This window comes from Sciurus carolinensis, chromosome 11 (assembly GCF_902686445.1).
Source record: "Sciurus carolinensis chromosome 11, mSciCar1.2, whole genome shotgun sequence".
NCBI classification, from domain to species: domain Eukaryota; kingdom Metazoa; phylum Chordata; class Mammalia; order Rodentia; family Sciuridae; genus Sciurus; species Sciurus carolinensis.
In genome coordinates this window covers 133,758,298-133,902,476 of record NC_062223.1, presented here as the reverse complement: position 1 = coordinate 133,902,476, position 144,179 = coordinate 133,758,298, and the positions used below count along the sequence as shown (strand labels likewise).

At 38.0% G+C, this 144,179-nt stretch overlaps 2 protein-coding genes across 20 annotated transcripts; both read right to left on the bottom strand.

Annotated features, from left to right (window-relative positions):
* Positions 1 to 9,546: 9,546 nt before the first annotated feature.
* On the bottom strand, positions 9,547 to 39,626 carry LOC124960711 (beta-galactosidase-1-like protein 3). Of its 7 annotated transcripts, none has more exons than XM_047519612.1 (20): positions 39,359 to 39,626; positions 38,561 to 38,674; positions 38,165 to 38,362; positions 33,025 to 33,093; positions 32,298 to 32,393; positions 28,469 to 28,577; positions 24,820 to 24,912; positions 23,103 to 23,184; positions 22,126 to 22,190; positions 21,312 to 21,396; positions 18,565 to 18,702; positions 17,897 to 17,977; positions 17,198 to 17,304; positions 16,228 to 16,368; positions 15,823 to 15,894; positions 15,246 to 15,324; positions 14,714 to 14,801; positions 13,921 to 14,032; positions 10,046 to 10,162; positions 9,547 to 9,929 (listed from the first exon to the last, which is right to left on the bottom strand). In XM_047519612.1, exons 1-20 carry the CDS (start codon positions 39,379 to 39,381, stop codon positions 9,864 to 9,866), a joined length of 1,935 nt encoding a protein of 644 aa, XP_047375568.1. In that variant the 5' UTR covers positions 39,382 to 39,626; the 3' UTR covers positions 9,547 to 9,863. The 7 variants fall into 7 exon arrangements, with proteins under 7 accessions (XP_047375568.1, XP_047375569.1, XP_047375570.1 ...); XM_047519613.1 differs by having other exon boundaries at positions 21,312 to 21,393; XM_047519614.1 differs by lacking the exon at positions 15,823 to 15,894.
* A 37,132-nt stretch (positions 39,627 to 76,758) lies between these two features.
* Positions 76,759 to 139,768, bottom strand: LOC124960464 (beta-galactosidase-1-like protein 2). 13 transcript variants are annotated; one of them, XM_047519234.1, is made up of 22 exons: positions 139,323 to 139,475; positions 138,956 to 139,006; positions 137,610 to 137,702; positions 137,262 to 137,459; positions 127,577 to 127,645; positions 124,255 to 124,350; positions 122,191 to 122,299; positions 118,629 to 118,721; positions 106,782 to 106,863; positions 105,224 to 105,288; positions 101,437 to 101,521; positions 100,501 to 100,638; positions 99,722 to 99,802; positions 98,272 to 98,378; positions 94,373 to 94,519; positions 80,757 to 80,825; positions 80,171 to 80,258; positions 79,345 to 79,432; positions 78,915 to 79,026; positions 78,194 to 78,310; positions 78,017 to 78,080; positions 76,759 to 77,151 (listed from the first exon to the last, which is right to left on the bottom strand). In XM_047519234.1, the coding sequence occupies exons 3-22, from the start codon at positions 137,699 to 137,701 to the stop codon at positions 77,144 to 77,146; spliced, it is 1,908 nt and encodes a 635-aa protein (XP_047375190.1). In that variant the 5' UTR covers position 137,702; positions 138,956 to 139,006; positions 139,323 to 139,475; the 3' UTR covers positions 76,759 to 77,143. The 13 variants fall into 13 exon arrangements, 11 of the variants coding, with proteins under 11 accessions (XP_047375190.1, XP_047375187.1, XP_047375191.1 ...); XM_047519231.1 differs by lacking the exon at positions 139,323 to 139,475 and adding an exon at positions 139,200 to 139,283 and having other exon boundaries at positions 138,951 to 139,006; XM_047519235.1 differs by lacking the exon at positions 139,323 to 139,475 and adding an exon at positions 139,200 to 139,236.
* Between the last annotated feature and the right edge of the window lie 4,411 nt (positions 139,769 to 144,179).

Genomic DNA, 144,179 nt, shown 5'->3' with positions numbered 1-144,179 from the left:
GCTTTAAGTATATGGAGGCTAAATAAAATGCTTCTCAAAATAATTGCTGTATGATGCTATTTTTAGTAGTTTTTTTGTTTTTTGTTTTTTGTTTTGGTTGATGAATAACTTTTTTTAAATTGCCCAAGTTAATCCCAGGTACAAAAGTTCCTTCTACAAAACATGCTACTGAAATGGTTTCTCAACTGGATTTTGTTGTACACTTAGTGATATTATTCAGTAACCATGTATTGAATATCAGATATGCACATGCAGAAAAAGTAGTTTTCTTAAAGTCAGACTGTATGGTAGATTAATGAAAGATTTAGTTATATTTCTTCTTTATTTTGTTGCCATTATTTCTGAGGCTAGCATAACAAACTAAGAAATATTTATAAAAGGAAAACTAAGGAACCAAAAATGCTAGGCAATTGTCATTGACAAACAAAGAAATTGCTAAATTCATCAAAAAATGAATCAGGAAATAAAAATGCAGGCTTCATTAAGAACCTTCAGAAACTCTGCATTTTTAAAATACTTTTAGTGCTGTCAAAATAAAAACAAAGTCTAGAGGGAAGGAAGATGGCGGACTAGAGGGCGGCTGCATTTCACGTTGCTCCAGGACACAAGATTCAAAAGAGGAGATAGTGAGAGACTTGGGACCAACTCAAAGCCGCCGGGTGAGTCTCTCCCATTGGGGAGGCGTCCCGGATGGGGCGGTAGCCCCGGAACACAGGGAACTTTGTGAAGTAGAGTGGTTCCGCGAGACGCCCCTCCCCCTGCTGGAGTGGTAAACACAGACAACTGGGATCATCATAGAGGAGGCAGCTCAGCACAGCACTTGGACTCAGAGCAACCACTGGGGCTCCAGGCGGCTGCCTGAGGAGGAGCTGCGTGGCGAGCTGTTTAGACTCAGAGTGATCGCTTCTGAACACCAGGGGGTTGCCCAAAGGAAGAGGAGGAGCGCAGCGGGTCGCTTGGTCTAGGAGTGACTGCATCAGAGCCACAGGCGGTTGCCAGAGGAGGAGCTGCGTGGCGAGCTGTTTGAACTCAGAACGACTGCTCCAGAACACTGGTGGCCTGCCTGGAGGAGGAGAGCGGTGGGACGCTTGGTCTAGGAGTGACTGCATCAGAGCCACAGGTGGTTGCCAGAGGAGGAGGCGAGTGGTGAGTTGATTGCACTCAAAGTGACCGCTCCTGAACAACGGTGGCCTGCCTGGAGGAGGAGCGCGGTGGGTCACTTGGTCTCAGAGCCACCGCTCCTGAACACCTGGGGGGCTACCCCAAGGAGGAGGAGGAGGAACAGGGTGGGTCACTTGGACTTCGAGTGACTGCCTAGGGCTATGGGTGGTTGGTGGGAGGAGGAGACCCGAAGTGAGTTGCTTGGACTCCTAGTGATTGCGTCAGAAATCGGGTGGCTGTCCAGAGGAGGAGGTGTGTGGCGGGTCTCTGGGTCTCAGAGCTATTGTACGGGGCTCCAGGTGGTGGCTCAGAGGAGGGGCTGCATAGCCAGGCGATTGGTGCAGAGCAGGGTCCCAGGAGTTAGGTGGCTTCTTGCTGGAAGAGCACAGAGACACGCCTAGGGGCGGAGTGAAGTTTCCAGGGCTGCAGGCAGATTCTCTGGGAGAGGCAGCCTAAGGAGACTCACCTGCGAAGGGTGAGGCTCCCAGGCCCAGGACGTAGGTCCGGGCCCCTGGGAACGTTGCAGAGGAAGACAGCCCAGCCCAGGTGGTAGTTGTAGATTGAGGGGAACCTCTAGGAGGGCAACTGACCAGGGAGACGTCCCCACCGAGTGAGTCTTCCCTGCCGGGGGAGGTTTTCCCACAGGGACGGTAAAACCAGAGACACAGGCACAAACAGGCCTTGCCTCAACCCACAGTCTAGTTCCCCATTGGATGACCATTGGTCAACAAGTGGAGGCACCTCTGCCCACTATCAGGGAATATACCCCACCTGAGGGTCACCACCCCTAGAGAGGCAGCTTCTTTGTGGAGATCCGCATTATCAACTTCCTCCAAGACTTCAGGCTACTGAAGGATAAGAGGGGATATGCCAGCAATCTTCAGGTATATTATAAGTCAATAGAGGAAACCTGCAATATCTTAATGACCCACTAATTCCTGAACAATATGAGAAAACAAGGGAAGAAAATGCCCCAAACAAATCTAGATGTTACATCAATAAAATCCAATGACAGCATGGCAGAAGAAATGACAGAAAGGGAGTTCAGAATGTACATAATTAAAATGATTAGGGAAGCAAATGATGAGATGAAAGAGCAAATGCAGGCATTGAATGATCACACCAATCGACAGTTAACAGAGCAAATACAGGAAGCAAAAGATCATTTCAATAAAGAGTTAGAGATATTGAAAAAAAAACAAACAGAAATCCTTGAAATGAAGGAAACAATAAACCAAATTAAGAACTCCATAGAAAGCATAACCAATAGGATAGAACACCTGGAAGACAGAACTTCAGATATTGAAGACAAAATATTTAACCTTGAAAACAAAGTTGAACAAACAGAGAAGATGGTAAGAAATCATGAACAGAATCTCCAAGGACTATGGGATATCATGAAAAGGCCAAATTTAAGAATTATTGGGATTGAGGAAGCCTTAGAGAAACAAACCACAGGAATGAACAATCTATTCAATGAAATAATATCAGACAATTTCCCAAATCTGAAGAATGAAATGGAAAATCAAGTTCAAGAGGCTTATAGGACTCCAAATACACAAAATTACAACAGACCCACACCAAGGCACATTATAATGAAAATACCTAACATACAAAATAAAGACAGAATTTTAAAGGCTGTGAGAGAAAAGAACCAAATTACATTCGGGGGAAGCCAATACGGATATCAGCAGATTTTTCAATCCAGACCCTAAAAGCTAGAAGGGCCTGGAACAACATTTTCAAGCTCTGAAAGAACATGGATGCCAACCAAGAATCTTATACCCAGCAAAACTTACCTTCAAATTTGATGATGAAATAAAATCATTCCATGATAAACAAAAGCTAAAAGAATTTACAAAAAGAATGCCAGCATTACAGAACATTCTCAGGAAAATATTTCATGAGGAAGAAATAAAAAACAAAGAAGCAAATCAGCAAAGGGAGGAATTATCCTAAAGGAACTGTCAAATAAAGGAGGAACCAAGATGTATCAAAAATTTTAAATATGAACCAAATGACCGGGAATACAAATCATATCTCAATAATAACCCTGAATGTTAATGGCCTGAATTCATCAATCAAAAGACATAGACTGGCAGATTGGATTAAAAAGAAAGATCCAACAATATGTTGCCTGCAAGAGACTCACCTCATAGAAAGAGATACCCATAGACTAAAGGTGAAAGGATGGGGAAAAACATACCATGCACATGGACTCAGCAAAAAAGCTGGAGTATCCATCCTCATTTCAGATAATGTGGACTTCAAGCCAATGTTAGTCAGAAGGGATAAAGAAGGACATTTCATTCTGCTTAAGGGAAGCATAAATCAGCAAGATATAACAATCATAAACATCTATGCCCCAAACAGTGGCTCATCCATGTATGTTAAACAAATCCTTCTCAATTTTAGAAACCAAATAGACCACAACGCAATAATACTAGGTGATTTTAACACGCCTCTCTCACCACTGGACAGATCTTCCAAACCAAAATTGAACAAAGAAACCATAGATCTCAATAACACAATCAATAATTTAGACTTAACAGACATTTATAGAATATACCATCCAACCAAGAGCGAATACACTTTCTTCTCAGCAGCACATGGATCCTTCTCTAAAATAGACCATATATTATGCCACAAAGCTAATGTCAGCAAATACAAGAAGATAGAGACACTACCTTGTATTCTATCAGATCATAATGGATTGAAGTTAGAAATAAATGAAAGAGTAAAAAACAGAAACTACTCCAACACCTGGAGATTAAACAATATGCTACTATATGATGAATGGATAGCAGAAGATATTAGGAAGGAAATTAAAAAATTCTTAGAGGTAAACGAGAACAAAGAAACATCATATCAAAATCTCTGGGACACGATGAAAGCGGTACTTAGAGGAAGATTTATTTCATGGAGCGCATTTAATAAAAGAAGTAAAACTCAAAAAATAAATGACCTAACACTACAGCTCAAAGCCCTAGAAAAAGAAGAACAGATCAACACCAAAAGTAGTAGAAGACAGGAAATAGTTAAACTGAGAGCTGAAATCAATGAAATTGAAACGAAAGAAACAATACAAAAAATTGACAAAATAAATAGTTGGTTCTTCGAAAAAATAAACAAAATTGGTAAACCTTTAGTCACACTAACAAAGAGAAGACAAGAGAAAACCCAAATCACTAAAATTCGGAATGAACAAGGAAATATCACAACAGACATGAGTGAAATACAAAACATAATTAGAAGCTATTTTGAAAACCTATACTCCAACAAAATAGAAAATTTTGAAGACATCAACAGGTTTCTAGAGACATATGAATTGCCTAAACTGAACGAGGAGGACATATACAATTTAAATAGACCAATTTCAAGTAATGAAATAGAAGAAGTCATCAAAAGCCTACCAACAAAGAAAAGTCCAGGACCAGATGGGTTCTCAGCCGAGTTCTACAACACGTTTAAAGAAGAGCTCATTCCAATACTTCTCAAAGTATTCCATGAAATAGAAGAGGAGGGAACTCTCCCAAATTCATTCTATGAAGCCAATATTACCGTGATTCCTAAACCAGAGAGAGACACATCAAGGAAAAAAAATTTCAGACCAATATTCTTAATGAACATTGACGCAAAAATTCTAAACAAAATTTTAGCAAATCACATACAAAAACATATTAAAAAGATAGTGCACCATGATCAAGTGGGTTTCATCCCAGGGATGCAAGGTTGGTTCAACATCAGGAAATCAATAAATGTAATTCACCATATCAATAGACTTAAAGTCAAGAATCACATGATTATTTCAATAGATGCAGAAAAAGCATTTGATAAAATACAGCACCCCTTCATACTCAAAACACTAGAAAAAATAGGGATAGTGGGAACATTCCTTAACATTGTAAAGGCCATCTACGCTAACCCCATGGCTAATATTATTCTAAATGGTGAAAAACTGAAAGCATTCCCTCTAAAAACTGGAACAAGGCAGGGATGCCCTCTTTCACCACTTCTATTCAATATCGTCCTTGAAACTCTAGCCAGAGCAATTAGACAAACCAAAGAAATTAAAGGGATACGAATAGGTAAAGAAGAACTCAAACTATCCCTATTTGCTAATGATATGATTGTATACTTAGAGGAACCAGGAAATTCCACCAGAAAACTTTTAGATCTCATAAGTGAATTCAGTAAAGTAGCGGGATATAAGATCAATGCACATAAATCTAAGGCATTTTTATACATAAGCGATGAATCTTCAGAAAGAGAAATTAGGAAAACTACCCCATTCACAATAGCTTCGAAAAAAATAAAATACTTGGGAATCAATCTCACAAAAGAGCTGAAAGACCTCTACAATGAGAACTACAGAACACTAAAGAAAAAAATCAAAGAAAACCGCAGAAGATGGAAAGATCTCCCATGTTCTTGGATAGGAAGAATTAATATTGTCAAAATGGCCATACTACCAAAAGTGCTATACAGATTCAATGCAATTCCAATTAAAATCCCAATGATGTACCTTACAGAAATAGAGCAAGAAATTATGAAATTCATCTGGAAGAATAAAAAACCCAGAATAGCTAAAGCAATCCTTGGCAGAAAGAGTGAAGCAGGGGGTATCGCAATACCAGATCTTCAACTCTACTACAAAGCAATAGTAACAAAAATGGCATGGTATTGGTACCAAAATAGAAAGGTGGATCAATGGTACAGAATAGAGGACACGGACACAAACCCAAATAAATACAATTTTCTCATACTAGACAAAGGTGCCAAAAATATGCAATGGAGAAAAGACAGCCTCTTCAACAAATGGTGCTGGGAGAATTGGAAATCCATATGCAACAGAATGAAATTAAACCCCTATCTCTCACCATGCATGATACTAAACTCAAAATGGATTAAGGATCTTGGAATCAGACCAGAGACCTTGCATCTTATAGAAGAAAAGTAGGTCCAGAGCTTCAACGTGTCAGCTTAGGACCAGACTTCCTCAACAGGACTCCTATAGCATAAGAAATAAAAGCAAGAATCAATAACTGGGATAGATTCAAACTAAAAAGTTTTCTCTCAGCAAAGGAAACTATCAGCAATGCGAAGAAAGAGCCTACAGAGTGGCAGAAAATCTTTGCCAATCCTACTTCAGATAGAGCACTAGTCTCCAGAATCTATAAAGATCTCAAAAAACTCTGCACCAAGAATGCAAATAATCCAATCGACAAATGGGCTAAGGAAATGAATAGACACTTCACAGAAGAAGATCTACAAGCAATCAACAAACATATGGAAAAATGTTCAACATCTCTAGTAATAAGAGAAATGCAAATCAAAACCACCCTAAGATTCCATCTCACCCCAATTAGAATGACGATTATCAAGAATACAAGCAACAACAGGTGTTGGCGAGGATATGGGGAGAAAGGTACACTCATACATTGCTGGTGGGGCTGCAAATTAGTGCAGCCACTCTGGAAAGCAGTATGAAGACTCCTTAGAAAACTTGGAATGGAACCACTATTTGACCCGCTATCCCACTCCTTGGCCTATACCCAAAGGACTTAAAATCAGCATATTACAGAGATACAGCCACATCAGTGTTCATAGCTGCTCAGTTCACAATAGCCAGATTGTGGAACCAACCTAGATGTCCTTCAATTGATGAATGGATAAAGAAAATGTGGTATATATACAGAATGGAATATTACTCAGCCACAAAGAATGATAAAATTATGGCATTTGCAGGCAAATGGATGAAACTGGAGAACATCGTGCTAAGTGAGATAAGCCAAAATCAAAAAACCAAAGGAAGAATGATATCGCTAATAAGTGGATGATGACACATAATGGGGGGTGGGAGGGGTTAGTGTTGGGGTTGGAGTTGGGTTTAGGGAGGGGGGCAGGAATGGAGGAAGGAAGGACTGTATAGAGGGAGGGGAGGGGTGGGAGGGGTGGGAGGGGTGGGGGGGAAGGGAAAAAATGGCAGAATGAATCAAACAACATTACCCTATTTATGATTACACAAATGGTATGCCTTTACGCCATGTACAGGCAGAGAAACAACATGTATCCCATTTGTTTACAATAAAAAAAAAAACAAAGTCTATGACTTATATTTTGAAAAGTTCTTGTACCTTTTCTTAATGAAATGTTGCAGAAAACTGGAATATAAATTAATACTTTTGTTTCAATAAGCAGCAAATGAAATAATATACTTTGCAGACAATAATTGCAACCTGGAGTCCTAACAAGCAACTAATGGTTTATTTGCTGAAACTGATAAAGAAATAAACACACTGAAATACCTTGAGAGGAAAAGTTACCCTTCCCTGACTCTTGAAAGATAAAACCATTCTTCTTTGGGAAAAAAAAAAAATGCTGAGATGCACATGAAATTTCAGAGATGACTTTTGTTACCTTTAGTTTTAAAGCATTACTTTATTGCTACACTTTTAGATTCTATGTCTAAGAGAACACATTTTTAAGGAAAGGTCATTTGAAACAACACAGAAATACCATTTCATACCCACTGTGAAGGCTATGTTATGGGCCAGGCTATATGGGAAATAACCAAATAGACTCCATTTAACCCTGAGGCTCCATGTCATGTAAGAAATGCTTCTCCCATGGGAAAACACTCCTCTGTACCCACAACAGTTGCTTAGCATAACATATTTGGCAACACAAAATGGCAATTCTTATACACTGTACTTGTGCAATATACCCTAACCACATAGAATGTCAGAGAATGTTTATCCAGACATTAGTAAGCATTCTTTAAATTGTACTCAACTAGGGTCTTTTGACCCACTTCCCATTCTGCTCATGATTTTAGATCTCATGATTTTTGTGTGTGTGTGTGGTTTTAAATCATAGCAATAGCCACTTATGATTAATGTACTAACATGCTCTATTTGTGGTTTTGAACTATAAAAGGTGTGCTCTAACTCCTGGAGGTTGAGGAATACAGGTTTGCCATTGAATAAATGATTCCATCTCCTGTACTGAGACTCAGTAATTTATTGTAATCTCACCAAAAGAGCTATAATCAAAAAGAGGTTCAAAACAAGTGCTTTGGTTTGGATGTGAGCTATTCCCCAAAAGAGGCAATGCAAGAAGGTTCAGAGGAGAAACAATTGGATTGTAAGAGTCTTAACCCAATCAGTGAATTGATCCCTGATGGGATTAATTGAAGTGGGAGGGTGTGGCTGGAGGAGATGGGAATTGGGGTGTAGCTATGGAGTAAATATTTTGTATCTGGAGAATGGATTCTCTCTCTCTTTCTCTCTCTTTCTCTCCTTCTGTCTACTTCCTGAACTCCATGTGAATTGTTTCTCTCTGCCACACTCTTCTGCCATAATGTTCTGCCTCACCTCGAACCTCAAGGAATGGAGCCAGCCTTCTATGGACTAAGACCTCTGAAACCGTGAGCCCTCAGATAAATTTTTCCTACTTTATGATTTTTCTGGTCAGATCTTTTAGTTATATGGAGAAACTGGAAACTTCACACCTTGTTGATAGGAATGGAATGTGATAATAGTTGCTGTTGTGTACAGATGTTATAGAAGTTGTATGTGAACCATAACATAATGTGCAAATGGTCATCAGGATTGTTACTTCTGCTTTCCTCCCTTACTCTACAGTTTCCATAGAGTTCCTAGAATTGAACCTTGACCCTCAAGGAATAAAAATTTATGCAGGAATTATGTAGATATATGATGGAATTCCCTTTCAGTAGGACTCAAATTAGTGGATGAGATGATAATCTGACTCCTTTCTCTTCATTTCAAGCAGGGAGGCTCCTTCCTCCCTTGGAACACAAGGAAGGAAGCTTATCTCCTGTATTACTTGAAGTCCCTAGGCACTATAATGAATAAAGTGAGAATATTTTGTTATAGTGCAATGATTGATTTAGGTCAGGTGCTGTTTTGTTTGTTTTGTTTGGAAGAATGTGGTTGATTTCCACTTGAGAATAGTTGCATTATTAATGTCTGTGTGTTAATTTCACAAATACCTGTCTACTATCAATAAGAGCCTCAGCCAAGGAGGAATAAAACACAAAAGACTCTGCTGACCTTTGCTGTGACATGTGTCTGAACCAAAGCAACAAAACTGCTATCCCATCTCTGGATGTGACATATCAGGTCACCTTGGAGACACATAGCTTCATGGAAATGACTAGACATTATTCAGTACTCTCTGCTGCCCCATCTTTCTACACACACACACACACACACACACAAAAAAAAAAAAAAAAAAAAAAAAAACCATGGATTTGCCTGTCATAAACTCAATATTCCCTCTGTATGGGATGCACAGTATCTTTATTCTCTCCTAGGTTAAAGACCCTTCCCCTCCCAATTGAGTTAAGGGAAGAAAAGCACAAATTGTTTTTATTTTATTCATATCTGCCTATGGGCACAGGCACATTTGATTAGAGAATAAGAACCTGCTAAGCATTAAGCATTTATCTAGATAAATGAGACATTGAAAATTTTGAATATTCATTTAAACTTAAAAGTAAGTCCCATATAGTTATACTCTAAAACATGTAACAAAGCCCTGTTGATTGTATAGGTTATCTTCATATTTTTGCTATTGGAGGCAACACTGGGTGGCATCTTCTTAACATCAATCTTCTTCCCGAGAAAAAACTTAGAATCAAACTCCAACAATCCAAGAAATGGGTAAACACAGTGTCACAGCTTGGGAAAGTCTGTAGAATAGATGTGTGAGCCACTTGTTATCTTCTCAAACAGGATGATCTAGGAAGAAAGGAAAATTCATAATAAAAAAGATAAAGATTGTTAATTTCTTTTCTGAGGATGAATGACAGTCTGAACATTTATCAGACATCAAGGAAGGATTTGGGCTGACTTACCTCATTGTTCCCTGGATGAAGCCAGACTCCAGGAAGGTAAAGTGTTTCCTGAGGCCCAATGTTCCAGTATCGCCCAAGGTTACGTCCATTGATGAACACAAATCCAGAAACCCATCCCTGGAAAGGATGGGGTATGAGATAAAGAAGAGATTCATACTGAAAAGTGAAACCTAAGGCGCTTGAAGAGTGAGAGCAAGAATAAGAAACCTATAGCACTAAAGGTGGGAGTATGGTTTAGAAAGGAATATAGCTAAGAACTTCAAACCTGATGTCTAGGAATAAAGAGGAAAACAGGACTGGAACCAGCCATTTACTGTGATATTTCTGCTCCTCCTTCCCTATGATGCATAAATGATATATATCTTTTACCTTTTTGGGGGGGGGATATCAGGGATTGAACCCAAGGGTGCTTAACCACTGAGGTTAAAGGAGCCTTTTGTTTATTAAAAATTAAAAGAAAACACTACTGGTGGCAACAGCTGTAAAAGCTACATAATCTTTTTTAATTTACTTAGGATACAATGAAAAATTATAGGACCAAGATCTAAAATAAGATTATGAAGAGAAAAGGAGCAAATTCAGGCAGTTTTTACAATAGAGACATTTGCTTCTTCAAAGAGTATTTCTAAGGAGCTGAATGGAAACTTTCATACCTTTGCTTTCATACATTTGCTGGTTAATGGATGGAGTTAGAGAATATCATGCTAAGTGAAATAAGCCAAACCCAAAAAACCAAAGGCCAAATGTTTTCTCTGATATGTGGAAGCTAATTCACAATAAGGCAGGTGGGAAATAGGGAAGAATAGAGTTACTTTATATTAGGTAGAGGGAATTGAAGGGAGGGGAATGGGTATGGGGATAGGAATGATAGTGGAGTGAAATAGACACAATGTATGACTGCATGGCCAATGTCCTACAATAGGTATAATCAGAAAAATGAGAGATTACACTCTACGTATGACCTATCAAAATGTATAAATGCATTCTACTGTCATGTACAACAAAATGGAACAAATAAAAATAAAAAATTTTAAAAAGACCAAAAGAAAGTAAAAAAAAAAAAAAAAGAAAAAATAATACAAGTGATCAATGGAATCAAGACTGTTTTTTTAATATACATAAAATTTTATTTCATAGTATATGTAACATTCTGGGTATAAATGGTAATGAGCAACCATTAATAAAATTCAACAAAAACACATACAGAATTATGTCTGCAAAATTAAATTAATATAACCTAATAAATGAAGGTAAAATTATATAGGATAGACAGAGGCAGGCTGTTACGGTATTACATCCCCTAAAAAGGGCTTCTCTAAATTTTCCAGGTTATGCACAAAATTTACCTCTAGAAACATTCCAAACATTCCAATCAACTCTTTTTTTCACAGAGAAGTGGGAAAGGGAAGGCAAGATGAACCTGAGTAGAGGCTATAGAAAATTTCAAAGGGCTAAGAGGTTACAACCAATGAGAATGTTGCAGACCTAAACCAAGAGCCAAGGCATATTTCCAATAACTGATTAGGACCCCACTGTCATCACAAGTTCTGCTTCTCTTCTTCTCAAAATCCTACTCTTTCACACTTGCTCTCTGTTGTCCATGGACTTCACTCTTTGAATTCATGAGATAAGAACCCACAAAGAAGATGCCAGAGAACGGTTGAGGTTTGATACAATACTAGAAGTCATAGCCTGCTATGAAGTGCTGCAACGCAGTTAGATCCTGCACACTGCTGCTAAAGAATCTGGTCCTGCCTACTGAAATCAGCAGCTAACACTAGAGAACATCTTCTGCTTCAGAGAGTTGTAATCTCACCGGTGACGACAGCAGCAGACGCAGGGAATCTGGTATAATGTATAAAGCTGCTCCCCCGCCCATCAGGTACAGCCATTTTGCCTGCCTCCCAACCACTTGTCAACCTGTGAACATCCTAGCTAGCTATTGGTTCATTAGTCAGCTTGCAAATATCCTTCTCCGATATTGGTCCCCTGTGAGCCCGGCAGAATTCAACTGTTTTACTGTAGCTTCCCCGCCATCTTTTTTCCATTCTTGTCCTACTCACTTTTCTCTATCCTCCTGGCTTTCCACTTTCTCTAGTGTGCGCCCTTTCTTTTCCTTTCTATTTTCCTCTCATTTTCTCTCTTACCCTGCAGGGAGACACTCTGATTGCTTAATAAATTTCCTTATGTGATTTCCCATGTCCGGCGTGGTTTTCGTGGGATTCCTTACATCTGGTTTCTATATTCCATGAATTTTAAGAAAAAAAAAGGGAAAGAGAAATAAAAGTGTGATGGAAAAACAAGGTTCTATGAAAATTTTCTAGACAGACTTGTAAAAGAACCAAATATAAATTTTAGAAGAGATACAAAGGCAGACAAAAGAGAATAGGGAAGAGAACATATTTAAAGATAATTTTTCAGAATTAATGGAAAACAGACATATCATAGTTAGAAAATGTGATGAACCCCAGGAAAGATAAGTAAAAATAATATTCTATGTAGCTCCATTAGAACAAAACAGAAGTCATCAAAGAAAATAACAAAAGTGTTCTTATAAAGTAATGGCATTTAAACAGAGTTCACTTCTCAATAGCAATGATGGAAACAAAAATGTGTTGTCACGTTTTCCTCAAGTGCTTAAAGAAAAGGTTGTCAACCTAAGTTTTTTGAAAAGATAATAAAATTGACAAACTTAACTAAACATAAAGAAAGACAGAAGATCCAAAAAAATAAAATCAGCTAAAAAGGAAACATTATAACTTCTATCACAGAAATATATTAGATCATTAGGGACTATTGTGAACAACTACATACTAACATTGGAAAATCTAAAAGAAAGAAATCAATTTCTGGACACATATAACCTACTATATAAAACCTGAACATACAAGATTAATTCAAATAAAAAGTTCCCTGGCAAAGAAAAGTACAGGGCATGATGACTTCGCTGCTGAATTTTACTAAATTTTTATAGAAACATATCAAGTCTTATCAAATTATTCTGAAAATTGAAAAAGGGACACTTTCAAACATGTCCACCAATAGGAGAATGGTCATAGTGTCATATATTTGCTAAAGGAATCCTAAATGGCAGTGAAAATGAACAAATCAATGCAACATCAATGAATAACTGAGTGTCACATCAGTGACTAGTTGAGTGGTGAAGCACCTGCAAGAGGTTGGAATTCACTCCCTAATCCCACACCAAAAAGTAAAAGGAATGCATGTCATATAATTCAATTTACATGAATTCATTATAAGAAATACTAAATTAGAGTGTTAGAATTTAATATAGTAGCTACCTTTAAGGAGAAACCATCAGTAACTGTTGCATTGTGCTAACAAATTACTTCTTCATCAAAATAATAATTAAAAGGTGCTTGTTTTGTAATAATTTGTTGATCTATATATTCATATTTTGTGCACTCACAACATATATTGAGGCCAGGTTTTAGGCCTCCCTCAAGTAAAATCAAGTTGCACAATATAATTTATGATATGATCCCATTAGTGTAAAAAAGTAATTGTGAGTGTTGTGTGTGTGTGTATGTGTATGTATGTTATTTTGGCAAAGTTAAATATAAAAAAAAACTTTTGGCAGTGCCAAGCTTTTAAATGCACAAATGAATTGGAATAGCAATGGGATTTAAGAACTCCTACAATTCGTTTTCTTATAATCATTTGAATTTTTCAATTGTGTTTTTATACATTTTCTAACCAGTGATAAATTAGGGCACTTGAGAAATAGAATGCTTGGCTGAAGTGAGGAAGAGGGGGAAGGGCAAGTGTTCCTCTTAGGAATATTCTGGGTTTGCTCAGGTTCTATTTTTTAAAATAGGTATTTGGAAGAAAAGAGTAGAGGGAGGCTCACTTACCGGTAGTCTCAGGAAGGTGTCCCTGGGAGAAGAGTCAGCCTTCAAGGTCCCCTGGTAGAAGGCAGGGCCCAAATATCTCACTGTCACAGGCCTCCAGTTGGCAAAACGGAGCCTAAAAAAGGATTAAACCATGAGGAAGAGCTCTCATTCCAATATTGACCCTAAGTTTCCCTCACAGGATTCTGTTTCAGTGAGATATATGAGAATGCATGTATTAAAAATAGAATCAGGAGACTTGCTCCAGGACTGATTCAAAGGACATGATAATCCAGAGCAAATCCCTATAGTTCTCTGAATATTGAACTGTTACATGCAAAGTGAGGAGTTTGAAATCTCAACGTCCCCTGGTGCTATGGTTTGGATGTAGTTTGAGTTTGTCCCTTAGGGTATCACATCTTGGAAGCTTGGTCCTCAGAGTGGTGGTATTGAGATGGTGAAATCTTTAAGAGGTGGGAGACCCAGGAGATGACTAGATCACAGGGTCACCACTTTCAGAAGGTATGAATGCTGGTTTCACAAGTGGATTAGTACTTATGAGAATGGCTTAATATAATGAGGCCACCCCACATGCTTGACCCTCCTGCATACATTCCTATCATGGAAAGCCACCCACCACAAGTCCATAACAGAGCAGACCAGGAGCCAGCACTATGCCCTCAGAATGATAGAACCATGAAGTAAATAAACAGTTTTTGTTCTCAAAATTCCCAGACTTAGATTTTTTTTTAGCAACAGAAAAAGAACCAAGACACCTGATCACTCAATGTGTCTTTAGAGGTAGGGAGGAGCATACCTCTGAAAGAAGCTCGTCTTCATCTCCAGAGAATAGATGGTAAAACCCTCCAGGGAAATGTTATTGATTCTAACAGGGCCAATTAATCCTGCAGAGGGGAGGCAGGAAATAGAATAGAAGCAAGGACTAGATATTCTCCAGGGTCTTGGACAAAGACGCACAAAGACACATGTATGCCTTGTGATAAGGGCACAGGCAGGAGAGCATTTATCTGACCTGCTGTGAATGAGGCTTCTTACAATACCAAGAAAGTTCCCCACTTAGTATTAGAACATTTCTTAAAATTCACAAAAGGAGATTGAACCCCACTCTTGGACAAGCCAGCACCCAAAATAACTGTTCTATTTTCCTGCCTTGGAGAAGCAGAAAAGGCAGGATAAGGGAGAAGGAAAGAGTTGTCGTCTTTGGTCCTAGGGTCTCTGTATCATGCTGAGGGGTACACTGTTGTCCTCCCAATTTCAACACAGCCCCAACTATATATTCTAAGTAACTAAAGTGAAACCACTGTCTGCTTCCCAGGCGCTGATATCACCTTTCCTCTCATCTTGAATTTTCCATGAAAAATTGACTCGTCCTTGATTTTCCACCAGGATCCTGAGAAGTTGACATTTCTGTTTGGGGCAGAATGGTTAATGGAGACTATATAGCCAGTTAGGACTCTATTCTAGGACACATTATTTCTTCCAAGTCCCAGAAGGAAACAAAAGCAAATGGAATAAAGGATGCTCCTTAGCTTAGCGGTGCTTCCTCTCCAGTAAACACATGGGTGTGTTTCTATTACATATTACATCTGCCCTTTTCCTCTGCTGATCTTATAAGGAAAGGCAGAGACTCACTTTTACCTTTGATTGGAGACCCAAACAGGGGCTGGGAATGACTCATGCCTAAAGGAGAAAGTCCACTCTCACTAGAGAATCTGTGCTGTATGTCCTAAGGCACCAAGCCTTGGGATATGCCTTATGATTCATACCCTTGCACAATCCCAGCAGGTATGTGAAAAGATACACCAAAGCATGGTAGAAGAGGAGGAGAGGTCTATCTCAGGACCAGGACATATTTGCTTGTCAGCAGTAGTTCAAGGGCATCACCTGGACTCTAGAACTACATACCGTGAACTCAGGAATGTACAGTTCCTTAACATTCTCATTCAGAACTCCTAAAACTGTGTCATTCAAAAACACCTATGGGGGGGAAAAAAAACCAGCATAAGACTGGACCTCCTGAAGTAAAGGAGAGGAGAGGCTGAGGTTGAGGCAGAAGGAGGTCAATATGAAGGCAGTGACTAGTCTTGGTAATAAGGGATGTTTAGAAACTGACTGGGAATTCCCAAAATAATTTGTGTTAGAGTAAAATGGAAGTCTATTTTATTTGACTTTATAATCTCAATACCTACCCTATAGTAGGTGCATTAAACACTATCATATAGTAAAGCAGATCAGCAACTAACTTATTTCTTCAATCACAGGGTTAAGTAAACACTAGGCTCACCACTTGGGATACCTATTGATAGCTACCTGTCCAAAATCATGAACTCGAGCTTGCAGATGGCCTCCAGAGCAGATAGAAGTCTCATAAAGGACAAATCCAAAGGACTGACCACTGCCATTGTTTATTGGAAGATTCTCCATGTTGACTGGAATATGTGACTTCACTGGCTATAAGGAAGACAGGACAGGAGCAGAAGTCAAAGTGATGAGAAATCAAGATCCTGTCTGAGAACCTTATCACTATTGGACCACTCATTGGTCCTCAAGAGTTCACTGAATGGAGCATCACAGAAAGAGACACTATGTATCAATGCTTTTGTGAGTTATATCTCCATTGACTAGGAAATTCAGGTGCTATGTGAAGAGGGCATAATTACTATAATCATAAAAATTGCTCAACTGAGTAAACAAATTATATTCTAAATAACTGAAGTCAAGAGACAATGTGTACGCTAAGCAACATTTAATTAGCATGTGTTTGTCAATACTTTTTATCTAAAATAGTGAAATCAGAGGTAAAAATAGGAATTCAAGAATTAGTTTTTGAAAACTTTTCAACTTTTCTTCAAAATAGGATACAATCTCTAATTGCAAAGCAGGAACAGAGATCCATACTAGTTCAGCGACCAGACTAGTTGATGATGAATCAAGACAGAAGTTCATTTACATGGGTTCCTAGCTCAGAAATATTCCTTTGTGGATGCTGTCTGTATCATGCAATTCCACACAGTATTCACCAGTCCAACACAATATCCTCTATAATCCTGATATTCACCTCCAACAACATTTATTCTTTAAGTTCAACCCTCTTCACAGTTCTCCTGAAAGGAGTGGGTGGGTCTTATCCCATGTTTCTATATTTACACATAATGCCAAGGATTAATTTTCATACTTAACAATACACAGTTCCTTGAAGGAATCTCCACACCATGGTCTCAGTCCTTTTCCCCCATCTCTGTAATGGCCACCCCTATGCAGGGGCCCAAGCAGGACTCACCTCATTTAAGTACCGCAGGACCTCCCATAGTGGTAAGAAGAATGATGGTCTCACAGAAGGATACACGGTCTTCGAGGTATGTTGAGGTAAAAGGGGCAAGGGCTTTGCTACAGTGAAAATGAGTCACAAGGCCTTCTCTTAGCTCCCCACTCCTATTTATGACTCCTTGCATCCCACAGCAAACAAGAGAAATGAGACCTAACCTAGGATATGCATGTGCTTCTCTGAGAGTGAAGCTAGACAAGACCTAAGTTAGAGTCATTTTGCAGCCACACATAGCTGGTGGACACAGAACCATAGAGAGAGAGAACTCCTAGCAGATAGGAAATCTGTCTTACACCTTCTACAATGCTAGACCTAGTTTCTAGTCCTTAGTAGATGACTAACTGACTTTATTTATGGGGTTCCTAAGTCATACACAGTACTAAGAATTTTACAAATAGGAACTTAATCTTCACCATCATCATAGGAAACCTTTATCATTATCTTCATATTTCAGTGAAAAAGCTAAAAGGCTTAGAAATGCTTACACAAAGCCACTGAGCTTTTAAGTAGGAAAGCCAGGATTTGAACCTAAGGTTGGCTTTACTCTTGGGAACTTCATAAAACTGATGCTTATAGAAGAGACTGTTCCCTGTCCTCACTCTTGCACAGATTCTCATGGGGAGGTCATCCCTCCACCAAATGGGTGCTGAGTACCTGAAAGAGATGCAAAGAGTTTGCGAAGCTTGAAGTATTTTTCTGTGTAATCTCCAGCCTCTGTCAGCACAGCATCATAGTCTGCAAGATACCCAGGGCAATGTCATGGGCTGTGCAGCCCTCCACAACAGGCCCCATTTCAACACTAGATCATAGGATGGGCCAGGGCCTCTGAGAGTGAGAGAGAAGAAAAATACATGACCTGCCTCTAGAATGTTCCATCATAGACGGGAACATGTACATGTAATATCAACATAAAAACACTCCTCACACCCTTCCTGGGGACTTGTAGCTCCCACAACTCTGGGTCCACCCTGCCATTTCACTTTCTGATGGAGACTCTGTTCACTCCTCAGTCTGGATTTTCCAGCTGTGCCAAGCTGTGCCAGACAGCAATCACAGTTTGTGCCCTGACTCTCCTAGAGGTTCTGGTCACAGAGTCAATGGACAACACAAATGAGGCAGAGCTCTAAGTACCAGGAAGCCCTGTCTACTGAAATGACAGCCTGCTAGAGAATTTAAAAATATTGCAGAAGAAAAGAAAACAGATAAGAAAAATCAATGCTCAGCAGAGATTATAGGTCAAAACCCCATGATTCCAGAGTCCCCTCCCTAAAGCTCCAGCAATACCCTAACTGGGGAGGGCAATCACACCCGCCAACACCTGCCATAGCTAGTCACAACGCCTATGTGCTTCCCAAAATACACAGCTCCATTAATGAAACCAAAGTTGGTTCCACCATGGAACATGTATATGTTGAAGGAGATCTCATGGTTGATAAGTTCAGACACAGTTTGTTCAACCTCTGTAAAGGGGGAAGTTGAGAACATACAGAAAATTAGTAATTAAGGGGAAAAAGAAGTCTTGGGTAAAAACTTTTTATTTCCAACCCAACCACAATCGATTAATTATTTTATCATCTAACAGCCACTAAAATTCCAATCAGGAAAAAATAGAATCAGTCAGAACTCTTTTAAGAAACTAAATCCTGCCAGGACCAAGACCGGTTTTGAAAATTTTCACTCCACAGTACTGAAATAATTTGACTCTGATTTACATGTATCAAATAATAGCCTGAAAACCCTTAGGGCACATAAATATCTACTTTTATTCCCAACTTCTAGGATAATGTCTCTGGAGGCACTGTATAGAAACACAATAACAGTGCACAAGTAGCTGTTCTCAATCTCTAGCCACAGAAACTTTTATTTGGCTACCACATTTTAACAGATTCAATCATCTTTCCACTGTTCACAATGAGAAGCAAGAAGGTCAAAGTTAACTTGATGTGGGATTCAATCCTGACTGTGCTTTTTGCTATTCATAAGAACTTGGTAACATACTTTCTCTCTCAAAGTCTATACTCCTTATCTTTTAAATAAAGGTATGAAATCCTACTGTATTATGGAATTAATGAGAAAGGAATTAATGAGTTAACATATGTGAGAACACATAATGTCCCACATACATGTAATCAAAAAATGTTGTCTGTTGGTATTGATTTCTCCCCCGCCCCCTTTTTAGCACAAAGCTTGCTTTTCTTAGTGACTAAGTATTTTTGGTTGTTTTCATTATTTCAGCAAAATAAGTTGTTTTCATAATAGTTATAGTAAAATACCTTAGAAACAGCATAATAGTTATAGTAAAATACCTTAGAAACAGCATACTTTTATTAGGTAAATAGCAATTGCCCGGCAATTTCTGGAAGGTAAGTTCCTAATAATCCTCATCTTACTATGAGCACAAAGAGATTTAGAAATGAATGAAACCTGCCCCAGGACATAGGCCTCTAGCTGCACAGCTGTGATCAAGTCCTGATCTCTGGATCCAGGATCCAGTTCTCAACCATCACAACATTGGGTTATGTAGATAATTACTACATTTCACAGACAATACCATTGAAAGGGCCTGTGCATTTTTCAGAGATGATAAAGACTTTTTAAAAATGCTCTACCTTCTTCAGTGATTATGACCTCTCAGAGAACCTTCTGTGACCGCCTTTTCTTGTCTGAGCAGGTCTGAATCCTATCTTAGTTTTATCACCCCAACTATTTGTTTGCTTCAGCATACCTGCTGAATGTGGACCTATATATTGATTGTTTTACTTTCTAATGATATACTGACTCCACTAAATCATAAGCTTATTGCAAGGTGGGAATCATGCAACTTTTATTCACCCTTGCATCTTCAGAGGCTGGATAAGTGCTTATACATGGCAGAAGTCCAATGATTGTATGTGACTAAATTAAGAAGATAACCCATTAAGTTCCTTCTTCCCAGATGTGGGACACATATAGAAACTTAAATTGTGCAACAAATATAACATACATGGTAGCTTCTGAAGTAAATATTGTGTTTTTATAGCTTTATTCTTTACATAAAAGTAGTAGGTGAATGATTACATCACTTATAAATATATTTTCATATATATTTCTTCATAACTTTCACATGGAAATAAATATATAGGATATATAAACTCAAATAGGTAGCCTATAGACATGATCAGTAGAAACATGAAGTTAAGGGGATAATTCTACAGACTGGGTCTACATGATGACGCAAAGACTTTCTTTCAAAAAGCAATTTACCCAAAGTGTAATTACCTAAGGCCATTCTGCTTCTACTCTGGCTTAAGTCAATAGGATGTTAAATCCCTGTTTTCCTTAGGGTTATTCTCTGGACTAAGGAATTTAAGATATTCCCTACTAATAAGAATACAAATTACTGTGGAGGGGGTACTTTTATGACCTTTATACAGACCAAAGATTCCAAGACCCAGAAAAACAGCATAATTAAAAAAAAAAGCCCACTGATCATAAAATCTATAAGAACAAGTTCCAGTTAGAACTGGTCAGTATGGGCCAAGGAAACCAAAAGTTGCCTTTAGATCTTTAGCAGGTCATTAGAATAGTAAATTTTCCCCCTTGTGGTTTTTGCTTAGGTACCTATGGGTAACTTAAAAATCTGATACAATTTTACTGTCAGTCAAAAATTGAGAGGTGCCTGGGTGGGACACTTGAGAAACTTTCTTAAGACTCTTAATAAAACTGGGGGAAAAAGTCAGCACATCTCTCTCTCCTCTTACAGACAACCGACTCTCTCTTCCTCCCTCTAGAGAATGCTTTCTTTCCTAAAAAACTTTGCTATACTTTTATTACATTTTATGTGTTGCCTGAAATTTTCTCCTGTAAGAACACAAGAGCCAAGAAACACAATGTAACCTCCAGAATCCCAACACCACCTCTGGTAACAGTTCTAGATTATGATTTCCAATCTATTTTAATGCACCCTTGTCAACTCTATTGAAATATTCCCCAAAGTTGAAAACTTGGGACTTAATAGGTTAATTAGCAGAGAATGATATGATGACTCAGGGCTATCTCATCTTGGAGTCAAAAACTGCAAAATACTTACCATTCACAGTTTTAAAATGATGTTTCTTTCCCCAACTGTCAAACCAGCCAATCCAGTATTCCATAATCAGAATGGGCTTATTCTTCTAGAAACAAACCAAGGTAAATACTAAGTCTGATAAAAAACAAAACAAGAAAAATCAGAAAACCTGCATACAACACATGAGAACTTGAGTATCTTGTGTTTTACACTTTTTCCCCAAGTCAGAGCTCCCTTTTTGATCAATTCATTACCCCCAACACATTACACCTTTAACCTCCACAACTTTGGATTCTCCACTCTTCCTAAGTGCCCAGGGTCTCCTGACTTCCTCTAACTTCATGTGCCTACCTTCCCTGGGAGGAAAGGAGTTGCTTATTCTGATTTTGTGTTTATTAAATATTTTCATAAAACACTCACTCTGTTCGATAATTTGACTGGTTGACTGAAAAAACCTGAACCCACTAGTCACGTGTTCTTCACTAGAAAAACACACAGCCATTTTCATAATCCTTCCTCATATAGGAAAGAGAATATCAGCTCCCATCGATCTTTATGTAGGTCTTACCTGACATAAGCCCCTCATCCTTCCCAGAGTCATCTCCATGAACAGGATCCATGAACAGAATTGATACAAGCAGGGTTTCCTCCTCATTCCCTACCCCAGAAGACAAGCATGCTCCCAACATGACTTGGAATACTACCAATGCCCAGAGTGAAGACAGGCAGTCTTCTTATCAAACCTCCCTGATCACCTGTTTACTGATTGCCAGTTGCAAAGGTTAGAGAGGTTATGACAGGAGAAAGGGTGAAATTCATCTATAGGTTGTCTTACCTGCATTTGTCGAAACGAAATAAAGAAACTCTCCTTAAATGAATTCATATTGACAGTGGTCAGAGCTGTAGAGAAGAGATAAGGCCACTAAGGCATTGTGACAAGATCCCTGAGGGAAGGAATGGAGGTCCACCTTGCACATGGCAAGTCACACTGAGTAGTAAGGATAATGAGACACTGCTGTAGTTCACTTTGCAAATCACAAAGGGCTATCATGGCCATTTGCAAGGATAACCATTGTTACAGAGAAGAACAGTTCAACTTAGTTACATTTTGTGTAAAGACGTGGACCAAGATTAAAAACTTGATCTATAAATTGAATGCAGCTTATCTGGTCCCAGGCTCAACATACTTTCCAGGGCACCATAATATTATGGGAAGAGTCACTAAAAAGAAGACAGCTATTCACAGCAGCTGCAAGTCTGCTCTAAAGATCACCTGACAGATGTTCCCTGGACCCATCTACCTGCTCATAAATTGGCCATTCCCCTCACTATTGTAACCTTGTGATTATGCTTTGAATTGTCCTGCTAGTTCATTCTCTGGAATCTGCTAAGTTTGTACACTGAACCTGAGGCTATCAGATCTCAGAACTGGAACTTTGTCTATGCCAGGTTCCTTACACACCCACCCTCTGGTTCCCCACCAATTTTGCATCTTGATGGGGATGGCCCAGATTATGAGCCATGCCCAACACCAACCCAGGTTCCTAGTCACAGAAGTCATGAAAAATGTGAAGGTGCCATTAGCTCCATTATTGCTATTTAAGGAAGACCACAGCAGGAAAAAAGCAATAAAAAGGGTGTTTGATCTCTGAACTTGAGCCTCATCTTTTGTAATCAAATCTTTGGGATCAGTCTCAATGGATATGGGAAAAGAGAGGCATCAAAGATATGTTTGGTTGTTTCTGAAGTTTGTTCACAATTTACATTGGCTTCTAAGAGTCTCTCTGTCTTGAAATAACTCTAAATGTGTACCTCCTTTGACGGAACCTTTCTGAATTTCCTTCTCATTATCAGAGGTCAAGAGCAGCTCAACAATCCCTCTTTTCATCAGGGCCTGTTGAGAAAAAATGAAAAAAATAAACCCACTTCCCTCAGTCCCATGGTAAGGAGATAAAAGGAAATTAGGAAATAAGTTATACTCAGATGGGAAGGGTGTAACTTACAAAAAAAGTGCTATCCTTTGCATCTGGAGTGTCCCCCAAAGGGCTATGTGTAAAGTCTTGGTCCACAGCAATAATCCATTGAAAGATGGTGAGAAATTTAAGAGGTAGGATTTAATGAGAGATCTTACATCACTGGGGGTGCAGTCCCTAAAGGAATTGTGAAATACCAATTCCTTTCTTTCCTTTTTTTTTTTTTTTTTTTTTTTTACCCAGTCATGCTCTACCATATACTCCACTGTGATGTGCTGCCTGAAAACAGGCCCAGTAACAATGGGGTCAAAAAATCATGAACTAAAACCTCGAAAACCATGAGCCCAAATAAACCTTTTTTGCTTGTAACAGAAAGCTGGTAAATTCAAGTGTTTTGATTTCAGAAGAATTGTATGCTTTCTCTCATATGTGGAAGTTAGAGAGGAAAAGGAAAAGAAAGAAGGGGGCAGATTCCATGAAAATCAAAGAGAGATAAGTAGAAAAAAGGGACCAACGGGTCAAGGTGGGGAAGGAGAGGGAAAGTACCGAGGAGTGATAGTAGCCAAATTTCATTATTATATTGGATATTGTGTGCATGTAAAAATATGTAAAAACAGATTCCATTTTTATTGGAGTATTAGATTTGTACACCAATAAAAATGTGGGAAAAAAGTGTTTGACTTCAGAGTCTAACTATCTGCAACTTAAGAAATGGAATCATTCACAGACCCTATTTTTGTCAGCTTTTTTATTGCTGTGGCCAAAAAACCTGACAAGAACACTTTGGAAGATAAAAGTTTATTTTGGCTTATAGTTTCAGAGGTTCAGTCCATGGTCAGCCAACTCCATAGCTCTGGACCTAAGATAAGGCAGAAGTTCTGCCCTCCTCTCCTCCCCTTCCCAGGCTGGCAACCCCTCCCCATCATCTCCACGCCATTTACACAATGTCTCTGTGTTGACACAGATACTTAGGAAGAACAAGTCTGGATGACTCAGCTTATATCATGGGGCACTGCATCCTGTTTGGCACCCTGAGGACAGGGTCCAGATTAGAGTGACCTTCATCAGCTTCTTGAATATAGGAAGCCAGGGCCAGGAGAGGCCAGAGGCAACAGAAAAGACACTATGCAGGACTTCAGTTCATCCCTGCTCTAGATATCCACCCATGGAGTAGCAAAAAGAACAGAAGAAGGGATATTAATATCACAGGCCAGAAAGCTGCAAGCCGATAGCCATTATCAACAAGTTCCTGAAATTTGATTTACTGTGGATGTAAGTTTACCAGCCTCCAACTCTCAAGTAGGTCATAGAGATTATAAACAGAAAGGAATTACCTTCAAACATGGTATTTGGTTTCATCACAAAGTTATTTAAGTTCAACTTGATTGCCCTAAGAATGCTGAATATTCACAGAGAATTTGAACCGAAACTTAACACATGCTCATAATATACAGAGCCTAGCAGTGACCCATGCAGCAGGGAATCAGAAAAGCATGCTAGAGAAGAGACAGATTGAGCAAGGAGACAAGTAATATTTAGGTAATCAAGTGTCTTACCTCCTTTACATAAGACATGTACTTCGCATCCTTATCAAATGAACCATATTCATTCTCCACTTGCACTGCAATGACAGGGCCTCCATGGTGGTACTAAGAGACAAGCACATGGTGGTTGAAGAGTAAGGTTACTGGAGCAAAAGCCCAGAGTCTCTGGTTTGCTGCTGCTGACCACTTAGCTGGAACAGCATGTTGGATGTGGCTCTCTCCTTCCCAGAGCTTAAATTGGTATATTTCAGGAGTCCTACCTTCCCCAGTGCTTTGCAAATGAGCATGCCGTGTTTACCCTGTATTTCCCATATTAATTTGCTACTTGAATATGAACAGTCACATCTACAAGCTCACCTACTTCTACATATACCACATCTATTTTCCTATCTGACATGAGAGAGGCATCCCTCCTTCGTCCTGTCCTAACATGATGTTACCCCTCATGTGTACATCCCATTGTTGTCCCACCACATGCTTTGAAATGTTGCTTATGGCACAACTCCCTCTCCCTTGTGACCTCCCACTTTTATTTACAAACTGACTGACTGCTGTCATCACAGAAACCTATTTTAGAACCCCCACATTAGATAGATAGATATAGGAATTGTCCCCTCCAGCCAGTTCTCTTATTGTCTGCTCTTTAAGAGCCACACATCCTAAAAGGGTCCCCAGATGTCAACACTCACTTTCTCTGCTTCTCAATTTTAGCTCAGTCCTCAAACCACCTTGATAAAGCTTTTAGCCCATTATGTCACCTAAATTATCAATACTAGTTATCAATTATCAATCTAGTCACGCTACATCGAAGCACTTTCCATGGTTTTACTAGAGTCTTTCCACACTCGGGTGCATTTTTTTTTTTTCTTTTTGATTCTGCCCACACTGAAAACAGAGTGAGCTCTGGAGAGAAAACATCTGATGTCTTCATTTCCAGTGAAAAGCAGCCCCATAGTCCCTGTTGCCCACACAGGAAATGTTAGATGTAGAGTCAGTGCTCCTTTTTGGACATGGGGACACTGTCCCCAGTGGGCACAAGGGAGAATGAGTATGCTTGGTAGTTCCTTTATGGACTGTCTTGGCCTTGTTCCCTCCTCACACTGCCCCACTTATAGTTCTTCATATTCCTCATTCTATTCCTGCCATCTGTATCCTGGCCTGGCTGATGGTTTCCATTCTGTAAGTCACCATTCAAATGTAAATGGTTCAGAAAAACATGCCCTGAACTTCCCTTTCTCAGGAAGACCTTGTTAGGACACCCTGCCTGTTAGGTGGTTCCTGTGCCTCCTTCATATAGCCACTATAATCCTTATTTTGTTGCCTGTTTGTCTTGATGTAGGATTGTAATCTCCAAAGGTCAGGGACAATATCTTCCCACTCAGGACTGGAACTATAGTTCTAGCTCAGGACCCAGTACCCTCCCAAATAACCACAGAGTGCCTTGTGGTCAGTACTGAGCAGGCATAAATACTCTGAACTAAGAAATACAGAGCAATTTTTCTCAATATGGAATAATACCTTCATCCCAGATGAAACAATGAGATTTCTAAAAATTCCATTGTAGGAGAATCCACCATAACCTCATAAAAATTTTTTTTAAAAATGCTTTAAAAATAGGTCACCAGTAAACCAGTAAATGCACTCAAAAAGCTATTGATATAATAATGAAACCAATCAATTAAACACAATGACTTTAAAATACTAATAATTCAGTACTATAGAGTCTTATGCATTTCATTTCAGAAGTTATTTAAGAATTCCTTGCTTCCCATCAATTTCCTAATAGGATTTCCTACTCTCATAATTTCAATGGGACATTCATCCCAAATTTGCTCTGCTTGCTGAATACATATAAACAAAAGTACTTTTACTCCCATCCAAATATTCAAAGTCTTTCTAGTTTTAAGACTCAAAGATGGTTACTGCTGTTACTGATCTTCCCTAAACTGCAGGAATGAAGGCTTCAGAAACTTGTGACTTCAGGCTTTCTTACAAAAGGAGATCCCTCCTACTAGACTCAGTGGTCACCCCTAAAGATAGGGGTTCCTTCCCCTAAGAATTGCTTCTCCTGAAGCTTTATTGCAGAAACCTCATTCCCAATATACCTGTCCTATTCCTTTCCTTTTAAAACTTTAGATTCTTCTCTCTATAAATACCTTATTAAGAATAACTCACATTTCATGATTCAGAATTAATTATATAGGACTGGATCTATAGCCCTGTCTTGCTTCTCCCAGCCAAAGAGTTTAATATAATTCAGTCTACTACCTAGGAATCCTGATGGTTATACTATTTGGGTTACATCAAAAGATGTTCTCTTAAACTAAGATTTATAATTATTCACCCATTCCAAAAATGCAGATATATTTTACTTATTGAACCAGGAAACATTTGAAATACATAATGAATATGTTTTACATAATAAAAAGATTAAAAGATTAAAGATTTTTTAAAACTCAAACAATTGTTGTACTGCACAATGCATAGTGTACAGCACTTTATTGTTATGGACTAGTCTGTGAGTTACAGGTTAACATTCTGAAAATGAATGTTTCTTCCTGGTGCGTCAAGACAAGTTACCGCATATTAAAGGAAAATGTCTGTGTTTTTCCCACTTTTGTGATCAAATCAAACTGGAATGTAGGCAATAGCAACTGCATTCACACAAATACAAAACAATATCTGAACCAAGTTATTTATTATCATATAAAGCTGAAAAAATCCTGATATCCATGAATAGGGCTCTAATTAAGTGAATTGTGGCATATTCTGCTATGGAACACTATACAGCTATTTAAAATAAGGACAGTGGACTTGGGTTGAACCCTTATCTAGTACATATGAGGTCCTGGGTTCAATTCCCAACACTACAAAAGATAAAAAACAAGAAAATGACAGATTTCATTTTTTTAGCCAAGCAAGATGATGCAGGCTTGTAATTCCAACTGCTCAGGAGGCTGAGGCAACAAAAATCACAAATTGAGGATAGTCTGTGTAACTTAGCAAGACCCTCTCTCAAAATAAAATGAAAAGACTAGGGATGCAATTCAGTAGTAGAGGATTTGCCTTGATTATAGTTTGATCCTCCATATGGGGAAAAAATTTTAACTGATAAAAGAAAACTATCCACTGAAAACTATTGTTATGTAAAGAAAAGGATATACATAGACACGCCTACATATGTGTACAATTCGTTTCCATATATATTGAAAATCTCTGGGAAGATATACAACGTGGTAAAATTAGTTGTCTCCTAAGAAGACAACTAAATGGCTTTTGAACAGGGTGGAGGGAGAGAATTTTATTTATCATAATATTATTTTGTACCTTTTGTGGGTTTTTTACCAACTGCTGTACTGACAATTTAAAACAAAAGAGATAATTAAGAGTAGAAACAGGTAGTGCAGAGCTCACAGACACAAACATGACCACCCTTTGTGTGGTTGCTGTCTTCTGTCATGGAGATTTTTATGGAAGCCCTGGACAAAGCCACAAGGACAAATCAAAACTTCTGTGCTTGACATGAGGGTCCAAAAGTTAAAGTTATAAGAAAGTAGCCTGTATTTCTCATAGAGGATGGACATGACCTATTTGGTTGATAACTGAGCCAGAACACTCTTTCTCCAAAGTGAATGTTGGAAGGAAAGGTCAGGTACTTTACCTGGAGAGGAATCATTCTGGGAATCAGGTGATCAAAATACTTATCAACTGCTTCAACAAAGCCTTTGTCTGTTGTTCTCAGTTTCAGCTTGGGGTCTTGCAGAAGCCAGCTGGGGGCAAGAAGATACAGGTCAGTATGCGACAGGAAGGTGAGAGGAAACTGAACTTTTCACACCATGCTCCAGATTTATAAGAATGAGAATGAAACACACCACATACTTCTCAAGGCACTCTGGACCTTTGTGTTCTATTTCAACAGACTAAGGAACTGAGCCTACCTAGACTTCTACACCCACATCTTTTGAGTTTGTTTGTTTTTAAGAATTCCTTGAATACCCTCCTCCATTCTATTTCAGTACAATGAGAACATTGTCTAAGTAGAGCATCTGCTCTTCAGGCATAAGGTCACAGTTCCTCTGAGACCTGATACTTCAAAAGCACCATAGGGACTGTGAAACCAGTAACACCCCATCGCAGGTTACAGAAGACAGGGCCAAGCACCTAGCTGATCAGGGAATAATTTCTTCCCTGAAATTCCTACTTATTTTAATGATTTTTATGTGTCAAACTATCCTTGCAAAAATCACATAATCATCTCAATAGATGCAGAAAAAGTCTTCCACAAAACTTAGCACTCATTCATGATAAAAACACTGAAGAAACTAGGGATAGAATGAATTTACCTCAATACCATAAAAGTTATATATGGCAAAGCCAACATCATAATGAATAGGGAAAAACTGAAAGCATTATCCCTAAAATCAGGCATAAATCCAAGAAAGTCCACTCTCCCCACTCCTATTTCAATGTAGTACATGAAACTTTAGCCAGAGGAATTAAGCAAGAGAAGGAAAAAAGAGAAATAAGAATAGGGAAGGAAGAAATCAAATTTTCACTGTTTACTCATGATACTATCCTATATTTATAAGGTCCAAAACCTCCATGTTATGGTTTAGATATAAGGTGTCCCCAAAAGCTCATGTGGGAGACAAGTACAAGAATATTCACAAGTGAAATGGCAAAATTCACAGGACAAGAAAAAAAAAGTCTTAAAATTCATATAGAAGAATAAAAGACCCAGAATAGCAAAATAAATCTAAGTAAAATAAAAGAACAATATTGAAGTCATCATACCTGATCTTAAATTACTCTACAGAGATATACTAACAAAAGTGGTATAATATTGGCCAAAAAAACAGACACGTGTAACCAATGGAATAGAATAGAAAACCTACAGACAAACCCACGCAGATCTAATCATCTGATAAGAGACAAAGGTGCCCAAAATATATGTTGAAGAAAAGACTTTTTAACAAAGGGTGCAGGAAAAACTGGATATCCACATGTAGGAGAATGAAATTAGATTCCAATCTTTCACCATACACAAAAGTCAAATCAAAATGTATTGAAGGAATTAGGAACTATACTAGAAATTCTGCAACTGCTGGAAGAAAACATAGGGTCAACACTCCATCATATAGGGGCAGGCACCTGCTTCCTCAACAAGACCCCTAAAGTTCAAGAAATAAAACCAAGAATCAATAAGTGGAATGCCATCAAATTAAAAAGTTTCTGTACAGCAAAGAAAATTATTAAGAGTATGAAGTAAGCCTCCAAAAAGGGGAAAAAAATCTTTTGAGATATTCCTCAGATAGGGGATTAATATTCAGAACATGTAAAGAACTCAGAAAGACTCAATGCCAAAAGACATATAACCCAATCAATAAATAGGCAGAAAAAGTAAACAGACATTTCTCAGAAGAAGAGAAATTAAACATATTTTTCATATATTTGTTGACTGATTATATATATTCTTCTGTGAAGTGTCTGCTCAGTTCCTTAGCCCCTTTGTTGGTTGGGTTATTTATATTTTTGGTGTTAAGTTTTTAAGTTCTTATAAATTCTGAAGATTAGTGCTCTATCTGAAGTAAAGATTTTCTCCCACTCTGTAGGTTCTCTCTTCACATTACTGATTTTTTTCTTTTGCTGAGAAAAAGCTTTTCAGTTTAAATCCATCCCATTTATTGATTCTTGTTTTTATTTCTTGCCTTCGGGACTCCAATTAGAATGGCTATTATCAAGAATACTACCAACACTAGGTATTGGCGAGGATGTGGGGGAAAAGGTACGTTCATACATTGCTGGTGGAATTGCAATATATGCAGCCACTCTGGAAAGCAGTATGAGGATTCCTCAGAAAACTCGGAATGGAAACACCATTTGACCCAGCTTTCCCACTCCTCGGTTTATACTCAAGGACTTTAAATCAGTATAATACATTGATGCAGTCACATCAATGTTTATAGCTGCTTAATTCACAATACTAGATTGTGGAACTAACCTAGATGTCCTTCAATAGATGAATGGATAAAGAAACTGTGGTATATATACACAATGGACTATTAGTCATAAAGAATAAAATTATGGCATTTGCAAGTAAATGGATGGAGTTGGAGAATATCATGCTAAGTGAAATAAGCCAATCCCCAAAAAACAAAAGTCAACATTTTCTTTGATAAGTGGATGCTGATACACAATGGGGTCAGTGGCGGGGGGGAGGTTAAGGGAAGAATGGAGAAACATTGGATTGTGTAGAGGGGAAAGGAGGGGTGCGGAAGGAAAGATGGTAGAATGAGACAAACATCATTACCCTATGTACATGTATGATTTCATGATTGTTGTGACTCTACATCATGTACAACCAGAAAAATGATAAGTTGTACTCCATTTGTGCACAATGAATCAAAATGTGTTCTGCTGTCATGTATAGCTAAATAGAACAAACAATAAAAAAATAAAAAAAGAAGAAACACAAATGGCCAACAATATATGAAAAAATGTTCAGCATCTTTAGCAATTGGGCAAATACACATCAAAATTACACTGAGATTTCATCTTACTCCAGTTAGAATGGCAGTCATCAAGATTACAAACAATCATATATGCTGGCAAGGATGTGTGGAGAAAGGAATACCTATACACTTATATTTATGTGGGGAATCTCATGAAAATAGAAGTGAGACCAGTTGAGTAGAAAAAGAGACTAGGGAAGGAAGGAGGAGAAGGCAAAGGGGGGGTACTAAAGAATTAAACTGATCTAATGATGTTATGTGCACGTATGGATATGTAACAATGAATCCCACTGTTGTGTATAATTATAATACACCCAGAAAAAAAAAAACGTTGCTTCTTCTTCTGCATTGAATGAAAGGAGTTCACCTGGGATAAGACAAAGCCTTCCTCTGACCTGGGGAATAACTGATTCACTAAAGACAGAGCCCGGATGGAACAGGGACCTGTCAGCTAAGAGGGATTACAGAGGAAGTTCCTGGATTCTCACCCTGAGGCTGAGTGACCTGGGCAGAGGACCAATTTCACAGCGAGCAAAAGGTAAGAAAAGAGAAAAGGCTGGTAGAGAGACTGAGTTCTTGATGGGTGAAGGCGACCTGACTTCAACAAAACAGAGAAAGATCTGAGTTTGCCAGAAGCAGCCCAGCAGTTGTCAGAACTTTCTCTGTTCTAAAACTTCTGGTCTCTTCCTTCCCATCCATAAAAAGAACAGAGGTGGCCACAGCTCCTCCTCTATGGAATTAGAATCCTGTGAACCTATTACTACTGTTCCATCTTGTTGTCCATTACCAGGACTCACTTATGAAACAGGATGACAGCAGTACCCACAACTTCCCACACCACCGCAGGCTTCACAGTGAAAAACAGCACTTGCTCAATTCATGAAGGTGAAAATCATTATCATCTGACTGAAATGTTGTTTTTTTATGAAGTAAAACACATTACTAAATTATAGCTCTTGGACTCAGGGCCCTGCTCACCTGGGTAAGCCCCCAAGGTCAACCTCTGCACAGATGTAGGGTCCTGGACGCAGAATCACCCACAGCCCAACCTCTGCAGCCATCAGGACAAAGGCCCTAGGGAGATAAACAAAATCAGCCCCTCTCATGGCAGTTCAGAGAGAAACCTGCCTGGGTAGAAGCCCATATGTATGACAAGGTGTCAGAGATGCCTACTCTTCCCCTTGCTCTCAACTAGGGACATTGGAGTGAGGAAGAGTTAGCCCAGTCCAGTCCAGCGAGCTGGGAATTAGTCTACCAGGTAGGAGGTCAGAGGCCCTGGGAGCTGGGTTTGCATTAGCAAAACATCTACCCAGCCCACAGGACCTAAGAAAAAAGGGCATTATGTAGGGTACAGAAGGTCTATCCCCAATAATAGCCATGATAATAGAAAAGATAGTCAGTTCCCAACCACAGCTAAGACCCATTACAGAGTTGGGCAGTTCCAGGGGTCTTGGGCCCTCTGGGCTGCAGTGGGAAGGTGGGGTCAGATCCCATATAGCCACAAGTCCCTGGGTCATTCCTGGGGAGTAACTGGGCCCTGGATGCTGAGCCTCTCACAGCATCTTGAGACCAGGGACCCAGACCTCGGGACCTCTCTGGTTCTCAAAGCAAAGAGAAGATACCCCTAGAGTTCCTAATCAGTTCAAGTAGCGACCTCTCTGCTTCCTGCCCCAAGCCAGGTCACAGAAACAGCAGTAGCACATACTCCATGTTCAGGTTTCCAGAGAAGTAGAATTGGCCTCTTTCTGGCTCATGGAGGTTCCATGGGATGTAGCTGTAAAAGGAATAGAAAAGTTCAATAAGCCTCTTATTTATTTCTTCCAATTGTTACATCAGCCCCAAACCAAGTCAAACCCTGGAGTAGTTCTATGTTTCAGTGACTTAAAGTTTACAATGGAAAACAACTTCTATCACAAGAACTATGATTATCTTCAACATTTCCTTTCTCTATTGCCAAATTGTGGTCCAAGATGTCAATTATCCTTGGATTCTAGATTTCTTAGATTATATATAATTTCTCACTCACCACCCTATTCTTTATAATACCCATTAAAAATATAAAGAAAAAGAAAAAACACAACAAAAAAAATGAACATCTGCCTGATAATTCTTGCTAAGAGTTAACCAAAGTAACAAGAGATGAGGAGTTTCTATGAGGAAAAGGGAGATGCAATTCAGGAGGATCCAGTCTTTAGGTATCAGTAAAATGGGCCCCTGCCAAGGTCTTTCCTCAGAGGGCTGAGTTTGCAGAGTCAAAGGATATGTGTTAAAATTTGTATTGTTGATACAGCCACATCAATGTTCATTGTTGCTCAATTCACCATAGCCAGATTGTGGAACCAACCTAGATGCCCTTCAGTTGATGAATGGATAAAGAAACTGTGGCATATATATACAATGGAATATTACTCCACCATGAAGAATGATAAAATTATGGCATTTGCAGGCAAATGGATGAAAATGGAGAATATCACGCTAAGTGAGATAAGCCAATTTCAAAAAACTAAAGGACTAATGATCTCGCTGATAAGCGGATGAGGACATATAATGGGGGGTGGGAGGGGTTAGCGTTAGGGTTAGTTTTAGGGTTAGGGTTAAGGAGGGTGGTAAGAATGGAGGAAGGAAGAACTGTATAGAGGGAAAAGAGGGGTGGGAAGGGTGGGGGGAAGGGAAAAAAATAATAGAATGAATCAAACAACATTGCCCTATGTAAATTTATGATTACACAAATGGTATGCCTTGACTCCATGTACAAATAGAGAAACAACATGTATCCCATTTGTTTACAATAATAAAAAAAATTGTATTGTTTTTATATGCATATAGCTGTACATTGTGAGAACAGAATAAATTTTTTTTGTCAAAAGCTACTTACAAGTGACTTTAAGGAAAATTGCTGAAAACAGAAAAATGAAGAAAGAGATGCATAAGGCAAAATTACACTAGTAAAACTGATAGTTTGCAAATGGTTTTAAGGTAATACTGACAAATAGATAAGGTGAGTGGCCTTATTAAATAAAAATAATTCCACAACTGGTGGGTAGACATCACATATAACCAGAAGAAGGAGAAATTATACTCTATTATATATGATGTGCATTCTACTGTCATGTATAACTAATTAAAACAAATTTTTAAAATTTAAAACATAATTCCATCCACAAAATGTAGTATACAACCTTCTATAAAGGAGAAGCTGACTGAATTAGAAAGGAAGTGGATAAATTGATTTCACAGTCATAGTGAAAGGTTTAGTTACCTCTCTAAGAAACAAAGCTAATATGCAGAAAAAAATTATAAGAATATTGATTTTAACAACATGATTAAAATGCAAGATCTGTAAGTATATTTTATAAACCCAATAGGCAACAAATGGAGCATTCATATATTTTTTCAAATGCTTGGAACAGTTGTAGTCACTGAATAAATTCCAAATTCCAGAAGTGCATATCACATAGTTTATGATCTCAAGACAAAGGTAACTAAATTAGAAAAAAATGACAGTTACTTTAATAATAAAATGACAGTTATTTTAATAATAAAAAGTAAAACAAACAAATAAAACAGAAAACACATTTCCAAATTGCTAATGGGTCAAGGAAGGAAATACAACAAAACTTATGAAGTATTTTAACTAAATGACTTTGAAAGCACAGTATAACAAGACTTGTAGGATATATAACTAAAGCAATACTTAGAAAAAACATTCATATCTTTGAATGGATACCTTATAAAACAGGAAGTCCTAGAAGGAAAATGAACTAAATATTCAAGTCAGAAAAGAAGAGGAAGAAAAGGAAAGAGGGGAGGTGAAGAGGGACGCAAGTAACAGAGAAGGAGATCCAGGGAGAGGATGACAACAAGGAGAAAGAACCAAATCAAATAAGGTAGGAGAGAGGAAATTACACAGAACTCAGAAATTGTGAAATAGAAAACCAAAGAGACACAGAGATGATTAACAAAGCTACAAGCTGGTTGTTTGAAAAGAATTTAAAAATTAGGATTAAGAAAGAAAAATAGCCCAAGTACACAATACAGTGAGTACAGGGAAGAAAAGAAGATTTTTCAGAGTCCTAGTCAAAACCAAAAAAAAAAAAAGGAAACACTTACTAGGAAAAATAGGATATACTCTCAGAAGAAATAGAAAAAATGACTTAATAAACATCCAAGATCCTAGAAATCTCACCTTCACAACCACAAGATAGTGATTGCATGTGAATTTTAAGAAACAGCAAAGATAATTCTTTTGAAAATATTATCAGTGAAAAAGACTTACTCATTTTATGAGCTTACTTATAAGACTGATATCAAAACTGAACACAAACACTAACTGAAATAAAACTTCAAATCGATTTCTCTTACAATCATAAAGAATCATGAGTACATAGAATTCACCCCAGGGCTGTAAATTTCATTGAATTTCAGAAAAATTGTCAATGTCACTGCTTAAAAAGATGAGTATAGAAAAACTAAATTGATAGATGCAGTAGTAGTTCTCAGTAAAGCTCAATAATTATTTCTCATGATGTTCCTTGCACAGTAGATGTGCCTCTTATCAATTTGCAGCCTATCAATTTCAAATTCTCCCTCCATTACCAACTCTGGTTGATCAATGGCATAGACATGTGAAGACAATTTGGCACTTTATCTTTTAAAAAGTCATTATATAGTGAGTATAACCCATAGCAGTCAATGCAGAATTAACCCAGGAAAGCAATCTAGAGTTACATATTTTGGTATTCACATAATTAATTACTGCTATAAACATGACTTTATATGCCCCACAGCATTTTGTTAATGCATTTCTGTTTTTTCTCTTTCAATTATTAAGTGTGAGATTCTCAGGACTACTTTGGCCTGAGGGTAGAGTGCTTATCTAACATGTACAAGGTCCTGAGTTAATCCGAGCACCTAAAAAAACAAAAATTAAATCAAAACCAAAAAAAAACTGCCTTTATGTTTTTCCTAATATTAACTAATAGGTCCATGGCATAACCATGAAAACAACAGCTCTTTTCCATTGATGATGACAAAAATGTGATCAATAAACAGAAAAACGTATTGTGCATCACAAAACGCCCTTCAAAGAACACTTGTATTTTACAACATGACCTTACAATAAACGTTACACAGTGTAATATTCAATCCCTAAAAGTCTATGGCCATGAGAAGCAGCCAAATGGTGTAACCACTGTCCCTGCAGTTTGAGTGAGGTAAAGCATAGCTCTGCTATGACTACCTATGCCTCAGTCACTGTGCGACTTTGGGAAAGAGACTCAATCTCTCTTGGTTAGATTTTTCTCATCTATAAACGATAAAAAATAATGCCACTCACCATAGATGACTGCTATGGGGCAGAGCGAATTAATGTTGTCCAGGGTTTAGAGTATGTCTGGCTGTGTGGAAGTACTACATAAGTATTTATCAAATAAATAAATTGGTCATCCTATTTGATAGTATCAGCTATATTGAATTAGCAGTTCTGTTTTCTGGAAATGGAAGAATCATGATCCTAATAGTGGTCTTCCCTGCCTTCCCTCTGAGCTTCAGGAGCTAGGTTTCCTTGAAGTGACTAACATATACCCTCTTAGATGCGAACTGAACAATGTCGTCTTCTGCAGAAGTTTCTCTTTGGGACACTCTTCACCCACCATGATTGACTCCTGACCTTTTGAGTTTCGAGATTAGGCAGAAATAGGTCTGTTAATTCCATGTGAATCTTGTTTGGGTGTGTTTTTCATTTGACTGATTATGCACAAGCAGAACTCCAGGGTGTATACATACGCCAGAGCTACATAGGCACACCCACAGGCCATGCTGGGAAGGGCCCTATCCATAGTATGGAAAGTGGACTCCACCATCCCTGCCTGCACTTCACATTCCACAGCAGCCTGAGTGAGCTAATTAGTTCCAATGTGGTCAGTCTGTTCCCCTGCACAGTGGGAGTTGTACTATCCATTTCACAGGACAGTCCTGAAGATCAAGTGATTATGAGCATGATAGAAAGTGCCTGGTAATCAGCACACACCAAATGCTGGCTGCCTTTTGTCACTAAATGTTTAATCATGGTGAATTCATGCTCATTTATATTTCAATTCTTCTAAATGACTAAACTGGGTTTGCATTTCTTTTTACCACCCCTGATGAAGACACATGCATGGTAGGCATTGTGATAGATTTTTTCCTTATACATAAGATAAAGGTTTTATCTCCTTTAATCATCAACACAATCTTATGAGACAATCTTATTATTCTACCTATTTATAATGGAAGGTGCTGGGCCTGACATGGGAGGGTCAGTAGGAGGCAGAACTGTGCTGATGGCCATGTGTATGTGATAAAATCCCTACATCTCAGTCATAACCCTGCAATGTTTGTTCCCTTAAAGCCATTAAACTTCACTTAGTGATGCTGGTATTTCCTTACTTGTTCATTTTGTGATACTGGTGCTATTCCTCTACATGTTCTTACCCACATACATAAATGGAAGGTGTTTTAAAGTCTGTATGCCTGTGTGTATTTATCTGTAAGTATGTATCAAGCATGTCATTAAACTGAGTACTCCTAAGGGATCAAATGAATCCCCAATTAGATGAATTCCTGATAAATCATCTGCTCCCTTATATTTGCCCTATTAATTTCCTATCCAAAGCTTTGATCACTGAAGAAAGTATGGTAGCTGACACCTTGACATTTAGGCATAAAAGGAATGTACTCTAAATGACTATTCTGGAGATAGCTCCTGACACTGCACTCCAAAACAAGAGGCTCTCTCTGAGCTGGGATACATATTCCAGGAGCCCCATAGGGTATACTGGTGATGGAAGCTAAGGGGCAGCTCTCACGTGGTAACAGTGTTGAAGCCACAGGCCTTCAGTTTCAGCAAGCGGTCCCTCCAGTACTCCATGGGCACCCGGAAATAGTGGATGGAGCCCCCAAAGATGAGGAACTTCTGACCCTCCAGGGTGAAGTGTTCATTCTTTCCAACTAGTCCCTGAGATCGTTTCTTCAGCGTGAGAGGGCTCAGATGAGACCAGTTAGACCTGCATGGAGAGAGGAAGGAAGACAGAAGGGAGATAGAAAGGAGAGCCTGTTGCAAGCTTCAAGAAAATGAAGTTCCTGTTTGCAGAACCTGCCCTGAGCATAGTAATGGTGAACAAAGTAATGGTGAACACATTACTTTCTCCAGTAAGAGAGAAAAGCTCCCCTGTTACCCACTCAGGTTCCCCACTCAGGCAAACCTGCACGAAGACGGATTCACTTTTCCATCTTTACGTTTAGGGCAAGAAGCAAAACCTGATAAGATAACTGGCAGAAAAAAGATGCCCATGATTCTTTTCCAAGATAGGCAGCAACTGCAGAGAGAAAGATAAAAACAATAACAATGTGAAGGTGTTGTCCTCCTCAAGTCGTAAGGATCAGAAAATTACTCTAGAACTCTCTACAGGAAGCCCATCACAGGCAGGGCTTCTCTTAGGGAAGCCTGAGGTATGGAGAGCTGCAGCCCCACTTTTCTCCACCCAGGTTCTCCCATCACCAGGGCTGTCCCAGGCCTCCTCAGTCAGAACCTGAAGCTGGGGCAGACAGAAACAGGATAAGGCTAGGCACTGGGAGTCAGGGAAAGTTAGGAAAGAAAGTCACTCCACACAGAGAGTCCAAGAAGGAAACAAGGTGCAGTGCTGGAGTACTTAGTCTACAGCCTCAACCTTGGATGTCTTTGTACTAGAGTCGATGTACAGACCCCTAGCAGCACAGGGCATAAGAAAGAGCTGAGGGAGGAAGCTTGAAAGGTGACTTAATGAGGAGAGTCTCTTGCATGTTTGAGGACCAGAAGGGTGTCTCAGTTCACATAATGCTTCCAGGGCCTAGGGCCAGGAATACCCATGCATAACTGACAGAACGGATATGGGGAAAAGTCTAGGAGGCTCTCTACTGGGTGATGGGGAAGTGGCAGTGGGCGTGAGGAAAGACCCAAGCTCCTGGAAGGGTGGGCTGGGCCACGGACTCAGGCAGTCCCATAGGCAGCTGGGATGAATTACCTGATGTAGCACGTGGAGCCCATCTCCGCCAGGCAGGTGATCCAAGATCCCCCACTGATCCCTCCCCTCTCTGTAGCCTCATATGCAGAGTTCTGGGCAGAACAGGGGCAGATGTCAAGTCTGAGTTCTGAGCCAGGAGCCTGGAGTGAGATTCGTCTGGAGGTGTTGGTACAGGAATCCCTGGACCTGACAGCACAGGAAGTCTGCAAAACAATGCTCAGGGAAGTCTATCAGGCTCTGCACCAAAGCACAGAAGAAGCCAGGGTGTGCAGACCTCCTGTCCTTGACACAGATGCCTCTCAGCCTGAGAAATAAAACAGGAGGAAACTTGTATTATCACTGGACCTTGGCTTTCTGAAACTATGCATCAACAGCCAGCTGGCACAGAACACAAAGACTGGTGGGAGGAAAGAACTTAGCCGCCTTGTACCTAAGAGCCTTGATTCTACTGTCTCAGCAATTTTCTTCAATGACCATTAACTCAGTTTCAGATTCAGAATTTCAGACTAAAATGAAGGAGTTCTAAACACTATTAGTTAATTTTTGTAGGACGGGTAAATGCTTAAAGACTACACAGTGTGTGATGGAAGACCAGGAGAGGTGATTCTATTTTTAATTTTTTGAGAAAGCTACATACTGTTTTCCATAATGGCTGTACAAATTTACATCCCCACCTCTTCCTTTTCTCCACATCTTCACTATTCTCGTCTGTCTTTCTGATAATAGGCACTCTAGCTAGAGTGAGGTGTACCTCATTGCAGTTTTGATTTGCATTTCCCTGATGGTTAGAGTATTTTTTCATATACTTGTTGGCCATATGTTTAAGAAATATCTGTTTAGATCTATTACCCATTTTTAATTATATTATTTTTATTGAGTTTTGAGTTCCTTATGTATTCTGGATATTAACCCTTATCAGATGAATACTTTGCAAATATTTTCTCTTGTTCTTTACTTTATCTCTTCACTCCCTTGGTGTTCACTCCTCTGCAGATACTTTTAATTTGATATAATCCCATTTGTTTATTTTTGCTTTCTGTTTCCTGTGTACTTAGGATAAATAGCAATTTTCATTTCAGTTATTTTCTTTCAGAACTTGAAAAATATTGTGCCTCCTCCTCTGGCCTCTGTTGAATGGGGTTGTATTCCATTGGATTCAACTCAATAATTTTTCATCCATTATTTTTTAAACTGAACTATAACACAAATTTATAAAAAAAATTCTATTATAAAAATTTTCTACATGCACCTCAGATAGAGCACTTATCTCCAAAATTTATAAAGAACTTACAAAATTTTACAACAAAAATTCAAAGAACCCAATCAATAAATGGGCCAAGGAACTGGACAGACACTTTACAGAAGAAGACATACAGGCAATTAATAAATATATTAAAAAGTGTTCAACATCTCTAGTAATTAGAGAAATGCAAATTAAAACAACTCTAAGATTTTATCTTACTACAATTAGAATGGTTATTATCAAGAACACAAACAATAATAGATGTTGGCATGGATGTGGGGAAAAAGGCACACTTTTACATTGCTGGTGGAGTTGCAAATTGGTGCAGCCACTCTGGAAAGCAGTGTGAAAAATCCTCAAAAAACTTGGAATGGACCCACGTTTTGACTCAGTTATCCCACTCCTTGGCCTATACCCAAAGGACTTAAAATCAGCAAACTATAGTAACACAGCCACATCAATGTTTATAGCAGCTCAGTTCACAATAGCTAGATTGTGGAACCAACCTAGATGCCCTTCAACAGATGAATGGATAAAGAAATTGTGGTATATACACACGATGGAATATTATTCAGCCATAAAGAATAATAATATTATGGCATTTACAAATAAATGGATAGAATTGGAGAATATCATGCTAAGTGAAATAAGCCAATCCCAAAAAACCAAAGGCTGAATATTTTCCCTGATAAGTGGAGAATGATATATAATGGGGGTGGGGAGTGGGGAGGAAGAGAAGTATGGGGAAACTTTAGATTATGCAGAAGGAAATGAGAGGGAGGGGGGTATAAAAATGGTGGAATGAGACAGACATAATTAACCTATGTACATGTATGACTACATGAATGGTATGAATCTACATTGTGTACAACCAGAGAAACAAAATGATGTACCCCATTTGTGTACAATGAATCAAAATGCAGTCTGTAAAAAATTAAAAGATAAATAAAAAAATAAATAAATAAAATAAATAAATAAAATAAAGATATTGTGTCCACCTACAAATAAAAAAACTTTTAATTAAAAATAAGATGTTTAATTTAGTAATCTGAGGTATATTTGTGAGGTTGTACAACTATCATCATTAAGTCCAGGAAATTTAAATCACCCTAAAAAGAAAAACATCCCACACCTATTAGTCATCACTCCCCATTTTTCCCTTTCTTCAGCACCCATAACCATGAATCTACTTTTTTGGTTCTATGGATATGCTTCTTAGGATATTTATTAAAATGACATCATATGACACTGCTATTGTACCTGGCTTCTTTCACCAAGCATAATAGTTTCAAGATTAATTCATACTGTAGAATATATCAGTGTAATCCTTTTTATGACCAAATAATATATGATTATATGAATATACCACATTTTCTTTATCCATTCCTCAGTTAATGGACATTTGTATTGCTTCCACTTTTTGCTTATTATGACAAATGCTGCTATGAACATTTGACTATAAGTTCTGGTGTTCGTGCATTTACTCCATCCTCTCAAGTGGACATCTGTTTTTTTATCAAATACTCTTTCTGCCCACTTTCATTCTTCTCTCCTCTATCACTATAATAGTATGAGCATAGATCTTTTTAATTTTTCCAACAAACACCTGCATTTCTGAATTTGTTTGTCTATTCTCCCTGTGCTTTCAGATTCTGCTAATTCTATTATTCTTTCCTCTGTCCTCTCCAGACTGGATGCTGTGTATTACAGAATGCCCAGCAAAAATAGCATAAGATTAATAGTAGAGTGAAGCAGACATTATTATCTCATGTACATATATGACTACATGACTGATAAGATCCTACAATATGTTTAATCAGAAAAATGAGAGATTATACTCCATTTATGTATGATCTATCAAAATGGATAATTGCATTCTACTGTCATATACAACAAATTAGAACAATTTTTTTAAAAAATAGCATAAGATTCACCATGTCTAGCATCCAATCAAAACTAACCAGCAACTCAAGAAGTAGGAAAGTGTGATGCACAACCCGGAGAAAAGTCTAGAGACTCTCTATGTGCATGCTAGCCATTCTGGCCTTTGTTCACTACAAACTACCCATTTAATTTACTGTCAAAGCCTTTGCAAATGTAAAACAGTGAAAGAATGATGGGTTCCTTTGAGTGGCACCCCTTTTCATTGACATTTCATGTCAATTCCTCACAGTGCCCTTCTCTGGGCATGCTAAGTCTAAATAGATACCTGACTCTTTCATGCTGATTCCTTGTGTATTTTCCTTATATCACTTATCAGATGTTTATTTGATTTATCTACCTATCTATTCATATCTTATTTTGTTATTTTAATCTATTCCTACCATAAGAGTTAGATAAACAAGCTCCTCATTGCATTTAGGAATTAACTTCTTGGATTGAGAGTATAGCTCAGTGGTAGAGCACATGCTTAGCAAGCAAGAGGCTCAGGGTTTTATATCCTTTCAAAAACCAATTTTATTTCTACAATTCAATTGCAAAGCACTGTTTATTAAATAATTTACAGGTAATTTGACTTTGACCGATCTTAATGAGTTCATTCAAATTGCACATCTTAATTTCAGTTTTACCAACTCATGCTTGCCTGCCTTTCTTGATTCAGAAACAACCTTGAAACTGAAGTTACTCTTTCATAATGGAAAGCACATCTTTATGCCTTCCTTCTAATTTTTCTTGCCAAAACACATCTTTTTTCTTTTCCTTATTAACTCTAGTTTCAATAATCATTAATTAGAGAATTTTAACTTTTAATAACCTTAATTTCTGGTGAAAACCTAAAGCACAATTTTGAACCATTTTGTATCAGCACTTTTCTTATTTAGAAACATGCTTTTTTCATAACATAATTTTGTATTAACACACCCAAAAATATTTACCTTTTCTATATTGTATAAAAGAGATCAAAGCATGTTTCTATTCTTTAGCATATGTTACTGAACCAGTCTCATCTTCACCTGTCACACACTATGCCCAACTCTGAGACAATGAGTTTTGCAAAATGATTTAATTCACAAAGCAGCCAAGCATGAAGAGGGGTAATACTTGGACTCAAATCTGCCTGCCCTCAAGGATGTGAGGAAAAAGGTACACTCATATATTTGCTGGTGGGGTTGCAAATTAGTGCAACCACTCTGGAAAGCAGTGTGGAGATTCCTTTAAAAACTTGGAATATAACCTACCACTCCTTGGCCTATACCCAAAGGACTTAAAATCAGCATACTACAGTGATACAGCCACATCAATATTCATACCTGCTGAATGCACAATAGCTAGATTGTGGAACCAACCTAGATGCCCTTCAATTGATGAATGGATAAAGAATCTGTGGTATATATACACAATGGAACATTACTCAGCTATAAAGAATAATAAAATTATGGCATTTGCAGGTAAATGGAGGCCGTCGGAAAATATCATGCTAAGTAGTTAAGCCAATCCCAAAAACCAAAGGCCCAATGATCTCTCTGATAAGCGGATGATGATACATAACAAGGGGTAGGAGGGAGGCAAGAATGGAGGAAGGATGGATTGTATAGAGGAAAAAGAGGGATGGGAGGGGGTGGGGGAAGGAAAAATAACAGAATGAGACAAATGTCATTACCCTATTTACATGGATGATTACACAAATGGTGCGACTATACTTCGTGTACAACCAGTTGTACTCCATTATTTGTGTACAATAAATCAAAATTAGCAAGTAAAAAAATCTGTCTGCCTGAGGATAGCATTTAGAAGTATTTATGAAATGAAAAAAGGGGGTGGGGTCTGAGGTGTGGGGAAAGGTGATTGTGTCACTGGACCAGGTCCATGGAGATTCCCCAGAAGGGAAAAGGAGACCTCAACCCAGGCAGATTCTTGATTTACATCACAAAAAGGAAGTTCAGGACACATAAAAAAAGGCATAAGCAGAGATTTATTCAGGAAGGCAGGCAACAGAGCTGGATATACGCTCAAATGAGAGGGAGTGCAAGCGGTGAAAAGTGAGACGTGCTTCTGGGGTCTCAAGCTTCTTCTTTTAAAGTAAACTTTAGCTGGACTTGGTGGTGCATGCCTGTAATCCCATCTACTCGAGAGACTAAGGCAAGAGGATTGCAAGTTCAAGGCTAACCTGGGAAATTTAATGAAACCCTGTCTTAAAAAATAATAAAGTACTCAGGGTATAGCTCTATAGGAGAGAACCCCTGGGTTCAATCCCCAGTACCATAAATTAATTAATTACAGTCACCTTTGTAAATGGTGAGCATGAGAGGTATGTGGAGTGGCATAAGTTTAATAAACTGGATTATTTTGATTGTGGAGCACAGAGAAAATCATGGTGGTCTGGTTCTTTCCAGAATCTTTAGTTAGACATTACCTATTTAATATGTTCATATGGTCTATACTCCTACCATGAGTCTCTGAAAATATCTCTTTCTAGGCTTCTTTTAATTAGTCTAAAAATACCTTTTATAAATTAGCAAGGTATGTAGGTAATAATTAAGTGGATTTACAATACTCTAAGATTTATTAGACTTTTTAAGAATTTAGGCCTGGAGAAAAAACAGGCTTGGGGAATATAGAAGAAGTTGTTCATGGAGTTTTTAGATTTAAAACTACAGCCCTCTTTCCTACCCTGTTTGTCTTATATTTATCCTTATTTCTTCTATCTTAATTGAAAATAAGAAAATAAAAAGTAATAGATAATCTGCACAGGCATATACAAACTTCAAGTCTCTTCATAAGATATGTGTTAAGAAAATGGCAGCCTAGTGGAGATTTTGGTCCTCTTGAGACAGTCAGACACTCCCCTGACCAAGAAAAAGGTCAAATGCACTACTGGGACTTAACTCATAGCCTGTCAGCCAAGAAATGTATGCCATGAGCTGGGTCTGGTGGTGCATGCCTATAACCCCAGCCACTTGGGAGACCAGGGTAGGAGGATCACAAGTTTGAGGCCAGCCTCAGCAATTTAGCAAGACCCTAAGCAATTTGGCAAGACCCTGTCTCAAAATAAAAATTAAAAAGGGCTGAGAATATAATTTGGTATTTAAGCACCCCTGGGTTCAATCTCCAGTACACCCCCTCTCAAAAAAGTATGCTGTTTTTTTTTCTGCTCTCCGACCCTTGACTCAGCCTGTTACCCAACAAGAAGTATGATATGTGTTCTTCCTTACCTCCTCCCTCTCTCAAACAAGTTGAGTTGCCGCAACTCAAACATGCTTTTCCACATAGCAGCCTTTAAAACCAAAGATACCTCTTCCAAGTTACTCTCAGAATCAATTTTAGTAGACTCCTTAGGAAGTTAATGATGGTATCTATGAATTAAATCATTTCTTTACATCATGCCCTCTAGTTCCAATAGTTTATTATTTTTGTCCTTCCTATGTAGATGTTCAGAGACGGGTTTGCTGCGGGTGATGACGAACGATGCCTACCCTTCTTAGCCTTACCCAGCGCGCTTACCCAGGCATCGGAGATCGAGCCCTGAAGGCACGGATCTAATTTTACTTAGGGTTGCACAGGACATATATAGACACATTATCCAATCAGGTTAACATGCTTGTTAAAGTATAACAGAGTCAGCTGATAGGTGAACTATACGTCGAGGGTCCAGGTAGTGTAAACAAACCAAGCGTGCCTAAGCAATTCTGCCCAGCAACAGGTCTGAGACAAAGGACTGGGGGAATGGCAAGCTCCTGCACACAGCATGAGGCAAGACAGCGTGGGCGAGCTCACATCACAGCTTTCTGGGATGCATGTCAGAATGAGGTCTCCCCTCAGTTCAAACTCAGCCTCAACAGCTACAAAGACCTTCATTCCATGGCGAGTCTTTATCATTACCTCAGTTTCTCTGTCCAGACTGTTTGGCTTACTTAGACCATGGTGTCAGTGACTGCTGTCAGATAAGCTTGAGAAATATTCCCTACATTCCTGTACGCTCTTTGTATCCACAACTCTCAAAGATACTTTTAGCTGTCCCTGCATTTTTCCTTGGGTGAGGTGGAACAGCTTCAAGACTGGTGGCCAAAGCTCACAGTGGCTGAAACCTGAGTTTGGTCTAGCCTCAAGGATAAGACCCAGCACTCTTAATTTCATTCTAGCTAATATAGATAACAATAACTAAGGGATTGTATATTTTGGCTTTTGATTAGTTTGCATTTCTTTTTGTACCCAGTGAACCAACTCCCCAGGAGTTGGATACATTTCTAAACTCCATTAGTAACTTTTATCTTCAGTAACTCAGTATAGCTGTGGCTCCATATCATGGGTGATCACAGGGCCATCGGGGAATTGAAAGTTCTTCATCCTCTGTCTTTTTATCCTTCTCAAACCATGCTTCTGTGAGCCAATGTAAAAGACTTTTTATCTTTTTCTTTCTAACAGACGCTCCTCTAACAGGGACTTAAGCTGCATTTGCTAAAAGTAGTGACCCTTAGGCCTGCAGATGCCCAAAAGGTAACTGAAAGTAGGCTAAAGTTTGGCCTTTCTGACTTGATTTGAATCTCCCTCCTTTATTGCCTTCAACTTAGGGTCAGGTCCCTGCTCAGTTCCGCACACGAGCATCTTAACTATTTAAAGACTGTTCATCTAAAAACTGGTAATACAAGGTTTATTAGACCTAAGTTACCTAATCTGTTTCCTGCCCCTTCAACATCAGATCTCTAGAGTAGCGCCTAGCATTACGTTATAGCAACGGACCCCTGGAGTAGTGCCTAGAAGTGCAGTCCTCACCCACTTCCAAGATCACAGGTCTGATAGATAAATGCCCTAAAGCACCAAGTGGAAATTGCCCCCTTAAGAGATCAACACTTCTAAGAAGCAGCCTCAAAGAAGCAGAACTGAGAAAATGATCAACCAGACCACGGTCTGACCAAAACTGCTTAATATGCACACCTATGTTAGAAAAACTGGAGTGTCACAGGAATCAGACATGTACTCAGAAATAGCTCAGCAAGACAAAATTTACTTCTGCAGAAAATGTACTACTGAACAAAAGTTGGCAAGCAAGCACACTGGGGTGGGCAGTCTGCCTGGTGTCATCCCTAACGCAACACTGCCCTTACTCTGCTAGCAGGAGCTCAGGATTACAAGCTATATGATTGACTATTTTAAAATTGGGGTAGGCAAAGGGAAGGGCTATAGTTAAATTGACTACAACTGGATACAGGTTGGGGAAGCTCAGAATGGCTATGATTGGATACATTCAGGCTATCCCTAGAGACTGGATCCAGGACTTTAGATAGGCAACAGGTTGCCTTTCTTACATCCCAATTTTAAATACTATATTCTAAAAATGTATCACCCAACTTTCTATTTCTCACATCTTTCTCCTCTTGCCCAGATTCTTCTATTTAAATGCAAAGTTCCTGTCAGTGCCCCAAAGCCAGGGCTGAGATGCTAGATCTCACTTTGCCTCCCCACTATGTCCATATAAAGTTCTTTTCCTGTTTTCACCATGATTTCTTGTGTTTCATTTTTGGAGTGAGTGACCAGACCTGGCTTGTTGGGACTCTTGGAGTCAGGCCTCTGGCCTAGGGCTCTAGTAACATGCACAGAATAAAATCTTATCCAAATTAAAACTTCCCTAGAGCCAGATGCAGTGACATGTGCCTATAGTCCTAGCTACTTGAGAGTCAGAAGCCCTAGGAGGCTCACATGAGCCCAGGAGTTAGAGGTCAGCCTGGGCCAGCCCAATAAGAATGAATTTCTTTAAAAATATTTAAAGGACAGGGGTGTGGAGGTTCAGTGTCAGGGTGCCTGAGGGTTCAGCTGCACCTGGGGTCTTCCTCCTGAGAGTGCTGGTTGCTGCCATCTAGTAACTGTTTCTCAGGATTGCTCATCCCTGGTGGTCTCTCTCCAAATTCCAATGGCATTGAGATCTTGGGATTGCAAAGTGGTCAAACCTAGGACATCTGAAGCCCAAATTGGTGGATAGTAACTGGGTCTGCCAGGGCTGGTCTGGGATAGGTAGTCTTGTGGGAAGTCAAAGACAGGGCTGAGAAGCTTTCGGACACCAACAGAGACAGTTGTTCAATTTACCATGAGATTTATTTTGTTTTTATTTTTTTTCTTCTCTAACAACACTCTCCACCATATTTGGAGCAAAGTATTTTTCATGCATCAGTTTGCTGAGCATGGCAATATATACATGATGTTTTGCACTTCTGCTGTATATTCTTATATTTTTAAAAATTTTTTAAATTTTATTTGTTCTAATTAGATGTACATGGGAGTAGAATGCATTTACACATTTTAATAGATCATACATAGATGGAGTAATCTCTTATTTTTCTGATTATACATATAGCAGGATCACATCAGTCATGCAGTCATACATGTACATGAGGTAATAAGGTCTACTATCTTTCCTTTCCCTATACTGCTTACACACCCTTCACTCCCCTGTACCTAATATAAAAAAACTATTCTTCCCTATTCTCACCCCCTTATTGTGAATTAACTTCCACATATCAGAGAAAACATTCAGCCTTTGGTTTTTGGGGTTTGTCTTATTTCACTTAGCATAATATTCTCCATTTACCTGCAAATGCCATAATTTCATTCTTCTCTGAGGCTGAGTAATATTCCATTTTATATATATACATATATATAATATATATATATATTATATATATCACATTTTCTTTATCCATTTGTCTATTGAAGGGCACCAAGGTAGGTTCCTTAGTTTAGCAATTGTGAATTGAGCTGCTATAAACATTGATGTGGCTGTGTCATTGTAGTATGCTGATTTTAAGTCCTTTGGGAATAAACTGAGGAGTGAGATAACTGGGTCAAATGGTGGTTCCATTCCAAGTTTTCTGAGGAATCTCCATACTGTTTTCCATAATGGTTACACCATTTTGGAAATGTATGAGTGTACCTTTTCCCCACATCCTCGTCAACATTTAGTGTTGCTTGTATTCTTGATAATTGCCATTCTGATTGGAGTGAGATGAAATCATAGAGTAGTGTTTTTTTTTTGTTTTTTTTTTTTTTGTTTGTTTTGTTTTTGTGGTGCTGGGTATTTGAACCCAGGGCCTTGTGCTTGTGAGGCAAGCACTTTACCAACTGAGCTATATCCCCAGCCCAATAGAGTAGTTTTGATTTGCATTTCTCTAATTGCTAGAGATGTTGAACGTTTTTTTCATATATTTGTTGTTGATCGATTATATATCTTCTTCTGTGAATTGTCTTTTCAGTTCCTTAGCCCATTTATTGATTGGGTAATTATTATTATTATTATTTTCAGTGTTAAGTTTTTTGAATTCTTTGTATATCCTGGAGGTTAATGCTTTATCTGAGGTGCATGTGGTAAAGATTTCCTCCAAATCTGTAGACTCTCTTCACATTATTGTTTCTTTTGTTGAGAAAAGCTTTTTAGTTTGATTCCATCCCATTTATTGATTCTTGATTTTACTTCTTGCACTTTAGGGATCTTGTTAAGGAAGTCAACTCCAAGTTGACCTGGTGAAGATTTGGGACTATTTTTCCTTCTAGCAGTTGCAGGGTCTCTGTTTCAGTACCTACGTCTTTGATCTGCTTCGGGTTGAGTTTCATGCAGGGTGAGAGATAAAGGTTTAATTTAATTTTATTTTGTTACATGTGGCTTTCCATTTTTCCCAGCATCATTTGTTGAAGAGGCTATCTTTTCTCTAGTGAATGTTTTTGACACCTTTGACTAGAATGAGATAACTGTATTTATTCTATTCTGTATCATTGGTCTATTGTCTATTTTAGTTCCAATACCATGTTGTTTTTATTACTATAGCTCTGTAGTATAGTTTGAGGTCTGATATTATTGTGATGCTTCCTGCTTTACTTTTCTTGCTAAGGATTGGTTTGGCTATTCTGGACTCTCATTTTTCCAAATGAATTTCATGATTGCTTTTCTAACTCGACAAAGGATGTCATTGGGACTTTAATAGGAATTGCATTAAATTTGTATAGTGTTTTTGGTAGTATGGCCATTTTGACAATATTAATTCTGCCTATCCAGGAGTATGGGAGTTCTTTCCATCTTTTAAGGTCTTCTTAAACTTCTTTCTTTACTATTCTGTAGTTTCCATTGTAGAGGTCTTTCACCTCTTTTGTTAGATTGATTCCCAGGTATTTTATTTTTGAGGCTACTGTGAATGGGGTAGTGTTTTTTATTTATTTTTCAGTGCATTCATTACTGATGTATAGGATTGTGTTTGATTTATGGGTATTCATTTTATATCCTGCTACTTTGCTAAATTCATTTATTAGTTCTAGAAAATTATTTGTGGAACTTTTTGAATCTTCCAAATATAGAATCATATCGTCAGCAAATACTGATAGTTTGAGTTCTTTACCTATCTGTATACCTTTAATTTCTTTCTTCTTTCTAAATTGCTCTGGCTAGAGTGTCAAGGACAATGTTGAATAAAAGTGGTGAAAGAGGGCATCCTTGTCATGAAAAGAGAAGATAATTAGAAACTATTTTGAAAATTTATACTCCAATGAAATAGAAAATATTGAAGACATTGACAAATTTCTGGACACATATGACCTATCTAAACTGAAACAGGAGGTCATACATGATTTAAATAGAACAATTTCAAGTAATAAAATAGAAAACACAATCAAAAGCCTACCAATTAAGAAAATCCCAGGACCAGATGAATTCTCATCCAAGTTCTACTAGACCTTCAAAGAAGAATTGACACCAATACTCCTCAAAGTATTCTATGAAATAGAAAAGGAGGTTGGGACCTTCCAAATTCTTTCTACTAGGCTAATATCATCCCCATAACAAAACCAAACAAAGACACATCAAGGAAAGAATACTTCAGACCAATATCCCTGCTACCATCTGTGTATTTCTTTCTTCAGACCCATAAGGTAGGAGTCAGGAACCCAGAAAGAAATCAGTGAGTCCTGCGGCCCAAATGGACCGCGCACCCCCCCCAACAGAAGAAGCAGCCAAAGGAGTGCCATTCTCAAACTGGTTTTGTCCCCATGTGCAAAAAGGAGCTAGAAGGCAGGGCAGTGGCCAGGTTCTCTTTGCCCATTTCTCTACAGCCCAGACAGCTTTCCTGGAATTTTTTTTCCCTTGACCCAGGACTGACTGATATCTCTGACCCACAGCAGGACAATTTACAGATGCCTGGGGCAAGCTAAGAAGCAATGCTGAGACTGCCAGCACTGGATTGAAAGAATTAAAAATTTTTTAACCCTTTCGTCCAGGGTCCTGCTATGCTTACACATTGAGGTCATGCCTTTTTGCACCTTCAACTTAGTATTTGACTGTTCAGACTCATTATTATGCAGTTGCATAAACAACCTGTGCATACAGAATTTCTTTCACTTATTTCATTTCTGACAGACCAACTCCAACTGCAAGATTATACAATAATTCAGAAAATCATTCAAAGGCCAAATTATTACAGTAAAAAAAATCATCTTTTCATTAGGTTTATACTTATAGGTTGTCCATTCAGTCAAGTTATTTCTTCCCAAGAGACTACCTACAGGATCAATGCAGTATTTTCCATGTCATAAAAGGGCCAGTCACAGAAACAAAAGCACAGAGACAGACAACAAGAAAGGATTCCCCAAACTATGGCCAAAAGAACAGACCAGACCTATGTTCCCAACTTCCACTTAACCATAACTTCTACACCAATGGCACCAAAGATGTCCCACACAAAGAGGGACCAGATGTTCCTACAAAGGGGAACAAGATGTGTAGAATCAAGGGTCACTGTGTGCACACTGTGGGAGTTACAAAATGGCTAAGGTGCTGTGACTTTACTGAGTTCAGTTTCCTTTAGACCAAGATGGAGCAATCCATATTGCTCAGTGTTAGGGAGGTCTGAGCAGTTGTATGTGGGTGGGGCATCAGGCAGCCCCCAAGTGCCAAAGAACAACAAATCAGACACTGGCAGATAAACCCTAGTGGCGTCTTGCAACCACCCGTCAATCAACAGAGTTCCCAACTAACCCCAGGGGGACACTAAACCCTCAAGACCCTGGAAGACTGATGAATCTTGCCCGAGGGTCAAACTCCAATAAAACCTTGCTCACCCACTTTTGGCCTAACTCCTTTCTGGTCACTCACATCTGACCTTTCCAATCAGGGAAAGAAGTCAGGAGTTTCCTAAAGTAAAGGGGGTGTCAGAAGTTGCTGGGATGGTCCCTCAGTCCCTCCTGTTACTAATAGCAATAGCTTCTCTGGTTCCATCCAAAGCACACTCACCAGTCTCCTCACTCTCCAGTAGTTGGCTCTCAATAAGTTTGCCGGTCACCATGAATCTTCAGCAGGGAAGTGATATTGCTTGAAGTGCCAGACCTGCCCCAAAAAGTCAGAGCTGGGGCTGCTCTTGAATCCCATCTGGTTTGCCATTTTGTTACTGAAAACTCAGTCCTTGTCCCCAATGCCAATTCAATAATGAGAACAGTTTTAGGAAAAGGGGAAAAGAAGTTTTATTACTTTGCTAGCAAAGGAAAAAGCACAGGGAACTCCTGTCCCAGAGGCTGTGATTCTACCCATCAGGGAGAACAGAGGGTTGTTAAAGAAGCTATCCAAAGGCTACATTCCAGGTGAGTTCCTTGTAGAGGGATTGTGATTCCCTTGTTAATTTGTAAGAGAGAAAAGAGGGAAAAACAGGTTAATCTTAAGATATGCCTTAGTGGTAGTGAAACCAAAAATATAGGTTATCTGGTCCAATGGAGGAATGCGGCTATCTGAGTCTGGGAAGTTGGAGACTGCCCCTGGGAGATTGGAATATCAGTGTCTCCAGAGCCCAGGTAACCTGCCTATACTACCCCTCCCAAAAAGCTGCAGGCAGGAAATTGCTAATTAATGTGCCCTGGGCTCCAATATCCATTTGGCCCTTCCCCCCTGTCCATCTGCTTCTCACCTTTTTGCCATCTCACTGAATCTCCTGGGCCTAGTCACATAGGCAGGAAGAAGAGAGATAAGGAGGGAAAGAACAGGAGAACAAAGGAGACCCTAATGATACCGCCGTTTACTGGTGATGAGTTCTGCTCCTTCTAATGTTGAAGATTGAACACTAGAGAAGCACGCCAAGGCAAGCATTATTAAGCAGGCTTTATTAAAAGGTAATAATACAGACTTCTCCCAGCAGGAAGAAGGAGGCCATGGCTGATGTTCTAAAGTCCCAAGAAGTGAGTGCACCCTACATCTTTTATAGATTAAAGTCCCTTTTGTTCTCCAGTTCTCTCCCCCCTTATCTCTCCTTCCTGCCTACAACTAGGCCTGGTTTTGCATTAACTGAGAAACCATGGGCAGGGGGAGGGCCAGGGTGATGCAGGCAGATAAGGGCCCAGGGGGCATTAATTAGCAGCTCCTTGCTTGCAGTCCTTGATAAAGGCAGGTAAATTTGGTAATCAATGGGCTCCGGGAGATCTTTGACATTCCATTCTTCCAGGGGCAGTCCCCAACTTCCAGAGGCAGATGGCTTCATGGCTTCATTTCCTCGAATTGACCCAATTCCCTATTTCTACACTAACTACCTGTCCTTAATTCTGGCTTCATTAATCTGTAAAAGATGCAGGGTGCCCTCACTTCTTGAGATTCTAGAACATCAGCCATACCCACTTCTTCCTCCCAGGAGAAGTTTATGTTACTACCTTTAAATAAAACCTGCTTAATATGCTTGCCTTGGTGTGCTTCTCTGCTGTTATACTCCAACTTCTGAGGAAGCAGAACTCGTCACCAGTAAACGGCAGTATCAGTAGAGCAGTAAGGGCTATATTTAAAGCATGAAGTGGACCACTGTTACACTCTGAGTGGTATGTCTGAAATCCTTCTGACTTGCTTGCAAGAAGCAGGGTTTAAAGGGGCCTTCACACTGCCTCAGTTTTCCAGAAAGCCCTTGTCCTATAACACCAGTGTTACGATCTAGGGTAGTGTGACCCCCATTTTCAAAGGTCTCCATTTCTATCTGCCTATCAGTCTCCTGCATCAGTAATACCTTTGCTCATCACAAATGGACTTGTGTGGGAGGTGTGCTAATTACTGCTAGAACCCATGCAGCCAACAGCTCTGAGTGAAGCCTGGGGCAAGAGAAGGCTATCAGACAAATGAAGGACAACTGGCATGTTAAAATACATCTGGAAGGCAGCTCTTAACTCCATGCCAATTCTGGGACATCAAAATGACTAAACTGCTAGGTCAAAAACTCTCCTCCTAAAATAAATACTTAGAAATTGAGTCTCATTGTTTTCTTAACTCCAAAAGTCTGTTTTGTAGAGCTTGTAGTAAGCTTACTATAGCAGTAACCTGGGACACACGTTTCTTCATGCCCTAGTTTACAGGTCCTCACAGGACGGTGTTACTGGACCCTCTAGTGGGCAAGGAGATTTGGATGGGTTCCAATAGGCTGTATGTGGTCACTTGCCTGCATCACAAACAAGAGAAAAACAAACTAATAAAAATAACGCATTTAGGGCCGGGGTTGTGGCTCCGTGGTAGAGTGTGTGCCTAGCATGCATGAGGCACTGGGTTCGATTCTCAGCACCACATATAAATAAATAAATAAAACAAAGGTCCGTCAAAAATAATGAGTTTATTTGCAATTTGACCAAACAGGAAGATAGCTATTCTGCCTTTTTTCCAAGCCAAAGAAATATTAGGATTAAATAGAGGAAGAACAAAAAGGGAGGAAGTGGTTCAGAGATATGCATATGTTTATTCAGTTAGATTTGTGATCCAGAGGAATGCTGTAATTCTGGTTCTTCAGGTTCCATTCACATCCTACTGGTCTGAGGCACCAGGGCCTTGAGGGAAGTTTTCCTTGTTTCTATTCTTAGCAGGATATGATTACTTGTAGGATGCTTAGAAGGAGAAATAACTTAAAGAAAATTAGCAGGACATGGTTGAAAATTCAAGTTTTCAATTTTAAAGGAGCATTCCTTTCCCTGGGAAAACAACTCTTACGATTCCCCCTTCTCCATTCCCCAGCCCTGAAGGATTTGGAGCACCATGTTATCAGGCTGTTTACTGCTAGATTGATGCATGCATTCCATAAAGGACATTTGAAACCCGCAAGTGAGAGAAAAATAATGGAAACAGAGACAGATCTCAATGGATCAGCAAGTCTTTTTTGATTAAGCAGCAGAATGGCACATTTTCAGGAGAGAAAATGGCAACTGGTTTCAAGAGAGCCCCGATTTGATAGGGTTTAAATGAAACTTGAATCATAGCAGAATGCATCGATTTGGGCAGTCGGGGGAACAGTTGTGCAAGTTCAAAACCCAAGTCAAGGGGACCAAATGTGGAAGTTCAAAGCCCATTGTTACTGGGAAATGGTAGAAATCCAGAACCCATTGTTTGCCTTCTCCCCTCATCCCACCCATTGTCCTTCTTTTTCCCTGAGGGTTGTTGTTTTCCATATCCTTTAATAAGTAAAAGGAATCAGATGCCTGAGCCTGAAAGTACCATTTCATATTGTAGAGTTCAGTACAAAATGGAGTCAAAGCCAGAAGTTATCCAATAGCTCCACTTGGTGGAGTTTTGCTCTTAGGCAATCATGCAAAAGGACTCTCCCCTCACCCCAAAACCTCTCCAGCCCTGTTTACTTTTGGGAAAGGTTGGCCGGAGATTCATTTTGGTCTTAACAATTTTTCCCCTTGTCTCTGAACATTTTTTTCTAACAGCATTGATTATTAACCACTCAGTAATTTGGTTTTATCCATCACTGCTGGGACAAATTTATCCCAGTTGTCCATCTGGTCTGGTCCCCAGTTGGAGAAGAAATAATAGATGCCTGGAGTCAGTGTTAAAAAGAAGAAGAAAGAATTTAGCCAAATATGAGCAATAAAAAAGACTTAAAAGAGCGTTTCTTAGGGTACGTGTACTTGGAGTTCATCAATTACCTTATCTACTCTGTAGTTATTAGCATCTTAAAGTTTTGGGACTTATGCAATAGTTATAAACTTTACGAGGAAAATACAAAACAAACGAATAAGAACAAATCAAATGCAGTTTATAGTAAATTAAAATGAAGAAACATAGTCCTTCTTAGTCCTACTGATAGAGGACAGGCAGAGGCGAGTGGTGGGAATGATACCCATCTTGAAGATCAGGAATAGGTCCTTGTTCTCCCATTGTTGAAAATTAAACACCCAAGAAAAGTCAAGGTCAGCATATAAAGCAAATTTTATTTAAGAAAGAAACAGAGGTAGCAGACTTCTCTGGAGAGAAGTGGGGCCCAGAGCTGGGTGCCCATGGGAGCGGGTATGTCTTGCTTTTTATAGACCCCAGAAATCTCCACCTTCTCTTTCTTCTCTGTGTGTGTGCCTAAGGGCAGGAAGGAGCAGCACAGGGGGTAATCACTTGTGTTGGTAAGTGCTATCCCTGGAGGAGTTAGCAACCTATTGAGCTGGGAAGTGTGATCAGAGGTTAGCTGTGAGTAGCCAGCCCATTGATAACCACCCACCATCCTCTCTCAACCCCCATCATTCATTATATAGCTGACTTGCCAGACTTTCTTCTCATTGCCTCAGTTTGTTGAGGAATGTCCCCTCAGGCCTGGCAGGGCTGTAGGAAGATTGCTTTTTGGCAAAGAAATCATTTAAGGAGTAAGTACAATGGAATCATTCTCTTAACTTTGTGTTCCCATCATCCTCATCTATTTGTTCCCTTACAGGAACATGAGGTTAAAGGGAAAATTCTATAAAAAGGGCCCACTGTGCTAACACCCACATGCTTTCTTTTCCAAAAAGCAATTTACCTGTAGCCCTGCCTGACTTAAGTTGATAAGGATAAGTCACATTCCTCAACAAACTACCTGTTATCTGCAGGATAAATGCAGACCTAAAATAACATTGATAAGAGGAACACAAGTTATTCTGAAGGGGAAGTCTTTTGTGACCCTTTACACAGACCAGATCCTGCAACTCAGGGAGATAAGGATAATTCCTCCTAACCATAAAATCTGTAAGAATTATGGTTAAGAATTTATGGTTAAAACCAGTCAGCATGGGCCGAGGTAGCCTAGAGTTGTTAGGGCATTGAAGACTTGAAAGTTTGATGTTATCCTGCTGTTGATCAAAAGTCAAGAGGGAAACCTGGGCAGAACTATCTAGAAACTTCTCTGGGATACTCAATAAAACTGTAGTGCAGCTTGTACATTGCTGGTGGAGTTGCAAATTGGTGCAGTAGCTCTGGAAAGCAGTACGGAGATTCCTCAGAAAACTTGGAATGGACCCACCATTTGACCCAGCTTTCCCCACTCCTTAGTTTATGCCCAAAGAACTTTAAATCAGCATACTACAGTAATGCAGCCTCATCAATGTTATAGCTGCTCAATTCATAATTGCTAGATTGTGGAGCCAACCTAGATGTCCTTCAATAGATGAATGGATAAAGAAACTGTGGTATATATACACAGTGGAATATTACTTAGCCATAAAGAAGAATAAAATATGGCATTTTCAGGTAAATGGATGGAGTTGGAGAATATTGTAAGGAAAAAATGCAGCTCAGCTTGGGACCCGCGGCGATTCTAGCCGCCGCTGCGCACTCCCGTCTCAGTTGCAGCTTGACAATAGCTCCCAGAAAAATGCACCACTGACACGAGGCCTCACTCAAGAGACTTTATTATGTGGACTACTAGCGCGTCCTCTCCAGTGTGAAAAGAAAGGAAAAAGGGAAAGATGGCGTGGGCGCTTCTCCCAGATATTGGAATCTCCCGGGCTGGAAGGAACCAGTGGCAGAGGAGAATACTTGCAAGCTGACTTGCAAGTGAACCAATAGCTAGCTAGCATGTTAGGACGTAACATGGGAAGCAGGAAAATGGCTGTAGCGTAGGCCGGAAATTCCTGTAACGTAAGAGGCAGGCGGAGCACAGATTGACAAGTGGTTGGGAGGCGGGGTGTCGGCTTCATATTACAAATATATCACGCTAAGAGAAATAAGCCAATCCCAGAAAACCAAAGGTTGAATGTTTTCTCTGATAAGTGGATGCTGATACATAATGTGGGGTAGGGGTAAGAGAAGAATGGAGGAACTTTGGATTGTGTAGAAGAAAATGATGGGGGAGGGGATAGGGAAAGGAAAGAGTGGACTGGGACAGACATCATTACCCTATGTACATGTATGATTACAGAATGGTATGAATCTACATTGGGTACAACCATAGAAATGAAAAGTTATATCCTATTTGTGTACAATGAATCAAAATGCAGTCTGTAAAAAGAAAAAAGAAAAAAACTGGAGTGCAGGAGAATGAATAAGAATAATGAATGGTCAGCAACCAAAAGTGATAGACCCCAATTGAGGTCTTGTTCAAATGCAGAAACCACACCTGGAGGCTAACCAGTAGAAATATTAATGGACATTATCAAGGTGTATTTCAAATGAAAAAGACCTTGAGGTTCACCTGTGGGAACTCCTCCTTTGTCCCCTCCTTTGTCCCAGAGGTGGGAAAAAAAGGTGGGAAAATGGGAGGTGGGAGTGAACCCAGATGGAAGTTGATGGGAAGATAAATGCAGGAAAGTCAGGGGGAACAGTGATAGGACAGTGGAATGAATCTGACATAACTTTCCTATGTACATATATCACAGTGAATCTCAACATGGTGTTCAGCCAAAAGACTGGGATCCTAATTAAAATAAGATATAGTCCATGTGTGTATAACTATGTCTAAATAGAGTCTACTGTCATGTGTAACTAAAAAGAACAAAGTTTTAAAAATAAAAAATAAAAAAAAACTTCAAAGGCAATAGCCTTGGTGCTGTTTGCAATGCCTGTTTAACACAGATTTTGTTCCACGCTTTACCCCTAAGCTAGCACACCAAAAGGATTTGTCTGCTATCAAGAGACAGCAGGAACTCTCTCTCTCTCTCTCTCTCTCTCTCTCTCTCTCTCTCTCTCTCTCTCTCTCTCTCTCTCTCTCTTCTTGCTTAAATAAATCTCATTTGTTTACTCTTCCCTTCAGTGATTGTTCATGGATTTTATCCTTTGCCTTTGTTTCTTGATGACTGGGAACACATTGAGTCACCACTCACAGTTTCTGCCAAGGGTATGCCTTGGTAAAATTGAAAGATGTTCTCAATTGGAATCTAGTCATCCCTGACCCATACAGGACAAGAAACTGGGGCTTCCTTTTTCAATCATTTTGGTGGACAGGCCCTGTCTGCTGACAGTTGAGGATTAGTGGTCAGGGTACTCCCTGGCATAGTCTATAGGCTAGCAAATATGTATCCTGAATGCTGGTGCCCATTAAGGTAAAGGGACTCTTTCTCTTCCTCTTTCCCTGTGGTCTTTATCTCCACACCACCAAAACATCATGGAATCTCACTCAAGGCTAAAACTGGTGGGAACTCTAATTCATATCTAAGGTTAAGAGGCACTTATTCCCATCACTTTGTTTTGAGATGTCCCATTTAAACATTGCCTCTTATGCTCAAGTGGCAGCTTTCTTTGCTTCTCTGCTACTTCCTGACCTTGCACAGATGAGTTCTTGCCCTCTCTCTATATATGTCTGTCTGCAGGAGACAAGGATGATAGGGAGAGCTCCCATATGTACAAGTGTTCGTTTTCCTGAGGGAACACACAGACCTTCATAAAGAATGCTGGGTGGAATATTTCTGCTATGGTTTGGATGTGAGGTGTCACCAAAAAGCTCACATGTGAGACAATGCAAGAAGTTTCAAAGAAGAAATGATTGGTTGTAATGATTGGGTCTTAACCCAATCAGTGATTTAGTCCCCTGATAGGGATGAACAGCAATAACTGAAGTGGTAGGGTATGGCTGAAGGAGGTTGAAGTGGTAGGGTGTCACTGAAGGAGGTGAGAATTGGGGTGTATATTTGTATGTGGCCAGTGGAGTCTCTCTCTCTGCTTTCTAATCAACATGTGAGCTACACTCTTCTGCCAGGATGTCCTGCCTCACTTGGCGCCCCAAGGAATAGAGCTGGTCTTCTTGAACTCTGAAACTGTGAGCCCTCAAATAAACTCTTTTTCCTTTAAAATTGTTCTGGTCAGATCATTTAGTCACGGCAGCAAAAAAGCTGACTAAAACACTTTCCATGGTACCCAAGCATTAGTAAAAAACCTCACCCAAAGGAGTAGCTATTACAGTGGGAAGATAACTGTTATCTTTGCACACATTTTACAGTCCCTGTGCATCTCTGGGGTTGGGCTGGGGACTTACTAGTACAGTTTCTTGTCAGAAATTGCCATACTTTTCCACATTTAATATTTTTTAAATAATAAAAGAGCATGATGAATAGAGAATAGTTTTCATTTCAAAGCATAATGCATTTGCAAAGGACATTATAATAATGATTCTGTATAAAAGTATGAAAAATCAACTATTGAAACCAGACCCCTTCTGCAGGTAGGCAGGATCTAAGTAAGCTGAAGGCCTTTGAATTGCTGTTTTAAATGGTGGTTCTTAATGGGGGGCTATGCTCCTAGTGTTGCAAGAGACCCCAGCAACTCACCACCAATTTCTTCTTTCTGGGTTCTTGTCTTGCAAATTCAAAAATGAACTCCACAGATGAGGATAAGTGAGTGTAAGAGTAGGATTTATTCAAGTATGAATAGAAACAGAACTTCCACAGGGCAAGAGGGAACCCGAAAGGGGTTGATGCTTGAGTGTGCTAGTCTAAGGGTTTATACAGCATTTGGGTCAATGCTATTGTTCAAAGTTATGTTAATCAAGATTTGAAAAAGTACTAACACTATTGGTCCAAATTTATGCTGATAAGGTTTTGGAAAAGCACTAATGGTATAGGTTAACCCTTGAGTCTGAACTTCCCATTCAGGTCTGCCTCCTTTCTGTTTTCTCACCACTGACCTTCAATCCCGCTTCCCAGGAAGTTGAGGTTGGAGTATCGTTGATGCTCCAGGGTTTGGAGTTACAGCACTGTGTGGAGCAGTCGTTCTCACTGGCCTGGGCCAGGCTACCACATACCCTGACTTGCCTCAGCCCTCGTTGGCTATGCCTCAGGCTCACACAGACATGACAGGCTCCACAGGGCCACTGCATGGGCTAGAAGCCTGGCTAGAAACTTGAGCTCCAGCTCATGCTCCAGACCACCCAGTCCACCATTCCATAGCTCCAGGACAAGGGCTTCACTATTAAGACAGAATGTGGAGCTTTTGTAATTCCAAAATAAATTATTAACTGCACATAATCCTTAGTGATATATAATTTATGTCCAAGGTTACCTGATGCTCACCAAGATTAACATGAGAGACTCCAGGAAAATTCTAGGAAATGAACATCTTAGAGACACACTGATGATTGAAAAATTTATACTACAGTTTTTATTCATTTGTTTATTTATTTCCAGTGCTTGAGATGCAACCCAGGGTCTTGCACATGCTAGGCCTAAGCTAGGCACATGCTACTATTAAGCTCCATCCCTAGCCCCCAAGCTTTCATGTTTTTCTTACCCTAAGAAAAAAATTGACAAAGGATCTTAGATATCAAAGTTGAAAAATTTTAAACCCATAAGTCTAAGAGATATGTCACTGCTTATTATCCAGTCTGGATTAGAATTTATGGTGTTTGCATTTGTATAAAATTTTTAGAGCATCAGGGAACTCCAAACACAATTTAGAAAGCCAAAAATGAAGGGAGAAATTTTTTTTTAAAAAAAGAGAATTTTTTTCCAATGGTTCAGTTTTCCAGAGTGAACTTTATTGGGGTCTTAAAATGAAAATACATCCATTTTGCTTTAAGAATCCTGAGCACAGTGCACTCAAATGTGTCTTAAGAGAACTGGGGGTACAACTCGGTGGTAGAACTTGCCTAGTATGTTCAGACTCTGGGTTTGATCCCTCAGTACTAAAGAAAAAAGACGTGTCATAAAAGGCTCCAGACATGGAACAATTGCTACCCAAGAGTTGAAGAACCGGAATCAGGACGTGAAGCAAAACTTGTCCCCCAGGCTTAGATAGATTCATTTCCCCACATGTCTTATTTTCTCCTTTCCAGGACATCTTGGTCTTAAAGGGTTCCTTCTTCCTGTCCTAATATCTGACATTCCATCAGGTGCCATTTCTTTGAACAGGTAATCAAACTTAGGAGAAAAGGAAGTTGCATTGAAAAATACCTCAAGTACAGGTCAATAAAACAAATTAATTGAATCTCTTTTAAATAGGACAGTTCAGGTAGTGACAGCTCTCTGTAAAACACTAGTCCTTAATAAAGAATACTTGACCAAAGCATTGAACCAACAGTTGCTGAGCATCCACTGTGTGCCAGGAACTTAGTAAAAATTGGGGCTTGGGGCTGCATTTGTGGCTCAGTGATAGAGCACTTGCTTGGCATGTGTGAGGCCCTGTTTTAGATCCTCAACACTGCATATAAATAGATTTTTTTAAAAAAAAGATCTATTGACAACTAAAAAAAATTTTTTTAAAATTACTAAAATAGTAAATGTGGGCAGATAAGGTCCCTTCTCTCCCAGAGATTAGAGATTAGTGGAAGACAATAAATACAGAATAATTATGCAGGGAAAAAAACAGGCATACGTGATAAAGCAAAGTGTCAGTAGAGCTAGGACAAGCTGGTCAAGGAATATGAAACCAAAGGATGGCAGCCTCTGGACAGAAGGGATCTCTTTTTCTTCCTCTTACCCTTTCCTCAGACCACGGAGGTTGTATTAGGACCAGTCCTAAAGTCCCCCAGGGAGGCAAGTGCGGAATGTGCTGGAGGATGGACAAGAATTCCATGTGACTGGAGAGTAGGAGAGTAGAAAGAGGAGCCTGCCAGAGACTGTTAAGAATTTGATAAAAACCCAAATGAGGCAGGGCACAGGAGGCCAGGGGAAGGATTGTGACTGAAATACAACAGGAAACCTTTGGCAGGTTTGAAAGTGAGGTTGTGTCTTGATCAGAGCTCTGTTTCTAAAATGTCACTCCAGCTGCTGTAAAAAGAACAGAGGGAAAAAAAGAAATGATGGAGGCAGTAAGAAAACTGCGAGTTATTGTTATACTTCAGGTTAGAAAGAACAGGGACTTTGGCTTTGATGGTGTCAAGGAAGACTGGTAAAGTGAACAGTCCAAAGTACTTCAGAGGCCACAAACAGATGGTCACAGGGATGGATGTGAGGCGGGGACAGGAGAAACGGTAGATCCAACATGATTTCCAGAGAACTGGCTAGTTGCAAGTTGGTACAGACGGGGAGAATAAGATGATGGGATGGGATAGGGAACCAAAATGAAGATGTTAAATAGGCAATCAGATATATGAGCTTATAATTCTAAAAGCAATAAAAATGGATGATGTGACTAGGAAGAGATGTGTGAACCTTAGTTCTTTACTATTTCATTTTGAATGGATTTTAATCCACGAATGACTAGAAGGATTTAAAATTTCTGCTGTTCTTTTCCAGTACTGAGGGTTAAAGCTAAGGGTACTCTATCACTGAGTTGAATCTTCAGTTGTTTTTGTTTTGTTTTGAGACAGTATCACTAAGTTGCCCATACTAGCCTCAAACTTACAATCCTACTGCCTCAGCCTCCCTAGTCACTGGGATTATAGGCTTATGCTGCTGAAAATTCCTATACTAATATATAATGATCTAACACATTATTCTCAGTTTTTTATTACCAAACCATGCTAGGTAGATGATGTCCTCATGTCACACACATTCCCATGGACCCAAGAGAGTTCTATATATTAACAACATGGCAAAGTAAGCTATGCCCCTGCAATCATGGGGCATTACTACTTTATGTCCCATGTAAGAAAACATATGAAAAGTGCTTGGGATGTAGCTCGGTGGTAGAGCACTTGCCTAGCATGTGTTAGGTCCTGAGTTTGATCCCCAGCACTGCAACAAAGGGAGGGGGGGAAGTATATGAAAATACATGCAAGTAAAATCACTAGATGTAAAAGCCTTTATTTTTTAGTATATTATTTACAGATTTAATGTTAATAACATTATTTAACAATTCAAAATTAAGTATCTCAAATTGATTAAATCTCACTTGAGATCTACATATTGTTTTTCCATTACTAATTTGAAAGGGACAATAAAGGTGCTACTGTTACTAATTAGTTGGTAAACATTAATTTATTTCTGTTAAATAAATGACCTAAGTATTTTAAAAAATATATCTAATATCTGAAGTAGATTTTTACTAAATTTTTACCCTTTTTTTTAATATTGGCTCAATTTTTTTTTTTCATTTATTTATATGCAACCCAGTGTCTCACACATGCCAAGCAAGTGCTGTAACCACTGAGTCACAACCCCAGTCCTAACTTACTTGTTTTTTATATTTCTAAAACATATTGCGGATTTATTGTCATTATTTTAAATGAATAAATCAACACTTAAAATTTTAAAAATTTGAGCCACACATGGTGGCACATACCTGTAAATCCAGTGACTCAGGAGACAGGCAAATGTCCAGGCCTTGTACCCCTCCCAGTAGCCTGTACTGCTCCATTTGTTATTAGCTCTTCAGATGATTGTGATACATACCAAAAGTAAGAAGCTGCAGACCTAGACAGCTCCATAGCACTAGGCTCTTTCGTAACTGCTCTAATATACTTGGAGTATATTATTTAACCTAATCTCTTCTTTCCAAAAACTGGACTTCACTTTTCTTTTTGATTGACTTCATTAAAGCAAAATAAAAATCTCAATTATCTACCAAACAAGAGGTATGTGAGTTTGTTTTCCATTGCTATAACAAAACACCTGAGGTCAGCTAATTTTGAAAAGAAAAAAAAGGTTCATTTAGATCATAATTTTGGAAGCTAAAATTTCAAGATCGGGAAAGCCCCATTTATTCAGTCTCCTAACAACATATGATATCACAGTGGTGGTAGGAGCCCATGTGAGAATAGAGATCATGTCTTCAAACAGGAAGCCAGAGAGTAATTTAGGGCTTGGATTCACTTTTATAACTCACTGTTAAGAGAGGTCAAGGGATCCCATGAGAGCTACTTTAATTCCTTCCAAGGTCATATCCTCAATGACTCTAAAACTCCCCATTAGGTCCCACTTCTTAAAGGTTCCATCATCTTCCAATACTACCACCCTGAGAACCCAATCTCCAATACATGGACTCTTGGGGAAAACACACACATTCAAACCATAACAAGAGGAATTGCAGTGCTTTTAAATGGAAAAATTCTTACTACAAGAGGTACATGACTGGCATCAGAGTGTACCTCAGCTTTGTGTATTCAGAACCAGGATTGTACAGAGAAAAAATGGAGCCACAGATGCACCATCATCTTGAAACAGGATTTCCCAAACCCTTTCATCTTTGCCTTTTATTTATTAAGGGTTGACACAGGAGGCCCCAGTTCTAGTGCTTTCCTACAGGGTAGAAAAGTGTCATTTCTTCTGTGTATGCTTTTGTATATTCCTGTGTGAAAGTCAGGGCTTCGAGCATGCTAAGCACACACTGTACCACTGAGATACATGCCCAGCCTAGAAAAGTTGACATTTCTGATTGGGAGAAACAGAAATGCCCCATGTTAGTGTGCTCACCTAGAGGAATTTTCACCCCCTGAGGACACTTGGTGATGTCTGGAATCATTTTGGGTTGTCACAACTGGAGGCCTGTGTGATACTGACATCTAGAAAATAGAAGCAATGCAGTCAATTCCATCTCTCCGAGAAGCCTTCCTCTGATTATTGCAGCAAGCTGGTGAGGGTCTGTCACCCCATCTCTGGACTAAGCTACTAAAATGACTTCAGAGGATGACAATGATGGTTAGGTGACATGTGAATCCACATTTCTGTCTCCAGAGAACAAGTTTCTCTGTTAGGTCTGTTTTGTAGTCTCTTTAAAATTGGAGGCCTGACACTCAGGATTTCTCCCAGTCAGACAAAACAAATGAGACATTTGCTCATCCACATATTGATGAGCAAATCAGGATGGAGAGTCAACTACTGACTGGACTTCAAGTGGCGCAGAGTGTCTGGAACTGGCTGTTTGCCCCTGATGGTGTTTGCCCCTGATGGTGCTCTTTGCCCCTGATGGTGTCACACTGGCATGGGAATTGAGATTAAAGTATCATCTAAAGGAAGGCAAGTCTGCAGAGTGGTTACAGACAGCCTTCTAGCCACCCTTGATCACTTTCTCTCTTTTTATGCATGTGTCATGTATTTTCCATATAAATTTAGTTTACTCCAAACCAGGTGTCCATCCATGTATAAATGGACAAAGAAATGTGGTACATATACACAATTGACTTTTATTCAAAGAATGAAACCATGTCATTTGCAGGCAAATGGATTTGACTAGAGAACATCATGGTAAATGAGATAAACCAGACTCAAAAAGTCAAGGGTCACATGCCGTTTTCTTTTTCTTTTTGGTGCTGGGGCATGCCGTTTTCTGATATGTAGAAAGTAGAGGGAAGAAAAGGTTGGGGTTGAGGTTCTGATGACACTAGACAGGAGATCAGTAGAATAGAGGAAGGTATAAGGGAAAGGGAAGGTACTTGTTTTACTCAGCTTTTTCACTGCTGTGACCAAATGACCCGACCAGAATAACTGTAGAGGAGGAGTTTATGTGAGGGCTCACAGTTTCAGTGGTCTCAGTCCATAGGCAGCAGACTCCATTCCTCAGGGCTCAAGGTGAGGCTGAACATCATGGCATAGGGAAGCGGTTCACGTCATGATCAGGAAGCAGAGCGTAAGCTCCACTTGCCAGATACAAATATATACCCCAAAACCATGCCCCAATTCCGCCATACCCTACCACTCCACTTACCACTCAATTAATCCCTATCCAGGGATTAATTTGTTGATTGGGTTAAGACTCTCACAATCCAATCATTTCTCCTCTGAACCTTCTTTAATTTTCTCACATATGAGCTTTTGGGTGACACCTCACATCCAAACCATAACAGTACTGGAGAACAAAATTGACCCAACTATACTGTTATAGTGTATGCATGTACAAATATGCAACGATGAATGCCATTATTATGTATAATTGTAATACACCAAGAAAAAAATAGATAAAAGAAAAAATTAAAAAAACAAAATAAATTTAGTTTGCTTTAAAAAGGGGAGATGAGACTGAGTGTGGTGGTGCATGCCTATAATCCCAGCAACTCAGGAGACTGAGGCAGGAGGATAGCAAGTTCAAAGACAGCCTCAGAATTTTAGCAAGACACTGTCTCAAAATAAAATTAAATAAATAAATAAATAAATAAATGACTTGGATGTGGCTCAGTGTTTGAGTGCCCCTGGGTTCAATCTCTAGTACCAATAAATAAATAAACATCAGAAGGGGATGAGCTGGGGAATGATATTGGCCAAATTATATTGTTATATTGAATATATGTATGAATATGTAGCAACAAATCCCATCAACTATAAACTATATTGCATGGTTTTTAAAAATGTGGAAAAAGGTGGGGGCAGTGAGTCCAGGCTCAGTGATGTGTAGTTATAATCCTTATAACGCAGGAGGCTGAGGCAGGAGGATCACAAATTTCAAGGCCAGTCTGGGCAACTTGTCGAAACCCTGTCTCAAGAAAAAAAAAATTTTTTAAGGGGACTGGGGATGTAGCTCAGAGCTAAAGTACCTCTACTTTAAAACTTATTTAAAACAAAAAGTGATAGAAAGGGGCTGAGGATATAGCTCAGTTAGTAGAGTGCAAGCACAAGGCCCTGGGTTCAATCCCCAGCACCACCAAAAAAAAAAAAAAAAAAAAAAAAGTGATAGAAAGGCTCCTAGAGACCAGCTAAGCTCTTAACACATCACAAGATGATTTCAGATTCTTCACTCCCTTCCCAGAAAGATTTCTGTTCCTATGGTTGCAAGGGTGGGGAGCTTATGGACCGAAATCTTTCCTTCATGCAAGGGCCTCTGTATGATAGAGGAGAAAAGGACAGACTTCCATGTTGGTCCCCAACTGCCCCAGGACAACAAAATAAAAATTACACATCTATGCTTGGGGTTATAGCTCAATGATAGAACACTTACCCAGTGTGTGTGAAGCCCTGGGTTCAATCCCCAGCACCACAAAATTTAAAAAGACATTTTTTATATTTAGTATCCCTGTTCAGATTTTTTGCAGAATCTAGGTGGGAATAGTCAATGTAACTAAACTTAGCTTATTTATGCATCTTCTATATGTCTAACGTCAAGATAGACTAAAGACACGATGAAAAGGCAATCACACTTCACCTCACTTGGGGAGAGAAACTATCTTCTATAATTTGATCCAGTATTCCACCAAAGACACTGACTTTTGATTATTAGGGAAGAATTACCAGTACCATACAATCTTCTCCCCCTTAAACTTTTTTCCAGTGAATAACTTAGATGAGAGTACACAGCAGATCTGAGAGCTTTCCACATTGCCTAGAACCCTTGGTGATCATGAAGATGGAGGACAGAAGGCCTGGCACCAGTAATGAGTTGTTCTCTTTTACATACAAAATTTGTGCATCACCCCATTTCTTGTCTGTTTGCTGATAGATGTAAAAGGAGCAATATCTTCAAAAATGTAACACAAATCTATCTTCAGCCTCCACCATGCATAATCTTTACCCCAATTCACCCTAGGAACCCATTTATCTTTGAGAATATTAGAATTTGTTTCAAAAGTAGTAAAACAGAAAGATAAAAATAATAGACTGTTTCTGTCATTTAAAACTAGAGTTGTGCAGAGTAGAACTGTGGTCCCAGATAGACATTGTCCCAACTCCCCAAATTCCTCATTACCTTTTATAAATTAAGGATTGATCTCTGAGGCCCCAGTTCCAGTGCTTTTTCGTAGAGCAGCAAAAGGGTCATTTCTGACTCAATCAGGTATGCCCCTCAGTAGTGTGCACACCTGAAAGAGTTTTGATTCCTGAGGATACTGGAGACATTTTGGATTATCACAACTGGGGGGTGATTCTAGCATGTAATAAGTGGAGACTAGGGGAGGCTGCTAAACATCCTGCAAAGCGTAGGTCAGTCCCCACCACAAAGAAGTATCTGACCTCAAAAACCATGAAGTTGAGAGCCTGCTTTATGGCAAAGGTTCTCAAAGTTTAACTCCTGCCTCCACCCCACCCTAGATCAGCAATATGAGAATCAAATGTATTAGAAATTCTCAGGCCCGTACCCCAGACCAACCAAATCAGATTCTGGGTATGGGGACCAGAAATCCATGGTTTTTTTTTTGTTTTTGTTTTTGTTTTTATTATTACATACAAATGGGATACATGTTGTTCTCTATTTGTACATGGAGTCAAGGCATACCATTTGTGTAATCATAAATTTACATAGGGCAATGATGTTTGATTCATTATTTTTTTCCCTTCCCCCCACCCCTCCGACCTCTCTTTTCCCTCTACACAGTCCTTCCTTCCTCCATTCTTACCACCTTCCTTATCCCTAAACCTAAACCTAACCCTAACCCTAACACTAACCCCTCCCACCCCCCATTATATGTCCTCATCCGCTTATCAGCGAGATCATTCGTCCTTTAGTTTTTTGAGATTGGCTTATCTCACTTAGCATGATATTCTCCAATTTCATCCATTTGCCTGCAAATGCCATAATTTTATCATTCTTCATTGCGGAGTAATATTCCATTGTATATATATGCCACAGTTTCTTTATCCATTCATCAACTGAAGGGTATCTAGGTTGGTTCCACAATCTGGCTATGGTGAATTGAGCAGCAATGAACATTGATGTGGCTGTATCTCTGTAGTATGCTGATTTGAAGTCCTTTGGGTATAGGCCAAGGAGTGGGATAGCTGGGTCAAATGGTGGGTCCATTCCAAGCTTTCTGAGGAATCTCCATACTGCTATCCAGAGTGGCTGCACTAATTTGCAACCCCACCAGCAATGTATGAGTGTACCTTTCTCCCCACATCCTCGCCAACACCTATTGTTGCTTGTGTTCTTGATAATCGCCATTCTAAATGGGGTGAGATGAAATCTTAGGGTAGTTTTGATTTGCATTTCTCTTATTATTAGAGATGTTGAACATTTTTTCATATATCTGTTGATTGCTTGTACATCTTCTTCTGTGAAGTGTCTATTCATTTCCTTAGCCCATTTGTTGATTGGATCATTTGTATTCTTGGTGTAGAGTTTTTTGAGTTCTTTATAGATTCTGGAAATTAGCGCTCTATCTGAAGTATGAGTGGCAAAGATATTCTCCCACTCTGTAGGCTCTCTCTTCACATTACTGAGAGTTTCCTTTCCTGAGAGAAAGCTTTTTACTTTGAATCTATCCCAGTTGTTGATTCTTGCTTTTATTTCTTGTGCTATGGGAGTCCTGTTGAGGAAGTCTGATCCTAAGCCAACAAGTTGAAGATTTGGACCTACTTTTTCTTCTATAAGATGCAGGGTCTGTGGTCTAATTCTGAAGTCCATGATCCATTTTGAGTTGAGTTTTGTGTAGGGTGAGAGATAGGGGTTTAATTTCATTCTGTTGCATATGGTTTTCCAGTTTTCCCAGCACCATTTGTTGAAGAGGCTATCTTTTCTCCATTACATATTTTCGGCCCCTTTGTCTAGTATGAGAAAATTGTATTTATTTGGGTTTGTGTCCATGCCCTCTATTCTGTACCATTGATCTACCTATCTATTTTGGTACCAATACCATGCTGTTTTTGTTACTATGGCTTTGTAGTACAGTTGAAGATCTGGTATTGCGATACCCCCTACTTCGCTCTTTCTACTGAGGATTGCTTTAGCTATTCTGGGTTTTTTATTCTTCCAGATGAATTTCATAATTGCTTGCTCTATTTCTGTAAGGTACATCATTGGGATTTTAATTGGAATTGCATTGAATCTGTATAGCACTTTAGGTAGTATGGCCATTTTGACAATATTAATTCTGCCTATCCAAGAACATGGGAGATCTTTCCATCTTCTGAGGTTTTCTTTAATTTCTTTCTTTAGTGTTCTGTAGTTCTCATTGTAGAGGTCTTTCACCTCTTTTGTGAGATTGATTCCCAAGTATTTTATTTTTTTCAATGCTATTGTGAATGGGGTAGTTTTCCTAATTTCTCTTTCTGAAGATTCATCACTTATGTATAAAAATGCATTGGATTTATGAGCATTGATCTTCTAACCTGCTACTTTACTGAATTCACTTATGAGTTCTAAAAGTTTTCTGGTGGAATTTCCAGGATCCTCTAAATATATAATCATATCATCAGCGAACAGGGATAGTTTGAGTTCTTCTTTTCCAATTCGTATCCCTTTAATTTCTTTGGTTTATCTAATTGCTCTGGCTAGAGTCTCAAGGACGATGTTGAATAGAAGTGGTGATAGAGGGCATCCCTGCCTTGTTCCAGTTTTTAGGGGGAATGCTTTCAGTTTTTCACCATTTAGAATGATATTGGCCATGGGCTTATCATAGATGGCCTTTATAATGTTAAGGAATGTTCCCACTACCCCAATTTTTTCTAGTGTTTTGAGCATGAAGGGATGCTGTATTTTATCGAATGCTTTTTCTGCATCTATTGAAATAATCATGTGATTCTTAACTTTAAGTCTGTTGATATGGTGAATGTCATTTATTGATTTCCGAATGTTGAACCAACATTGCATCCCTGGGATAAAACCCACTTGATCATGGTGCACTATCTTTTTAATATATATTTGTATGCAATTTGCTAAAATTTTCTTGAGAATTTTTGCGTTGATGTTCATTAAGGATATTGGTCTGAAATTTTCTTTCCTCGATGTGTCTCTGTCTGGTTTAGGTATCAGGGTGATATTGGCTTCATAGAACGAGTTTGGGAGTGTTCCCTCCTCTTCTATTTCATGGAATACTTTGAGGAGTATTGGAATGAGCTCTTCTTTAAAGGTTTTGTAGAATTCGGCTAAGAACCCATCTGGTCCTGGACTTTTCTTTGTTGGTAGGCTTTTGATGACCTCTTCTATTTCATTGCTTGAAATTGATTTATTTAATTTGTGTATGACCTCCTCGTTCAGTTTAGGTAATTCATATGTCTCTAGAAACTTGTTGATGTCTTCGAGGTTTTCTGTTTTGTTGGAGTATAGATTTTCAAAATAGCTTCTAATTATGTTTTGTATTTTACTCGTGTCTGTTGTGATATTTTCTTGTTCATTCCGAATTTTAGTAATTTGAGTGTTCTCCCTCTTTCTCTTTGTTAGTGTGGCTAAGGGTTTATCAATTTTGTTTATTTTTTCAAAGAACCAACTATTTATTTTGTTAATTTTTCCGATTGTTTCTTTTGTTTCAATTTCGTTGATTTCAGCTCTGAGTTTAACTATTTCCTGTCTTCTACTACTTTTGGTGTTGGTCTGCTCTTCTTTTTCTAGGGCTTTGAGCTGTAGTGTTAAGTAGTTTATTTGTTGATTTCTACTTCTTTTGTTGAATGTGCCCCATGAAATAAATCTTCCTCTAAGTACTGCTTTCATAGTGTCCCAGAGATTTTGATATGATTTGTCTTTGTTCTCGTTTACTTCTAAGAATTTTTTTATTTCCCTTCTGATGTCTTCTGTTATCCATTCATCATATAATAGTGTATTATTTAATCTCCAGGTATTGGAGAAGTTTCTGTTTTTTACTCTTTCATTTATTTTCTAATTTCAATCCATTATGATCTGATAAGAGTACAAGGTAGTATCTCTATCTTCTTGTATTTGCTAACAGTAGCTTTGTGGCATAAAATATGGTCTATTTTAGAGAAGGATCCATGTGCTGATGAGAAGAAAGTGTATTCATTCTTTGTTGGATGGTATATTCTATATATGTCGGTTAAGTCTAAATTGTTGATTGTGTTATTGAGATCTATGGTTTCTTTATTCAATTTTTGTTTGGAAGATCTATCCAGTGGTGAGAGAGGTGTGTTAAAATTGCCTAGTATTATTGTGTTGTGGTCTATTTGATTTCTGGAATTGAGAAGGATTTGTTTGACATATGTGGATGAGCCAATGTTCAGGGCATAGATATTTATGATTGCTATGTCTTGCTGATTTATGCTTCCCTTAAGTAGCATGTAATGTCCTTCTTTATCCCTTCTGACTAGTTTTGGCTTGAAGTCCACATTATCTGAAATGAGGATGGATACTCCAGCTTTTTTGCTGTGTCTGTGTGCATGGTATGTTTTTTCCCATCCTTTCACCTTTAGTCTATGTGTATCTCTTTCTATGAGGTGAGTCTCTTGCAGGCAACATATTGTTGGATTTTTCTTTTTAATCCAATCTGCCAGTCTATGTCTTTTGATTGATGAGTTCAGTCCATTAACATTCAGGGTTATTATTTTGATATGATTTGTATTCCCAGTCATTTGACTCATTTTTGTTTTTTGACATGATTTGGTTTCTCCTTTATTTGGCTATTCCTTTAGGCTAGTTCCTCCCGTTGCTGATTTGCATCGTTGTTTTTCATCTCTTCGTCATGGAATATTTTGCTGAGAATGTTCTGTAATGCCGGCTTTCTTTTTGTAAATTCCTTTAGCTTTTGTTTATCATAGAAGGATCTTATTTCGTCGTCAAATCTGAAAGTAAGTTTTGCTGGGTATAAGATTCTTGGTTGGCATCCGTTTTCTTTCAGGGCTTGGTAAATGTTGTTCCAGGCCCTTCTAGCTTTTAGGGTCTGGATTTAAAAAGCTGCTGATATTCTTATTGGTTTCCCCCTGAATGTAATTTGATTCTTTTCTCTCATGGCCTTTAAAATTCTGTCTTTATTTTGTATGTTAGGTATTTTCATAATAATGTGTCTTGGTGTGGGCCTGTTGTAGTTTTGTGTATTTGGAGTCCTATAAGCCTCTTGTACCTGGTTTTCCATTTCATTCTTCAGATTTGGGAAATTTTCTGATATTTCATTGAATAGATTGTTCATTCCTTTGGTTTGTTTCTCTAAGCCTTCCTCAATCCCAATAATTCTTAAATTTGGCCTTTTCATGATATCCCATAATTCTTGTAGATTCTGTTCATGATTTCTTACCATCCTCTCTGTTTGGCCAACTTTGTTTTCAAGATTAAATATTTTGTCTTCAATGTCTGAGGTTCAGTCTTCCAGGTGTTCTATCCTATTGGTTATGCTTTCTATGGAGTTTTTAACTTGGTTTATTGTTTCCTTCATTTCAAGGATTTCTGTTTGTTTGTTTTTTTTCAGTATCTCTCTTTATTGAAATGATCTCTTGCTTCCCGTATTTGGTCTTTTAACTGTTGATTGGTGTGATCATTTAATGCCTGCATTTGCTCTTTCATCTCCTCCTTCAATGCCTGCATTTGCTGTTTCATCTCCTCATTTGCTTCCCTGATTGTTTTAATTATGTACATTCTGAACTCCCTTTCTGACATTTCTTCTGCTGTGCTGTCATTGGGTTTTATTCATATAGTATCTAGGTTTGTTTGGGACATTTTCTTCCCTTGTTTTCTCATATTGGTCAGATGTCAGTGGGACCCTGAGATATTGCAGATTTCCTCTATTGGCTTATAGTGTCCCTGTTGATTTCCAGTTAACACCTCCCAGCCTTCAGTAGCCTGAAGTCTTGGAGGAACTTGATAATGCAGTGCTTCTGAAGAAAGCTGCTCCTAACCCCCTACTGGTTCCAGGGCTTGGAGCTGGCTCTGTGCGGAAAGGCTCTCATTGAGGGGCCTGCACCGCGCAGCTGGCCATGTGGGAGGAACTCACCTCCGGAGTGTGCAAAGCTACCTGGGGAAGACTCTAGCTGCCCTGCCCTGCTCTGATAAGCCACCCCTATTTGTTGTCTCTCAATGCCTCCCCTTCTTGAAAGCTGGGTTCTGGAGCGACTGGAGATGCATTCACCCTCTAGTCCGCCATCTTGGATCGCCCCGTGGAAAGTGCCTGCGGCTGGAGGGGGCAGGGCTGCCTGGAGAAATCTCTGGCTCCCTTGCCCTGATCCCAGAGGCTGCTCGGGGGTCGAAGCTCTTTGTTGGCTTGGGGACTTGTGGCTGGCTTGTGTAGAAAGGCTCTCACTGGGCAGTCTGCTCCGAGAAGTTAGCCTTCAAAGGCGCCTCCCGCCGCAGAGGGCCGGGCTGCTTGGGGAAGTCCCTGGCTGCCCTGTCCTGGTCCCTGAAGCCGCTTGCAGGCCGGAGCATGCCGCTGGCTCCGGGACTTGGAGCTGGTTCTGTGCAGAAAGGCTCTCACTGAGGGGCCTGCTCCGAGAAGCTGGAGAAGCTGGAGAAGCTGGCGGTGTGGGAGTGGCCCACTGCCGGAGTGCGCAGGGCTGTCTGAGGAAGAGTCTAGCTGCCCTGCCCTGCTCCAATAAGCCACCTCTATTCGGGCCTGCCTCCCAGGCTGAGCTTTACCCTGTGGGTGAGACTCACCCGTGGTTCTATTTTAGACTGAGTCTCTCAATGCCTCCCTTTCTTGAATCCTGGGTTCTGGAGCAACTGGAGATGCAGTCACCCTCTAGTCCGCCATCTTGGATCGCCAGAAATCCATGTTTTAACAAGCCCTTTAGGTGACTGTGATGCACAGTAAGGTAAGAGGTTATGATATGGGGAACACCTGATACTTTGGGGCTCTGAGTAAAGGTGGGGAGGAGAAGAAAGAAATAGAGGGAATTGAGATTTGTGCTATTTTCTTCTCAGTGGGCTTCAGATGAGAGAAGAGAGTCAGTGTGGGGGCATGAAGGAAACACCTACGCAGGTAGCTCCTTACTTTCTTGTTTACATAGGCGCTGCTGGCCCCTAACATTTAAAGATGCAAGATGAAAGAAGTATATGCAAGATCTCGAGTCTCTGGGCTGACTAGGGTCTAGTGGTCTCTGTGCAACTGGCCTGACTCTAGTCTTAACTTGAGGTCAAGGAACCTCTGAGATCGGGCTGAGATTCTGTCTTGGCTTGGTAGTCCCCTCTGCAGCCCTCAATACAATGTCAGCTCACCACTAGCTAGCTCCCCAGACAGCCTGTCAGCTACCCCAAGGCCTGCTTCCACCACGCTGGAATTTGTAATGGCTTGAAAAAACAAAACATTTAGGTCTCCCCTCTACCTGTGCTAGGCCACTAAGCCAATTCACTGCAGGAGCTCAGACAGTTCTCTCTACCCTTTGCTATGACTGAGAAGGGCTGGGACCATCCATAGGAGAACAAGGAGTAAGACCAGGGAATCAAAAAGGACTTTGAATCAGGTACCAAAGTGGTAAGGAGAGGTTGACAGTCTCCAAGAATCAGTTTTCACATAAGCACAGAAAACTAATGGTATAGAAAAATCAATAAAAGGAAAACAGTGGGTTTAAAACACTTAAAAACACAAAGCATATATGAATTACATGTCATTTCCTGCATTCATCTGTATATTTTATTTGACTTCTTGGAAAGATCACTTCTGCTTTCAATTCACATTTATGAGATCAAGTATTCTGAGTATGTTCTCATTTTTTTCAACATTTTATTTGATGGTCACACAGCTTTTATGGTGGCAGCATGACAAATGGTGTGTACTGGGTAAGCTTATTTTATAGTGAACATGAGAAACAGGTGAGATAACTTAAGCCAGAAGAGTGGTGTGCTGGCAGATCAGGAAGTGGATGGTGGTCTCCAGGCAGAGTTGGAGCTGAATGGAGAAACCAGGATGGTTGTGGTGACCAAAGTGCCAGGATTGATGGGTTACTCACAGTACCACAGATAACATGACAGCTCAGTACATTTCCTACACACCACTGATGACTCAATATCCTGGAAAAGAAAATCTGATTGGTCTATTGTATGTAACATGTGATCAGTGGGGAAGAAGCACAGTTTGATTATTAGGTCCACAAAGACTCTACTGAAGGGAGAGTGAATGGTTTGCCAAAAGTATATCAGGGGCTGAGAATATAGCTCAAGGGTAGACTCATTGCCTAGCATGCACAAGACTCTGGGTTCCATGTCCAGCACTGCAAAGAAAAAAAAAAATACAGAAGGATACTGGGATCTAACTACCAACAAAAGGTACTAGGTAGCCTGGGAACCAAGAGATTAGGCATTCTCTAGACAGAGGCACAGAAAATCTGCAAAAGTTGGACTTTGTATAACTAGTCCATACATTCCTGGGCTTATGGCAACCTGGCATAGGGTACCAGAAAAAGTGTCTCAGAATTATGTCATATGGAAACCTGAGAGAGAGCCCTAGGAAGCACAATATATTTTAGAAGAGATAAATACAGGATGTTTGAATTGGATCACAATAAGAAAAGACCTTGAATATACAGTGGGAATGTTGGGAAAGGAGGCTGAGAGAGTTGGGGTATGGCTGTCAGAGAAGGGGTTTAATTAGTTCATCTTAAAACAGGAGGGGATGACAGGTATGAGAGAAAATCTTATCTACTGTATAAAGGCAGAGGCAGGCTTCAGGACCCTGGGAGATAATGCACATCCTGCCTTTTGAAAAATCTCTATCACATCTAGAAAGATCCAAAAAGATTGTTTCAGGTACTGCACATGACCCTTCAGAATGCCATACCAAGGGACTGGGGATGTAGTTCAGTGGGAGAGTGCTTTCCTGGCATGCACAAGGCCCTGGGTTTAATCCTGAACACCATAAATATAAAGAGATTGATACCTAAAATAGGGTTCATTTTGAACTGAACGTCTGTGCCACTTTCCAATTCTTCAAACAAGATAATCTGTGGAAAAAAAGAATAGGGGCAGTCATGAAATTCAAGCTTGCTTCTCGGAAGCAAGGCAGAAGAACCCAAGGGAAGTAGCCTGGCGGAGTTGGGGCACCATGCAGATTCACCTCATTTGTTCCAGGATGGAGCCAGGGTCCTGGAAGGTAGAGAGTTCCCTGGGGTCCTATACTCCAGTAGCGTCCTAGGTTTTGTCCATTGATAAATACTACTCCTTTCTTCCATCCCTAAAAAGCATTGGAATGGAGGATTTGGGGTCTGAGTTGTAGATGTAAAGATAAGGGATGAGGACACACACACACACATACCCCTCATAACCACTGACACACCAAATCACAGTATAGATGTATCCAGACAGGGTGAATTATCAACTAAGTGGCAGGTAAACCCAGTATCTGGGTGATACTGCCTCTAACTGGAAATTAACTCAGTATCCAAGCCTCGGGGAAGGCATTGATTTCTAATTCATCTCCCTGTGTCTTCCCCAAGACAGGAGAGAGAATTTCCACTTATCATCAGGTACTCATTAAAATATGCCAGGCTCAAAACATAACTAGAGTTGCAGAATTTCAGGTGTGGCAGCCAATATGTGCTGGCAAGTCACCTACAACATACTATTAATGTCTCTATCATATTTGTTTACCTTCCACCCACTGCCCTACCTAATCCTGGGGAAGGGACAATCTCCCAGAAGGTTGTGTAATAGCTGAGGTCTTTGGAAGCTTAGATTCCCTTACACAGGACAGGGACCATATACTAAAAGAGCTTTATTAAAAGGTTCTTAGGGTGTGAAGTTGGATGTCACATGGGCAAGGGATAAACTGCACTAACCTCCAGTTGTATGAAGGTGTCTTTGGGATTATCAGCGATTTTCAGGTAACCAAGGAAGAAGGCAGGGCCCTTAACTTTCTCTGTGATTGGCTTCCAGATGTTTGGGAGTTTCCTAAGATGGAGTCAAGTAGGATTGTCATATCTTTCTTCTAACATGTTTCTGTGAACCCCTAAGGTCAGTCTCTTCCCCGAAATCTGGTGTCCCCCACTGTGGCACTGGCTATGCCTTCAGCATATATAATGCAGTAAGTCATGAGACCAGCTGCCTCCACACAGCTATGAAACATGGGATTATTACCTTAAACATTCTGGTCTCTGACTTTTCTATCTGAAAACTGAGAGGTGCATCTAGAGAAACTCTCAGGCTTCTTCCATATCTACATGCTCTCTATCTTTATCAATCATCTGGAATCAATGGTCAGGCACTTACTTTGTCATGAATATACTTTTCATCTCCAGGCTATATATTGTAAATTTTCTTAGTGGAGAATTGTTCAGATAAATATCCCCAGTTAAACCTATAGGACATGGAAGGAAGGGGGCATGAAGGAAGCTGGAAGGGTGCAGAGATATGCATGGACTATAACCAGGGATCTCCTGAAAATGAATGTTTTCCAAGCCTCATCATAAGGTTTCTGCCAACTCCTATACATAATTTTTCTTCCCTCCCACCTCTCTTCCCTTGCAGTACTAGGGATTGAACCTAGGACCTCATGAATGCTAGGCAAGCACTCTGTCCATGAACTACATCTCTAATTCAAATCCTACGTACATTTTTCCTTCTAAGTGTACACCTCCTAGATGGTGCCTGCATCTTTCACGTTAATTGCACAGAGGTCACAGGTCTGACTGGCATAGGACTTCAGACTAGTTTGAACATTCATGTATGTCAAAACACTAAGGGTAGAAGGAAGGTGTGTGAATCTGCCTGGGAGTTTCGGGGTCAGGGGAAGGACACACAGGCCTGGGCTCCTAGGAAGGATGAGGCAAAGTTCTGAAAGAGGACTCCTGGTCAGGGAGACCTCTATAGCTTTCTCCTATGAGCTACTTTTGAAACTTTCCCAAAGAGAAAAATGCCCAGTGCTGGTTATGCCCGGAAATTAGAGAACACAAAGGCATCATCACAGTTTCTACACATAGGTGTCTCAAAGCCAAAGACCGTGCTCTTTTCCAACCATATGCCCTCTCCATCTGCTCTCAGGCTGAGGTAAGAAATCTGGTGCTGCAAGGTCTCAGCACCTGCATCTGGAGCCCACCTTTTCTCTCCTGGTTCATGTTCTTCCCAGAGGCAAGTCGGCCTTGATTCTCTACCAGGATCCTTAGAATGTGGTATTCCTTGTGGTCCTGTGCAAGACAGACCCACCAGAGTAAATACTATGCAGGTGCTCTTCTGTAGACCTCTGGGGCTCCCCGAAGCTGAGATGAGAACAAGATCAGGGTGACTGACAGCCAGCAGAACCCTGTGGACTACCAGCTCTAAGCCAGGCAAATCCTTTGGTTCCTGCCTTTCCTTTCCATCCTCCAACTCTCTGGGGCCAGGTCTTTTAGAGAGGAAAGAGGAACCCAAATACTTCATCTAAGATGCTATTGAACCAGTAACCAACCTGTTTTTTGAGCAGCAAAAATTTAAAATAAAAAAGGTTTGCTCTCTCAAGTCATGTATATCTGTACCTTAGAGATGTACACAACCTTCCCTTGTCCCTCTTGGACATATATGAAAGGATCAACTTAAAAGGCAGTAGAGGAGAAAATGTACTATTAAAGGGCAAGGCCACACTTATAGTTGGGTACATGGCCTAACAGATGCTAGAACTATTTGTCCATCAGCATTTGGTTATATACGTGTTTCTGAAGAATCAGCTGATCTTGGGAATGATCCAGGATTCCCATGTGCTTGTCATCTAAAAACACCTGCCAAAGAAGAAGAAAGTACTATAAGGTCCTCATAAGGAAAAAAGGGAAAACAGACCTGAAAAGGCAAACATTAGAAATAATGAACTCTTTGTCTCCCAGAATTCTATAAGTTGACCACAAGTTCACAAAAGCAGATTATAGGTAAAGTAGAACAGTGTTGAGATGCATGATATGAGGTCTGTAGAAGAGTATCCTGCTATGGGATCTGGGCCCTAGCTCCATTATAAGGTGAATAGGGGGGAGAAATTAAAAAGACCGGAAGAAGACTAGAGGGAAAGGTAAGGTAGATGAAAAATCAGTATTGTGAGGGAAATGATGACAAAGGGAAGGTAAGAGAATTGGAGGGATAGCAACTGTTCTGTCAGCGTGCTTTTTCCCATGGGTTCAACTCTGTAATAGACCCAAGTGTAGCCAGGTGTCCCAGATTCTTATCTAGAAATTCTAATCTGCTGCCATACTCTACCTGGTTTTAGGGATGATCTGAAGGTAAATCCATTTCTTTTTTATTACCGACCATATTGCTCAGACTTAGATTAATAAGCCACTCAGAAGAATCCACTCTAGCCATATAAGACCAGATAAGGACAAATAATTTGTTTCTTAGCTTATTTAAACTAAATCACAAATTTTCAAGTGAAATTTGACTAGGAAGCTATAATAATAAAAATTCATAAGTATTAAAAACAAAAATATTAATACTAAACAGAATGCATAATTCATATTTTAATCTCAGTAGAGTTTAATTATAAGGTTTACATATTCCTATGGCCATTTATTGAACAACTACTGTTGAACTAAATATTTTCCTAGGGAGGAGTTCATCTGGGTTAAAATAAAGTTGGCCACTGAGGAACTCAGATGGGGAACTACACAAAGAAATGATCAGAACACACTACAATGGCAACCGTGGAGCCACTGAAGTAGTGGACAGCAACTATGGACCTGATGAGAAAGGAATGACAGATCCTAAACAACAGCAGAACTCAAGCTACTTCACAGGCATGGCGATAACTGGTTAGTGGAACTAATGGATGATTGTAAGAAGAGAAGTAGCTATGATGAGACTTTTACCTAGGAGAGAAAACACTGATAGCACTATGAGGGAGGTATTCAGCAAGGAAGAGAGGACAGAGGATGAGGGTGAGCAGTCTGAAATAGTAAGACACATTTTGCCATTTTAACAATAGTAGTAGTAGTAGTAGATGTGAAACATAAGGACAAGTTTAATGCAACAACAGCCTGCATATTAAAAGAACAACTGAATAATACTGCACCACACAGGGGCCAGTGAAAATAAGTAATGAAGAAAAACAGTAAGGAGAACATGTGAACAGTATTTGTAGGTTGAGAGGATGTGAGTCTATAAACCAATATGAGTCTTAGGAAGATAGTGAGTTTGGTTTTGGACATGATGAATTTGAAAAGCTTATGGAACATACACTGTGAGGATAAATGTCCAGGAAAGAGTAAGAAATATGGTCTGCAGCTAAGAACAGGAAGGGGAAGGCTGAAGTCACAAAAATAGAAGTACAGGTTGAGTATCCCTGGTCCGAAATGTTGAGGGCCTGAAGTGCTTCAGATTTTGGATTTTTTTGCTGGTAATATTTGCATAGACTGTGGGGTTAATCCAAAAATCCAAAATCTGAAACTTTTTGAGTATCAGGTTGGTACTCAAAAAGCTTTGAATTTCTGAGTACTTCAGAGTTTGGATTTTCTAAACTTGACCTATACTTGAAGGCTGGGAAGAAGATGATATGGAAAGTATGAGAGCAAGAAAATTTCACAATGCTTAGAGAAAACAGCTCTTAACTTAAAGCCAGGTGATGAAGACTTCAACTGCAATTCTGCAGTTATGTTGACCTTGGGTTAATATCCTCCTATCAGACAAAGTGGACTTCAAGCCAAATTTCATCAGAAACGACATAGAGAGGCATTTCATACTGCTTAAGGAAATTAAACATCAAAAAGACATAACAATCATAAATATTTATGCCCCAAACAATGGACCATTAATGTACATCCAACAAACCCTTCTCAATTTCAAGAATCAAATCGACCACAACACAATAATACTGGATGACTTTGACACACCTCTTTCACTACTGAATAGATCTTCCAAACACTAAACAAAGAAACTATAGAACTAAATAATACAATCAATAATTCAGATTTAAAAGACATATGTAGAATATTTCATCCATCAATGAGTGAATACACTTTTTTCTCAGTAGCACATGGATCCCTCTCTAAAACAGACCATATCTTATGCCATAAAGCAACTCTTAGAAAATATAAAAAATAGAGATGTTAACCCAAGGTCAACATAATTTTAAATGGAGAAAACTTGAAAACATTCCTTCTAAAATCTGGAAAAAGACAAGGATGCCCTCTTTCACCTCTTTTATTCAACACTGTCCTTGAAACTCTAGCCAGAGCAATTAGACAAAAGAAATAAATTAAAGGTATACAAATAGGTAAAGAACTCAAACTATCAAATTTGCTGATGACATGATTCTGTATTTAGAAGATCCAAAAAATTCTACCAAAAAACTTCTAGAACTAATAAGAGAATTAAACAAAGGAGCAGGATATAAAATCACTACCCATAAATCAAATACATTCTTACACATCAGTAATGAATCCACTGAAAGAGAAATTAGGAAAACTACCCCATTCACAAATTGGATAGGCAGGATTAATATTGTCAAAATGGCCATACTACCAAAACTGCTATTATAGATTTAATGAAATTCCTATTAAAACCCCAATGACATTCTTCATAGAACTAGAAAAAGCAATCATGAAATTCATTTTGGAAAAATAAGATTCCCAGAATAGCCAAAGCAATCCTTAGCAAGAAGACTGAAACAGAGGTATCAAAATACCAGATCTTAAACTGTTCTACAGAACCATAGTAACAAAAATGGCATGATATTGGCACCAAAATAGACATGTAGACCAATGGTACAGAATAGAAGACACAGAGACAAACCCACATAAATATAGTTATCTCATACTAGACAAAGGTGCCAAAAATATACATTGAAGAAAAGATAGCCTCTCCAACAAATGGTACTAGGAAAACTGGAAATTCATATGTAGCAAAATAAAATTAAACCTCTATCTCTCACCCTGCACAAAATACAACTAAAAATGGATGAAAGACTTAAGTACTAGAACAGAGACCATGTTCCTAATAGAAGAAAAAGGAGGCACAAGCCTCCACCCTGTTGACTTAGGAACTGACTTCCTTAACAAGACTCCTAAAGCACAAGAAGTAAAATTGAGAATCAATGAATGGGATGGAATCAAACTAAAAAGCTTCTTCACAGCAAAGGAAATAATATGAAGAGAGAGACTACAGAATGGGGAAAAAAATCTTTACCATACACACCTCAGAGCATTAATCTCCAGGATATATAAAGACCTCAAAAAAAACTTAACACCAAAAAAATTAAATAACCCAACAAATAAATGGAAAAAGGAACTGAACAGACGCTTCACAAAAGAAGAAATACAACTGATCAACAAATATATGAAAAAATGTTCAACATCTCTAGCAATTAGAGAAATGCAAATCAAAACTACACCAAGATTCCATCTCACTCCAATCAGAATGTCAATCATCAAGAATACGAGCAACAATAAATGTTGGAGAGGATGTGGGGGAAAAGGTACACTCATACATTGCTGGTGGGACTGCAAATTGGTGCAATCTCTATGGAAAGCAGTATGGAGATTCCTAAGAAAACTTGGAATAACTTTGACCCAGTTATCCCACTCCTTGGTTTATACCCAAAGGACTTTAAATCAGTATACTACAGTGAAGCAGCTGCATCAATGTTTATAGTAGCTCAATTCACAATTGCTAAATTATGGAACCAAGCTAGGTGCCCTTCAACAGATGAATGGATAAAGAAAATGTGGTATATATACACAATGGTTATTATTCATCCTTAAATAAGAATGAAATTATGGCATTTGTTGGTAAATGGATGGAGTTGGAGATTTATGCTAAGTGAAATAAGCTCATCCCAAAGAACCAAACACTGAATGTTTTCTCTGATATGCGGGTAGTACTTCACAATAATAATGGGGGGAATAATAGAGGTATTTTGGTCTAAAGAGTGGGGAGTGAAGGGAGGAAAGGGGACATGGGAATAGGAAAGATAGTAGAATGAATCAGACATTATTACCCTATGTGCATATATGATTAAATAATCTGTCTAACTCTATGTCATGTACAACCAGACAAATGAGAAGTTCTACTCCATTTATGTATGATGTGTCAAAGTGCATTCTACTGTCATGTATAACTAATTAGAGCAAATAAAAAATATATTAGGTGCTGAAGCCAGGCCCAGCCACCATGACCACCACCTGCTGTCTCTAGTACCTGCGCCCCAGCCTGCGGTCTAGCATCTGTGCTGCGGCTGACCATCTATCAACATGTGGGGTCACCTCTGCCTGCTAGCATTGATTATTCCCAACCTGGAGGCCACCATTCATAGTGGAACAGCACCCTTCTTGGGACAACGGATTATCAAGTTCCTCTCAGGCGTCAGGTTGCTGAAGACTAGGAGGTTTGAACAGTACAGTATAGTTTTATTGTAGAATTTTTTATTAGTAGTATTATTATGATTATTCCTATTATACATACTATTATTCCTACTTTTTTCTTTTATTAATTTTTTTCACTCTATTTTCCTCTTATCTATCTATTTCCTTGGAGATTCTTTGTCCCTTTTTTTCATGCTAACAACCTAGTTTTTAAAATTCCACTTTCACTAGTTCTACGACATAGTACCTCTATAGACTCACCTCTTATCTCATTGATCTTATATCTACACCCCTTCCCATCCTCATTGTCCACCATTAGAAATTTTGGTTCTTATTGCAAACCCATTCATTATGCTGTAGATAATAATTGAATTCATCATCTGTTTATTAAGACAATATGGTTAATATTTTAATAGGGTCTATTTGGGTTAAGGATGCATATTGTTTGTATGGTGTGCTGCTAATATTGATCTCTCACTTCAGGGTGAGGTATCAGAAACTTGCAGGGACATTATAAGTCTAAAGTGGGGAAACTGCAATACCTTGGATTCGCACTGCTAGAGGGAAAGATACATAAACAACATGAGAAAACAAGGGAAGAAACTGTCCCAAACAAACCTAGATACTATATCAATAGACTCCAATGACAGTATGGCAGAAGAAATGTCAGAAAGGGAGTTCATAATGTACATAATTAAAATGATCTGAGAAGCAAAAGATAAGAGAGCAAAAGCAGGCAATGAATGATTGCACCAATAAACAGTTAAAAGAGCAAATGCAGGAAGCAAAAGATAATTTCAAAAAAGAGATAGAGATTCTGAAAAAAAAAACAGAAATTCTTGAAATAAAGGAAACAATTAACCAAATTAAAAACAGAAAGTATAATCAACAGCCTAGATAACTTGGAAGATAGAACCTCAGACAATGAAGAAAAAATATTTAATCGAGAAAACAAAGTTGACCAGAAAACATGGTAAGAAATCACAAATGGAACCTCCAAGAATTATGAGATATCATGAAAAGATCAAACTTAAGAATTATTGAGATTGAGGAAGGCACAGAGATACAAACCAAAGGAATGAATAATCTATTCAATAAAATAATATCAGAAAATTTCCCAAATCTGAAGAATGAAATGGAAAATCAAATATAAGAGGCTTACAGGACACCAAATGTACAAAATTACAACAGATACACACCAAGGCACATTGTAATGAAAATACCTAACATAGAAAATAAAGATAGAATTTTAAATTCTGCAAGAGAAAAGTATCAGATTACATATAGGGGGAAACCAATAAAGATATCAGCAAATTTCTCAGCTCAGACCCCAAAAGCAAGAAAGGCCTGGAACAACATATTTCAAGCTCTGAAAGAAAATGGATGCCAACCAAGAATTTTATACCCAGCAAAACTAACCTTCAGATTTGATGAGAAAGTAAAATCCTACCATGATAAACAAAAGCTACAAGAATTTACAAATAGAAAGCCATCATTACAGAACATTCTCAGCAAAATATTCCATGAGGAAGAAATGGAAAACAACGATGTAAGTCAGCAAAGGGAGGAACTACCCTAAAGGAATAGCCAATTAAAGGAGAAACCAAGTCAAGATAAAAAGCCAGAAATAAGCCAAAATGACCAGGATTACAAGTCATATCTCAATAATAACCCTGAATGTTAATGGTCTAAAATCATCAATCAAAAGACATAGACCAGCAGATTGGATTAAAAAGAAAGACCCAACAATATGCTGCCTTCAAGAGATTTATATCATAGAAAATGATACCCACAGACTAAAGGGGAAAGGATGGGAAAAAACATACCACACACACTGACTCAGTAAAAAAACGGGGGTTTCTATCCTTATATCAGATAAAGCAGACTTCAAGTCAAAGTTACTCAGAAGGGATAGAGAAGGACATTTTATACTGCTTAAGGGAAGCATAAATCAGCAAGACATAACAATCATAAATATTTATGCCCCAAACAATGACTCATCCATGTATATCAAACAAATCCTTCTCAATTCCAGGAACCAAATAGGCCACAACACAATAATACTAGGTGACTTTAACACACCTCTCTCACCATTGGACAGATCTTCCAAACAAACTCTGAACAAAGAAACCACAGAACTCAGTAACACAATCAATAATTAAGACTTAACAGACTTATATAGAATATTCCATCCATCAATAAGTGAATATACTTTCTTCTCAGCAGCACATGAATGCTTCTCTAAAATAGACCATATGTTAGGCGACAAAGCTACTCTTAGTAAATACAAAAAACTAGAGATACTATCTTGCATTCTATTAGATCATAATGGAATAAAATTAGAAATCAATGATAAAATAAAAACAGAAACTACTCCAACACCTGGAGACTAAATAATACACTATTTAATGATGCATGATAACAGAAGACATCAGGGGAGAGACAAAAAAATTTCTTAGAATTAAACGAGAAAAATGATACAACATATCAAAATCTCTGGGAGGCTATGAAAGCAGTACTAAGAGGAAAAATTCATTGCATGGAGCACATTCAATAAAAAAAGAAAAAGTCAACAAATAAACAACCTAGCATTACAGCTCAAACCCCTAGAAAAAGAACAGATCAACAGTAAAAGTAATAGAAGACAGAAAATAATTAAAATCAGAACTGAAATCAATGTTATTGAGACAAAAGAGACAATCAAACAATTGACAAAACAAAAGGCTGATTCTTTGAAAAAATAAACAAAATTGATAAATCCTTAGCCACACTAATGAAGAGAAGGAGAGAAAAAACTCAAATTACTAACATTTGTGATGAAAAAGGAAATATCACAACAGACACTATTGAAATACAAAACATAATTAGAAGCCAATTTGAAAATCTATACACCAACAAAATAGAAAATCTTGAAGACATCGACAGGTTTCAAGAGACATATGATCCACCCAAAGTGAATCTGGAGGACATACATAATTTAAGTAGATGAATTTCAAGCAATGAAATAGTAGAAGTCATCAAAACCCTACCAACCAAGAAAAGTTCGGAACCAGATAGATCTTAGCTGAGTTCTACAAGACCTTCAAAGACGAGCTCATCCCAATACTCCTCAAAGTATTCCATGAAATAGAAGAGGAGGGGACCCTTCCAAACTCATTCTATGAAGTTAATATCACCTTGACACCAAAACCAGACAAAGACACATCAAGGAAAGAAAATTTCAGACCAATATCCCTAATGGACATAGATGCAAAAATTCTTAACAAAATTTTAGCAAATCACATACAAAAACATATTAAAAAGATAGTGCACCATGATCAAGTGGGTTTATCCCAGAGATGCAAGGTTGGTTCAACATCTGGAAATCAATAAATGTAATTCACCACATCAACAGGATTAAAGTTAAGAATCACATGATTAGTTCAAGAGATGCAGAAAAAGCATTTGATAAAATACAGCACCCTTTCATGCTCAAAACTCTAGAAAAAATAGGGATAGTAGGAACATTCCTCAATATTGTAAAGGCCATCTATGCTAAACCCATGGCTAATATCATTCTAAATGGAGAAAAACTGAAAGCATTTCCCCTAAAAACTGGAAAAAGGCAGGGATGCCATTTTTCACTACTTCTATTCAACATCGTCCTTGGAACTTTAGCCAGAGCAATTAAACAGATCAAAGAAATTAAAAGGATACTAATAGGAAAAGAAGAACTCAAACTATCCCTGTTTGCCAATGACATGATTCTATGTAGAGGAGCCAAAATATTCCACCAGAAAACTTCTAGAACTCATAAATGAATTCAGTAAAGTAGCAGGATATAAAAATCAATGCTCATAAATCTAATGCATTTTTATTCATAAGTGATGAATCCTTTGAAAAAGAAAGTAGGAACACTATCGCATTCACAATAGACTAAAAAATAAAATAAAATACTTGGGAATCAATCTAACAAAAGAGGTGAAAGACCTCTACAATGAGAACTACAGAACACTAAAGAAAGAAAGAAAACCTTACAAGATGGAAAGTTCTCACATGTTCTTGGATAGGCAGAATTAATATTGTCAAAATGGCCATACTACCAAAAGTGCTATACAAATTCAATGCAATTCCAATTAAAATCCCAATGATGTACCTCATAGAAATAGAGAAAGCAATAGTGAAATTAATTTGGAAGAATAAGAGACCCAGAATAACTAAAGCAATCCTTAGCAGAAGAGTGAAGCAGCGGGTATCACAATACCAGAACTTCAATTAGACTATAGAGCAATAGTAACAAAAACGGCATGGTGTCGGCACCAAAATAGACAGGTAGATAAATGGTGCAGAATAGAAAACACAGAGACAAACCCACATAAATACAATTTTCTCATACTAGACAAAGGTGCCAAAAACATACACTGGAGAAAAGATAGTCTCTTCAACAAACGGTGCTGGGAAAACTGGAAATCCCTATGCAGCAAAATGAAACTAAACCTCTGTCTCTCACCCTACACAAAACTCAACTCAAAAGGGATCAAGGACCTAGGAATTAGACCAGAAACCCTGCACCTAATAGAAGAAAAAGTAGGTCCAAATCTTCATCATGTGGATTTAGACCAGACTTCCTTAACATGTCTCCCAAAGATAAAAGAAATAAAAGCAGTAATCAATAATTGGGATAGATTCAAACTGAAAAGATTTTCCTCAGCAAAGGAAACAATCAACAATGTGAATGGAGAGCCTGCAGAGTGGGAGAAAATCTTTGCCACACACACTTCAGATAGAGCACTAATCTCCAGAATCTATAAAGAACTCAAAAAACTTTACACCAAGAATACAAATAGCCCAATCAATAAATGGGCTAAGGAAATGAGCAGAAACTTCACAGATCTACAAGCAATCAACATATATAGGAAAAAAAGTTCAGCATGTCTAGTAATAAGAGAAATGCAAATCAAAACTACCCTAAGAATCCATCTCACCCCAATTAGAATAAGAATACAAGCAACAATAGGTGTTGGAAAGGATGTAGGGAAAAAGGTACACTCATACATGGCTATTGGGATTGCAAATTGGTGCAACCACTCTGGAAAGCAGTGTGGAGATTCCTCAGAAAACTTGGAATGGAACCCTACCATTTGACCCACCTATCCCACTCCTTGGGGATATCTTTTATTCAGTCATAAAGGAGAATAATAAAATTATGGTATTTGCAGGTAAATGGATGGAGTTGGAGAATATCATGCTAAGTGAAATAAGTCAATCCCAAATTCCAAAGGCCAAACGATTTCTCCGATAAGTGGATGATAATACATAATGTTTGGGGGGAGGAGGTAAGGGAAGAATGGAAGAAGGATGGATTGTATAGAGGGAAATGAGGGATGGGGAGGTGCGGTGGAGGGGAGGAAAGATAATAGAATGAGACCAACATCATTACCCAATGTACATGTATGATTATGCAAATGGTATGACTATTTTGTGTACAATCAAAGAAATGATAGTTGCACCCCATTTGTGTAAAATGAATCAAAATAAATATATACACATTAAAAATAATTTTCATACATTCAAAAGCTGAAAGAATCCATTATGAGAAAATGTGAGTCATTTAAAATGTTAACAGAAATCCCTCAAACAGAAGAAAAGTAATACCAGATGGAAATCAGTGTCTACATAAAGGAAAAAAGAATATTGGAAACGCTATGTATATTGATAAATATGTGAAGTTTTTTTCCTATTTAAAAAATATCTATACAAGATTATTATGATATTATCAACTATCAGGAAAATGCAAATCAAAACCACAATGAGATACCACTTCACACTCATAAACATGGAAAAAATTTAAAAGGTGGATAACTGCAAGTGTTGATGAGGATATGGAGAAATTGAAAGTCTCATGCATTCCTGGTGGGAATGTAAAATGGTACAGTCATTTGGAAATCAGTCTAAAAAATTAAACACAGAACTGACACACAACCTAGTAATTCCCCTGTGAGGTATGTACTCAAGACAAATAAAAAACCTATCTTCATTCCAAAACTCAAATATGAATGTTCATAGTCCAGCACTATTCATGAAAACAAAAAATAGGAATAGACAGAATGTCTATAAACTGAAGAATGGATAAGTAAAATGTGGCCTGTCCATACAATGGAATATTATTCAGTAATAACAAGAAAGGAAGTACTGGTAATGCTACAACATGGATGAATCTTGAAAGCATTATGCTATGGGAAAGAAGGCAATCTGAAAAGCAAGTAGGTTGGAGGTCATCTAGCACCTAGGAAGGCAGAAGATTAGGGGTGATGGTTACAGGACGTAAAGTTTCTTTTGGAGATAATGAAAATATTCTGAAATTGTGATTGCTGCAGAACTCTGTGAACATGTGAAAAAATTAAATTATATGCTTTAAATGTAATATGTGAGTTATACTGCAATAAAGTTGTTTTAAAAAAGTTAATTTCAAAGTATTATAGGGCTTATAATAGTTATAGAAGTAAAATATATGATGACAACAACATAAGGAACAGGTGATAGGAAATGGAAGTATACAGCTACAAGGTTCTGTAAGGAGGCTATTAGGATATTACTTGAAGGTAGCTAAAGGTATATATTATAAATCATAAATGAACTACAAAATTTTAAAAAACACTTAATAAATGGGTATTGTAGGATTAGAAAGAGACACAATTAAAAAGATGACAGAAAAGAGGAAACAGAATGAACAGAAATTACAAATAGAAAATAAATAGCAAGATGATGATCTAAATCCAACCATAATAACAATTACATTACATGTAAATATCTAACTAACCCCAGTTAAAAGGCATAAATTGTAAGGTTGGCTAAAAATGTAATACCCAATTATATGTTGCTTATAAGAAATTCAGCTTAACTCTAAAGATACAAATAAGTTGAAAGTAAAGATATGGGGAAAGACAGTCTCAAAACTAATCAAAAGAAATAATATCAGAAAAACAAAGCTCAAAGCAAAAAATACTACTGGAAGTTAAAAAAAAATGGTTGTTTTATGATAGGGAGTCAATTCACCAAGAGGACATAATTATAAACATTTAGGTACTTAATCATGGAGCTTCAAAATACATGAAGTAAAGTCAGTTAGCCCTCCAAGAGGATAAAAATCCACAGTGATAAAGATTTCACATCCTAACTGAGAGAATGAGTAGACAGAAAATCAGAAAGTATGTAGATTTATTTTTTGGTTTTTCTTTTTGACAGGGCTAGGGATAGAACATGGGACCACATAAACATAGAGGATTTAACAAGTACACCACTAACCAACGAACTGATTGGCTGACACTTATACAAGACTCTACCTATCAAGAGCAGAATATGTATATATTTTAAGTGCATGTGAAACATTTCTCAATGTAGACCATATTGTAGGCCTCAAAACAACTATAACTCAACAATTCTAAAGGGTTTTGTATTACACAAAGTGTGGTCTCTGACTCCTACAATTGAAATACAAATTAGTAATAGAAAGATATCTGACCCTCTCCTCATGTCCGGAAACTAAATAACATTCTTTTAAATAAAGAACTGATGGGTCAAAGAGAAAATCAAAATCAAAATCAAAAGTAGAAAATATTTTGAACTAAATCAAAATAAAAACAGAATTAAAGGCCCAGATAGGTTTAATGAATTTTAGCAAATATTTATGAAAAATTAGTGCAAATTCTCTCCAAATATTTCAGAAAATTGAAGAGAAAGGAAAATATTTGGATTCATTAGATGAGGCCAGAATCAAACTGTTACACAAACCAAAGGAAGACATTACAAGAAAACATAACATGGGCTAATATTCCTCATGGAGAAGGTATAAAAATTCTTTTAAAAAATAGAAAGCTGAAAACAACAGATTGATAAGAAAACCCACAGAGTGGCAGAAAATATTTTCAAAGTATACCTCTGCTAGGGGTTAGTATCAAAAATGCATAAGAAACTCAAATAACTTGATGGCTAGAAAACAAATAAACCTATTAAAAATGGGCAAAGGTATTTCTCAAAAGACAACATACAAATGTCAACAGGATCATGAAAAAATGTTCAACATCACTAATCACCAATAAGTAAGTGCTGGTGCAGATGTGGAGAAGAGGGAACCCTTGTACGCCACCATGGCAATGTAAATTAGTACAGGCATTGTGGGAAACAGTCTGGAGGTTTCTCAAAAAACTAAAAATTGAATTATCATAAGATCTAGCAATCCCACTTTTGGGTATACATGCACAGGAATTAAAATCTATGTGTTGAAGAGATGTCTGTACTCCCATGTTTTACTATGGCATTATTTAAATAGCTAAGATGCAAAATTAAGTGTTTATCAATATATGAATGGATAAAGAAAATGTGTATATGCACAATGGAATACTATTCAGACTTAAAAAAAAATAAATCCTATCCTTTATGGCAACACAATAAGGCTAAAGGACATGATACTAAGTGAAATAAGTCAGGCACAGGAAGTAAAATACTATATGATCTCACTTATATGTGAAATCTAAAAGGATTGAACTCATAGAAGTTGAACAGCGATTACCAGTGGCAGGGGGTAGAGTGGGGAGAAGGATTGGGCAGGAGAAATGGCATTCCTGTTCACAGCAGGGTAACTGAAGTTAATAATGATGTATTATTGCATATTTCAAATAGCTAAGACTAAATTTAAAATGTCTCATCACAAAAAATTAGAGAGGTGATATGTTTATTAGTTTAATCATTTTGCATTTTGTGTGTGTCTATGTACATATATGTATATTTAAATAATCACACTGTAGTCCATAAATGTATACAATTATGATGTTAATTAAAAGAAATTAATTTTTAATTGATTTAAAAATTAAAAAAAATAATAAAGAAACGGTTGAAGGTAAAATCGGTTTGTCCCACCATTTAGACACTCATCTCAGGAACACAGTTTGATAGTGATAACTATTATCTATTATCTAGTATAATAGAACCCCTTTGTGGCACCCTACCTGGCCCCGATCTTGAACATGACCCTTTGAGGTAAGGATGCCATCAGAGGAAATGAAGGTCTCATAAAGAATGTACCCATAGGATTGACCACTCCCTTCATTCACAGATAGCTGTTCCATGGTGAGTGGCTTGACAGACTTGGTTGGCTGTGAAAAAGACAGAAGGGAAAAAAAAAAAATAGGCTGAAGGTTCAGGTTGTAGAGAAGAATTTCAGGAACTGCCACCCAAAGCCCACTTCTCCAAAGGAACAACCTCAATAGACTTGCAAACAGAACAATCCAAAAGGAATATGAAAGGATATTCATGTTTATGTGCAGCATATAAATTATCCTTCTTGTTTACTAAACAAACCTCATATTTCTCTTCATTTACTAGCCAATGAGTTATTCTTGTATTTTGAATGAGAGAGTTGTAGTCAAGAAGGGGGAATGATTTGTGGGCCTTGCTCATTAACTCATGATAAAGTCTGGACAAAACTTCTGGTCCCTGGAATTCCCACCAAGCTGTGTCAGATTCTGTCTACTGTTGGCCTTCTCTTCTTTTCCCTTTTTGCATCTCCTAGGAAAGATCATTCTAATCCACACTCTAACTGGCCACTTCTTAATAAAGTTGCTTTTCTAGTACTAACCTAGAGTGCCCCAAGGCTGTTTACCCTTCTGTCTACTTGATTTATCCATGGATATTTCCAATGCAATATCATCCAAATTATAGGCACCATGACACATTCATACCCTGCTCTCTTTCCTTTGAAAAGAGGAACACCATCCATCCAGTCAAAAAATGCATAAAGTGTAGATGGCGTGCTCTCCATCTTTTTCTTCCTCCCCCTCCACATCTTATCAACCAGTCATCACCGACTTTAGAGTCTGACACCAAATGTCTATTTCCTTAACCCTCCCTCCTTCTTTATACCTATCTCCAAGCTTAAGTTCAGAATACTTCTGTATGTTTAAGTGTTCTAGAATGTTACCACTCTAAGTTATACCCTACAGAACTACCAAAATCCTTCTGAAATGAGGAAGAAACTCCTATCTTTACTTTATGATGGCTTTTCATAGCTTCCAGAGAAATATTCAAACCTTTTAGCACACAGAAATGGCCCTTATGGGGAGGGAGGGATGGGAATGGGAAAGACAGTAGAATGAATCTGGCTTAACTTTTCTATGTTCATATATGAATACCCAACCAGTGTAATTCCACATCATATGCAACCACAAGAATGGGAGGTTATACTCCATGTATGTATGATATGTCATTCTACAGTAATGTGTAACTAAAAAGAACAAATAAAAAAAAAAAGAATGACCCTTATGAACTTCTTGGAGAAATATAGACTATTCTAGGTCTCTGGAGTCATATAGTCTAAAACATCCAGAGAAACCAAAAACCAAATAAGATATCAAAAGCTATGGGAATCACATCAAGAAGACATAAAGCCAACTTGAAGGGCTCCTGCTGGCCTGAGATGGGATAGTTCGAGCATCAAAAAGAGACTACAATAGGGTGGAAAATGGGTAAATGTGTTAAAAAATTATGAGTTTATAATCCATAAAAAGAACAACAGAAAAACAACTCACTGGCTATCTTTGGATGATATGTAGGAAAAATCGTTCTTCTGATAAAAGAAAATACTTGAACTTTTGTCCTGATGTTTCTATAAAAACTATATGTCAGAAGAAGACAACTGATGATGAATTGAGTTCTTCGGTATAAGAATTCAAGTGAATAAATGCAGAAGGAATTGCAGGATTAGTCATGTATAACTAATTAAAACAAATAAAAAATTTAAAAAAGAATAATACCATTTTAAGACCTTTAATGAAATATTGGTTTAATTTATCAAGACATGACTTAGCTTGTTTCATCTATTACCTCCCTACCCCTTACAGTATTATTTTAAAGCAGATACCATAGGATTTCAACTATAAATAATTCCATAAACATTTCAGAAAATTAGAACTCTTTAAAAAACAAATACAAAATCATCATAACAACAATAAATGTAATAACTATAAGAATTCTCTAAAATTAGTGATTTTCTGGAAAACATTTAGCAACTATCTTTCTGGAAGAAACAACACTGATTTATAGTGTTTGCATTTCTGTGGTGTAAATATTCTCACCATAAGAAATTTTAATGCAATAACTGCCAATGGCTGATAAAATCTTTAGGTAGAAGGCTGATGGTAAAATGAAAATGAAGAGAGGAAACTAACAACTCCCGAACCCACTGATCAATTATGAAACCAGAAACAACCAGCATTATGTGCCTGGAATACAATGCATAAAAAGTAAAACAACACTACCTACAAAGTATACTTGCAAATAAATAGATTTTTAAAAAACAACAAACTTAAATCCTATCAAACATTTAGATTTAACTACCTATCAAATTGAAATACAATGTGATTCTAGAAATGTTACTTAACGTGGGGATCTAAATGCAAAACAAAACCCACACTGTAGGCAATTCTATAGTACAAGTAATACAGTTTTTCATCAAATAAAATAATAAAAAAAAACTCTGTAAAGGAGACTAAGGAGACATATTAGATGAGGTGAAATGGACCTCATTTGGACCCTGATGTGAATAAATCAATGCTAAAAAGAGTTATAAGATAATTGAGAAATTCAAGTACTGGCTATTTTATGATTTTAAATAGTGGTGTGTTAGATACAACTTGTATGAGTTTGTGACAACCACCCATGATGTATCTTCTCAGCCTGTGATCAGCATCATCATATTAGCAGCCTGAAATTAATCATGGTGGGCATTTTTATCCCACAGAAATCAGCAAACACTATGCAACTGTTTTTTCTTAGAGTTAGTTGCTAAACATTTCCTGTCAAATCAATAATTCTAAGGAATTATTGTTGTTATTACTTTTAAGAGTGATAATGTTTTATTGCTTTTATTAAAAAAGAAATCTTTATCTTTTGCTGTACATATTGATTTATAGCTGGAATTGTATATTATCTGTGATCTGTTTTAAAATAACCTTGAAAAGGGTAGGGAGAGAAAAGGAGGGTATAAGTGAAATGAGATAAGCCTTGTATGGATAAAATTGAGTCTGGGTGTTAAGTGCATGGGGGTTCCTTACTATTCTCTCCACTTTTTAAAAATGTCATCAAATTATGCAAAAAAACAAATCACCATGGGGCATGATAGTGTATGCCTGTAATCCTAATGACTTGGGAAGCTGAGGCAGGAGAATTGAAAGTTCAAGTTCAATCTCAGAATCTTAATGAGAATCTGATTTTTTAAAAATTGAAAGGGCTAGGGATGTGGCTCAGTGATAAAGGCACACTTTCAATCCTGGTACCACACACACACACAAATCCAGATATTAACTGCTGAATCCCTATACAATCTGACGAGGTAAGAACAATTAGGAGTCTCATTTTACAGATGAGGAAACTTAGGTATAGTGAGGTTTAATGATCTCCCTAAGGTCTCAAAGCCAGTATATATTGGAGCAAAGATTCAATGAGTGACTCCAGTGTTTGTGTGCTTTAGCAGAGCATGTTCCCTTGACAACATTGTGCTGCCTTAGTTCCTCTTCCATGTGACCTATAACCCTATAAACTGTTCTTCATTCACTTTTCTTACTCATTAGACTGGGAGTTGCCCAAAACATCATCTTGATAATATAGTTCCTGAAACATGAATATTCAATGAGTGTTATAGAATGAGTATTCAGTTTTTCCCTAATTATTTTTTCTTCAATTTCTAATCTGAATTCCTATTCTAGGTTTCTTATCTAAAGAGTAAAATTGGTAGAAGGAACCAACACCTCTAAGGATTCTTTTTTGTTCCTTATTCATTTACTCTCTATTATTTCAATTCTCTCTTTTCTCCAAAATCTTTTCCATGTGTCTATGCCCAGGAAATGCTCACCAAGTCCAGGTAGGGCAGCATGCTCCACAGTGTCATGAAGTATAACAGTGTCACTGACATATAGGCATTCTTTGGTATGTAATCTAGTGGGAGGGGCATGGGAGCTACTGCAATGAGAAAACACAAAATTGGGTCATTCCAGGACCCTCTCCCAACCCAATTCAAAGACACCAGATACCCTGCTATCCCAAAGCCATCAAGAACAAAGGGCCCAGTCACAGGGCATAACTTCCTAATTCCAGAGGAGTCAAAGCAGGAAATGATTAAGTAAGGGTCCTATCATACCTTTAAACTCTGAGACGAGTGCCTTTCTATCCTGGAAGAAGAGGGGGGGCACATCAATACCACCTGCTGAACCCAGGCTGCTCACCAGCATCTTCTAAAGCCCAATGAAAAATGCACATGCTTGCAGATTCCCCCATCTCCTTTCCCCTTTCAACCAGGTCATATACCATACCTATATAATAGCTCCGAGAAGGACCTGGAATCTCTGGATTTTAGAAGTTCTATAGAGGATTCCATGTACAACTAAGACCAAGTAACATGGTCCTGTGCTGAGCAACTTTATTCAAAAGATTTAAAATCAGCATACTACAGTGACACAGTCACATCAATGTTTATAGTAGCACAATTCACAATAACCAAGATATGGAGTCAAACTAGGTGACAGTCAACAGATGAATGGATAAAGAAAATATAGTGTATACACACAGAGACACACAGACACACAGACACACACACACACACACACACACACACACACACACACACACACAATGAAGTATTACACAGCCATAAAAAAGAATGACATTATGGCACTTGCTAATAAATGAATGGGACTGAAGACTCTCATGCTAAATAAATAAGCCAGTCCCAAAAGTCAAATGATGAATGTTTTCTCTAATATGCAGAAGCTAATCCAAAAGAAGGAGAAGATTAAAAAAAAATTAGAAGAAAAATCAGTAGAATAGATACACAGGAATGAAAGGAAGGGTGGAGGGATGGGATAGGGAAAGATAGGGGAATGAATCTGACCTAAATTTTCTATGTATACACATGAATATACCATAGTGAATCTCACTATCATGTATATCCACAAGACACTAATTTTAAAAACTATAAGTAAACAGCAGAAAGACCAGTAAAGTAGAAGGAAGGGAACAGGGGGAGGGAGGAGGAGAGGGAAAGGGGAAGTACTGGGAACTGAATTAGAACAAATTACATTCCCTGTTTTTATAATTGTCAAAATGAATCCTAATGTTATGTACAACTAAACCAATTTTTAAAAATAGCAGCAGATCCTATATATCTTGTGCATACTCCCAGTGCCTTTTGATAAAATAAACTGGAGCAAACTGAACTTCTCCCCAAAAGATCTTCATCCACTTCCTCACTCCCTCCCACTTGAGAAGACCAAGTCACCATTCAGATTGAGGTTGTTGCTGAGTACCTATAACAGAATGAAAAAACTCTTGAAATGTGGTATACTCAGGTGTGTAGTCTCCATTCTCTCTCAGCAGTGCCCCATACTCTGAAAAATACAGAAAATTTTGTTGTTTTCCCCAAGAAAGTCCCAACTTCAGTTTCTTTCCCCAGGAAGAGGGGAGAGTTTGGTACTGAGTAAAAGATTCTTAATTCAGCAGCTCTGAGGAGAAAAAAGAAAAAAACTTGGGGTACTAGATAAGAAAATCCCACATTCTTGTTGTTCAAACTATTTACAGGGACATCTGTAAAGCTTTGCAGGACTTTCAATAAGAAGCAAACAGTCCCAGTCCTTGGGTGCCCCTCCAAGACCTGGTTGAGAGCCCAAGGTTCTCTAATCCATTGGTTTCTCCTTCCTATCCAATTTCTAAGTGAATTCTTTTCTTTCATTCACTCTTTCTAAGGAAGGTGTCTTAGTAAACTTGTGGACTGGGGAAGACACATTAGTGGATATGCAAAGCAACTGTCTCTGGAGAAAACGTCAAAGACAAGGGTCTGTACAACAGATGAACAAGATTAGGCTATTAGTTTCTCTGCGTGAAAAGTCCCTGAAAGCCCAGATCCTCATGGTAGATAAATTTTAGTACTGTCAAGAATAAATATCTAATCTTCAATCCCCAGCACGTGTTAATGGCAAAACAGATGAACAGTTCCAGAGATTGTCTTTGGGGGCCTAACCTAAAAAGCTTCAGTCTCCAATGTGGCGGTGGCATATGTTGAAGACAATTCTGTGGGTCTGGTACTTGCCATAACTGGTGACAACAGGGTAGTAAACATTCAAATGTTGAGCTCCACCCATGAAGCCAAAGTTGGTACCACCATGGAACATATAGAAGTTGAAGGAGAACCTACGCTTGAACATTTCACGCACGTCCTTGAGTAGCACTGCACAGAGGCAGGAAGAAAAGGCAAAAAAAACGGGGACAGAATTGAGTTTGAGAGAATTTATAGACCCTCATGGATTTTCAAATCACCTAGTCCTAAAATGTTCAAGATCCACTAAAATCTCAGACCCAGAAAATGTGAGATGATTGAAGATTCATTCCAATCCATTCAATAAAGGATTAATGGAGTTATTCCAAGGTTGGTTTTCATAACCCAAAGACATTTATTATCTTTTTTTCCTCTGGGTTTAACTTTTGGGAGGATATTTTTTCTAGCATAAACTACACATATGATATATATGCTTGTGACCTTTTGCCTTAAATACATATATGTTCAGTTTATTGTTTCTGAAAGTCTTACTTTTAACCATGATTGGTCTGAATTTATAGCACCTTTAAAATCCATTTTAATGATCATCAACAATTCTCCAGAGAGGACTGGAGAATCAAGATCAGATAATAAGGGGCCAGGTAACTTCCTCCCTTCATCCAATTCCCCTTTGTGCAATTCCCCTATTATCAGAACACTCATTCTAATTACTTTTATAGCCTCAATAAATATAATTAGAATGGAAACTTAAAAATTAAATTTCAATTACAGTGATATCTTGGATGTCCATTCTCTGTGGTCATTTTACCTTCAGATGTCTACTTAATTATGTTAATGTTTATAAAGCTATGGCATGTAGGAGTCTTACCCCTGAATCTCAAATACACTAATTAGAAGACACAAGCAAACAAACAGATCAGTGCCATCTGCATAACATGTTCTCTGAGAAAGGAACTAAGGAGAACTCACCAGGTCCATCTAGACTGTGGTGGGCAACACCCCATGAGTCAAAAGAGGTCACTGTGTATACCGTCATCATTATAGGGCTACGACCCTGAGAAAAGCCAAGAAACAAATTAGAAAATTTTTATATAACTTAGAAGCCCTGGATTGCTTAAAAGGAAATTGTAAAGTCTAGTTCTCATACCCCTTTGCAACTCAGAGTATCCTATCACTGCTCATAAACTCTGAGTTCTCTTCTCCCATTCTCATATCACTTTCCTGTTCTGTTATTCCTCTTGTAATTTCATTGTTCATCTTACCTAAGGTTTGGTTAAATCAACTGCTATTTCAACATTGCCCTTTCTGGAACATTCTAGAAATAGAATCTGAAAACTTCTAGAAATAGAAATTTTCTCATTCTCTTCAGTGATCACAGTAGAGGTCTAGTAAGGAAATAACTGACATAGAGCACTAAAAATATTCAACAAATGAATACTGAAAATGGTGAATTCCCTTAAAAGGGAATTCCCCATTAGAGTTTTGGGGATGTGACTTAGTGGTAGAGTGCTTGCCTGACTGCATGAGGTTCAATCCCTAGCAACAGAGAGAGAGAGAGAGAGAGAGAGAGAGAGAGAGAGAATTCCCCCCAATCCCAGTATATTCATATATCTTCTAGTGCTCACTCTTCCCTTGCCATCATAGTGGACCCTCTAGTTCCTTTCTTTCCAGTCCCTGGGGATTTGCTAGTCTCTCTATTCCAGCTGTATTCTATAGTTGGTCCTTTCAATTCTGCTCCTTCTAGCACTATAAAGTTAATCTGTTCTTTGAATTTCTGCTGTCACTACCATCACAGTCTCCAACTCTGGGATCCTTTCACTGGAACCTCTACAGTATTCATGCTCACACCTGAGCTGCCAACTTGATCTACCACATATTTATATAGTTTCACCTTATCTTTATTTCTGCCTGGCAATCTTTAGATTTTTCAAATTTTATTGAATTCCACAATAATGTTCTCAAATTTTTAAGATTACTTAAACTGAGACTAAATGGTTCAAACTCCTGCAACTTCCTCTCAGTCTCACAGGATTCCCAAATCAAAGTGCTATGGACTTAATGTTTGTGAACCCTCCAAATTCTTAAGCTGAAATCTTTGCCCTGAAGGTGATGGTATTAAGAGGCCGGGCCTTTAGGAAGTGATCTCATGAAGGATCAGTGCCCTTATGAAAAGAGGCCCTACAGAGCTGCCTTGTCTGTTCCACCATGTGAGGACACAGAAAAAGGTGCTAAGAACCAGGAAATAGCTTTCACCAGATATCAAATCTTCCAACACTTTGATCTTGGATTTTCCAGCCTCTAGAACTAAGAGAAATAAGTTTCTATTGTTTATAAGCTTCTCCATTTGTGATATTTTGTTATAGTTGTCCAAGCAGACTGAGACTCACAATTTTTTACATTAGAAACCTTTTTTTAATTTTTTTTTAATATATTATTTCTCACTTCACTTAGGCATTGCCTTCTCTAAATATTGGACCACCTTAATTATTCTAATGATAAAGAATTCTTTGTCTTGAATTGTATAGAAGGAAATAAGAGTGGGGGATGGGGGGAAGGAAAGATGATAGAATGTGACAAACATCATTACCCTATATACATGTAAGATTACATGAATGAGGTGACTGTACATTGTGTACATCCAGAGAAATGAAAAGAAAGTTGTACCCCATTTGTGTACAATGAATCAAAATGTATTCTGCTATCATGTATATCTGAATATAGTAAACAATAAAAAATAAATAATAATAATAATAATAATAATAATGATATTTGCCTGCATCATCAATTTCCAGGCACCACCTGCAGCAAGTAATAAGAATGTTTACTTAATGTAGATTGAGAGTCTCTCTGACTTATATCCCCCAAATTACTAAGGAGTTAATTAATGAATGCTGAATTTTGGAGGAACTATTATGCTGGGCATTCTCTTTTGATATACAAGTAAATTCTAAAGTTTCTTTCAATTCTAACATTTCCAAAGTCTTTAATGAAAAAAATTGATTTTATTTATTAATGACTTCTTAGTTTCCTATAAATCTGCAAAGTGATTATTATCAAAAGGACAATTTGAGAGCTTTACAACTGTAAAAATCCAAGAAAAGCCCATTTTATTCAATAAAATTCAAAAGCCTATACAAAAAACTTCTTCTTCGCTACTTGAGGCAGTTCATTTCATTTTTGGAGAAATCAGATTGTTAAAATTATAATCCTTATAATGAGCTAATATGTGTTTTCCATTAATTTTTGTCTCATTGAAACTAATTTTGCTATATGGAAATAAAAAAAATTTTCCTTTCATATGAAAATACTCTAAACTTTTGGAGATGCCCATTAAATGAGTCTTATCTTTAATGTGACACTCATTCCTATTTCTTTTAGTTTATTTTTACATAATCTCTAAACCAAGTCGGCTAAAAGTATTCTGTTTTGCTAAAATGCCACCTAAGACATGATGACCTCAGCAGAAAAAAATACAAAAACCAAAAAAATGAATGCTTCAAATGTGTTCTTACAGTATGGAGAAATGTGATGATATCATTTCTGTCAATAAAACCCAAGTTTTAAAAACTATGGGTAGTAGGTGTCACAGATTTATTTAGGTGAAACATAACTTCCCAAATCTCTTACATGCAACACACTGTCAAGAACACATTGTCAAGCTGGATAGCTTCCTTTTTGCATTTTTGTCCCTAGAGATTTTCTGCTTTTATTTCATTTTGATTTTAATGCAAATATTGTACAATTAACTACTGCCTTTTGGTTTTAGCCTATTGGGATCCAGGAGATTCCCACTGCTTTCCAGTACTCTCATCTGGACATGTCCATCTTTTCTTTTCTTTTTCTTTTTTTTTTTTTTTTCATTACTGGGAATTAAACATTGAACCCAGGGCCTCACACATGCTGGGCCAATGCTCTACTAGTGAGGTACATCCCTAGTCCTTTTTATTTTCTTTTGAGATAGGATCCAAGTTTCCCACACTGGCCTTGTCCTCATGATCCTCCTCCCTCAACCTCCTAACTAGCTGGGATTATATGTATGTGCCACCACATTTGGCATGATTTGTCCATCCTTTCTCAAGAGATTATCAGTCAGAACAAAGATAGTAAGAGGACATTCACACATAGTGAGCAAATCTAGATATAGCTGGGGCTAGGGAGATAGCTCAGTCGGTAGAGTGCTTGCCTTGTAAGCACAAGGCCCTGGGTTCGATCCCCAGCAAAACCCCCCCCCCAAAAAAAATCTAGATATAGCCTCCTCAAGGCAAGGAATGTGTCTCTCTAACCAATGCATACCTAGAGCCTAGCGAAAAAACTGACTCAAACAGTCAAAAAAAAAAAGTACTCAATTCAAATTTCTAAATTTAAAACCTATAATTTCTCATCTAGTTCAGGTTTTTGCTACCCTTTAACTATGTGGGTTCCACCTTGTCTAATTTAGGGAAGAGTCTCTTTAATGTAAAACAGACACAAAACCTCTAATTTTTCCTTATATTCATTTAATATTATATCTGCTCTCAAAACTGTGTTTCATGTGTTCACTTTCTTAGTCAAGTGTAAGAAATGCACTGGAAACAAATTACAGGGAACTTTCTATAGCTGTGGGCTATGGACCTGGTACTGTGAGCATGTGAATTTGATTCAGCTGATCCTAAAACCATCTAGAATAGGCATTGATTAAACTTTTAACTGAACCAATAACTGTTGAGAATTCCCCCAGCTAAAGAGCTAACATTTTGCATCTCTGAAATGTCCTTACCTGAATTGAAGAGAGTTCTTTATAAGTTTCTTTCTTTACATTCTTCATGTGGACAGTGATCAGCACTATGGTGGGAAAGGAGAAACAGTGCATAGTTTTGCTGTGACCTGGCTGAGAACCAAGGGTTTGTCACAACCCCTCTACCAGGGTCCCCAAACTACAGATGACATACTACCAGAACCAAGTTGGAGACCTGGGTTCAGCACCTCCTACATGTACAACTCTCAGACATTTCATTTGGTGACTAACAATAACGACATGATCTCACAATAAAACCCACATGTAATATACAAAGGGCTTTCAAAGAAATTCTTTCACTTAGCATTTATAGTGAATTTGAAGTAATAGGACAGTTCAAATAAACTACCATGTGATACTGATGAATAGCCAGGCCTAATGAAGAAATTCAGCTCAGAAAAATAAATCACCTAAGACCTAAAACTTGACTCTAGGTCTCTTGACCTCTTTCGGTGGCTGAAGGAGTTGTTTGGGATTGAGACAAGGACTTTCTAATACTAAGTATGTACTCTATCACACAGGGCCACAGCCCCATGCTTTTTCTGTCTCCATTTGTCTCTGTGTTACCTTTATCACTGTCCTATATATCAACCTGTGTTTGCTCCTTGTAATCCATATCCCTCCCAACTTTTTTTTTTTCTTTCAGCTTTGTTAGGAATTAATTCCAGGATTTTGCACATGCTAGGCAAGGACTCTATTGCTACAGTCCCCCTCCCCCACTGCTTGATTTTCTGAATTTATTTACCCCAAGAGCTCCCAGGGCTGGGTTCAGGGCATTGCTATTTTTCTGACACTCACCTGCTCTCTGTTTCTCAATCAGAGTGATATGATAGTATTGGAGATAACCTTTACTCTGATCCCAGTCAGAACCCCTTCTGATTAAGGGATTAAGGAAGATGGAGTAAGTTTTCTGTATTGTTACTGCTCTGGGGATAACAGCCGGTGGGACAGGAAGATAGGGTCTAACCTTCTATTATGGTTTGGATATGAGGTGTCCCCCCAAAGCTCCCGTGTTCCTGCAGAAATATAGGCAAAATGATTGGATTATGAGAGCTATAACCAGCCCATCCTAGTTTGAATGGACTGACTGGGTGGTAATATAGGCAGGTGGGATACAGTTGGAGGAGGTGGATCACTATGAGCTCTCCTGGAAGGGTTTGTTTCCTTTGAGGGCACTTCCCCTTTCCGTCTCTGTCTCCAGCTGCCATGAGTAGACCACTGATTCTTCCATCATGGTGTCCATCATAACCTGCCTTATCTTGGGTCCAGAGCAATGAAATCAGAAAACCCTGGACTGAATGTCTGAAACTGTGAGCCCTAAATAAGATTTTCCTCCTCTAAGTTATTCTTGTCATGTGTTTTGGTCACAGCAACAAAAAAATGATTAACTTACTAACTCAGCTTTGACCTCAACTCCCCACCATTTTCATCTAAAGACTATGAGATTTCCTCATAGGAGATGGGAATGATGAATGTCAGAAGGACTCTTGCTCTTTCAGAATTGACCACTGGAGGACACAAAGTGAAACCAAAACTGTACCATTTTTTATGTGGCCTTTTTCCAGTGTTAGTCCATTATCAGCAGTCATGAGCAGCACGTTGACCTTTCTTTTCTCCAGAGCCTAGGAATAAATTCAGAAAGGCAAATAGACTCTCCCTGGTTCCATGGAATTGTTTCTTTACAGAAAAAAAAATATGACAACAAAATACTAGAATGAGGTTGAAGCATGGAAAAGAAGGTCTAATTCTTCATCCAACTTCTTATAATTTAGAAATTTAAAACAGGAATATCATCTCTGCCTCAGTCACAGAGCCAAAGTGATAACTATAAGTTCATAGAATAGGCAGTGGAATTATTTACATTTACCTAATACAGTGCTTTCCCTAAGGACCTAAATTCTGGATTTTCTCAGTATGTCAGAACCTAAGATAAACATTCTTGTCCCCACTGTCATCCAAATTAACCATGTCCCATGGGCCAAATTCACACATACTTCTGCTATTTTCAATGGGCAAAGACAGGTAAGTTGTTGCTAAATCTATCCATAGTCACATATTTTGCTGCATGAGCCCTTAATGTTCCTACTTTAACTAGAATCAGTGCTGGGGAGATTCAAAATCAAAGATAGCAAGAAACAAGGGACTTATCTAATTTGGGGGTGAAAAACTAATACCGTGGTCATAGATACTAAGAAAAGCCAAAGGTGTACTTCGTCTTTTGGACCAAGTATGAAATTAAACAAAACAAAACAAAACACAAAAAATTCCTGAAAGAGAAAATGTTCTTGCAATTATCCCTTGAACCCTTTACTGGGTACTATGAGTTGGTGTAGATCTATGGACTCCTTTGAAAAATAGGTGAGGCAGAGAAGTGACTCGAGTGAGAAGAGCCAGAATGTCATCTATCAATTACTGTTATCCCATCCCATCTTCTGTAGATACTATAAGAATGCAGTACTTCATCTCTAGCCCTTGTGACCAACATGGCTTACTGGCATATCAAAACTAGAAGACTTGAGAATGAAAGGTGATAGCAATTATTCTAGCATCCTATGAATGTCCTGGACAAATCAAAATGCATGATTCATAATTCATAGGGATAGAAACAGATTCTACTTCTAGGGATGATAGATTTTTCATATCCAATGAACCTTCCTTCTAATAAAAACTAGACAAGCTGGACAAGATATTTTCTAAAGATTTATTTAGAGATGCTGCATATGTAAGGTAGAATGTGAGGGGCCCATATCCTAGAGAGAAAAGAAGCTAGTATTTGGTACTGCTTTTCCCATGAGCCAGTAACTCATTTCTAAAGTATCAGTTGAGAGTCTGAGAAATTTAGAAGGGTTTCCAGGAGTATTATAAGGCTTGGAGAAAGAAACTGCAGTTTGGGGACCACCACAGTAGAGAACCATGAAAAATCCTAGGCTTTTCAGCCAAGACCTGAAGAGCGATCCCCTAGAAAAAAGGGTGAATTTCACAAGGACAGCTCAGTTTCAAATCATTGCAAATACCTGTCAGAAGCAAAAATGAATCAATCCAGGGGGTGACAAAAGGACTCAAATGATCTCATTGTTCTCATAAGTTAATGTCTGACATTCAATAAATAAGTTATTAGACATGCATTAGACTATACTTTATGGAAACCATAAGAAAAATCACAAAGGAAACAGATCCTTATGAGATTAAATCTTAGATTTATTAGACTTAGGTTTTGAAATAGATATAATTAATGTGTTCATGGAATTAAAAGAAAAAATGAGAACTCTTGGCAAAGAACTAGAAATAAATAATCAAAACAAAATCAGAAAATCATACCTTTATTGGTTGGTGTTTTTGTGATACTCAAGGACCAAACATGATTGGTCCTTTTCCTGGGTTCCCTACACTGCTTGGGCAGATAAACAAGTTTGCACTAGACAAGATCTTTCAAGGAAATTTTATCTAATATACATAGTGATTTAAGACATGTACATTCAGAGAGCCATGTGACTATCATGATCCTCCCTGGTACAAGAGAGATTGATTTAATAACCACTGGTTTTCTCTTTGTAAATAGAGACAACCTCCCCTCTACTGGGAATCCAAAGATAATGTAGGCCTTAGGCTAATGTGCATATTTAAAAGTCATCAAGCACTCTTCAACTAGAGCAACAGTCAGGTATATCCCAAGGAAGATGCTTCAGTTTGAGAAAAAAGGAAAAGAAATTTAAAATGTCTCTTTTTCCCTTATTATCTAGAAAATATAAATATATTTATGTTTTATGGTACTATTCTATAATATATATTGGTTAGATACAGTGTAATTTTACTATTGAGGCAGGAGAAAGAGTTAAAATAGGCAGATAGGACACATGGGCTCCTCCAATGTCAGTTTCTAGGTAGCAGGCTTGAGAAACTACAGACTTAAAAAGTCAGGCATAATCAAGGTCAGAACAATTCCTGTGTAAGCAGGAAACTAACTGATAGTGAGATATACCTTGCTTAGTGCAGATATCCCTGTCTGAAAAAAAAAAGGCATGATACCCTGATTGGATGAAAGGATGTGTGAAGAGCTTTTGGACAGTGAGTTCCTTACTCAGGATTGGGTCATGGCCAGCTTCCTTAACCCTGGAGATTCACATAAACCCCTAGAAAACAGATACCCATCAGCAACCCTTTCTTGGGACCCATCCCCCTTTGGGAATTATGCTTTCTTTTCTTTACTTTTCTTTTTTTTTTTTTTTTTTTGGTACTGGCAATTAATCCCAGGGGTGCTTATTTTTATATTTTATTTAGAACAGAATCTTGCTAAGTTGCTGAGGCTGCCCCTGAACTCACAATCCTACCTCAGACTTTTGAGGTACTGGGATTACAGGCATGCGCCACTGCACCTGGCTCTGCTTTCTTTCTATTACTCTAATGATTCCTGTTACTTTGCTCTCACCCTTGTGTCCATGGATTTCATTCTTCAAATTCATGAAACAAAAAACCCACCCAGTCCTGCTTGATGCTGCATCTTTTGGGGGCTCATCCAGGATCTATGGAAGGGTGAGTAAAATGGACCAATGATTCACTGCCTTTTCTGGGAGCCCTAAGCTCCATTCAAATGTTTAGTCCTCTTGCTCTGAAATTTATAAAAACAGGCATCTGTCAGTCACTTAAGCTTCTTCACAGTAAAGGAAACAATAACATGAAAAGAGAGCCTACAGAATGGGAAAAAGTTTTTGCCACCTGCATCTCAGATAGAGCATTATGAATCTCCAGGATACATAAAGAACTCAAAAAACTTAACACCAGAACACATAGCCCAATCAATAAATGGGCTAAGGAACTGAACAAACACTTCATAGAAGAATAAATATGATCGGTCAACAAAATAAATGAAAAAATTATTCAACATCTATAGCTGTTAAAGAAATGCAAATCAAAATTACACTGAGATTCAATATCACTCCAGTAAGAAAGGCAATTATCAAGAACACAAGAAACAATAAATGTTTGAGAGGATGTGGGGAAAAAGGTATACTCATACCCTGCTGGTGGGACTGCAGATTGGTGCAACCACTATGGAAAGCAATATGGATACTCCTCAAAACACTTGGAATGGAACCACCATTTGACCCAGTCATCCCACTCCTCTGTTTATACCCAAAGGACTTTAAATCAGCATACTACAGTGACAACTGCAACATCACTATTTATAGCAGCTCAATTCACAATAGTTAACCTATGGAACCAACCTAGATGCCCTACAACAGATAAATGGATAAAGAAAATGTGGTACTTTTACACAATGGAATACAACTCAGACATAAAGAGAAATGAAATTATGGCATTTGCCAGTAAATGGATAGAACTGGAGACTATAATGCCAAGTGAAATAAGGCAATCCCAAACAATCAAAGCCCAAATGTTTTCTCTGTAAGCAGATGCTAAATCACAATAATGGGGGTTGAGTATGGAAGATTAGAAGTACTTTGGATTAGACAAAGGGGAATAAAAGGAATGGAGGGGAATTGGGAATAGGAAAGACAGTAGAATGAATCAAACATTACTTTCTTGTGTGCACATATGAATATGCAACCAATGTAATTTCACATCATGTACAACCAGAAGAATGGGAAGTTATACTCCTTATATGTATAATATGTCAAAATACATTCTACTGTCACATATAACTAATAAGAATAAAAAACAAATAAAAGCCTTAACAATGTTAAAAAAAAAAAAGTGAATAACCAGTCTACAAGATTCAGATAACAGGCTTCCTGGGCTGGCAGGACCAATCCCCCTTTGCCTGGGCATTAGAAATGTCAGTCCTGATTTGCTTCAGTTTCCTTTCTGTGAGAGAGAATTGGTGTGTGGCACAGAAGAAGGCTTGAGATAATTGAAGGCAAAAGACTGGGGTGATTCCTTGGTGCTGCACAAATGTCTCATATCCTGAGTGTGACACTGGTAGCTCCCAGGAGTACCAAATATCAACCTCTATCTGTCTTTTTGTTCCTTGCTTCCAGCTTCTGACAAACTTGGCCTGATAGTGGACAGGTCCCTCACCTGAAGACTGACAGATCCTGAGACAAAGTCTTGGTCTGATCCAAGGTCTTTGGGGGAAAGAGATGACCTGTTAATTACCAGAGCATGAGTCAAACAGTCTCTCTCCTTCTATGTCTCTTGCCTATGTATGCCCTCGAGTGCAGGTTACTACTACTCTATATGTCCTAACTACTCTATATGTCCTACTGACCCTCAATTCTTTCACCTTCTCTCTATCAAGTGCCTAAATAAAGTCTTTCTATGAACCTACAGGCTTTTGACCACTTTCTGGGACTCAAATCACAAGCCTGTTCCTGGTGTTTACATCTTACACAGGGAGATTATAAAGATAGAGCTCCCCTGGATTCAAAATTAAGCTGCTTTCTCTGGAATTCCACAAGACATCTCTACCTTTGTATTGCCCTTTTGTATTATTGCAGGGAAAAAAGCTCTCACATAATTACAGCAAACTATACTTTATCTCACCTAGTTCAGGGAGCTAGATTATTTGCCTTTCTCAATTGGGGACATCACCCAGAGCACTACCAGGCTTGCCTCTCATTCAAATTGAGCAGCATTCAAATATGATAACATGGTCCTATGAGTTTAAGGATCCAAAAGACAAAGGAAACATTTAAGACAAAGTTTAAAGGCACAAACAGCTGGTAAATACCCTCTTCTAACTCCAGTAATTATTGATAAGTTAATATCCTTCATTCTGGGTGAGGCCCAGTTTTCCCTCCAAAAGGTTTTCAACTGGTGGTGGGCTCAGCACAAATAGACCAGGATTTATCATAGGAGACAAATAACACATCTAAGGGTGTCATGATTTCACAGGGTTACAAGTCACACCTTTGTAAGGGCAGATAAATTTGGAAGCTTGCACCTTTTTTGGCTGCCCACAGAAGAGGGAGAAATACCAGATGATGTCCTGGGCACAGCTGAAACAAGGGAGATGACAGGGAATGCCTTGTTCTTCTTTTTTGTCTTTATAGATGTGAAATACTCCCTCAAAGGGTTTTAAGCCATATGGGTCAGAACATATAACCCAGCAGGCTTCAATCCTTTCCATAGCCACTCATGGGAGAGGAGACCAAAAATACTAGGGTATACCTGTTTTGAAAATTTTGGATCAACTTGATTCTCAAGACACTGAAAAAGAAATGCCTGATATTTTTCAGCACCCAAGCCTGGCCCAGTTACCAACTAGGGGATGGGAAAATGGCCTCTGGAGAGAAACATAAACTTTAACACCATCTTACAGCTATATTTGTTTTACAAAAAGGGGGAAATTATCAAAAGAGCTCTATGTATAATTTTTTTGCCTCTCAAGCTCAAAATGACTGCTTTTCCTTTTCCTTAGCTGCCTGCCTAATATTCATCTGGAATGTAAGCTGAATGAACAAGTGCCCAAACTGACTTGAGACAAAAAAAAAGTGTCACTTTTAAATCAAAGCTGTTATGGGATATAAAAGACTGTCTTCTCTTCTGTTATACTCTGGGATTCTACTCTTTCCCAAGTTCCTCTCTAAATGCTAGAGAAATAAGAAAATAGGAAGGGAATCTGGAAAGTCCAGCTCTACCAGGTCCCTTTTGAGGATGCCTAAGAAGTTCACATTCTGCTTCAGGGACAACTTAGCTGGCACTGCCCCCAAATAACAGGACTCAACTTCAGGAAGCTGACAAAACTTGCCCAACAATGTCCAGGAAAATCCTAATTGCCACATGGTTTTCTCTTCTCTCTAGATGGGCTCAGGTAAGGAAAATGAAAAAGATCCCATATATATGTTTTCTTTTTCTTGAAAATCTTTTCCTAAGGACTTCATGGATTCCTACATTATTTAAATATCTGGGCTAATCTAATCTGATCCAAAAGTGCAAAGATGTATGTGGTCTTTTCTATAGTAATTATGGCTAGGCCAATTTCTCAAAGCCTCTGTCTATTGCTGAGCTCAAGGTTTTTCTTATGAATTCACCTTTGGTCTTGTACCAATTAGTCTTGTCTGGTCTAACTTGAGTTTCTAAACCCCTGTTTTTTTCCTGTTATTTGTATTCAGAGACCAGTTATCCAAGGGTTAACTTTCAAATACACTAGAAAAGGAAAAGAGAGTGTCTCCTTTGAAGAGTCCAAAGGAGGGAGAATAAACAGTAATGATGATAGAAGTGAATATGTCCCCAGAGGACAAGTGGCCAAATGATCCTTTGATATCAGCATCCCCATGGTTCACAGACTCTATTCTTAACATCACCAACTGCAAGTCCCTTCCCATGTCTAAGTCATACATTAAAAGTCTGTGACTGTGCTTCTTAAATTCTATAAGACAACATATATATGTGTCTATTAAATACGTTTTTATAAATTGTTGGGTCTTCACTAAAAAGCAAGGTGACTAAGAGAACTGTACTTACATGTGTTGTTCTACATGCAAGGAACAAAAAGAAACCAAGTTGTGTTTTGATGAAAAAACTATAAGAAAAGCATAAAGTATTTCATCTTATTAAAAAGGAGTAATTTGTCTAAATTCAGAAATTTCATAAAGATTGTTTCAGAATGTACAATTTAAAAGGTCAGCAACTACAAGAGGTATAAGAACATTATAAATATGAAAATATACCTTAAGAAAAATTAATAGGGAAAAATAAATGTTCCTAAAAGATAAAGTATCTTGTGGAGTAAAATAATATCTTATCCTAAAGTAAATAATAATTTTGCCCAAAGTCCTTTTGAAATAAAAGACAAAATTAAGGATATAAACAAGTTATAAAGTGTCTAAGTAAATTACAAATGGTTCGTGAAAGGTAAATCTCAAAAAGTTTGTGTGTGATTAAGTTAAAATTATTTAAGGGTTTTTTTTTTTTTTTTTCTCTAAGGTCAACTTTTACTATACTAATAGAAAACAAAATCTATTTCTCTATGTTTAAAAACAACAAGGTTCCTTAAATCATTGATCTACTCTCATAGCGACAGAGTCTTCATGCTTTGAGTATAGTCCTTGCTCCTCTGATACTGCATCTTATTTTAAAACTGACATGAATTTCTTTCTTTCTCTTCTCCATCTTCCCCTCCCTATAACTGGGGGAAGGGAGATTACCTTTCTTCCCTTTCTGAGCTGAGTTGTCTATCCTTGGGCTCATACACCAGAGGAAAGAAGTAATTCAGACTTCAGTGTTGCCAAAAGATCTAAAAAATGGTTCTCAAAGCTGCAAATAAATTATGACCCTGGACAGGGGGCAACTGAAATGTAGGCATTAAATCACCTTTTTAAGGAACCATTGTTCCCTGGGTAGTTGGTCATCTATATTTCTCCTTTGCTAACAAAGAAACAAAACTTCTTTTTCCTTTTTCTCAAAACCTTGTCTTAATTATTGGACTGACATCAGGGAGAAAGTAAAGACCAATTTTTTTTAGAACATTATCAATCAAGTATGTTTTGTTCTTGTTAATTTCACTTTATAGCTGTTACCTGTTAGTGTTTTAAAGAAGAACTAATTCTATCATAATAACCTGAGTTAGAATAATAAAGTGTCACTTCCAGGACAGAGAGGATATAATGCTGACTTCCAGTACTGATACTAACCCTAATTAAACAAAAGGAGTAACTGTAAAACTGTTACCTTAATTAAACAAAAGGAGTAATTGTAAAATTATAAACATTAAAGTTAAAACCTGTTACTCCAATTTCAAGAATGGCAAAACTGGCCTACTAGATGTTTAAAACTCAAATTTAGAGACAAAAGTTTCTAAGTAAAAGGACCAAGAAAAAGTAGTCAATATTTTGACCTTTGCTTTTGAGGTCATCCAGCACTCGGGGAACAACAGGACTTCTTTAAGGTCCCTGAAACTCCAGTTCAGACCTCCTGATCAGAGAGGAGATTGTGAGGACCCTAGAGAACAGAAAGTCAACCAATGCACATTCTGCAAAGAGGAGAGTCACTGGAAAGGTAAATGTCCCTGAAGTTTCTAGGGAAGCCACATGTGGTCAGCAAGACCCTGACCCATCTTGGCAGATGGCATAACTGGTAGAGGAAAGCTAAAGGAGTCAAGAGGCTTCTCACAAGTTCCTAAGAGTGACCCCTGACAAAATCTCAGATGACTCTTAACAGCGGTTAGGAAAAAGGTTAATTTTTAACCAGCTTTGTCTTAAATACCTGGCAGGAAAGTATAACCAAAGCACAGTCATACATGGACATTTAAAAAAATGGCTTTTTTAATGTAACTTGAGATGTACACTTGTGTCAGTCCTCCCCCAAACAAGTAAAACTGGGAGGTTATAAAGAAAGGGTTCTTATACAGGAGTGCCTGATAACTATCACAAAAGATGATAACAGAGTCACAAATTTGTAGAGTCAAATTTTCCTAAACTCCTACATAGGTAAACTCTGTTTTTCACTGGTATGATTATCTAGCCCTGATATTTATCCCTCTGATTAGTCTAAATGATGTAATGTGGCACATGGAAGTCCTAACTTTACCAAGTGAGTTGTAAGTGACACAGCTAAAGAGACTCTTCTACTAACACAGAGGTAACAACAATTAGAAAGCTATTTTACAGAAATCAGATGGCATTCCACAGCTCAAGGGGACATCTATCTGTGCCACTATAAAAAATAAACTTTGTATATATGTTTCTGGCAACATAGTTAATGTTTCTAAAGCCTTGAGTGGTCTAACACTCACAAATCAATGGTATATTGGATCAGTCTTAAGTTCTAATAAGTTACTATCTTCATGGTCTTCAGAGGTTGGCTTATAACACTGATTGTTTCTATGCTAATTGCTTACAGAAAATAATACTTTGCTGTCTTATGTATTGTTATTCTAGCATGAACCCTGCCCTATGTACATATGGTCCAATCACCCACCAATCACCACCATGGACCTTTGGATTGCCCAGATGGGTGAGATAGCTATAGAGTCCATTAAGCTTCAAATGGTCATGGAAATACAACCTACCATTGAGATAACACCTGACTTCAGTAGGAGCCCATTAAATAGACCTCTATAGAGGGATCCTGACTGCTGTTTCCATCAATACTCCTAAAGTTAGAGTGGTAATCACCTTTCTTCCCCCAAAGCAGTTAGGATCACCTCATCAGAGTGGGGAATGAGGCATTATCAGACAGGAAACCTGGGACCCTCCAAGATCAGGTTTCTGTGCAGCAGTGCTAAGAGGTTATAGACACAAAAAGTCAGGCCTCATCAAGGTCAGGTCAACTCATGTGTAAGCAGAAAAACTGATAGTGAGACATCTCTTGCCTAGTACCCAGATCCCCTCCCAAAAAAGGCATGGTAACCTGATTGGATGAAAGGTTGAAAAGCTCTTGGTCTCTGAGTGCCTTACCCAGGATTAGGTCAGGGTTAGTTATAGATTCATATAAACTCCAAAACAACAGACACCCATCAGCAACCCTCTTTTGGGACCCCTTCCACGTTGGGAGTTCTGCTTTCTTTCTTTTACTCCCGTAAATCCTGTTACTTTGTTCTCACCTTGTGTCCATGGATTTCATTCTTCAAATCCATAAGACAAAGAACACACCCAACCCCACTCTGCACTACACCATAACCGTCAAGATATACTAAATATTTGTAGGATTTTTTTTTCCCTTCATCTCAATGTCTGTAGTTTGTAAGAATTATACAGAAATAATATGATTAAAGCTTTGCTGATTTATTAAATATATTTATTAAAGTAAGAAAAGAATCAAATAAAAATTTTAGAAACAAAAGTTATCTGAAATCACAACTTAATGAGTTTAACATTGACTTAGACAAAGTCAAAAAGAAAATTAATGAGTTAGAAGATGGTTTAGAAAAAAATTTAAACAGAATAATAGATACATGAAAACATCTAACATTTATGTAATTTGAATACCTGAGAAGAAAATAGTATATAAATTTGAGAAATTTCCAAAACAGATTAAAGACTTCAATCCACAAACTGAAGAGTGCAAAATATGTAAACTGGAAAACTGGAAAGAAAACTACACCCAGGCAATCTTAGTAAATTGTTGGGGGAAGAAAAGAATTAGAAGTAGCCAGAATTAAAAAAAAAAATACCCTCAAAGGAAAAATAATAGCCACATTGGATGCTAGAAAAACCCACAAGGAGAATAACTACCAACCTAGGACTCTACATACAGCAAAAAAAAGAAAAAAAAAAAATCCTTCAAAAACAATGGTAATCCAGGCATGGTGGTTCATGCCTGTAATCCCAGTGACTCATGAGGCTAAAGCAGGAGGAGGATTGCAAGTTTAAGACCAACCTCAGCAACTTAGTGAGACCTTAAGCAACTTAGACCCTGTTTCAAGATTTTTTTAAAAGGGGGGTTAGGGGGTGGGGGTGCTGGGAATAGCTCAATGGTAAAATGCAAGTGTGTTCTATCTCAGCACCAAAAGAGAAAAAAAGCAAAACCAAAATAAGAATAATGGCAAACTAGACATATTTCAAACAAACAAAGGTAAAGAAGTTTGTTATCAGCACACCTATGACAAAGAAAATACTAAAGTCAGAGAAAAATGATGAGATGAAAACTTATAGTTACTGAAATGGAAGGGAAGAAACAAAAAATATCTGAGTAAACCTAAATGATAATTAACTCTATATAATAAAAGTAATAATAATATCTGTAGATAAAAAGTATAGATAGCATTAAAAGTGATAATAATAATATCTAAGGTAAAAGGGAGTAAAATATATTTTCCCTGGAATTGGCAAACATATTAACTTAGATTTTAATAATTCAAGAGTAGAAACTTTATACTGTATGGAAAATACTAAAATAGCAGTGAAGAAATATAGAGAAAGCTAGTAGAGGAGAAAACAGAATAAAAAAGTACTCAGTCAATCCAAAAGAAGAGAAGAAGGAAAAGAAAGGGACCACAGAACAGGTAAGACAAACAGAAAAATAACAAGATGGTAGATTTAAATGCAAATACATCAGCAATTACATTATATGGAAAAAAACCAAATAACCTCATTTACAAGGCAAGAATTTTCATAAAGAATTAGCAGAAACAAATTCCAATTATATACTACTCATAAGTCATGTACCTTAATCCGATGGATACAGAGAACTTCAAAGTATGTATTATGTAAACATCAACTAAAAGAGAGCTGTGATGTCCACGTAAAAGATATATTAACATCACTTTTTGCCTTACATTAGGATTGTGTGGTAGTTTTCAGTCCTCACCCTAGAATGTAAATGCATGGAAAAATGAAACTGGAGCTTCACCTTCATATCCCACGGTTCCATGCAAATCTATAGGTACTTAGGATATGTTGGCTCCACAAACCTGTTACTTAGTTTTCTCACTCTGCTAGAAGAAGATAGGTATGTAAATGCAGAGAAAATTTAAAGGAACACTTACCTTTTTGACATATGGCATGTATTTTTTATCCAGATAATATGAACCATATTCATTCTCAACTTGCATAGCAATGATGGGGCCTCCCCGGTTATACTGAGGGTCAAGGAGATGAGAATTTGAGAGTGAATCTACCACTAGAAAAAGACTGTATTTTCTGAGTTTCCTGAGCACATGCATAAAAATAACACACTCTATCCCATATAGCAGTACAGTTCTAGAAATTTCTCTCATTCAGTGATCCTCCTGGGAGGTCAAACACTCTTAGAATTCTACCTTTCCTAATACTCCCTCATAATTCCCATTATTTCCCCCTCAATTCAATGTATTAAGCCTTAAACTTCCCAAACCATCCTTCTCACCTTAGCACCAGGTCAACAAATGAAGAGTCTCTAATCCTATCTAGCACATCTCTTAGATCTCTTAGATGTGCTAGATGTCATTCCTTTCCCAATTCTCTGGAACTTTGTTCTTTGGAGAACCCTCTCAGTCTTCTGTATCATTTTCTTTTTCATTAATGAACATTCTTACCCTCATTTTAGCTGACTAAAGTAAGGCTCTTTGTTAAAAAATAATTTGCCTCGACAATATCTCCCTCAAAGTACAACACTCTTGCCCTTTTCATCTTTATGGCTAAACTTAGAGAAAATTTCTGTACTCAGTCTTGGCTTCTTATCTTCTCATTTACTTCTTTAATCATTGTGGTCTCACTTCCACTCTTTCCAATCTACCTAAATTATTAGCATTGATCTTCTTTTTGCTAAATTCAAACCAGAAGTGTTAGTCCTGATTTAACTGCTCTTTCAACAAGTTGGACACTCTTGACTGTTCCTTTCTTAAAACCCTCCCTTCTGTTTCACCAACACTTTCTGCAGTGTGTTCTCTTCTAATAGGGTCTTCCTCTCTGGTTACTCTTTCTCAGTCTCCTTGGTGAGCTCCTCTTGTCCCACACACCTCTCAATACTGATGTTCTTCATGGTTGTCTATTAGTCCCAACTCTTCCCCTGAATCACTTCCACTTTTGCTCTCTAAATTATGGCCTTTTGCAAATACCTTCAAATTTTCCTTCCACACTGGTTCCTTTCTGTCAATGTGAACATGTTCAATTGTCCTCTATCTCCATAGCTCTCTCAACACAAAGTCCCTATCAGCTAATGTATTTTCTCTCCTTATCTTGCACCTGTCACATCCCAGTCAAATTTGCTGGCTTCAAATTTGTTGAACCTCCTCAACATACTCTCAAGACTATCTCTCCTCTATCCCAAATGGCACAGTAATTTATGTTGTTTAGTCACTTGAGCATTTTAATGACTTCTTTGAGCCAAGAACTTATGTGGCAACCATGAGATACACCTTCCAACATGGAAACATAAGAAAAATATTGTTTTGACCATTAAGGCCAATAGTGCAAGCAGAAACATGGAAAAAAAAAACTGAGACTATGTGTATGTGTTTTCACTCCAAAATCTGACCATCATGACCTAGAATAAACTTTACATGGCAAAATGACAGCGTATTTAGCAAGCAAGGACTACTTGACTGATAATGTACCCCGACAAGCAAGGAAAAGGGGACACAAAGATGAAAACAGTACTGTTGCTTTCAAACCTTTAAATCCTATATTCCCTGCTGACAAACGCTAAAAGGCTCTTTGAAACATTGCTTCTCTGCTCTCCTGTCCTATCTATTCAATGAGGAATCCAGCAAATTAAAGAACAGAAACTAAAGAGAGAAGATCTAGATGTTGGTAGCACCTGGAATTATTTGAAGTAAGAGACACTGAATCTGATAAATATAATAGAAAGTTCTAAAAGAAGGGTACTTAGTAGTAGGAAAGTGCCCATTCATGGGGTCACAATAAAACACTTTTGAGATTTCCCAACTTTTTCAGCCCTGGTTGCATGCTTACTAAGTAGTTTTCTGATTACTAACTTAGTTTTCCAGGCAGGATTTTTGAGACTGAGAAGTCCTGAATAAAGCACAGAATGAGCATTCTAGTCTAGCAGTGTCCTTCAGAATTCTATGAAATGATGAAAAATGTTCTGTATTCACTTTGTTCAATATAGTGGCAACCAGACGCATGTGGCTATTGAATACTTGAAATGTGACTGGGAAACTGAATTTTTAATTGTTTTTAATTTTAACTAGCTTAAACTGAAATAGCCACATATAGCTATTGCTATCAGATGGTATAGCTCTAGTCTGTAAAAGACCATCTCTTCTCTATCCCAAATGGCACAGTGATTTATGTAGTTTAATCACTTAGGTATTTTAATGACTTCTGTGCATCTGATTAACTCTGGGATACTCACAGCATTAGGAGTCAAAAAGTTCCTAGTAAATTCATACCATGTGAAGCATTCTCCTAGTCATATGCCAGTCTTGTCATTGCTTCCACTCAGTCTATAATACTTTCTCCTTCAAATCATCACTGTGAGGATAAAATAATCTAGGCAAATGTTAATTACCTAGTGCAAAGCTTGGTATGTAACAGATGTTACATACAGCCCTGTTACTCCACTCTGCTCTTTTTCTACCTCATATTGATGCTCCTCAACTTGCCAATAAAGCCATCATAAATTGAAAATATCATAAGGTCCAAAATGTATTTAATAGATCTAACCTACTGAACATCCTAGCTTAGCAACACAATACATTGTAGATACTGGTTATTTCTCCTTGGGGGTATGTGACTGACTGGGAAGAGGACCTGCTGTTGCTGCCCAGGAACACAAGAGTATCATAGTATCTATCATTTGCTATGGAAAAGATCAAAATTCAAAAGTCAACGTATGGTTTATATTGAAAACATACAACTTGGCACAATCATAAGGTCAAAAAATCTTAAGCTGATTACCATAAGTTGGGCACTGTCTGGATATCATCCTTTTCATGTTTCTGAACCATTTTAGAAAGATAATAGTACACAACTTCTATTTAAACAATGAGTATGTATGACAGCATGGCTTTATTTTACTTATTTTTTTATTTTTAGTTGTAGATGGACACAATATCTTTATTTTATTTATTTACTTTTATGAGGTGCTGAGGATTGAACCCAGTACCTCACATGTGCTAGCAAGTACTACACCGTGAGCTATAACCCCAGCCCTGAAAGTATGGTCTTATTACCAGGAGATACATTAAATGTCAAATATTACAACTTCTATAAAGTCACTGATCTAAAATCACCTGTACACACTATTGTTTGTAAAGAACTGACAAGTAGCTGTCTTTAAAAGGTAAAGGAAGACATTTTGATGATAATAATTAATCTCATTTATGGTGACACAGAGAGCAAGTAAACAATGGGCAAGACAAAACAAAGATATACAGAACAGAGAACTCCAAGCATACTGCCAGGAAGAGGCACATCTGAGTTTAAGAGCCTTGTTCATTTTGGCAGCCAGTAGAGGAAAGGTATAAAAGCAGAGCAACTAAAACCTGGAATTAGCAGTTGGTAATATTCTTCCTGCTTTGGAGTGCATAGAAAGTGGTAAGCCCTCAAGAAATCAACTCGGGTGATAACTTTCCCTAGTTGTAGAAATGGGGGATTAGGTTTTACCTGCAATGGCAATATCCTGGGAATCAGATGATCAAAATAGACATTCACTGCTTTAGTGAAGCCCTTATAAGTTGTCCGCAGCTTCATGTTTGGATCCCTGAGTAACCAGCTAGAATCAAAAAAGGGAGACTCAGACATGGAATAGGAGAGATTACAGCCCACAGGCCAAGTCATACATGTTGTTTCTGTAAATAAAGTTTTATTGGTACAACATGGCAGCCAATTGTTTACCTATTGCCACAAGAACTTTTGTGCTACACCAGCAGAACTGAATGATTGGAATAGACTGAATATGGCCCATAAAGTCTAAAATATTTACTATCTGGAAGAATTTGACAACTTCTAGTCTAGAATGAGATTTTTTTATAAAGCTGATTGGAAACTGGTAGTAGGAAAACCTCTTTATTGGAAATTACCAGAGTATAAAAAAGCATGAGGAACTGAACATGCTACAATGTGAATAAACCTTGAAAATATTACGTGAAGTGAAAAAAAGACACAAAGGCCCCATATTGTCTGATTCTAATTACATGAAATATCCAGAATGGCAAATCTGTAAGGTCAAAGGGTAGAATAGTGATTGCCACTTTGACTAAATGGGAGAAAAACTGGGGAGGGGCTGAGGTACAGGGTTTTCTCTTGGGGGAATGAAAATGTTCTGGGACTAGATAATGGTGGTGATGTTCAACATTTTGAACATTTTGAATGTAGTTAATGCCATGGAAATGCACTCTTTTATTAAGTGGTTAAAATGGAAGATTCCTTATTATGTGTATTTTACTACATTTTTAAAAAGACCTGAAACAAAACAACAAAAACCCTCTTTAAAAAGACATAATTGGGAGGGGGGGTATGAAAAATGGTGGAATGAGAACAGCATCATGATCCTATGTACATGTATGATTACACTGTGATGGGCTGACAGATCTGGCTCCATGAGAATGTTATAGGCCAGACTCTAAGGGAAATGAATAAACAGACTCATTTTGCTCTGAGACTCCATGTTATGTAGGAAATAAGCTTCTCCCATGGGAACACCCTGCCTCTGTACCCATCATCAGTTACTTGGTGTGACATATTTAATAATATACAATGGCAACTCCTATGTAGTAAAGAATTGCTCTCTTTTGATTCCTATTGCTTCTGAACAATGTACCATGTAAACAGTGATTGTGTGGATGTTAGTAACCATTCTTTAGTTTGTACCTAGGTAAGGGTCATTTTGACCCACTTCCCCCTCTGTCGATGATCTCATGATGTTAATGTGTAATTTCGAATCATAGCAACAGACACTTATGATTGATGTGATTTTTGGAATAAGAACCCCTACAACCCTGTGGTCAGGGCTGTTCTCCCAATAGCCATTTTTTGGGGCATTGTGTGAGACAGTCAGCTGGCTGGCTTATTAAAAACTCTCAAATTTGGACTTCTCAGTGGTGATTGGTCTGTTCTTAAGTTGCGCCCCATAACAACATGGATGGTATGAATCTACATCAAGTACAATCATAGAAACAAAATGATGTACCCCATTTGTGTACAATGAATCATAATACAGTCTGTAAAGAGTTAAAAATAAATAATTTTTAAAAAAGACATAATTGGCCTTGCTATTTGTACTGCTACAACAAACTCTATAACTTATAAAGATATTGCTTAAGTGGTAGCCATTAGTTTTTTTGTTTGTTTTATTTTTATTTATTTTTTGTAGTTGTAGATGTTTATTTTATTTGTTTATTTTTATGTGGTACTAAGGACAAAATCCAGTGCCTCACACATGCTAGGCAAGTGCTCTGCCACTGAGCTATAGCTCCAGTCAAGCCATTAGTTTTTATTTTAAGAATAAATATGAACTCTACCCTATCTGCATTGCAAAGATAAGAGATTTATTTTAAAATAATATATAATCCCAAATACTTTCTGGTTCATCCACTATGTCATTAAATGAACAAAATAGTGCAGATAAAAAATGTACAAAGAAAACAAAGCAAAACACTCTAAGTTCCATTTGAATGTGCTTATGGACCATGGGCAGTCACACATGGAGACCCTAAGATCATAACTTACCTGGGCAAGCCTCCAAGGTCTAAGTCACTACCAATGTAGGGTCCTGGACACAGAATGACCCAGAGTCCCAACTGTGAAGCCATGGTTATAAAAGCCCTAGAAAGCAAAGCAATAACAAAAATTTCACATTGAACGCTGAGATCTGGTAAACCTGCTGTTTTTCTCTTTGCTTTCTTCTGAGGTTGGAATGAATGAAACTCCCAGCCTGGACCACAAAAGTCCTTATGGAAGACATACTGAAGGAGACCAGTAATAAACAGACTCTGTCAAGGCACTGGAGAGAAGGGTATTAAAGTGAAAGCCCAGAGATCCTAAACCAAACTCCAGTCTTCCCACCAAAACCCATTACTGCCCTGCACTTCCTACCTCTTCAAATGATACCACCCTCCAGGAAACAACCTATCGCAGAAACTTACAAATCATGTTTTCACCTCATTCTCCCTCACCTCCTATTGTGTCAGGAACAAAATTATGTTTATTCTTCTTCTGCATCCCACTGCTGTCACATCGGTTCATTTTATAACTGGGTTATTAGAATGGCAACTGACTTACCTTCTTGGTTCTTACTATCTTTCAGAAATTCTCCAATTACTGTCATTAGAATGTCACCATGAACAACAGTAGGAGCTAAAATTTATGTTGTATTGGCATCAGGCACTACAGATAAATTTAAGTTTACACTATTTTGGATAATTGTATAAGATAGGTATCAGTTTGTTCTCTATTTTTACAGTTAAGAAAATACACTTTAAGGGTTAGAGCTTTCTCAAGGACCAGTTTTGGTAAATGGGAAAACTAAAATTAGAATTCAGGCAAAGAGCCTCCAGAAATGAAATTTTAATTATTCTGTTATGTTGTCTTATAAAAATATTGCCTGGGTCTGGGGACATGGCTCAATAGTATGTTTGTCTAGCATACAGCAAAACACACACACACACACACACACACACACACACACACACCTGCTAGAATGATCTTTCATATAAAAGCTTCTCAAATTAAAATTCCTCAAGTGACTTCCAAGTGCCCTCAGAATGAGTCCCAAATTCTGTAACATGGCATATAAGACCAGGATCTGAACACTGGCTAGCTCTCCAGCTTTATTATTATTTATTATTATTATTATTATTATTATTATTAGTGGCAGGGGGGTTAGCAGCTTTGCTTTTTGGCAGTATCTCTACTTAAAACTAGTAGGGGAGCATTACTTGAAGATCCCAGAAAATAAGATGTGTGGGACATCTCAGACAGAGCATTTATCTCCAGGATATATAAAGAAATCAAAAAGTCAAATAACCCAATAAATAAATGGAAAAAGGAACTGAACAGTTCACAAAAGAAGAAATACAATTGATCAACAAATATATGAAAAAAATGCTCAACATCTCTAGCAATTAGATAAATGCAAATCAAAACCACACTGAGATTCTACCTCACTCCAGTCAGAATGGTAATCATCAAGAATACAAGCAACAATAAATGTTGGAGAAAATGTAGGGAAAAAGGTACACTCATACCTTGCTGGTAAGACTGCAAATTGGTGCAACCACTATGAAAAGCAGTATAAAGATTCCTAAGAAAACCTGGAGTGGACCCACCATTTGACCCAGTCATCCCACTCCTCGCTTTTAACTCAAAGGACTTAAGATCAGTATACTACAGTGATGCGGCCACATCAAGGTTTATAGCAGCTCAATTCACAATAGCTAAACTATGAAACCAAGCTAGGAGCCCTTCAACAGATGAATGGATAAAGAAAATGTGGTATATATACCTAATGGAACATTACTCACCTTTAAATAAGAGTGAAATTATGGCATTTGGTGGTAAATGGATAGAGTTGGAGAATATTATGCTAAGTGAAATAAGCCAATCCCAAAGAACCAAAGGCTGAATGTTTTCTCTGATATTCAGATGCTAATACACAGTAAGGGTGGGGAAGGGGAATAGTGGTATTTTGGACTAGAGGGGAGTGAAGGGAGGGGAGGGGTTATGGGGGTAGGAAAGATAGTAGAATGAATCACACATTATGTGCATATATGATTACATGACCTGTGTAACTCTACATCATGTACAACCAGATAAATGAGAAGTTATACTTCATTTATGTATGATGAAAATACATAAGTACATTACTGCCATGTATAACTAATTAAAACAAATTTAAAATATAAAAAATAAAAATGAAAAAAATACGATTGTGGCAGAAAGTTAACCATAAAAATCTATTACTTTTTCTTCCCTGGGCACACAGCTCAACTACACTTTAAGCCACCAAGCACTAGATGGAGCCATATGATTGACCTCCAGCCAATAATGTGTGAACAGAAGCAATCTGTAACTTTTGAAGGAGATTCTCCATGTTCTTTATTCAACTTGCTGGCTTGATGCAGAAAAGCATGGTGGTTTGGAAGTTATGTGTGGAAGATGGTGAAGGTATAAGATAGAAAAGACTCTGAATCCATCAAATTATTAACTAGGATAGGAATATATGTGCATCAGGAATATCTACTTCAAATTCTACTTGAATGAAAATAATTCTTTATTGTTAACAGAATGTAAGGCTTACCTGTTTCAGCATCTGACATCACCTTAAGTGATGTACAATATACTCTAATATTTTTGATTTTGCCCCTGCTAGACACTCCAACTGAAATACCATCCAGTTCCTTCTAGTTAACTCTTGTTCACATTTGAAACTTTCCTCAGCTATAAGTTCACATTATCTTCCCTAATTGGTTTCCATAGTTTTGTCTGTATATCCTTGGTATGTTGTATTTGCCTCCATTTCTGCAGAGAATCTTTATTTATTTACTTATTTATTGTGGTGCTGCGGATTGAAACCAGGGCCTTGTGCATGCAAGGCAAGCACTCTACCAACTGAGCTATATCCCCAGCGCAGAATCTTTATTTTTGAAAGCACAGTGCTATCTGTCCATGTCCAGCACCAAAGATAATGTCAAATTATTGCAGATATACATATTTTTGAATAAAGTTACTCTACATCTGTCATGTCTTGGAAACTCTGAACTATAACCTAAAAATCTCCTATTATTAACTGCCAGAGCAGACTCTTCATGATAGATTAACACTGTAGAATACTGGATGAACAATTTCTAAGCCACACTGACACTAAGAGCTATGGTTAACTGGGACAGACTCCCTGCTTAAGAGGCTTTCAATCCAGGAAACAAAATTATCAGAGATTCCTGATGGTTCTCAAAGCAGAAACTCAGGTGCTCCCTTTTGCTTCATCTGATCCCCACAACCAAACCCCTGTCTCTGAGTCACAGAATTGGGCAATTAAAGCATGAACACATACATCACATCCAGGTTTCCAGTGAAACGAAACTGGCCTATTTTTGGCTCATGAAGGTTCCAGGGAACATGCCTGAAATAGGGGAAAAAAGAGAAACATAAGAATTTATCCTCTTACTTGACCTGATTCCATACTGATTCTTCCAGTTTTAATAGAGCACCTAAGTCATTTCTACTATAAAAGAAGTTGAAGGTTTCAATAGACAAAGTTCTATGTGTGTACAATATGTTATCTGTAACACTTTCTTCCTCTAATGCCCAGCAATGATCCAGGCAGCCAATATTTGTCATGATTCTGGACTTCAGATAATATGAGTGTAATAAAATGTTTTCTGGATATACACACAAATTTCTCTTTTAAAATGCTAATGAAAAAAACCTAAAAAATTTAAATCTGCATCTACAATGGGATAAAAGAAAACAATCATAAGACAGAAACCAGAAAAGTTATGAAAAAATCATAAGACTGCATTAGCCTTTATTCTTTTACTTTTTCTTTTCTTCTCTTTCTCTTTTCTTTTCTTTCTTTCTTTTTTTCAGTGCTGAGGATTGAACTCAAGTTCTTACACATGCCAGAAAAGCACTCTAGGCAAGACTGAGCTACACTCTCAGTCTCTCCATTATACAACATTATTTAAATGAAATTAAAATTATTTAAATGATGAATTTTAGCAATAAACAACATATGATTCATAATGCCCAGCATCAAGTTTAAAAGTTGCTAGACATACAAAGGAATAGGAAAATATGACCCATAAACCAAGAAAAAAATTATCAATCAATAAAAACAAACAAATAATATATATGTGGAAAACAAAAGAGAAGAATATTTAAAAGATATACAAAATCCCAGCGACCCAGGAGACCTGAGGCAGAAGAATCACAAGTTCAAAGCCAGCCTGGGCAACTTAGTGAGACCTGGTCTCAAAATAAAAAGGAATGGAGAGGTAGCTCAGGGATAGAGCTCCACTCGGTTCATCCCCAATACTTAAAAAAAAGAAAAAAGAAAGAAAGAAAGAAAACCAAAATGATAAAAGAAAAAGACACAATGTACTCCATATCTTTATAAGTAAAGAAAAACATGATTATAATGAGAGGAGAAATAAATAATATTTTTAAAAAGATCCAAACAGAATTTTTACTACATCTGTATATATATATTACATATATATATACATATACCTAACATACATATACTATTTATAAACATAAATAGTATATAAATATAGATGGTATACATAGATAGGCTCTGTGTGTGTGTGTGTGTGTGTGTGTGTGTATGAAATGGACATTCTTGGCATATCATAAAGGAAGTGAAAATATATCTTTGAGGATAAACGGCAGAGTAGGAAATGACAGAATAAAAGGTCAGTTAACATTAAAACATACCAAATTGCAAACAGAGAAAAAAGAAGGCTAAAAAAATTAAAAAGCATAAGTGACATGTGTGATCTTATCAAGAAGTCTAACATACATGTAACTGGATTTGTGGAAAAAAGGGAGCAGAGGAAAAAATATTTGAAGAAATAGAAACAAAATTTTTCAAATTTGATAACAGCTACAAATGTTACAGATTCAACATTTTCAGTATACAGGTAGAATTTTAAAAAACATATCATAGCACAGCATAATCAAATAACTGTAAATCAACAAAAGGAGAAAATCTTAAAAGCAACTAGAGGGGAAAATGGCATGTAACTTTGTTATTTAATCATGTATACACAAAGTTATATACTAGCATTGCTTATAATAAAACTGGAAATAACATTTGGGGACAATATTAGATTTATTATTGATCTAGATAGAGGAACATAAGAGCTAACATTATAGGCATGTAAATCCAATTAACTTGAATGAATCTCTGTCTGCCACTTCAAAGCTTAGATATTACTTAATCCCTGAATATGAGTTTCATAGCTTATGAATGGGAATGAAATGCATGTAAGGCTTATCATACTGCCCAACATATAATGATTTATAGTTAAGTTGATTGTGATAATGAACAATGGCAAAAATAGTAACAAAAATGATGACTAATACATGAAACATATTTAGCAAGAATTAAAATGATGGTGGGTATTTATATGTGCAAATGTGTAAAGATGTGAATGCACTGACATATGAAAAGTATAAGACTATATATACTAGAAGCTCATTTTTGTCAAGCATAAAATAAGAATGTACTATTTTACAGCAGAAAAATAAAATTATTCATTATTTTAAAATTGATTTTGAACTTCTCATGTAAGTTAAAATATTAAACCTCACTCTTTTTGTCACTATTAAAATATTAAAGTATAAATGTTTAAAATATTAAATAATATTTAGACTTAAATGTAAATATAATTTTTTTTTTTTTTTGGTGCTGGGGATTGAACCCAGGGCCTTGTGCTCGTGAGGCAAGCACTGTACCAACTGAGCTGCGCTATCTCCCTAGCCTGAAAATATTTTTAAAGACTATATAGCCAAGAGGAATTCATAGCCTCAGAAGATTCTTAATAAATAAGAGAAAATAAAATGCTGTGAACAGTCATCTCAACATGTTAAGAAAAAGATATAGTGAAGAAATGCAATAGGAATTTTTTTTTTTTTTTGTACTGGTGATTGAACCAGGGACCTCTCATGTGGTAGACAAGCACTCTGCCATTGAGGTACATTCTAGCCATGGAATTTTTTTAAATTAAAGCAAAAACATTTTAGAGAGTTGAGTTTAATTTTTAGATGGCATCTTGCTATGCTGCTCAGGCGTACCTCAAAATTCCTGCATTTAAGTAAGTCATCCTCCCATCTCAATCTCCCAAATCCCAGTGAGCAGGACTATAGACATGTGCATCCAACATGGAATTTATCTTCAAAAAGTAGGCTTTTAAAAAACAAATATGGTCTTGCACAGTGTCCCATGCCAAACTATGACCCTGAACCACTGCCTGGCCTCTGCCTGTAGACTGCTGACACTGAAGCAGGTTGCACAGTGGGAAGAAAAACAAACGCTATTATGATATACAAAGTTACAGAAAAATTAATCAAAAGGGGAAGAAGCCACAGATAGAATTAGAAAAGGGAATGTAACCCAAAAGCTCATATGTAAGACAATGAAAGAAGGTTCAGAGGAGAAATAAATGGGTTGTAACAGTTTTAACCCAGTCAGTGATTGGGATAAACTGATAGGGATTAACTTAGTGGTAACTGAAGTGGTAGGTTGTGGCTGGAGGAGATTAGAATTGGGGCATTGCTTTGGGACATAGATTTTGTATCTGGAGAGTGGAGTCACTCTCTCTCTGCTTCCTAACCAACATGTAAGCTGCTTCTTTCCACCATATTCATCCATCATGATGTTCAGTCTGACTTGGAGCCCGAGGAATGGAGCCAACCTTCTATGGACTGAGACCTCTGAAACAGGTCTGAAATAATCTTTTCCTCCTTTAAAATTGTTCTGGTCAGATCATTTAGTCACAGCAGCGAAATAGCTGACTAAAACAGTAACTTAATAGAAAATTTTAAATAATACTTAAATATGGATAATGTGATCAAATATTGAAAAATACATAAATTATCAAAATTATTTTAAGGAAATTAGCAATTAAAAAGATAGATTTAAGCATTCTATGCATAGACCTGTGTTTGAGAGTAGACACTAATTCTCATAGTTTGAGGGAACAATTATTAGAGGAGAATCCAGTTCATAAAAAGCAAAAGAATGAAAAAATGACAAATAACTTTGTAACCTTCCCTAAGGAAACAATTGATTTGATTTGAGAAGAGGTAAACAAGGAATAAAATCAGTACATTAAAGGTGGATGGAGACATTAACAAGAAAAAGATTAGGCTACTGCCATCTGAACCCACTGATCAATTTAAACATCACTAGAAGTAGACATAATTTTTAAACCATAGGATGTATATACATATATATGCATATATATTTTGACAAACTATGTTCACTATAAATCTAATCAAGCCTCTATAGTTACCTTCTATTTAAGAAGGTGCAAGGAACAGAAGAACAAATTAAAAAAACAATTCCAAAATGAAACAGACATAGTATGAGATACTCCACAGGAAAAAAAGTCCTAGTTTATGAACAAGTCAATGCCAGCAGGGGAGGAAAAGAAAGGGGCATTGGTTGAGATTAAAAGAAAACTAAGAGGCATAATTAAATGTGATGTGTGAAGCTTGTTTAAATAAAGAAAAATGGTTGAAGCAATAGTGGTCAACAATGTTTCAAAATTAATGTACACATCAAATCACAGATCCAGGAAGTACAGAGAACATCAAACACCAACATGAAAAATCTAACCAGTACTGGGGGTATAGCCTGATAGTAGAGAGCATGACTAGCTGGAATAAGACCCTGAGTTTGATCCCCAGCACCTCCCCTCAAAAGCCTATACCTAGGAAAAACATATTTAAACTGCAGAAAATCAAAGAAAAGAGAGAAGCCAAGGGAAAATGTATCTTAACCAAAGAGAAGTCATAATTACATCAGACTTTTTTCAGAAACAAAGCAAGCAAGAAAAAACAGGCTGAATAATATTTAAAGATTTGCAGAAAAATAATCCCATCAAACTAAAAGTCTGTATCCAATGAAATTATTCTTTGAAAGTTAAGAAGAAATAAAGACTTTCTTGGACCAAAACAAAAATAAAAAAAACAAAACACTGAAGAAAACTGGTAGGCATTAAACCTGCCTTGCAAAAAAAAAAAAAAATGTTATTTAAAAAGTTCTTCAAACTTAGAAGACCTCCCATGTTCTTGGATAGGCAGAAATTAAATGGCCATACTACCAAAGGCACTATACAGATTCAACACAATTTCCATCAAAATTTCAATGATATGCTGGGCATGGTGGCACATGCCTATAATTCCAGCAGCTGGGGAGGTTGAGGTAGGAATTCAAAGTTCAAAGTCAGCCTCAGCAAAAGTGAGGCCCTAAGCAACTCAGTGAGACCTGTTTCTAAATAAAATACTGGGCTGGGGATGTGGCTCAGTGGTTGAGTACCCCTGAGTTTAACCCCAGGTACCAAAAAAAATCCAATGACATGCTTCATAGAAATAGAAAAAGCAGTCATGAAATTCATTTGGAAATATAAGAAGCCCAGAATAGTCAAAGCAATACTTAGTGAGAAAAGTAAAGCAGGAGGCATCTCAATTCCAGACTTTAAATTATGCTACAGAGTTATGCAGTATGGTACTGGCTCAAAAACAGACATGAACACCAATGGAACAGAATAGAAGACCCAGAGACAAACCCACATAAATGGAGTTATCTCATACTAGACAAAAATGCCAAAAACACACATTGGAGTAAAGATAGCCTCTTCAACAAATGGTGCTGGGAAAACTGGAAATCCATATGTAGTAAAATGAAATTTAACCCTTATCTCTCACCCTGAACAAAAAGAGTGGATAAAAGACCTAGGAATTAGACCAGAAACCCTGAACCTGCTAGAAGGAAATGTAAGCCCAACACTCCAACAAATCAGCTCAGGAACTGACTTCCTTAACAAAACTCCTAAAGCACAAGAAGTACAATAAAAATTCAGTAAGTGGGATGGTATCAAGTTAAAAAGCTTCTTCACAACAAAAGAAACCATCGGGAGTGTGAATAAAGAACCTACAGAATGGGAGAAAAATCTCTGCCCCTGAACCGCAGATAGGGTGTTACTTTCCAGAATATACAATGAACTCAAAAAACTTAACACTGAAACACAAATAACACAATCAATAAATGGGCAAAGGTACTGAACAGACCTTTCTCAAAAGCAGAAATAGAAATGGTCAACAAATATATGAAAAAAGTTTCAACATCTCTAACAATTAGGCAAAGGCAAATTAAAGCTACACTGAGATTTCATCTTACTCTAGTCAAAATGACAATTATCATGAATAAAAGTAACAATAAATTTTGGAGAGGAAAACAATAGATATTTAGTAGATTAAACAAAAGAGGATGCAGGGAAGGGAGGGAGATACAAAAAGGAAAGACAGTGGAATGAATCTGACATAATTTTCCTATGTACATATATAATACACCACAGTGAATCTCACCATTATGTACATCCATAAGAACAGGATCCTAATTAGAATAACATATATTCCATGTTTATATAATTGTATCAAAATGAATTCTACTGTCATGTATAACTAAAAAAACCAAAATTTAAAAAGAATACAAGTAACAATAAATGTTGGTGAGGATAAGGGGAAAAACGTATACTCATACATTGTGGGTGGGACTGAAAATTAGTACAACCACTCTGAAAGCAGTATGGAGATTCCTCAAAACATGGAACCCCCATTTGACCCATCTTTCCCACTTCTCAGTATATAGACAAAGGATTTAAAATCAGCATACTACAGTGACGCAGTCACATAACCTATCTAAATTCCCAATGTTTGTAGTAGCACTATTCACAATAGTTAAGCTACGGAGCCAACTTAGGTGCCCTTCTGCAGATGAATGAATAAAGAAAATGTGATATTACAATGGAGTATTACTCAGTTCCTTAAGAAAAATGACTTTATGATATTTGCCAGTAAATGAAGGGAGACTATTATGCTAAGTGAAATAAGTCAATTCCAAAAAAACAAAGGTCAAATCCTTTCTCTGACATGTGAAAGCTAACCCACAATAAAGGCGGTGGGAATAGAAGTTCAGTATATTAGACACAGGGGAATAAAAGGAAGGGAGAGGGATAGGAAAAGATAAGGCCCTGGAATGAATTCAAATAATTTTCCTATGTACATATATGAATTACTCCATGGTGAATCTTACCATCATGTACACCCACAAGAATGGGGTCCTAATTAGAATAAGATATATACCATGCTTCTATAATCATATCAAAATGGATTATGCTGTCATGTGTAACTTTAAAAATCAATAAAAAACTAAAAGAAACAAACACTATAAAGTTCTTCTGAAAATGACAAAGCAATCAAGTCTCCAAAGACTTATTCCTTAATGTATACGTACCTAAAGAGCATAAAAATACATAAGGCATTTAGATAGAATTGCATATATAAATTGGTATATACATTATATTTGAATATTTCAATATCCTTCATCAGTATTAGACATATTCAGCTGACAGAAAATCAATGAGGATATTGTTGAATTAAATGATATCAATTAAATGGACTCAATTGACACATGTAGAATATTTTATCCATCAATAGCACAAAACACATTCTTCTCAAGCTTACCTGGAACATTCAGAAGACACACCACATTCTTAGTCACAAAAAATACTTTGACAAATATAAAAGAATAGCGTTGGTGTTGTGGCTCAGTGGTAGAGCACTTGCCTAGCATGCATGAGGTGCTGGGTTCAATTCTCAGTACCACATATAAATACATGAGTAAAATAAATGTCTATCAACATCTAAAAATGTTTTTTAAAAATACATAAAAGAATAGCTATCATACAAAATATACTCTTAGATCACAACAGGATTAAATAAGAAATCAGTAACAGCTAGAACATCCCAAAGTATTTGGAGATTAATTACCATATTTCTAAATAACGCATGGTAAAGAAGCAGTGTCAAGAGAAATTTAAAATTATTTTGAAGTAAATGAAATGAAAACATAACCTATCCAAATTAGCAATATATAACAAAAGTAGTGTACAAGAGGGAAATGTACTGAATACACACGTTAGAAAAGAATAAAGACCTAAAATCTATGACACTTAAAAGTTTTCTTAATAGCAAGAAACTGGAGTTTTTCCACTAAGATCAGGATCAAAGAAAGGATTTTCCCTCCTACCACTGCCTTTTGTAATTGAACTGAAAATTCTGGACACTGTAATATGTTAAGCTGCAGAAGATAAGGTTAATATGCCTTATAAAGTCAGTTGCTTTCCCATATACTAACAATGCTCAACTGGACACTACATGACTTCAAGACTTACTGCAAAGCTACAGTAATCAAAATAAATCAATGCAGATCAATGCAGACAAATAGATCAATGCAGCAAAGATAATCTTTTCAATGTTGTCATGGTGGAACAAGTCTGAAATCCCAGTACCTATGGAGATTGAGGCAGGAGGATCACAAGTTTGAGATCAGTTGGCAACTTTGTAAGAACATGTCTCAAAAAATAAAAAGGACTGGGTTTTCTTATTAGTTTATATGAACTTATTGCAAATTAAAGAAATTTTTTGCATTATTAAAAACAAAACAAAACAAAACAAAAGGACTGGATATGCAGCACTCTAGTTTCAATTCCCAGTATCCAAAAAAAAAAAAAAAAAAAAATAGTCTTTTCAACAACGGAACATCCAATGTACAAAATGAATGCAGACCCAAATCATATTCTCTTTGCAAAAATTAACTTATAATAGAACATAAACCTAAAAGTAAAATACAAAATATAAAATTCTACAAAATAACATAGGAGAAAATCAAGATGATCTTGGGTTTGGCAATAACTTTTTAGTCTTCCAATATAATCACTGGTATTTACCCAAATGAGTTTAAGACTTACATCTACACAAAAACTGCATTATCCATAAAACTTAGAAGCAACCAAGATACCCTTCAGGGTAGTAAGTGGATAAATAAATGGGTACATACAAACAATGGAATTTACTCAAGACTAAAAAGAAATAAGTTATCAAACCATGAAAAGACATGGAGGAACTTCAAATGCATATTGCTAATTAAGAAAAGTCAAAATGAAAAGACTACATAATATATGATTCCAACCACATGACATTTCAGAAACAGCAAAGCTATAGGGACATTAAAAAAAAAAAAAAAAAAAAAAGACCTGTGGTGGCCAAGGGTTCACAGGGAGGGAAGAATTAATGGGCAGGACACACAGGATTTTTAGGGCAGCAAACTGTTCTGTGTGATATTATAGTGCTGGACACACATCTTTATGTATTTGTCAAAACACATAGAAGGTACAACATCAAGAAAGAATCCTAATATAGGTGATAAAGATGTGTCAACACAGGTTCACAGACTGTAATAAGTGTACCATCACTGCTATACCAAAGCAAACACATAATGAGGGGGAAATGATGTGTAAAAGGTATTATGTCAATTTGGAGGGGAAGTGATTTAAAACATCAACTGTCATCACTTTCCAAATTAAACTCCAGATATTTTTTTTCTAAACCTGTATTCTAAAAATAGCTAAAGCATTGAAAAAGAAGACACAAAACTGTCAAAACAGTTGTGCACATGCAAGTTCTAAGCTTAGAAGGACAGAAATAAAAATTTTATTTTCTTTAATTGACTATTTGCTAAGCCTGATTCTCAATGAATTCCATCTTCAAAGATAAGATTTTCTGGAAAGGTATCATAACCTGGAATTTATCACTGCAGGCCATGAGTCCAGTGACAAGTGAGGACATCTGAGGAGGCATGAGACCCACTGTCCCAGATGTTTAAGTAGTTAGGGACAACAGGGGCTACTGCCATTTGTACTTGCCATTGCCTCTGAAAATTGAAATTCTGGGTCCAGGCCATAGTAACCCTGTTTAGACAGAGGCCTATCAGAAGAATTAGTGAATGCTCTACTTACGAGAAATTCTCAGAATATCAAGAGGAAACTTGGATATGTTAACAAAGAAAGTACTAAAAAGGTCAACCTTTAGACTGATCTAATAAAGTCTCAAGAGATAGGAATTTAGAAGACAAGTTTTTAAAGTAAGTACTGAAAAGCAATACTCACGTGATGAGGGTATTGAAGCCACCTGCCTTCATCTTCAGCAAACGGTCTCTCCAATACTCCTTGGGCACCCGGAAATAGTGGATAGTGCCTGCGATGATCAGGAATGGAAAGCCTCCTAGTGTGAAGTTTGAACCCTGGACTCGTAGACCCAACTTGCGATTTGTCAGGTAGGAGGGGAGCAGGTGAGTTTGATTAATCCTGTGAGGGCAGAGAAGGTACATGAAATCCTAGAGATGTTACCCATGAGATACACAGGCTGGGCAAATCAGGAAGACCTTTTTTTCAGGGGCCCTAAGCATACCTCCAATGGTAAGTAAAACCTCCCCAGTCCTCCTTTCTCAAACATACCTGGATGACAGGCCATGGCTGAGCTGAGTTATCACTGAAAAGGCTGAAGCCAGGAACAGGATACATTCAAGTCTCACCAGGAAGGGCCACATGCTAAACAGATAAGATAGAATGGGGTCAGAGAGACAAGGGGTTTGGGGGAAAAGAAGGAAGCTGCTTTGTAAAGAACATTGAATAGGATGTAGAAGGAATTCCTCCAGAAAGAAAGTACCAATTATCTCCAACCCAATTTTTCACTCTGCTACTGTATGTATAATGACCTCCCTTGAATTGCCAGAACATATCTTATCATTTGTGTGGCCTGTGACTTTCTTTATGCTATTCATAAAGCAAATGCTCTTTCCTTTATGTATCAAATTTTTACCAGTCCAGTGAACTGAATCAATGTGGTATAGCAAGGACAAGACGGCTGTGCCCATCTGAGAGGAAGAAGGCACTCTGCACTGGGCATAGCTGTTGTTCCAGCACCCAAAGCATTGCCTGAACCGTAGTGGACACTGAATAATTTTTTTTTTAATGGCTGATGTCTATGTTTGTTGTTTTTGTTTACCTGTTTGTTTTTGCATTGCCAGGGATGGAACACAAGGCCTTGAGAACATCACAGCAAGTATTCTACCATTGAGCTACACCCCCCAGTTCTTTTTTTTTACAAATTTTGATTAACTTTTTTAATCTATTGTACATATTAATGGGGTTTGAAATTCAATACATGCATGTAGTGTGTATTGATCCAATCCACTCTTGCCCCACCCGTTCACAAGCTCTCATAATCACTGTTATATTCAAGTCAACTTTTTAATTTACCAGTAATTTTTTAAAACAAATCTGCGTGTTGCCAGAATCACTAAGACTTCTAAGTCGTCTCCAATACATGTCAGCTTTTATTGGACTTAATGAGTATTACCATAGACGGAGTTGGGATGGGTAAATTTTGGAAAATCAGAGAAATTACAGAATAGGGGCCTTAAGATAAACAAAATAACAACTAGAAAAGTAGGGCGCCCAGGACCTTCTAGGCAAGTTTTTGGGGATAAGAAATGGAGATGCAGCCACTCCCTGAGAGTTCAGAGAGATGCTCCAGCAAAGGTTTCCAGAGAGAAGACACAAAGCATGAAGTAGCTCCTTAAGAAAACCTAAAGGAAATGTCCAGCGTAGCGGGGCGGGGAGGATCGAATGTGAGGCAATTTCACTGGAAACCTAGCCATCAAGGTCCATTCAGGCTTTGGGGTTATGGAGCTAACCCAGGGCTGGGAGAGAGCCCATGGTTCGGTTCGGGAAGAGCTGTCCTGGGACTGTCTGGGATGAGCGAACTCCAGGGACTGGTGTATGGCCAGCACCCACCTTACCCTTGTGTGTGGCTCTAGGCAGACGCCGCAGCTCTGGCTCCCGGCAGCAGCCTCCAGGTGCGGGGTCAAGGGGGGGACCAACTGGCACCGCGCTCTGCCCACACCCGCAGCCCCGCCCCTCCCCCGGCATAACCACCCTCCTTTCCGCCAGGAGACTGGTCCCTCGCGTTGGGCAGACCTACTGCGCAGCGACCTGTCCCCTAACGCCAACCTCGAGAATCGCCTCCCCCTCCACCCCACTGACCTGAGCAGACCCTCCCATGCCTGCCTCGCGGGACACCCGCCTCTAGCGGTCTGCACTCCCAGCACAGCGCAGGCGAGTACGCCGCGTTGCTGTGAGCTCCTGGACAGCGCGTGCTGTACTGACTTCAGATGGGCCACTGCGAGGCCTTCCTGCAAAGTCCAAGTCGGGTCCCCTGCACACTCAGGACGCCCCCGCTCCGCATCCTATCCGGGTCTGTTCGTACGCTGGCTCCAGTTCTCCAGCACCAGGCGCTCGGGACACAAAAAACGAAGACCAGAACATGCCCTCCTTCCCTCGGAGATTGGGAGTCTAAAGGAAAGTTTAGCAAGCCCAGCTAACCACCTGGAGGAACCGGCTGGTTGCTTTTACTGGACCGGCCTTGAATGAAGCCAGTCACTTGATTCCGCCTAGAACGGTGGTTCTCGCAGCTTGGTCCTGGCTGCACAACGTACCTTACCCGAAAAGCAGCAGAAATTCTCTGTACACTTCCAGACCCACAGACCCTTAACTCCGGGGGTGGAGCCCAGCCTTGGGATTGGGACACACCCTCCAGGCAATTCTAAAGCACTCCTATCATTTAGGAACTACAGGTCTACTGTTTCCAGCTCCCTATCCTTACCCCTATGGTGAGGGAGTAGGGGACAGGAGAGTCGAGGAGAAAAGGTTCTAATTTACATGTTTAGCCTCACCAGCACACACGCACTTGTGTGGTTGGAGAGGGTCGGTCTTTTGTTTTGTGGGGTGGGCAACCGTTGCAGATTCCCCACTTGGGTGGGAGTTCGAGAGTTTAAAATTCTCCCAGCTGAATTTATACGTCATCCAGAAACAGGCTCCAAAACAAGTTAAACTTTACTCTTTATAGAAAATTTGCCTGGAACTGAAAAGAGAAATAAAAATAGCCTTTGATCTCCATCCTCCAGTAGACCAACTTTCCCTAAGGGCAGCATCTTCATTTTGGATAAGGTTGTATTTTCTAAGTCAATTCTTGACCATATCCTGATTGAGGAGTCTTCATTCCTCTGTCTCTACCACGAAAAAAATTCAAAGTCTGATTGATATTTGGAAAGTTTTATGGTTGATAATTTCTCTCTTTCAACATGCCTGTAATCCCAGCCGCTCTGGAGGCTGAGTCAGGAGGATCACCAGTTTAAAGCCAACCTCAGCAACTTAGTGAGGCTCTAAGCAACTCAGCAAGACCCTGCCTCTAAATAAAATATTTTTAAAAGGGCTGGGGATGTGGCTGAGTGGTTAAGCATCCCCCAGTTCAATCCCCTGTTTAAAAAAAAATTAGAATTCCTTCTAGTAATTTCATAAGTGCACTTGTTTTTCATCTCCCTCTTTTCTCCTTGTCTACTCTTCCTACTGCTCCTGAAATATGCCAAGAGCAAACCTCCTTTTAAACTCCACTGTACTAATGGAACTTGACCATTTCTGTAATTTTCTTTATAACTATTATGTTGCTTTAGGTTATTTCCCTACAATTTTTTTCCCTACTTGTTGTTATCCATAAGAACTGTACTTTCACTTTTGCTGTTATTATCTGCTTTTTGCCCACATAATTGAAGTTCACAATAAATGACTCCAATGGGATACTTTCTCAAGAGATTCAGCAGATTGTCTTTTCATTTCCTGACATTATTGTTGATAACATCTCCATCCATGTCAATGACACTTTAAATACTAGGCCATCTTCCTCATACTACTAAATTATAAATTTACATACTAGCCTCAACAGTAAAACCATCTCATCACCAAGATATAAATCCTAAAATGTTATTCCTGGCCCCAGCAATTTTTTTTCACTATCTCTTCCAAACCTGTTTGTCATCATCCTTTGAGTTTCCAGTCTCCTAATCTTTCTCTTTTTCCTCAGTTTATTACCCTTATTTTATAATATTAAAAATTTACATTATTCTTATATGTGTATATTTTTGGACCTACACTTACCTTATGTGAAGGGTAATACAATTATTTACATTGGCAAACAGACCGACAGTGAACACTAGAATTACAATTAATTTTATTTAAGAAGAATGTTCTGATCCAGGAGTGATGCTTGCACACCTGCAATCCCAACTACTCAAGGACTTAGGCAGGAGGATTACAAGTCTGAGGCTAGTCTGGGCAACTTAGTGAGACCGACTCAATATAAAAACAAAAAGGGATAGGGATATAACTTAGTAGCAGAGCACTTGCCTAGTATGCACAAGGTCCAGAGCTCGATCTTTAGTACCTTAGAGAGAGAGAAAAAAAAGTTTTCTAAAAGTTAATCAAATCTTTAAAATTAAAATGTCAGCTGTATTTAGGGAATTTTGTATTTATCATTGGCAATTTGTATTTTCCTTTCAACTTCCATAATTTTCAGTATCCCCTTTCTCCACTTAAATTTTCCTCTACTCTCCATGATCAATCATTATAGTGTGTTTTTTGTATATCCTTTTATTTGTCAGTGGCCTTACAAAACAAGCACTGCTGCTTGTATGGATATATTCCTTATTTTCACAAATGGTACTGACTATAGATCCTATTGTAGTCTTATTATTTAAGCCTCATTTTAGCTAAGGGGGGGTAGGAAAGTCTCACAAGAGGGTGACATGTCGCTGGGCATGGTAGCACACACAATCACAGCCACTGGGTGTGGGGGTGGGGCAGGAGGATGAAGAATTTTGAGACCAGCCTGGACAATTTAGTAAGACCCTGTCTCAAAATAAAATAAAAAGGAATGAGGCATAGCTCAGCAGTAGAACACTTGCATTCTCAATCCCCTGGATTCAATATCCAATACAGGGAGGGAGGAAACATCTGAGTAAATGAGTAAATGTCTTTAAGAAGTGAAACAGTAAATCATTTTAGTATCTGAAAAAACAAAAACAAAAAACAAGCTTTTTCAGGCAGGTAACTTCAAGCCCTGTGGCAGGAACACTCTGGTAAACTTGAAAAAGCCACAGAGACTTGAGGAAAGATGAGGTTTTAATTATGGGATAGAAGGCTGATACAATCAGAAAGGTTAACGAAATCTATAAATTATGCAAGACCTTGGAGATCAAAGAAACAGCTTAACTTTTGCTCGAAGTGAGCTGGGTAGCCATTGGAAAGCTTTAAGTCAAGGAGTAGTATGATCAGGCTCCGTGTTAGCATGATCTAAATGCCTGGGGCAAGGATAAAGAAAAGACAGGGCTTTCTTTCAATAAACGAGTATTGATGATGGTTTGGACCAGGGTGGGAACAATGTAGATAGTGTGAAGTGGTCTGATTCTGGACATGTTTAGAAGTACAGCCACAAGGATTTACCAATTAATTAGATGTAGAATGTGAAGTCAAGGATGGCCTCAAGGTTTTCTCCTTGAGTAAAATGGAAAGATGGGGTTGTCTTTGATTGAATAGAGACAGCTGCAGGAGCATAAAAGTAGAAATGCAAGGGTGGGCTGCTATGTGAACCTGTAAGTCACAGCATATAAGTGGTATTGAAAGCCAGAAAACTTGATTAAAAAATTGTCTTGGGGATAAGACAAGATGGAGAAGATCTTAGGTCCAAGGTCTGAACCCAGAAAGGATAGGCAGATCAAGAAAAATCAGTTAGTGAAACTGAGAAGCAGAACCACAAAAGTAGGCAGATAAATACAGAAAATTTGTACTGTGAAAATGGTGTTCTGAAGCCAAGTGAAAGAAAATATTTAGAAGAGAAAAGAGATAATGGCTGTGTCAAATTATTTGACAGTCAAGTAAGAGGACAACTAAGAATTGATCACTGAATTTAGCGACGGATACTTTGATTAATGAAGTTTAATTGAATGGCCAGGGTGAAAGCAAAAGGAGAAAAATGAGATAAAGGATGTAAATTTTGTTTAAAGGTGTCTGACTGAAAAGGATAGAGAAAATGGGATGGTAGCTTCTTGTGGCCACTGGTGCTGCCAGGGACTTGCTGACAATGGAATGAAAGTGTTGACTCCAGCTGACAGAGACATCAATCCTACAAAGGAGTGATCTGTGCATATAAATGGTATACAGATGCCAATTTGATTGGAGTGAGATGATTCTTAGAATAGTTTTGATTTTCATTTCTCTAATTACTAGAGATGTTGAACATTTCTTCATATAGTTGTTGATCAATCATAGAGCTTCCTCTGTGAAGTGTCTGCTCAGTTTCTTAGCCCATTTATTGACAGGGTTATTTGTTTTTTGTTGTTGTTAAGTTTTTTCAGTTCTTTATATATCCTGGAGATAGTGCTCTATCTGATGTGCATATGGTAAAGATTTTTCCCCCATTCTGTAGGCTCTCTCTTCACATTATTGATTGTTTCTTGCTGAGAAGAAGCTTTTTAGTTTAAATCTGATCCAATCCTTGTTAAGGAAGTCAGATCCTAAGCCAACATGATGAAGATTTGGGCCTGCTTTTTCTTCTATTAGGCACACAAATAAAAATTAAAATTAAAAAATTAGCCAGCACTTAACATGCCTATAAAAAACTTGGCACCTGTGTAGCCTACTCCCAGTTTTACATATATTAACATTAGTTCATATCTGTGATTCAGATTTATGTGAAGAAATAAAATATTAAATATTAAAAATAAAATAAAAATATTATATACATCTAAAAAAAGTATATAAATGCACAGATACCTCCAAAGATCATCATGTTGACTGAGAATAGAATCAACCTAGTCAAAAAGAAAGAAAATCACACTTATTTGGTGTAATTAGGATTACAATCCAGAAAAATTTAGTTTCAAATTGTTTTGCTTAAGTGTGCTCTTACGTTTATAGCATTAAACCCCAGGAATGCTGGGGGTGTAGTTCAGTGGTAGAACATTTGACCAGCATGAGGGTGGTCCTGAGTTCCATTCCCAGCATTGCAAACCTGTGTACACATACAAGGGGGTTGGAAATTACATCACTTGTTATTCAGGAACTCTTACTTGTGCTGGCAAAAATGAAATTGTTATAAGAAAGTGACTGAGTACAGTCTGAGTCTCTGTGTAG

Excerpts from the sequence above, each read along its gene's own strand:
- LOC124960711 (XM_047519612.1), bottom strand. The coding sequence starts at position 39,381 with ATGGGCTCCACGTGCTACATCAG. Across the intron at positions 23,185-24,819 it reads ACATGTCTTATGTAAAGGAG|GCCCTGATGAAAAGAGGGAT; the intron begins GTAAGACACTTG and ends TTTTCTCAACAG. Across the intron at positions 16,369-17,197 it reads TCCTGCGGTACTTAAATGAG|CCAGTGAAGTCACATATTCC; the intron begins GTGAGTCCTGCT and ends TCTTCCTTATAG.
- LOC124960464 (XM_047519231.1), bottom strand. Across the intron at positions 100,639-101,436 it reads CCACAGTCTAGATGGACCTG|TGCTACTCAAGGACGTGCGT; the intron begins GTGAGTTCTCCT and ends GCCTCTGTGCAG. Across the intron at positions 98,379-99,721 it reads GTTTTTTCATTCTGTTATAG|TAGCTCCCATGCCCCTCCCA; the intron begins GTACTCAGCAAC and ends TTCTCATTGCAG.